This window comes from Gopherus flavomarginatus, chromosome 21 (genome assembly GCF_025201925.1).
Source record: "Gopherus flavomarginatus isolate rGopFla2 chromosome 21, rGopFla2.mat.asm, whole genome shotgun sequence".
Classification (NCBI taxonomy): Eukaryota; Metazoa; Chordata; order Testudines; family Testudinidae; genus Gopherus; species Gopherus flavomarginatus.
Window position 1 is genome coordinate 8,716,681 of NC_066637.1, and position 106,071 is coordinate 8,822,751.

Sequence of the window (106,071 nt, forward strand, 5' to 3'; positions counted from 1 at the left end):
GTTTGGAGTTAAAGGTGGCACTGGGGAATCGGGTTACACAGCATTAGTGGCCACTGTGTTTTCTTTGTCTTAGTTTTACAGTCAAGAAAGAAATTTAAGAGCTTTGCTTGGAAGTAAAACTACTTAATGCTTTTTGCAACAGCCTGAAATAGGCAAGTGATTTTGAATTTGATGTATTACTGTGTCTTCTTTCATGGTTCACCTATTTACTGAAGTGGAAAAGGCAAATGGGCATTGCTTTGTTAAAGCCTATGGGGTGATGCCAGCTTAAACCAGCAGAAGTTCTGCCTCTCTGTTTAAAAATATTTTATTGCACACCTGTGACACTGAAAATAATCAATTAATTCTGTCCAGTGTACAACCCAGAGGTTTGCTGTTGGGTCTCCTCCCTCCTCTCTCATTTTACATCTTGGGTTCAGATTATTGTCTATCATTTGTATAGAAGTAGCTCCTAGAAGCCCCACTACCAATTTGGGTCCTGCTGTGCTAGGTGCTGTACAGATACATAAGCAACAGTCCCTGCCCTGTCACACTTATATGCTAAATAGATGGAACAGACAAAAGAAGGAGAAAGAGAGAGAGAGGGAAAAGTCCAAGGATATATAGCAGGTGAGGACAGAAGAAAAAATAGAAACCAGATGTCCTGACTTCCAGTCCACTGCCCTCCCCTATCCCATTTATCTCTCATGCACGTAATTCGTGATTCAGAGATAATGTTGGTAATGGCTGAGGATAGACTCCTCGGAGCATCCTTTACCCATCCACATGCACAGACACCTTCAGTGACAATTTGGACAACACTTCTTATTTCTAACTTTTTGTTTTAGTTTCCGACAGGGAGTCAGTGGCTCCCTACAAAGAACAAAGATTATTATTTTAAATCAATTGAGATGAACATTAATGGTTAGATTTTTAAAAGCCATTTGAAAAGGTTTAAGCAAATTTTCTGTTAAAACTAAGAGGCATCAAAATCCCCTAGGCTGATTTCAAATTCTCAACCTAAACATTTAACCCATGATTTTACTTTTTTTTTAAAAGCTGTATTCTGGGGCAATCAACTGATACTGGCTTATAAATTAAATATCTTCATACATGTATGGCCTTAAATATAAAATGCTGAGTCCTGACTACGTTTAGTTGGAAGGTTTCATGTTTATGCCAAAGCAATACCATATTCTTACTAATATATGGGATTATTTTTAATATATTTATGCGCTTTGCTGTCAGATTCATAGGAGTAATTCAAGAACAACTCAAAAGTGTCATTCCTATAGCTTTGAATCAATAAAACTAAATTACACTCCTTTATAAGAGTAGTAATTATTTTTCTTAGGATTTGAGGGATTTTATTAACTACCAGGCACATCTGGGTTGTTACTGATTCTGCAATGACTGTTGTGGAGCACTAGTAAAAATTCTTTACCAAACATTTTAGGCTTCAGGGCGTATTAAGTCATGCAGAACTCAGTGATTTCATCGCTGAGGCTGGTGCAAACACCCTTCTTCATCTGTCCATGTGGGTTCTCAATCCTTGTGCCCCAAACGCTGAAAGCGAAATGGCCACGTTTTACTGGATGGAATTTTGAGAACCCACAAAGTTGGTGTGATTTTGATTAAAAGCCAGGAAATCTGCCCCATGTTCTCTCCAAACTGGGCCCAGGTTTGTGAACAGTTTAAGAAGGGTTGTGATGGAACTAGAAACCATGCCAGCTTCAAGTTTTGTTGCTGCTCTCCCCCCCCCCCCCCAAAAAAAAAAATTAAAATGATGCTAGGATTTGCTGATGAGCCTTGGCAGATGTTAACAAGAGCCACCAGGCGACTAGTAGAATTAAGGCTTTACTAGGTAACCCTAAGATTAAAAAGTGGTGGTGTACATGTGTGCGGGGGGGAAGGGAGAGGGAGAAACAGTGCCCCCACTGATGAGCTAAATTATCCTCATTAAGTGACTAGGTTTTGGCTCATAGGTGCATAATCTAGGTACCTAAAATTATCTTCAACTCTAGCAAGACTAGCTGTAATAGATCTGTACTGAATTTCCTTCATGATGGCGAGAGGGAAACATGCACACACTTACTTACGGACATGGAGGAACAAGGCAGAATTTTCAATAGCTTAAAATTAGCCTCTTGCATTGCTTAAGATGAGGAGATTCTTTACCAAGGCTGATGAACTACTCCTGGAGTGACTCAGGGCCTATCAGGGTTGTGCTTTGAACACACCTGGCATGTTATCCATATGCCTTCCATTTCTCAATGCCAACCAGGCTCAGCTGGTTCAGCAACTAGTCGAAAATGAATGCTCCCCAGGAATTTAGGAGGGAATCCTCCAATTAAATGTCTACTTTCCAGGACAACCTTTTAAATGCCCCATAAGTCAGGTTAGCTAGCTGCCATGTTGTCATAGAGACAATAGCTTCAAACAGGGAGACCAGCTTTACACACTCCAGTTGGAGTGATTCCATTTGAGGTTGTAAATTAATTTGCTGCCACCCTGGCAGCATTAGGACTCTGTGCCAGAGCTCCCACTCACTCTCAGATGTCCTTGTGGACACAAAGCACCATGGCATCACGTAGCTACAGACAGGCTGGCGCCTTCAGCCAGGGTGGATGACAAGACAGAAGCAGCTTCCCTATGACGTAGCAATAGGACAAGGAAATAGCTCAGTGGGAAATTCTTCCCACTCCTGCTCCTGAGGGAATTCCCTTAGGTAACTTTTCTTGCCATGTCATGGTTGCAAGGCAGGTAAGATTTTTTTTTCCCCCTGTGGGGGTGGAGGGAGCAGAGGATAGACCTGATCTTGCAAAGCACCCAGGTGCCCTCAACTCCCATGAGGGCATGCTGGAGAGGACACTCAGGCAAGCATGAAGGCACCTGGTTGGGGGCCCTGACCATCAGCTGGCAGGGATGTGCTATTCACCCATTGGGGCACTGTGTCAATCAATACAATTTATCTATTTATCTTAGGCTTTTTCACTGGTGCCCATCACTCATAATACCTGAGCGCCTCCCAGGGTAATAGATTGGCATAGCAAAGTCCCTAGTTGACTTGATGGAGTCTTCTGCTCTTCTCCTCCCTTCTCAGATTATGGGAAGCGGCACTTGGGGTATGTGTTTTGTTTTTCATTGGCAGGGGGAGGTATGCGGGGAAGACAGCAATTGTAAACTCTCTCCCTGGCCGTGGTGGAAAAGTTCTGGCCTGATGCTGGCTTAGCCTGTTGTCTGCTGGTGGCTTGTCTCTGTCCCAACACAACCTTTTTCTGCATGAGGAGTGCAGACTTGGGGGAAGAGGGGTCTTATTTTCATAGCTACCACCAGCTATTTCAGCTCTGCTAGAATTGCAGCTCTCAAGGGAGCTGTGCCTATGCCTGCATAGGACTAGTCTCTCTTTAAGGTCTTGGGAAAATGTAACAAAAGTTAAAAGGGTCTTTTCTCCCCCCTCATCTAGCTTCTGATGCTGCTCTGTTTGCCTCCTCAGAGTCGATCATGTCGTGCTTCCCCCAAATGCGGCGCACCGAGATGCCAGATTCCCCCACCAGCCCCGTTCCTGCTGCTCCGGATGAAATCCCCATTCCTATTAGCCCCATCATAGTCACCTCCCCCACTGACAGCAGGAAGCTCAGCTCCCCGACGTCCAGTCTTGCCTCCCCCAAACCTACCTCCCCCATCGAGTGCTCCATCTGCTTCAACACCTATGACAACAGCTTCAAGACACCCAAGCTGCTCCAATGCTCGCACATCTTCTGTCTGGAATGTGTGGCCCGCTTGACCTCGGCGCTGCCCCAGCCCCGTGTCGAGGACCAGCTGCCCTGCCCCCTCTGCAGACAGCTCACGGAGATCCCCCTTGAGGGCCCTCCAGCTCTCCAGACCAGCCAGGAGCTCCTGTCCACCCTGCCCCCCGAATACCAACGGGAGAAGGTGGTGTGGATGGAGGGCAGCAAGCTGTGCTGCAGGCAGTCATCCCAAGACCCAGAAGATCCCAACACATGCATCTGCCTCGACGTTGCCATGAGCAAGCCCAATCCCCCCATGACACCAACAGAGGGCACAGCTGGGAGGCTGTCGCGCTGTGCCATGTGCGACGACTGGAAACGCATTATCCTCCTCTCAGCCCTGGTCATCATTCTGCTGTGCATCATTTTGTGGCCGGTGCAGTGTGCCCTGAAAACTGGGAACCTCCGCTGCTTCACAAGGACGGTTACATTCACCAGACCGAACCCTGTTTCGTTTATACATACAACCCCACCAGTGCCCGGGACCAGCCCATCCTCCCGCTAGCAAGAGCTGGCACTTAAAAGACTGTCCCTGTCGAGGAGCTCTGTCAGAGCACCTCCACCCCATTGAGCTAGGTCAAGCTGCTGCCTACTAGACTTCGCCAACTTACCTCTCTGCCAAGCTGTAGCAGCCCCTGTTCTCGGCCTACACACCGTTCCGCCTAGGCACTTTGAATGTCACCTGAACATCCACCGTTAATCCAGCCCCTCGCTTTCACACAACTGTGCCAACGCAATGAGGAGGGGGCTTGTGCATAGCCATATATTAAGCCACTGCTTCCCCTAAATCTCTAGGGATCCTGAATGCTACATCGATAACGGAGCCTTGAATACTTGCACAAGAGCATGTTTCTAGGACTGCTGCTTCCCAGGAAAGGTGCATGTGCCTCAAAGTGTGGGGCTGTTGCTATAAAGACACAGCTGTGACTGGGCTTGGCCCTTTTGACTCACCGATGGAAGGGAAGTGCTAATGGAAGGGTTATTTCCTTGGAAACCGACAACACTGTGAAAAGAGTCTAGATGTGATTATTTCTAAGGGAGAGAAATCCATCAGCCCTTGGAAAGAAGCATGTGAAAGCTGTGTGTCTGTATAAAGTGACAATATTTAATTTTATACCATGTGCTTTATTAAACATTTCAACTGTATGTTCATGTTAAACTATCGCTGGAGGTGTCCACCTGCCTCTGCTTGGTATTTGGGTCTAGTACTACGCCTCTACCTCAATATAACACCGTCCTCGGGAGCCGAAAAATCTTACCGTGTTATAGGTGAAGCCGCGTTATATCGAACTTGCTTTGATCCACTGGAGCGCGCAGCCCCCCAAGCACTGCTTTACTGTGTTATATCTGAATTAGTGTTAATCGGGTTGCATTATATCGAGGTAGAGGTGTAGCTTTACACTCTGGTCAACAGAACAAGACTTAGCTCAAAGATGACCATGCTGAAGGTGGGAAAAGAAAATTGTAAAATTTTCATCTCCTCCAGACAGGCACTTGTGCTTTAAAGTTCAGTAATTTTTTTTGTAGAATGGCCCACAAATGAGGTTCTTAGAAAAATATGAATTTCTGCATGTTTTTGTTGCAAAGCCATCTCTGCTTAATATTTAGCTTGGCCACTTTTTTTTTTTTAAATTAAAAACAAACAGGGGCCAGGGGAGTAGTTTATTTCTTTAACATGCAAAAAAACAACACAACCCCTAGCCCTCCCAGGGATTACCATTTCACAGAGAATTTTGCACAGCTCAACTTAAAATGTAATAGCCAACGTACAAGACAAAAACTAGATCATTCTCCCAGACATCACAAAAATGTCACTCTAGCTCCATAACTAATACTGACACCCTTTAAAACCACTGGGGTAAGACACAGGGCAGTTGCTCCAACTATGTATTTAATGAGATGACTTCTGCATTGCTCGAACATGAGGGGCTCAGTGAACAATAAGCCCTTGTTAGAGTAAAGAGACCTGATAAAGCAGTTTAAGAGAATAATTTTACAGAGCCAGCACTAGATGCAAGTGCTGTAATAGTATTTAGATGCTTTGCACATTTTACATAGGTGGCACCGGCTGCAGAAGTTAACTCCGTGACATTGTTCCTTCTTACACGTGCGCTTTAGGGGTGTTAAACTTAAAATCCAGATCAGATGCTAATTACATTTGCCCAAATTCTGCATCAGTCCAGAGTTCAGTGCCCAGCTGGACACAATAAGCCAAACTAGAGACACAGTAGTGCTCTAAAGTAATAAATGTTTACACTAATCATCAGCTTGCAACTACACCCTTGCTGCATTCTCTCTCTGGTCATATTATTGCAGCCACCTGAACGGAGGGGGAAGATTCATTTTGTGGGCTGGTTGTCCTTTTCCTCTCTCCAGCTGGGAAAAACAAAGGCAGATCCCCCGCTCATCTCTCCTCTTGCCATCAAAGCCATAAAGAGGGATTGTAATAGGATAGCATGCTGCAGCCGGTGGTGGCACAAGAGCTTTGCCAGGCAGGATTTCAGCAGAGTCCTGGCTGCTGCAACAGATTCAATAGATTGCTGATTTATAGCAAGCCTTAGAAGGCTGGTACCGTCCAGCCCAGTTCCCTGGCTGCTGGACCCAGAACTTTTAACACAGTGTTTGTCAGAACCATTTGGGTTGCTAGGGACTCTCTTGGGTGATCTTGTCCATCCCCTGCAGCAGACTACCACTGAAGTCTCATCAATAGTGGTCAGATGACAAGTGCCTGCATTGCCTCAAAGCAGAGGAGAAGGAATGTGACAGGGGCGAGTCGTAGCTAGCTCCTTTGTCACTGGCCACACATCTGACTGCCATATGCTCATTTGACTTCCCTCTACAATGGCCCAGGCTGAACCTGTCCACCTGCCACCATCACATCCATTCCCACTGATTTACCGCATCGACCCTCGACACACCTCCATCCCACTTGCAGCATTTTAATACCCCTCCCTTCCCAGCCTGCAGCCACACTGAAAACGGGAGGGCTGGGCTGGCTTTGGGAGAACTGGTAATGGGCTACAGAGGCTCATGGTACAGAGCTAGCCTAAAACTGTTTGGGCCACTTGCGTGGGACTCTGATCGGGGTCTAAGAGGAGCAGGTTTTTTTTGGCTAGGAGAAGCCTGGCACTGGCTGGCATCCTACCCCCCTTCAAATGTCCATCGGTCACTTTCACAAGCATTTCAAACTTAAAAACAAACCTTTAGAATATTGAACATTTATTAAAAGTGCATAAAAATAAACGGTTTTCTTGTCCCTGTGACAAACGACTGACAATGCCAGCCGGTAAACACAGCCCCGTTCCATCGGTGTGCTCTTTGTTCAACCCCTGCAGTGCCTGGGGAGAGCAGCAACTTGAGCACTGAGAGCTAATGCCACAGCCCAGCACGTCCATTATCCCACACAGACAAGGAAGAATCTTTCTGTCCCCCTCCCCCATTAACAGCTGCCCAAGACAAGCTCTCCTGGTTTCGGCCCTAGCATTCAGACCCTGGGCTCTTTTGCATAGCAAGGAGTCCAGCAGAAAGGAGATTCTTTGGCAGAGCGGTTGCAACAGCAGGAAGTGCTGCCAGTGAAATCTGAGGTGCGCAAAGAGAGCCGGAATATTGACATTCTAAAGTGTGCTCTTTTCTTCTTCACAGTGCTGCACAAACATTAATCATTGCCCGCAGCTCCCCTATTTCGTATACATAGCATTAGGCTCAGCATACAAACGTGGGGGAACGAACACAGGGCATCCAGCAAGACAGCGACAGAGTCAGGAACAGAACTCAGAACTCTGTGCCCTAATGTGCTGATGGTACATATGATGTTGCCCACAGCACAGATAAAGTTGCCTCCCTACTGCTTTTACCAGCAGCTATGGGAGATCTCTTAGCTCCTGCAGCAGAGGCCTGTGTTGGCAGAGATGAGGGATCGAACACTGCCTCCTCACCCATGTGCATGTCAGAATCTAGTAACCGTGCAGCATGGGGATTTTGCTACCAGACAGACAAGTCCACTGCATCACACTGCTTTTCTGCATGCTGCAATAGCAGGGGTTGCTCCAGGGTCAGGAGCTAGGTGCTTCGGCAAATTGCATAAGTGCCCAAGCCTAGCACAGCAGAAAGGAGGTGCATTTTCTAAAGGAATGACGGCAGGCGGCATTTACACAGCGGTTATTTGCACTGTACCTAGGTCCAGTCCACACGCCCAGTCCATCACTTCCATGGCAGTAGAGTTAACCCAAGATTCAGTTTGAACACTCTAGCTGAGACACGACCGACCTCATGAAGCCATGAAGTGCAGCAACACCCCGGTGACTGTCCTGAGCAGGCAAAGCTCCTAAACACATCGTCACTTTATTTTAACTTTTTACAAAATCAATTTCTTTAAAAATTAATTTAATTCTTTTAAAAACAAAAAAAATTGAAAACAGAGCTTTCACGCCCTATGACCATCCAGAGGCACTTGCACATAAATATCGGCCTACGTGAAAAAGGGACCAGAAAAGGTCGCTCCCGTGAATAAGTTAGATTGAGGCGTGATCCTGAGGCGCGCACTCTGCCCCGCTCAGATGCTTTCGGCATTTTGGTTCCTCGCTGGATCCAAGGTGCTTGAAGGGGTGGGGAGGGGTCACGAGGGTAGAGGGAGGCAGCGGTGACAGAACTTGGAAAGTGTGGACGTAAACACTGTAAATCCTAAAACCCAAAACAAAAGAGGAGAGAGAAGGTGTCAGCTATTATGTGTAATGAGTGACACACACACACACACACACGTAAGATGACGCTACCAGTACACACGTGTAGGTCTCTCTCGCTCCAGGATCCAACTGGAGGTGTGGCTGAGGCTCAAACAGACAAACCTGCGCTAGCAAGACTAAAAGCAGCAGTGTAGATGCGGTGGCAGGGCTTTCAGCAACACAAGTAGGTACCCAGGATGCCCGTGCTGAAGTCCATGCTACTGTATCTACATGGCTGTTTGTAGCCATGCTAGCCTGGGTACGTCTACTCAAGCTGCAATCCCACCAGACTGCAGTGTAGACATACCCTCAGTCTATGCTAGGAAAACAGCCTCAACTCGCACTCCGAGTCTCATTCTAAGGCAGTTTTCATAATAACTTTTTCTTCAAGTCTTGCCCCATTTCTCCCCACCCCATCACCAGCTGGGCACTGCCCAGGAGCCGCACAAACATTTTTGAGGGTTAAACTGACCCAGGAAATAGCTGGTTTTCCCTGGGAAGATGGGGCCATGCACTTCATGTATGATGCCAAATAGGGACCAGAGCCAACAGACTCCTGGTGGGGTTTAGTGCCAACCTCCGAGAACAAATGTACCTGTGCAGCCTCCAGCCAGCTCCCCTTCCGGCCCCTTTATCTCCCTGCATTATTCATCCCTGAAACCTTTGAGCTTTTGATGTTCAGGTTTTCGTAGACGGTGGCTGAGTCATCATCGACCCTGGAAAGATACACAAAGCCTTGCTGTGAGTAACCCTCTTACTCTTGATTTCTTCCCCAGAGCAGGTTGCCTGGGTGCCCTTGAACAGAATTCCAAGCCTTCTCGGCCAAAGCCTTATAGATGGCAAGATTGGGAATTACCCCGCTGCCTATTCATGCCCACACAATTCATCCCTGCTGCCCCTCAGACATTTAATGTACACACAGACTGAACCCTCAACAGTCACCCAAGACGTGAGCCTTTATATATGCATGCCTCACTGGGACATGATCTGAGTGAGAATATTACCGATACTTCCCATATAGCTAAAGATAGGGCTGAGCCAAAACAACGGACTTTCTGCAGGGGGAGGTGGATAAGAACCTGGATCCAGATCTGATTTTTGCAAACCAACTTTCTTGTTCAGAATGGGTTCAACCAAAATCCCAGATCCAAGTAACCCCAAACTTCACTCGAAATCCAGCGCAGACTTTGTGAAACAATAAGTGATATGCAAAATTCAGCAAGGAGGGAATAGTTTTCTTTGGCTTTGTCCCACCTGTGATCCCTCCCTACCTTCACCTGAAGATTCATTTAGAGTTACAAACGCAGCCAAGAACTCCAAGTGAAACCTCCAAGATTTTGAACATTTAGACAGGTGCCATCAGCCCAGCAGGGTCCCTCTTGGATGAGTGAGTGGAGTTACTCAAACCCTGCCCCTCCCACTCAGAAATTCCAAGGCCAGAAGGGACCACTGTGACCCTCTTGTCTGACCTTCTGCATAGCACAGGTCAGAGAACTGCCCCAAAGTCATTCCTTTCGAACGAGAGAATCTCTTTAAAACGGTGGTTTTCAGCCTGCAGTCCACAGACCCCTGGGGGTCCACAGACTAGGTTTAATATTTCCAAAGGGGTCCATACCTGTGTTTGAAATATTTTTTGTAGGAGTCTACAAATGAAAGAAAGGTTGAAAAACCACTGCTTTAAAAACAACAACAAAATAGTTACCAGTGGTGGCAAATCCATTGCTTATATGGGACAGTCTCCCTGCTCATAACTCTCCTATCTAAAACAAGAGACACATCAATGTAAAACTTCTACTGTCCATGAAGGGCCCTCAGCAGAACTGGATGACGTTTAAAATCGACCTAAATGTTTTTTTCTGGTGAAAAATGCTGATTCAGCAACTGGGAAACGTTTGGTAAATTCCCGTTAGTTTCGCCAATTTGCTTTGGTGGGAAAATACTAAACAAATAATTGAAAATCTAAAATGTTTCATTTGGACATTTTCCAAACCAACGGCCTTGGGTTTTCAATTGGAATGCCTGAGATTTGATTTTTAAAATTCAATGTTAAAAAAATGCTCGAAATCCAGTGTTTTGTGAGCCCCCAAATGAATTTTTATTTTATTGTTCAGAGTTGCCAGTGAACTGAAAAGTACATTATTCGCTCAGCCCTCTGCTTGTCCGGGCTCACGCTCACCTCTCCCCCAACTCATCCTCCCTACATGCCCACTCTCGTTTCCTTGCACTCTGCACTAGCTTATTGCTACTCTTCTGTTCTCCCCTCCTTCCTCTCTTCCACGGCTCACAGGACATTTCCAAGAAAAATGGGCTTAACTGCCGACTGAACACCCCTATGGTAGCTGCAAAAATGGGACAGACCAGCAGCCTGGGGTGGTGCTATGTTTAATTAATATTTACGTGGCCAGTTATAGCCAGTCGCCTCCCGCTAGCGCGCTAGAAGTGGCCACAGGTGGAAGGAAGCGGCTGCGTGAAAGATAGCTGCCCCTGGGGGCTATGGTCATTCTGCTCCATCTGCTCGCCGTCACGTCAGTAATCTCCCTCCCTCCATGTAAACTTACGCAGAGACGTGTGGTGGGACCGGCTGCCCTTTGGCTCTGGCTTTATCCATAGGAGGGTGTCGGATATTCAGGTAGTCTCGTTCTTTCCTCTTACTCCTCTGAAAGAGAGAAAGCAAGGAGATGAAACGTCCACCAGAAGCAAGAATGGAGGCACTGGCTGCAGAGCAGATCATCTGCCCTACAGGCAGGTAGCGAGTAGGACGAGTTAAAGGAACGGAAGAGGTTTTCCCACAGACACTTTCACAGCACTGGGGAAGAGCCCAGCTTCCCAAGTCTGAGATGCTGAAGAGAAGAGTGGAGGTGCACACAGCTGGAAAGACATGATCCCAAGCCCCAGTCCCCTAGCCTCTCTTTGTAAGAGCATCACCTAGCACTTCCTCTTGCTACAGAGGCAGGGAGTATGTTTGGAAGCCACAGGAGCTACTCCTGGTGGACAGCAGAGCCCAGACCTAACAGGGAGGGCATGTGGTTCCATGGATGAGCAAACACTTGAGGCTTATGAAGTTGCCATGTTTTCACAGTAAGATTTCTCCTAGTTTCGCTATTAACTGGAGATGGGCCCAAATCCATCTTCCCTGGGTTCACACCTGGGAGCTGGATTTGGATCCAAGTTCATAGCTGGGAACTATGTCAATCCACACACGAGTTCATCAGCTTGCAGAAGGCTGGGCTTGGATCTAGATTTCTAGTGCTTGCATTCAGTGAGTCCAGGTTCAGGATTTGGATTCATCTGATGACAGGGAGAAGTGGCTCCATTCAGATTTGCTGTTCTGACCAGGGAGGGTTGGTTCAGATCAGATTCTGTCAGTGAGCCAATTCCCACTGATATGCTTATCACCACTGGGCAGGAACGGGACTCACCTGCTCTTCTTCTAGCCTCTTCTGCTCGGTCTCAATGTACTGTTGAACAGCCATGTAAACAAACTTGTACTGCGCCTCTGTCTGCACCATGCCAGAGCGCTGCCTGCGCACCATCTGGATAGTTTTGGGGATATCTATGTCACAGTCCAAACCTGCTCGAGGGGGAGAAGCAAAGGGTCAGGAATTGAGTGAGATTTCAGTGAGGTGGGGGGAGGAGTCCCTCCCTCTTTCCCCACCCGTTCACCAAACACAGACCCCGCCTCCTTTGAGTGGCTTGGAAGCCATGAAATAAATCTTACTGGACTCTGGCAGAAGGGTTAACCAGGGAAGGACAACCTATCTGCAGGCGTCTGGAACTCTCCTGTAGAACACGATGGAGAATTCTGTCCTGGCTACATTGCCCTGGAGGATGACTCACAGAGCTCCTGGAAAGGAGATCCTTCTCCATTACCTCCTGGAGGCTGGTGGGCATGAGCCACAACTTTCCATAAGGAAAGAGGGCTTTAAGGAGGCACTCGGGGTGAACTGGCCCTTCTGAAGCCAATGGCAGAACTTCCCAAGTGAGGCCAGGAGCTCACCCTCAACCAGAGCTTGCTGGGGGCGTCTGGGCACGCTTCCTTGTTTTGGGAGGCAGTGGATTTCTTCCTCATGAGACACAACACTATTCCCCTTTTGCCCGCCAGCCCAGAAGTGGAAACTTTACATTCCAGTGGGGTAAGAGACCTTTTCCCCAGCCCTCTAGCTACTTTCAGTTCAAAGCCCATAACAAGAGATGTACGGCCGAGCCCATTGGCCAGGGATCTTCAAACTCACTGCACTTGTAGGGGGATTGGGTTAGATTATACTGCCATTCTGCAACCGAAGGGAGCATCCTGGGAACAAGGGGGGAAGCTAATGCTCTGGGACAGATCAGTTGCCATACCTTGCCTGTGAATAATATCCACCAGAATATCAATCACTATGATAGTGCCTGTGCGTCCTATTCCAGCGCTGGGGAGAGAAGACAAGGAGGGATCAGTGTGGGAAAAGTCAAAATGCCTCCCCAGACCCTATATAACTAGCCAGTTCAGTGCACGCCCTCCATCGGCACATCAAGCCCATTGGAGCCGGTGTCTGGAATATTTGCTCTAAAGACTTGCAGAAGCAGAGTCCTCAGAGAAGCATAGTCCAGTGGTCTGGGCAGGGAACTGGGAACCCAAACCTCCCCAGTTCTAATCCTGGCTCTGCCACAGACTGCCTCAGTTACCCTATCTGTACCAGCCCTAGGGAAGCGCTACACTAGGGGAAAAGGGAGGTTCATTTCAAGGACTTGCTGTAACAGATTTCACCTCTGTTCATTATTGGCTCACGTGAGCAACCTCCCCCTCTGGCCACCGACACAAACCCGCTGGCTGCCAGGTCGCTGGTGATACCTGCAGTGCACGACGATCGGCCCAGAGTCTGGAATGCTTCGCTGTGCTCGGTTGACTTGGTCCAGAAAGCTGAGGACCCCTCCTGGCTCATTGGGGACCCCATGGTCTGGCCAGCTGAAATACTGATAGTGCTTTACCTGTCTGGGGTGCTCCTCCTGTCAGACAGATAACCCAGTTGCTTGGTTAGAACAGCCCATGTGCGACAGTACAGTGCATGCAAAATGCCCCAAAAGATGATGGTCCCTGCCCCAAGGAGTTTACAACCCAAGAATGAGAGAAAAATGGTCGATACAACCTAGAGATGGGGCAGAGAGACTATTCTGCTAGGATAGAGCCCATCTGTGTAGCCACCCAAGCGAATGGGAGCGTGCTGACAAATGCAAGGGATGGATGCCTTTACTGGGGAGGTCAGGGACATTCTGCCCCATGCTGATTGCACGGATCCTTGTTCGAGAAACTCTCTCTCACAAAGCCAGCGGAACCTCAGTGCAAATCCAACGGCACAGTAGCACAAGAAGCATTCCCTGCAGTGCAAACCTCCAGAAGCAAGCCGACAACCAGAACCCGACGGGGCTAAAGGGTAAATGAACGCAAGAGCTGTAACCCCAGCGTGATACTGGGAGGAATCGCATCGATAAGATACATATTTCTACAACAGCGCAAAGCTACAGGCCGGCCGCCTCTCCCCCGCCATGGCTCAGCCAGTGCCCCGACGCCCCAGCCAAAGGAGCGGGAGAAATGAGTGGCCTCTCACCCGGTCTGTCCGCATGATCTCCAGCTCCCGGAGGTAGTAGCCCTGTGCCTCACGCTCGCTCACGATCCGCACGCAGATGTAGCCGTACTCCTTGGTGCAGTTCTTATCAGGCCAGTAGCGGAAACATTTATTCTGAAGGGACAGGGGAAAATGCCATTAAGGGCTCTGCTCATCATTAAGGACCGGGGAGCTGGACAGGAACCCCTTCAGCGCTCAGTAAACAGCCTGCTGTACTGGGACCGCAAGAGCCTGTTGAATTCAATGCCAGTGGCTGGGTTAGCAGCAGCAGGGACGTCGGATTCTAAAAGCGTGAGCTGCCGCTGTTTGAACTCGAGGACCCAGTTCTCTTAGCCAAGGCCGTAGAGTATTCCTCAACCTTGGCGTGTGACCCAGCCACCGCTAGCTGCGGACAGAGCGCCACTCCGAGCAAGTGTGGAGTTACACCAGCACTTCCATGGTGCATGACTAACATTACAGGGACCCTCACCGCAGAGAAATAGCACCTTCCTCCTCCAGAAATCCCATGACTGCAGTGAGGTTCCTCGTGCAGTAACACACTGAGCACTGCCAAGTGCAATCCCCACTTCGCAAGTGTGAAGGCAGGGAGATCCAAGGCACCGATGGGATAAGTAACTTGCCCAAGGTCACACCATGGGACAGTGGCTGAGCCAGGAAGAGACCCCAGGAGCACTGATCCCCCTCTCCCTGACCCCTCCTGTAAGAAACCAACTGATGGTTCCAGAAAGGAGGCGGCAGCTTGCAGGAGGTTAAACAATCCAGAGTTCGATTGGGGTGGAGATCCCCCACCCCCTACCCACATTGCCCCCACGGACCCTCGATGGGAAGGCTTTTTTGGCCTGCAGGGCAAATGCCTAAAAAAGGTTAATCTCACAGAAGGTCATTTTCCCCCTAGATATCACACCTATTCTATCCTGGCCGCTTGCAGTCCTGTGTGTGCACAGCTCTGCCAATCTGTTTCAGTCCTGACCTGCAGCACCCCCAGCTGTCCTATGTGCAGTTACACGGGTCACTCCATGACTCCGGACCCATCCTAATGCACCGTGCTGCTTGCCAACATCCCATTCTCTTCTAACCCATCTAAAACCCCAACAATCCCCTATTTTGTACTGTATTAAGGCATTGCCTGTATTAGAAAGGGTTTGCTGGTGTAGGTGTTGACTAATATATGCTAGGCTAGCATATGTATCAATAGGTATTATCCACACCATCCATAGATCAGTACACATTAAGCACACTATAGCAGTTATAAAGCCTAAACTGCCCCATACTTTTTATACAACCCTGTTCACTTATGCTAAATATCCCAAAACACTTTGCATTTGCTGAAGCATTTGGCATAAGCAGATAGGAAACTTGTCAAAAATCAAGACGCATTCATTCTAGGTCTTAGTACAATCTAGGGAAGTACGTCCGTGGACCAGTTTCCGAAATGCCAGGATCCAAAACAAAGAAGGAAGGAACAGAACAACTTAGGGAAGTGGGACAAATTGAGGGGTTGGATTTTAGTGATGCGCGACTTATAAAATCATCGTATAAATAATACCAGCTGGAATGTGCAACTCTGGGATCATTCCTTCTGCGTAAGGTGAATGAAACAACGCTGCATGAGACAGCTTCCTGGAGACTGGCACCGCATAAAACCTTTTGCCTGTACTAAATTACCGGCTTACATCAATAAACGTGCTTGTCTCTTCAATATATTTCATTACACACCAAAGGGTGGTCAAGCAATTGACTAAACAATTTATCAACCAGCTACACTGGGAGAGAGTCTTCTAGTTCAAACACAGCTTACACTGGCACAAGAGTGCTTTCGCTGTTATAGTTAATAGCACTTTCCTTAATCCAATTAGCTATTTTGGGAAAAGCACTTTGCCAGTATGACTGGATCTGCACTAGGGCTTTTACTGTACAAAATTTTAAAACAAAACAAGACAACCCCCTACCACCACCATCACCCTCAGTGGTATTGATATACCAGCAAAAGTTTCCGGTGTAGCCTTGGTAACCTCTCCTTATCGGTGGAAGCAGTTCTGGTTAGTCGCTCTATTGGTATCATAACACGATCTCCAGACCCCCGCCCCCAAACTCTGTATGAAAATATATGCAGACAGAGCATATACAAGTTGTATAATTCTAACTCATCGCAGACCATGCTGGCCACCGCTTCCCCCAGCTCCCATTAGCTGGAGACAGAGAATTGCGGCCACTAGGCACTACCAGAAGGGGGTGGGGGCATGCCTGCGGACGGTCAACGTCAGCAAAGCATTCATTGCCAGCAATCAGATTACCCTGATGGGCCACAGTTTGCCCACCACTGCCTTAGCTGCACTAGGCCTGCTTTTGACTATTGCCATTAGCTGGTCATCATGGAGGCATCAGGTTGAGGTGCCACAAGTCAGCAGTTTTCCCATCTAGAATTGCCTGGCCAACAGGAGGGATGAAATGCACCTGGCGGGCAAGAGGTTCCACAGACTATGCACTGCACATTGATCTGGCGACAACCTGCAAACCAAAGTACCCACCCTGCCTCTCTCCACTTCCTTCGTCGTCATGACTATGACATGGGTGTTTTCTTGGTACACCATGGCCCAGAAGTCGTTCACCGTTGTCTGCAGGCAGCCTTGGGTGGCAATGTAGACTTTGCAGTGCTCCGAGCTCCTTCCCTCTTCAGGTATGCTCTGGGTGTGGAAAGGAAATAGGAGTGAGGGACCCAGGACTGCCCCCGTGCAGCCCCGAGCTGGGACGATGGAAGAGTCCTATAGGACATGGCTGCCTGGCACTGCATGAGCTCTCCTGTGGAACGTCTGCCACCTGATGCTAACAGGCTTTCTTCTAGGGATCAAGCTATATCAGACCCCCAGACACAGAAATCGTTCTGCTTGCAGTTTCAATACCCCATCACCAGTGTTAATGAGACACCCTCTGTCTGCAGTGACCTCTGTAGGGCCTTATTACCACTTGCTCAGTGCTAGATGCAGGTCGCAAGACAGCTGCCAAAGTTCTGGTTGAATCAGACTGGAAAATAAGCGACCCCATCACATGGTGAAGGCTAGGGGCTTGAACACCTGAGCTGTTCCCAGCTCCAAATTGGTTTCAGCTTCCAGGTGAAAATGAGTTTGACCTAGCAGATAACCTTGCGCAACAGAGCCATGTTGGCAGCCCGCGCTCAGGGAATAGAAGAGCAGTGTTGGGTACCGAGACTGAGGCGTCTCCGAAGTCGCTGTGCAGAGGCAGCCAGGACATGATGCCCACCAGAAATAGCAAAGCCTCAGGTCTGGAAGCACACACGCAGTTCACAATAAAGCCAGGCTCCTCCCACTCCACCCCCCGGACACACACCAAAGCCCTGCTGCTTTTTCTGGCCACCCAGAATGACAGCAGGTCCGGGCACTAGTTACCTGGCTCTCGGACCTCCCTTGAGGCACAGTGTCAGTTCCATAGCTCCAGAGCGGACTGCAGGGCATTAGGCTTCAGCAAAAAAGACTACTAAGCAGCAGCTCCTCTTGCCAGACACAGACTGGAAGAGTCTCGCTGGCTGCAGGCCTCGTACTCTGCCTACAGAACTGGTGGGGGACTATCAAGAAACTGCTTGAGAGCAGGAGGATTCTCGCAGAGATGGCATCTGGCCTGTGACCAGTGAAATACAGGGGTTCCTGCTGGGCTTGCCTTTGTGATGGTATCATTCTTGGCGCCGCTGCACCCGCTCATGGGCAACGAGGGCAGCCTTGGCCCCCCACCCGCAAGAGCGACCTTTCCCTCCAGACGTACCTTGATGTAGTTGGCGTTGATGTAGTCTGACCCTGGTATGCTCTCATCTACGTCTTGGAGTGCAACTCGTGTGGTATCGACTGCATGGGAAGAGAAGCCACATTCGAGCCACGCGCAGAAGCATCATTGCGCTGCACACCGGGTCCCCACCAGTTGACCAGCTGGTCACGTGTGAATGATGTGGGTAATTTCAGGGCTGGGGCTAATTGGGTCCCACTCCAGAGTGGAGAGAAAGAAGATCCCCTAGTGATGCACCAAGGCAGCCCATTCTGCCTGGCTCTGGGGTAAGCCACAAACCCATAACTAAGGCCAGACTCCTGGGAGGCGCTTGGATGCTACAGCAGTGAGGAGCACAATGATACAACCCTTGAGCGGGTCTCACTCCCCTAGGGGCTAGCTCTGGCTTCATGTGATTTTTGGCCGACGCCAGCGAGGCTCAACTGAGCTCTGGGCTTGTTTGATTTTACAGAGGTGAGGAGGAAAAACCATTTTGCCTGAGTCCCTGGGATGCGGAAGTGCGGCGTTTAGGAAAGCACGAGAAAGGGCACTGAACTAAATAGATCCCATCTCTGATTCGATAGGCAAATCCCACGTTCCTTAGCAGATGGGCAATGTGAATATTAGGCCAGGGCCTCTAAATGCCATGCAATCTCAGCCCCCCCAATACCACAGGTCAACTGTCCCCAGAGAAGCTAGGCGGCTAGAAAAAATGACAGCCAGTGTCTCCTTACAAGGGAGGATGTTCTTGTAGCGATTCTTCGCTTTGTTCTCCACTCGCTGCCCTTCCTTCCTGGGGTAGAGGAGCTTACACTCCTGCTGCTGCAGCATCTGGAGAGAAGGGGACACACAAGTGAACAGTGACACAGAAACAAGGGGCTCTCCGATACCAGAGAGGGATTGGGGGGGGAGGGGTTGGAGAGATGGGGAGCCAAGAGGGGGCTCCTCGAGAAACAAGGAATGGAAGAGAGGAGGATAGGACTAGGAGAGGGATCCTACAAACATGGCATGGGTGGGAGGAGAGGAGGTGCAGGGAACTCCCTCAGATAGGGCAGGGCAGCCAGTTGTGGGGGTGAGGGGAGAGCGCCTCCCCTCATGCTCACACACTGGGAAAGTCTGATATTTCAACGCTGAGATCACATCCTCTCTGGGTGGCGGTAGGGGAGGGGTAACACAGCTGGACTCCTGTACCTCGAACTCTTCCCAGAACCCTTGCTTGGCCTTCTCGCTGTGATCCGCCATTTTGTTCAGCTCCTTCACTCGGTTTTCGATGTTGGCGGCGTTGATGCGCGTGGCGTTAAAGGGCTGAAAGGTAGGCAGGGTTAGAACACAGAGAGACGCCCCGTGACACTGGGACGCCACTCCCACGGGGGGCCCCTGCTCTCTCCCCACCAACTCGCTAGAGGATGGGCTTCAAAGCACACACCCACCCTCTCCCGCATCTTCGGCTCGCTCCTGCAGTTGTAAGGCTGGGCTCATGAGGTGTTCGGGTGGGGCAGTAGCTGCTGGGGTGGAAACCACCCTCTCTGGATCTAAAAGCAGGAATCTACTACCCAAGGCAGAGAACCAGGTGCTGCAGTTCAAAGACTGTAGCAGACAAAACTCTGCTTGTGGACTAGCCACTAGATGGCGACAAAAAACACAGGGGGGTCACTAATAACGTAAGAGGTTCCAGGTTCACACCCCCAAAATCTTCCACTTCCTAAAGCTTTTGTTCAGGCACCACTGTTTGAGTGGGAGAAGCCAGGCTGGGGGGCAGAAATGTCTTATGGGAAGCTGCTACATGGACAGAGGGAACGCAAACAACAATCCCATTGTAAAACGGGATTGGCCAGAGCACCCCATGACGTGCTCTTGGGAGGGTTGGTTAGTTCATGTGTACCGAAGTCCACACTTATTAGTAGTCACCTGTTTCAGATGAACCACAGCTCCGGATTTCTCCACCATGGGGTTTTTCTTGTAGTGCTCTACCAGGTCCGTGAGCGTGTCGAACCTCTCGCCTCCCCCAACGTCATACTTCCCATCAGGCTGTGGGAGGAAGTGGCGAATTATTAGTGTGACCAGAGCACGCGTCGTGTACCTGATCCAACGCTCGCTGGTGTCAGTGGGCTTCTTCCCACTTGACTCCAGGGAGAGCTGGATGGGACCCGAGGAGAGCAAAGAAAACCAAGTCCCCCTCCTAACAGCCAGTTCAGGGTTTCCCACCTGGTAGCGGATCATCACATGAGTCACCCGTGGCTTCCGGTCTCCTGTCTCCATCTTGTCTTCATTCGTCAGCACTGATAAGACAAAGTCCCCTGGTTTGCTTTGGCTCTCCCGCACCAGAAAGCTCCCTGGCTTGCCTTTCTCCGTCAAGAGCTTCTCTGCCTCTTTGCCAGTCAGGTGCCCATGGTACCACCTGGGAGAATGGAGAGGCAATCAGCGTGGAGGCGAGACACACAGATATAGCAGCACTCAAAGAGAAAAAAAGATCCGCCTCCCTATAGACAGGCAGTGATTCAGATATCACTAAGTCTGGGCCAAAAACTTGTATGATGCTACTTAGCTTCAGCTTTTATTGCAAACCCCAGGCTTGAACCAGAGAAGACAGAGCAAAGCTCAACCCAGAAAGAGTGCTCCCATGAGCTCTTGCAAAGCAGGCACGCCAAGCTTATACAGCTATCCTTGCCACTCATGAGACACTGGTTTTACAGCTCTCAGCCCCACTGCCTGCCCAGCTGGGGAAAGCTGGAATATTTTAGGAGTAAAACCCCAGGGACTGCTATTTGCTGCAATGGCACGTCAATACTTCACCCGGCTGAGAGGGTGCAAACATCAGGACTTATTTGCCCCACCGGACAAATACAAAATGGCAGTAGCCTCAGATAACACACTGGTTTAATATACTAATTTATCCCTCTGGGATCAGCTCCTCATTACATTACAAGTGAAATCAGTCTAGCAGATCTCATTAGGGAAAGTCTCTATTTAAAGTGAGACACAGCAGGACACTCATAACTAGCAGTCTTTGGTCAGCAAAAGCCCGCATGTGGAATAGCAGAGGTTGCTGCAGCTCAGGAATGAGATGCACTGGCAGAGCGCACCCTGTGGGTCTGTGCAGGATTTGCACAATAACCCCACGAGCTCCAGTTAGCACCATTCAGCCACTCGCTTTCCTGACCACCAAATTCACGTTGAGATTTAAGAACACTGGAGACAAATCACTGATGGGCCTTCTGCTGTGCTGAGAGTTTGGGAAAACAGCAGGATTTGATCTGCTCCACCAGGAAACTACAACCCCTCTCTCACCTTGCACAGAATTACCTTCCTAGCCCCATGCCGCCCTGCTTTTAAAATGCAAGCCACTTATTGTTCCACATCTTCCCCGCTAGATGGCAGCGCTAACATGCTCTGGACAGAGGGACACAGGCTTTAGTTAAGCAAGAGCTGTACTGAACCGACACTTTTCATCCGCAGAACTCCAGCATTTTACGAAAGTGGCCATTTCCCACACAGCAGTTGTGTTACTTTCTCACGGCTACCTAGTGAATCTGAAGTAGGGCGGGCTGAGCACAGAACACAGTTCCTCCTAGCCCTGTGCCACAACTGGAACATGTCGCTTTTATTCCTGGACTCGTGTGTTCACTTCGGTCCAGCAGCCTTGTTAGTTTAGCCTTGATCGTGGAAGGATGGTCCAGTGGTTGGAGCACTAGCTAGCATTTGGGAGATCCATGCTTTGTTTCCTGCTCTACCCCAAACTTCCAGTGTGACTTTGGGTAAATCTGTCTGTGTGCCGTGCTCCACCCGTACTCCTCTTCCTTTTCTCCCAGTCTTATCTCGTCGGCTTAGATTTACTCTCTTCGGTGGGTGCGGGCACTATCTCACTGTGTGCATACAACACCCAGCACAATCAGGCCTCTCATCACTATTGTAATATAGATGATGCTAAAGCAGAGCTTCTCTGCCTCAGGGCATCCGGTGCCCACGCTCAGTGAACAACTGAACAGTGTCTCTGGGCAGATGCCACTTGGTTCTCAGTTTGATGAGGTTGGCTCCTGGCCTGCAAGCCAGGCTGCTAGGAATTCAGAGTGACCCAAAATATCTTCCAGGGACGATGCAATGGCATCACGTCATGTCTCGGCAACTTTGTCCCAGAGGACGATGTTTATGGAGTGGGAGCCAGCGAGGCCGATCCTCCGGAACGGGCTGTGATGACAGCGATTTCAGCCACGGGCTGTGGGGCACCTGAAGAGCAAAGCACCTCACACCGATTTGAGACTGTGTTAAGAGTACACGTATGGGTGAATTTTATTGCTGCTGAAAGTGATGGAATGACAGCACTTTGCTAGAACCAGCCAGGCACCGTGCACACTTCTCACACGCTGCTCTGCAAATATGCCTCAATCCCGTTCCCAGCACTCTCTGCTAGTCCAGAACCAGATCCCCACACAGCTTTTCCCATCCACATCTGCAGCCCCCACCCCCCTTGTATTCCTGGACCTGGGGCCCATTTTTCTTAACATCGGAGTCACAGTGCTGGCAATGAGCAGAAACCCTTTAAAAAAAAAAACAAAACAACCTTTCGCCATGCCAGAGTCTCTCTGGAAGGAATCAACACAAGGGGGGTTTCCACTTCTCCAGGGCTTCTGCTACTGTTAGCTGCTTCTCGGGCTGCAGGATGGAATGAGCAGCTAACCCGCCTTAGCAACCAGGCAGCACATGAGCCAGAGGGACTTCCCAGCCCCTCGGCCGGCCGGGGCAGCTCACATGATAGTGCACAGGGAGCGGAGCTGCCATTTCAGGAAGTGAGACCGTCCCGCCGACTGACTGTGGCTGCTAAAGTTAGAGTAATTAGGGGCCGTAAGTGGCATCTCCGCCCGCGTGCCCGTTCATTTCCCTTTCTGGTCCAGGCAGGCCAGTTCTTTAGGGGCATGTGACACTGGGGAAATCGGAGCACGATGGTCATGGGGGTGGGGGCGGGGTCGCTAATCTGGGACTCAGGGAAAGTCTGAGGTTACCAGCGGCAAGTTTGCAATTCAACAGAAGTCAAAGGGAACCCCAGCGTTACAGGTTCTCATGACTGTCACAAGGGGTGGGGGAGAGGGAGGGGACAACGCACTGCTAAACAGGACTGGGAAGGGATCACGAGGGTCTGTGAGGGCAGCTCTTGGGCTATGAAACCCAAACGCATCCAGTTTTGGGCTCCATTCCAAACCCAGCCCAGGTGCACGGTCAGCCTCAGCGCAAACCTCCTCAGAGCGCCTCAGTGCGTGATGCTTGGGGATCTGCCCAGCATGGTTGAGAGGTTACCCCCCGCCAGGCAGGCTGAGAGCAGCGGCTCACCTCTCGGAGGTGGGGTCCTGGCAATTCAGAGGGTATTTCAGCTCAATTACGTTGCTGTTTTTCTCCCGCAGCAGCCCCTGCTGCTCGGTGTAGTACTGCACCAACTCGGCCAGGGTAGCAAACTTCTCCCCGCCATAGAGGTCGTAGTAGTCTCCGGTGTTCTGGATCTTAATGTGCGTCACCTCGTCATGTCTCCTGGCGTGGGAGAAGACAGGACATTGTATCAGTGTGAGGGGGACCACAGCACACACAAGCAGTGAGCTTCGGAGTCCAGGGCCCTACAGTAGAATTCAAACACGAGGTCATCGTAACAAACAGCTCTTATCTAGCACTCAAGCAGCAGATCTCAAGAGGCTTTACAAAGGAGACTGGTACCCCCATTATGCCCATTTTACAGACAGGCAAGCAACTCCCTCCCCATGCCTCAGTTTCCCAAGTCAGTCAGCAGGCCAGTGGCAGAGCTGGAAATGGAACCCAGGTCTCTTGAGTCCCAGTCCAGCATTCTGCCCACTAAGCAACACTACCTCTGCAGATACACCCACATTAATAGGCATCCACATCAACTGGAGTCATGTCGCACAAACCTCACATCAGATAATTAGTATTTTTTTCCCCAGCAGTGCCCCATTTAAAAGCACCTCGCGGCCTGATTTTCAGAGGAGTTGGGCATTTGCCTCTCCCATCAACTTGAGCCTTACAGGTGCTTAAGAGCCTCAGAGGTGTCTGTACTTGTCTGTCCTTTTTAACTCCAGTTCTGAGACCTACGGCTCCCTCCCCCAGTTAGAGGATCTTGGTGATCGCTGCGAAGGGACGCTGGTGCATGCGTGTTACCTACTAACCCCAGGTTCAGGGCCTGGAACCTCGAGACAGAGCGAGGATGATTGCTTCCTAGCGCCCGATGGACATTTATTCAGGACACAAGACACAGAACGTATGCACGAATTGTGCATGCCTGCTCAAGGACTGAACTAGCAGGGTGTTCCTAGATGCAAGTGTAACCCCCACACCTCCTGGGTGCGGTATTCTGTCCCATCCAGTGGCACCTAGACCACTTAGTGTTAGATGACTCTGCTCTACAACCTTGGCTTTCAGTTCATGCAGTAGAGGCTCATGCACTAAACTCCAGAGGTCCCAGGTTCAATCCTGCCCGCCGATAACCGGGGGTCTGTCGGTGTTACACAAACAGGACAGAGTTGCAACAGCATTGTTGCACAGGGCCCAGGACTGTATTCAGGCCAGGATTCAGGTCCCCTGGCAGAGCTGCACAGGATACGTCTACACAGCCCACAGCAGCAAGCAGGTGCAGAGCCCAGATGGATAGGCTCATGATCCAATGCTAAAAACAGCCCTCCCCTCTGCCAAGGCTTCAGAGAGCAAATTACACTGTCTACACAGCTGTTTTCAATGCGGTAGCACAACCGAGTCTGTGGACCCAGGCGCGGAGGCTTGCCTCCATGGGCTGTGCAGATGTCCTCCAGCCCAGGGCAGGAGGAGAAAAGCGGATGCTGCAGGGTGTGGCTGGTGCCTGTTGCTAGACGAGCCTACAACAGGAAGAGCAGGATTTAGATGCCGTGCACTGGCCAGGACCTGGGGAGAAAGCTTCCAGCCCATGTGTGACCTGTCTTAGAAAGGAAAGTGACGACCCAACCTTGGCTAGAGTCCAGGTCCCCACCACCCCTCAGCATTAAAAGCAAATAAGCAGCAGAATGTGGACGGAGCTGGATTATTTCATTCTCTCCCCACCCCAACCTCTAAAGCCATCGAGACAGTTGGCTGGGACGGATCTGCACTCTGAACTCATACTGGTTTCCCTCCGACCCTTTCCCACAGGGGTCTGGGTGCAATGCACAAGAGACGCTATCAAGCCACTAGTCCAGTGCACAGAGCATCCGAGCAAACCGCGCCCTCCTGACTTTGCCACGTGCTCTGCCCCAGTGTCTCTTGGAGCCCCAGGTATGTGTGTTTACGAGCTTCTTCCAAGGGCCTCCCTCAGGCCTTGTAAAACCCAGCCAGCTCCTGCCACAGCCCTTGCCAACCTTCCCGAGAGGCAGGCGAATTGCATTTTACATGCACTTAGCAGCAGCCCGGCTGAGCTCATCCATGGCGACTGGGAGCCTGTCGCTGAGAAAGAGACAGAGATAGAGAGGGAGGACAAGCAGCTCCTGGCCTCTGTCTGTTGCCACAGCAACTTCTACAGCAAGACGGAGGAGACCTGGGAGGTGCAAGGGGTGGGTAAGGTCATGCAGAAGAGTCACTAGCTTCGGAGAGCACAAAATTAGAAGGGCCTGACGCATTCTGCGCGGGGTCAAATAGAACAGAGCCACATCCAAAGCCCACTGACTAAACATGAGTCCTTCCCTGGTGTCGAACAGTCCCCAGGCAAGGCTGCTTTCGACAGGTCACTCCGGAAGCGGGCTGCGTGCCGAGGAGCGAAGCGGCAAGAGGCGTGGTTACGCCTGGGCTACACTGCGGGCTGTGCATTAGAGTAGCTGTATCAACGCTGATACGACGCCAGGGCAAGTGCCCAGTCCAGAGGCGCCACACTGTGGCGAGATGGGGATGGTACCACTGCTTAGCCGTGTAACTCAGACAGCGGCACCAGTACATGCCCAGCTTCGCACCATGCCTACAAGGCTCTGCAGCAGTGTCTTACATCAATTTAGCTGCTTCCATGCAAATTCCTCTAATCTAGACAAGCCCGTGCAGGCTGAGTTTTCCTCAAGGGGCTGCTTCCAGTTATTCTGAGTGAGGAAGAACGCGCCCCTCACTGTAGAATGGGTTGGGGGAAATCAGAGGATGCCAGATACAGACAAGTTGACCTACACTACTGCAAACTGGTGCAAGCATGCACGTGATGACCTGCAGTGTGTGGAGATATACCTCTCTCAGACTTGGAAGGGACCCTGAAAGGTCATCGACTCCAGCCTCCTGCCTTCGCTAGCAGGACCAAGTACTGATTTTGCCCCAGATCCCTAAGTGGCCCCCCTCAAGGATTGAACTCAACCCTGGGTTTAGCAGGCCTCTGCTCAAACCACTGAGCCATCCCTCCCCCTCAGCCAGCAATGAAATGGAATGAGTGTGAATGGAGCTAAGTCAGTTTGCATCACCTGATGATCTAGCCTTATTTTGCTGGCTGTTTTTTGGCCCAGATTTGGGTCCTCAGATGGGTTTCCAGCCAAGAGTCACCCCATCAGTTGACAGCACAATCATTTCTGCATCTAGGGACCACGACATCAAAAGGGAGGTTTGTGACATCACTATGGCAGGAATCAAATGAGGAAAGGAGGGCTAACTCGTTACACTAAATACATTTAAATTTAATCCTCAGTAGCAACTGCAGAGGGATGACAGGACTGTCAAAGCCAATGGATTTTGTGAAAGAGCATCTCTTATTCAGGTCCAGCTCAGCGGGCAAGTCCCTTTCGAATGCACAGAGCTGCATTATTTTAGCTCAATAAAGCTATCCAAGAAGTGCAGATGAGTTTTAAGTGCCATCAGTGGTGCTGAACCCTTGGTGACCCAGGGCAAAAGTCTGACTTCCCGAAATGCAGTAGTAGCCACATGTTCTCTAGCCGCTCCGCTTCCTCAAAGATTCAGCCACCGCCCACGGTAGGCCAGATCTTCCACTGGGGTAAACCAGCATAAGCGCCACAGGCTTGTGGAGCTGTGCCCATGTGCTGGGGAGCTCGGGCTGTTTACCTTTGGTTCTGCCACAGAGGGGGAAGGTTCTTAAACTAATAAGAATGCTGCCATAAGCAAACTAGCCCTTCTCCACAGAAACTCCCAGTAGAGTCAGAGCGGCATTAGGCCAATGTCTAGTGCTTCTGAAAAGCCACTCTACGTCCCAGTAGAATTTTTGGCCCAGCAACACCTGAAACCCATCTCTGGAGAGGCCGGCACTGCATGCCGGGTCACACGCAGTAAACAGAGGCACACAATGCCAAGTGGAGAATTTTAGTTTGACCTTTTGCCCAGAAACCCCATATACTGAGCACAAAAGCTCAAGTTAGACCACAGCATTTCAGTCCTCAAGAAACAGTTGCCGTGTGCCAAAGGCAGAGCAGGAGCGACTGTTTTGAAAGGTCTGGTGTTTTGATGGAGTTACCGGGACATGGTTAACACCCGTCTAACTCCGGCTTGAATTAGACCTTTTCAGAGAGTCAGTTCTAGTCGTAGTATAGACACAGCCTTAAAAGTCTGGGAGCATCTGAATCTGTGGTGCAGATGACAAACCCTCCTCTCAGAAGAGCTGGGCTGTTCAGATGCTTAGGTATATTGCTGCTGCTGACCTGCTAGGGAAGGATTTCCAAGGGGATTCTGGGCCTGCTTTTCAAGAGAAACATGGAAAGTCTTTTCAAAGTCTGTCTCCAGCTGTGGTTACTCAGCCCTTCAAAAACACCCTGACCATAGTCAGAGATGGTAATTGTCACCACATGCGCTGGAAACATCTTTAGTGAGAGAGGCAGAGAGTGAGCGTGGGCTAAAAATCAGACCTTATCTACCCCTTATGCAAAGTGAGTGGGCGTATAAAGGCATCAAGAGCGGGGAGATCTCTAAGCTACGCTTCCCCAATGTCACAGCCTGGGCGGGCAAAAGTTTTGTCCTAAATTGGGCAGCATCATTACTGATCCAATCACAGCTGGCAGATGAAGCTCGCCAGCTGTTTCGTGCCTGAGGCTGGATGCAGAGAGCCCTTTGCTCAGCACAGAACACACCGGATGGAAGCCACATCTTCGCCATTTGGCCAGATGCTCTGAAGCTTCCTTCATTCTGCTTCTCCCTCCCGACAACCCAAGCCCATTAAAAACCTACAAAGCCTCAGTTCACTGAAATTCCACCCCCCACCCTCCCCCTCCCCCGGTCAAAAGGCTGCTAGCACTGCATGGATGCAAAGGGAAAATGGACAATCGGGGCCCTTTATCCAGGCAGCCCTCAAGGTCCTGCTTAGCACAAAGGGCATTGAGGGATTTCATTCCCCTCCACTCCCCCCATGCCCTTTTGCAACTTTAAAAGTCTCCCTGAGCAGTTTCGAATTGGGCCACAGACCCCAATCCCTGAACATCATCCTCATCGATGCAACGACCTGGCCCGATGAAAGAGAGCAAAGCGGAGATACTCGGCTCACCCAGTGGCATTGCTACTGCTCGTTAACAATGTGGACATTGTTCTAGCACGTGGACGCAGACTGTTTGCTAGCAAGATCCAACTTCTCTGGAGATTTCAGAGTCCACAAGTTCAAAACCCTCTGAGCCAGATGGTGCATCCATTCCAACCTTCTCATGAGAAACCCTGATAATTTGTATTACAATGGCATATCTGGAGGCCTCGTTAGAGATCAGGGCACCACCATGTTAGGCACTGCATCAACACAGAGACTCTCAGTCCCTGCCCTGAAGGCTTTGCAACCTACTTAGAGGAGAGATAAAAGGAGAGAGATTTTGCATTTTTACTTCTATTCTACAGGTGAAGAACTGCAGCACAAAGAGATAAAGAAACTTGTGTAAGGTCACAAGTAATCGGTGACAGAGCCAGGATTCAAAACAAGATCTCCTGAATCTGGCCACCCTTCCTTTCATAACCTTCACATCAGCAGCAGCTTCTCATGTATAGGAAGAGCAGCAGTGCCTGGAAGAGCCTACATGGTCTGCTAACGAAGTGGGGATGCAGGTACCCACCAGAATTCAGAACAACTAGGTAAAACTCACTATGGGTGGTCAAAATGTTTTGCATGAGCCAAGAGCTCACCCAAACCCTGCCCATGGCCTCAAAGTGAACCACAACCTTTTTTTAATGGTTGAAAATATCTGGCATTTTCTTTATTATAACATTTCCCCCTTGGGAGAAGTTGTTCTCTGTGCTGTTTATAGCTGGGCCAATTGAGAACAGACTCAAGACTTCCAGAACAGCCTCATTAGGTTTCAGGGCAGATTTCTAGACCGAAGACGCTCACATCGGCGGGCATCTGAATAGGATAATTTTTGGCACCAAAAGGCAGAAGGACTGGTCTACGAGTCAAAACATGAGCCACACTTGGCTGCTGTCCCCCACCCCCCCAAAAGTATTTTTGGTCACATGTTTCATTGGGCAGAGGCACAAAGACAGCCTAAAGCTTATCAGGCAATGTGTGACCCCACTTGCAAAACACCAAAATGTTGTCTATGCAAAACAGGAAGAGCCTCCCACGTATTTTAGAAACTTGGTTGAAAACTTGGCCCTGAACAGACAGTAGCCTGGGTTCTTACAAAATGCTCAGTTCTGTACCATTGCACCACGTCAAAGAAAGCTGAATATTATTCTCTTGCCTTTTGGGATGCATATCCAACTGGACAGACAGAAGTCAGAGAACTAAATGGCTCCGGAATGGAGTTGAGTGTCATCATCCAGGTGGTTAACGGTTCAAATCCAGGTTGGGTGCGTGAAGGCTAGAACTTGCCACCACCCGATGCCCCAGGGGCCAATGTGAAATCAGCGCATGTTCTCAGCCCACTTCCCCATTGGACAGGTGTCTGCAGTACAGCAATTTAGCAGAGGCACCAAGATAAAAAGGGTGTGGAGAGCGATTGAGTCTCTCACCCTAGAATTGGTCTCTCCAGCTGAGGTTCAAAGCACACGTGAGCCTATGCCATTGCTGCACTTGTTTTCTCAGAAAGACCTTCTGGCATCTTTCACCAGCACGAGATTCCCTTGTGGGGGGCCAGAACCTTTGGTGACCCATGCTATCGAGAAATCCCAGCATTGAAGCACCTCCCTTCTTTACAGGCCCACCCAGACCACAGGTGCCCCTCAGCCACGCTGCATTAGCTCCCACTCAGCCTTATCTGTCTCACAGTTCACCAGGCCCCAAACCAATATCCACTGTCATTTGGACCTGACGTCATCTCCTCCTTCCCACCAGCCAGCATGAGGCAAGGTGGGACGGCTTCACGCAGCAGCCTAACGTGGATGGGCACTTCTCCTGCAATCATCACATGGGGTAATTATGGAATGGGTGCAGATGGTTCAATCAATGCAGGCTCCAATGGGGGCACCAGGAGGATGGCAGAGAATTCTCCCATCCTGCTACCCACCATTCCCAAGATTTCTCTGCAATGGAGAGAAGAGAGCGTCCCAGGCAGAACAAACATAAGGAACCCACCTCCTATTACAAGGCAACAAGAAATGTTCCCCAATAGGAGACCCATTCTGTTATTTGAATTCACTTGGTAGGGTGCTTTAAAAAAAAACCACAGAGAAAGGAGAGACTTCCCAGATTACATGCGTCCCACCTGAGATGCTGTCAGAGATTGCTTAAGTGAATCAGCAGGCAGTACCAGGCACTGTACATGCACTACTGCGCACAGGGGCACATCACGGCCCCAGGATGGTGCACAGATATCAGGGATATCTAGGCCTTCAATGAGCTCATCAGTGGTTTCTCCGGGAGGTTTGTGCTGCATAGATTCCAAACTTTCCATACAGAACAAGTTCCCTGCCTGCTGGTCCCAGAGAAACCCTTCCCCGACTTTGCTGGTCAAGCCAGATTTGGGAAGAACAAAATTCATGATTCAAAGGAGGCATTCCCAGAATGTACCAAGGTATCAGGCAAACGACAGCCCCGAGTCAAACTTGTAAAGCAAGAAATATAAGCAACTCAAGTATTTAGGCCAAATTCTCTGCTAGTGACACTCCACTGAGTTCCTTGCAGTTCTATCCACAAAGAGTTTGGCTCTTTATAAGGCAAAACAGGATTTTTATCGACTTGTCAGGTGAGAAGCCCAGCCCACGAGAAAGATGGTCTTGCAATTAAGGCACCTGACTGACACTCAGAACAGCCGGTTTCTAATCCCAGCTCTGACACAGACTCATTTGTGACCTTTGGCATGTCTCTCGGTTCCCTATCTGTAAAATGAAAATGACACTTTGTCTGGCCTATTTAGACTGTCAACTCTTTGAAGCTAGGACTGTCTTACCAAGCATACATTTATTGTGTTCTCGGATGGGACCTCTAGGTGCTAACGTACTAAGCTGCAATGACAATTGCTTTTTTTACAGATGTTTTCTCAAGATTTCTCAAATTCCTCTTTCAGCTCCTTTTTTCCTCCTCATTCTATCTATACTCTTGCAAACAAACAAGATCTCCTCAGTAACAGTGTTTGATTCGAACCCTGCAGTGTGTATATGCAATTCATATGATAGAATACGAAATTCTGTCTCTTTGGTTACAGATTGAATCATCCAAATACCAGATGGAGTATACTTTCACAGCCTTTTGCAGGGAGGAAGGGGAAACAATCTATACAATCCAGTGTCTAGCTAATAACAACAGGGTCCTACAGAAGCGTTAACAGGGACATCACTGTGGGAGAGAGAAGCACTCTAGCGAGATTTTATTACCCAGAAGCATTTTCTATTGTATGCAGCAAACCTAGATAAGATCTGTTCCCATAAAATGTGACCTATTTACCAAGTTAATAGGGTCTCTATTAGGTGCTTTTAACAGATTTGTGTTACAGCTGTGGCCCAAGGGCAGCTGCATCTCAGGAAACTTTCAAAATACTGTTTCCCCTTGTTTAAAGTTATTTACAAAGAGCTGGCTGATTCTGTAAATGGATCCTTGCTTTTCTCAGAAGTGATTCTAAATATTTGGATGCTTCAAAAGGCCAGAGACATGGCTCTAAGCACCCACCACAGTTCCCACATGAGAACAGAGGAAGCCTATCACAGTCCAGCAGCGCCAGCTCTAGCCATTTCGCCACCCCAAGCACGGCGGCACACTGCGGGGGGCACTCTGCCATTCGCCGGTCCCACGGATCCGGTGGATCTCCCGCAGACGTGGCTGCAGAGGGTCTGCTGGTCCCGCGGCTCCGGTGGACCTCCCGCAGGCGTGCCTGCGGATGCTCCACCGGAGGCACGGGACCAGCGGACCCTCCGCAGGCACGCCTGCGGGAGGTCCACCAGAGCCGCCTGCCGCCCTCCCGGCAACCGGCAGAGCGCCCCCCGCGGCATGCCGCCCCAACACGCGCTTGGCGCGCTGGGGCCTGGAGCCGGCCCTGCAGTCCAGGGTCTCTCCCTGCTTCTCTCAAGTAACCACCATCACATCTCCCCTGGTGTAAGAGGCTAGTTCTGATAGCCAGTATTGAGCTTTGTAAGACTGGGTATCAAAACCCTAATTAGCATCCGGTCCTTCCTTTGAACGGATAAAAAAAAAGAGTTGTGATTAAGTGCGAAGTGAAAACAGGCCTAGCTTTTACGGTATTTTTAGAACATCTTTTAAATCGAGAATGTAATATGCAAATAGCCTCTATGCAAATCAACTCTAAGATGACTGGCTGAGCAACCTCTGATGTCACCATTCCACATCGCCCGCCCTAACATTTTCTATAACTGTCCTTCAAACCAAATTAAGTTTTACAAACCCATGAAAGTTTAACAAAATCTTTCCAAAAGTGCCCCATTGTTCCCTCAAGATCCTGGTCTAGACTGGCTTTGCGTGCAACTGCAATAAAACAGGAAGGATCGGCTTGTTGCAAAGTCCCTGTGAAAAGGCTCCACTTCTCATAACCCACATGCGCCAGTCCCTGAAAGGGTAATTCAGCACCAAGTAACCCACTGAGGTGTGCACAGTCACCTTGTTATCTGTATTCCAGTAGCACCTAGATACACTAGCAGAAATCAGGATCACACTGGGCTAGACACTCTACAGACACAGACTAAGATAATATACACTGGTTTCTTGTCAGTTATCTCCCCCTTAATCTGTGTAATAGAGTCACTGCTGCATTTCTTCAGCTAAAGTTGCAAGACCCTTTCTGCTCTATGCTGAATCAAATATTTATGCATAGCTATTATTAAATGTGTTAGCACTGCTGAAGTGCACAGAGCTTGAGAGACTCCATTAATAAAAGGCTCAGCACTCACAGACCCATGTCAAAAATAAAAACTGCTCAAGAAAACAAATGTCTCCCGATACTGGAATATGAGGGGTTTGTAATATCCCAAGTGTGGCAATGTGTTATACTGACTAGCTGAAAACTATCCTGAGGGAGGGGAGGAAGCAAGGAAGAGAACTGAGAGGTGGAGCCAGGGAAGGTTGTTTTTGAATTTGTCTCCATTCAGATTTTTCACTGGTTTGGAAAGAACTAACCTGACTCACTCAGAAGTTACCTGATTTTCCAAATAAGTACAAAGAAGATGAAGAGGGTGTCACTCCATTTCCAACCCTACACAGTGTAATTGCTGAAGGGATAGAAGCAAATCTTCCTTTCACTCTATGCAGCCTGGATTAAGTGGGAAGAGGCACTCAAGGGATGCAGACAGAGGCTGCTGCATCTTTTGTCGAAGGCTTCTGAGGTTCTGCAAAACAGCTGCCAGCCTCTCGAAAGAGACGTATCTGGAGATCCATGAACATGTGGATCCCTCTGTTTGGGGTCTGGTCAACCAGAGCTACATCGAACCTCTTTCCTGGGCGCACATCCCCCCTCTCACAAAGGAAGCTGCCTTTTCACACATTCTTGGAGAAGCTGAAGGTAGAAGGCTAGGCTGCTTTCTGAAAAGGTACTTTCTGCTCCTGACTTTTCAGACCCATTGGGTTCTTTGAAGAACATGCTGGGCAACATGATAGATTATCTGAGTTGCAACCAAATGCTACTCATTCTGTACACTGATCTATGCTTTATAGTTCCAATTCATGAAAGCACATATTTACATGGCATCAGTTTCAATGGGACATGAGCACGTGCAGAACTGCTTTCCTGACTCATGAAATGTGTCCAAGAGGAGATGCCTACCCCTGATGTAGGGTAACCTATGGCACGGGTGCCAAAGGTGGCGCATGAGCTGATTTTCAGTGGCACTCACACTGCCCAGGTCCTGGCCACCAGTCTGGGGGCTCTGCATTTTAAACAAAGCTTCTTAAACATTTTAAAAGCCTTATTTACTTTACATACAACAATATAGTTTAGTTATATATTATAGACTTATAGAAAGAGATCTTCTAAAAACTTTAATGTAATACTGGCATGCGAAGCCTTAAATTAGAGTGAATAAATGAAGACTCAGCACACCACTTGTGAAAGGTTGCTGACCCCTGCCCTACATCATGCACACAGCCTCATGTGTGTGACAAAGCCAGCATTTGAAGGCAGTCACCAGAAATGAGAAGGGAGCTAAGGTGGGAAGATTTTAGATGACAGTACGTTGTCAAAGGTAAGAATCAGGGAGAAAGATTTTTTTCCATCGCTTAAGCATCTGACGCTTCAAAATATGACACCTGGGTTGCAAAAATCAAATTCACAAACTTAAATGTTTCCAGGAAAGTGCCTCTAAGTGTCACAGCCTTTGCTGATTTCATACTTTGTGTGCGAGGTTGGTTCAGAATTTCCACTGAATCAAAATGTGTTAGTGGGTTGTGGCCACACAATTGATAAATATTAAGACTTCAAGGTAAACTTTGTGTTCTGTGCTTGACACACACCTCGCTGGCCGTGGGCGAGGGACATTTGACTTGGGTTGAGCTACCCACAGGTTTTTCTTTAGTCAATATTTGTCCTGTAGTAACATCTAGAGACCATCCAGCTCAAGACTCCATTGGGCTACAAATAGTAACCAACCATCCCAGTTCCCAAAGAGTAGTGGGAAAGCATCTGCACCCTTAGCACATACAATAACTGCCCCCCAAATGTAAAATCATCATGGATCAGACTAAATGGCAACACAAATATCACCTTCTTCTAGAAAAATGTTTCAGGAACTCGCCTGAAATCCCAAATCACCCACTTCTCCCTCTGCTGCCCCCTCTTCCCCACACACCTGCAAGAACAAGGAACAGACTTCCTTACACAAGAGATCTGGGAAGCTTTGGTTAGCAGCGGCTATTTTGGAGGAGGTCACTGGCATTTTAACGATTCCACCACAGTGTGCCCCAGGAGCAGAACAGAAGGGGTTGCAGATTTAAGAGCAGTTTGCATTATCATCAGTTGTGTTGCCCAGGGTAGTGCTGAAGGGCCAGCTAAGAACGGTGCCTCAGCGAGGCACTGGAATGGCAGGCATGTGTGGGCAGAGTGCAGGCAGATGCTGCTTCTCACACACTATACCTGACTCTACCGAGATGCTGTCAGTGGCTCACTTTGAAAACAGACAAAAAACACTGACTCACAAAAAACTAAATTAAAAGAAAAAAGGCATTAGCATCACACAGAGCCAAACCCAGTCTTATGCTTCTCTCCCAGTGACCAGCTTGTTCAAGGCAGCTTTGCGTGACTAACTATTTTCCATTCTAATTAGAAACACTTCCTGTCTCTTATTAAACGCAACAGCTTCTGATTGCAAAGATTACCTGCAACATAAGCAATTAAAGTCTAATGCTGAAACTCTCTAGCCTGCTGAAAAGTTAGCCACATTCCTTCCCATGGCCCCCTGCATTACTGCTCTATGGTCAGAGAAGTCAGGAGCTCTGCCCACCTTGTGAACCGATCAATTGTTGCTTGCTTTAGAGAGTAACAAAGGCAAAACCTTCTCTCACTATGGCCAAGAAACTAGTTGCCCTTTGTAGATCAGCATGAATGGGGATATTTTAGGTTCCAGCATCAGAGAGAGGAATCGTGGAGGTGGAGGGGCGGAACACAGGGAGGAGGAGCGACATTTTATTTTTGGGCGACAGCAAAAGTGAAAACTCTCACTTGAAATATTCAAAAAACACACTATTAAAACCTGCAAGTGGCTACCAAAGGCCAGGGCACTGGGGGAGGGGATACAGTCCCTCCAATTAACGAGTTATGCTCACTTCCTGTAACACTGCAATACCCTGCCAGATCAGGAGAAAATAAAAATAAAACTAACCAACATATTGCTGCATGAGGGTACTTTAAACTAAGTATATGGTAATGACTTGTAAAGCTAAGTTAATAACCTTTGGAAAAAAATCACAAATGACTAAAATTACCTCAGAAGAGGCTTGCATGGGGCCAGGGACCCTGTTTTATTATCGGCAAGGCTTCAGGTAGGTATGGCACGGGGGGGTTAAAGCTACCCCTGGAACACACCAACGTCCCCTTTTAGCCTCACGGACCCAGGGGGTCAACTTTATTCTTTGAATTATCGGATAGATAACAAGGCAGAAAATATCACAATGCCACTTTGTAAATCCACAGTATGCCCACACCTTGAATACTGTGTGCAGTTCTGCTCACCTCGCAGAGAAGGGCAACAAAAATGATTAGGGTATGGAACAGCTTCCATATGCGCAGAGATTAAAAACACAGCTATTCAGCTTGGAAAAGAGATGACTAAAGGGGGATATTATAGACATCTATAAGATCATGCATGGCGTGAAGAAGAGGTTTATTCACCTCTTCACATAACACAAGGAACAGGGGGTCACCGCATGATTATTAATGGACAGCAGTTTTCAAACAAAAGGAAGTACTTCACAGAATGCAGTCAACCTGTGCAATGTTGTGAATGTCAACACTATAACTGGATTAAAAAAAGAATTAGATAAGTTCATGCAGGATAGGTCCATCAATGGCTATTAGCCAAGATGGTAAGAGATGGAATCCCATGCTCTCAGGTGTCCCTAGATTTTGACTGCCAGATGCTGGGACTGGACAACAGAGGATGATCACTTGATCAGGATGGCTGAGTGGTTTGAACATTGGATTGCTAAACCCAGCGTTACGAGTTCAATCCTTGAGGGGGCCATGTAGGGATCTGGGGCAAGAATCTGTCTGGAGATTGGTCCTGCTTTGAGCAGGGGGTTGGACTAGATGACCTCTAAGGTCTCTTCCAACTCTGATATTCTATGATTGCCCTCTTCTGGTCATTCCCTTTGAAGCATCTGGCATTGGCCACTGTCAGAAGACAGGAAATTGGGCTAGCTGGACCTCTGGTCTGACCCAGTGGGACCATTCTTATGTTCATCTTCATTTTAAACTTTCATATCAGTGGAGTCTCACCAGGCACAAATGGAACATGACCCACTGTTTCCTGGAAGGCCACATTCCAAAGCCAAATCACCGTAATCACAAGATTCATTTCTATAACGGTTTGGGCATTGACAATGAGACACACTGACCCAGTTTTCAAAGGGAAAGCCCTATTTTTAATGGAAGTTGCCTTGAGATCTTGTCCATGCAGAGCAGACAGGACCTGGGTTTTCACAGGTCTCATTCAAAAGGTCTGCACAACATGAATGGTACTCAAGTTTAATCTGGAACAATGAAGGGATCATTCAGTTGTGCCAGGATTTAATGCTGTGTTGCTCGGGTGCTGAGGGATTCAAAGCTGACATTCAGAGGACTAGCTTGTCTCTTGCACTTAAAGCTCTCAATTATCAGCATTCGCACCTAAACACAGAACCCTGCCAGTGTTTTATTATGCACGCTCAATAGGAATCAACAAGTTGGCCCAGTGTGCACACAACCCCCTACGAGCCAAAGCTTGTGGAAGTCAGTGGAAAGACTCCCATTGACTTGAACAAGATTGGGATCAGGCCCATCTAGGGGTACCTGTATGCAGCAGGCAGCTGCCCCTCCCCCTCCCTCATTTGCATAAGTATTCATCAGGGATTTGCCCACTTAATCAAGTGTCTGCAAGAGTGCATGCCTGAAAATTTAGGCCAACGTCTATAGCTGCCCTAGTGCAACACCCCCTACCCCCATTTTCATACCTGACTGAGAGAGTGAAATCTCCTGGATTGCTTTTACTAGGCCGGGCCAGAAAACTCCCATGGACACCTCTCGTCAGGAGCAACTTCTCTGCTTCTATTCCATTGATGTTGGGGTGAAACCACCTATAACGAAAATGTGGGGTGTGAAAAGAAACATACATTAGGTACCATCCAGTCAGTCATCAACATCTCCTCCACCGTGTTCATACTGGCTTCTGTTCACTGACTAGGCCAGGTGGGAGAACTTGGGACCCACTTGAAAGCGATGGATCTCTTGCTCTTTCCATCCCACCCGGTTACAATTCTCAAAGATACAAGCTTGCCCCACACTGTCCTATGGACCAAGAACCATCCTTTGCAGATGTTTGCATTTCAGCGGTTCTGCCCCAACCCTTCTCCCTCCGATTAGTTTGGGTGGGATCTCAGAATAGCAGTTCCCATCCCTCTCTCCTCCCTATCAGCGGAGACACAGAAGACTGGAAATATACGAGCTAGCTGGGGGAAGGGGAGGAGGGAGGAAGGGTGCAGTGTTGCTATTTGGAAGTTAGAAAGAAAGACCTGAAAAAACCCATCTCTACCATCACTAACCAGCGGGAAGCTGAAGGAAATGAACCCAAGTGCTTAGAAGAGGACAGCAGGGTTCTGAAAATTTGGGGGGTGGAGGGGAGCAATCACATACACATGCTCTATACAGGAGGTGGGCAAACTATGGCCAGTGGAACCATCCTGCCTGGCCCTTGCACTCCCAGCCGGGGACGCTAGCCCCTGGCTGTTCCCCCTCCATTGCAGCCTCAGCTCGCCGTGTCACCTGCGCTCTGGGTGGTAGGGCTGTGAGCTCCTGCCGGGCAGCACGGCTCTGAGAGCCACCAGCCTGCCCCAGTGCTCTAGACTGCGCGGTGGCATGGTTAGCTCCAGCCAGGCGATACAGCAGCCAGTCCTGGTGCTCTGAGCAACATGGTAAAGGGGCGGGTGTGGGCAGAAAAGGGGCAGGGAGTCCCAGGGGGAAGTCAGGGGACTATGGGGGGGTTGGATAGGTGTGGGAGTCCCAAGGGGGCCTGTCAGGGGCAGAGGTGTGGATAGGGGTCAGGGCAGTCAGGGGGGCTGGATAGGGCGTAGGGTCCTGGGGGGCCAGTTAGGTGTGTGGGGGGGGGGTCCCAGGGACAAGGAGGGTTGGGTGGGTTGGTGATTCTGAGGGGGGGCAGTCAGGGGGTAGGAAGTGAGAGGGGGTTGGGGGCCAGGCTGTTTGGGGAGGCACAGCCACAGGCAAAAAAGTTCACCCACCCTGCTCTATTCACTTACAGACCGAATAACAGCAAGTGAAAAATTAAGCCACACCTCCTATGCCACTGCCCCAGCAACAACAGGAGTTTTTCTTTAGCATAAGGTGGTGTAAAAGGTCGGAGAAATAACAGTTCTAGGTTGAGTCCTAACTCATGGGGGCCCTATGAAAGCAGTTAAGAAGCAGGCCAAAGTCGGTTGCCGTAAGTCAGTTTGGCCCAACGTATGACAGGCCCGTTTGTGGTATTCATTTAAGGGTTTGTGTGGGTGTCTTAAGACGGAAAAAAAAAAAGCGAAAAAAGCCAAACCAAAATAGCACAAAAACACCAAAGCTCTAATACTACCTCGTAGCCATGGATGCTAAGCAAGAAGCCAAAGATCAGACCTTCAGAGTTTTCTACTCTGATTCTGCTGCCAAAGTGGTAGCGGTCAGAGAGAGGGTCAGGCCCTCCCCATCTGGGTCTGCTGCCAGATCAGGGAAGGAGGAGAGGGGGCTCACCTGTGATGCACTAAGACTGCACAGAGCCCTCATGAAAGGGAGGATTTTTAAAGGGAAAAAAGCTAGTGGTAACTAGGCCATTGAGTAGGGTTTGCCCCCATTCATCCGTTTTGAGGGAGCTGTCCCAGATGAAATGGCTCGGAGGTCCCAGTTGTTTGCACCCCAGATTCAGCAACCCTATCCATGAGCTTAGTCTAGGCCCTGGCCAGTGAGGCGCTGTGTTTAAACAGCATTAACCACATGGTGGGTGGACACAAGTCATGTTTAGACCTGGATTGGCCACAAGTTTTGTTAGAGCTGCAGCGTGGCCAGAGCCCCGGAGAGAACCCAATTTTCCAGGTGACAATAATACACCTGTACCTAGAGAGTATCAGACTAACTCAAGAGGCACAATTCTCATTACAAGTGCTGCAAGGGACTCAACAGGCCAAGGAGACAGAGCTACCCTTACACCATGAGGTGGTTCCTCCAGGAGAGGGTTGAGACACATTGGCAGGGCATTATGGGGGAAGCTTGTCCTGCCATCGCCTGTGTTAGGGAGACACCGAGGGCCTAATTTTAACACCCCTTCTAAAGTGTGTGAGTGACCCATTGGCCAGCATGGGTCCCGCTATGCACAACCCACAGAGGATACGGGTCTGTTAAAGCAGCAACTCGGGAGTCTTGACTTTTAGCTCAAGCTATAGCGACTCAATTTCAGCTCTGGAGTTCCCTGGTTCAACCCCGGGAGTCTTAGCCAAGATGGCAGTCATCCCACGAGCACTGCTTTTAAAAAATTTTTAAAAAGCACGGAGACTATCAAAAACTAGCCGAGTCCTCAGCATCAAATTATAAAGAAAGCAGAGAACACAGCAGGACAAGGGACGCTGCTTTGAGTGCCATTCAGCAGTGCCAATGGTGTTAGTGTATGTAGATCACAGGGAGTACCAATGAAGAAAGGTTGGTAAAAAGGAGACTTATGCATAGCGGACAAGGTTTCATCATCAGTTAGATTATTTTAATTTCATCTCAGGTTCAGAGTGTCAAGTCATCTACTGACCTCAATTCTCACGGTTTCAATCAGTACCAAAATCCCTTGACAGAACTACAAGACCCTGGTGCTTTCCCCAGCCCAGCACAAGTTAAAGCCTTATCTACACTAGGGCAAAGATTTTTCCAGAAGTGACCATTTTGGGGTGCTCAGTTCGACACTCCTTAAATAGGGCTTGATTTTCTGAACGCACTGAAGATGTGTTCTGAAAAATGAGGCCCCTTTAAAAGCATCTCAAGTTGCACATATAAAAACTGAAGCACCCAAAATCATTAGTCACTTTTTAATATTTTGACCTAGCATATTCATACGTATTAGTTAAAAGGTCTTAGCTAGAAAGCTCTAATACACCTTTAAGCAGGTGAGCTGCTATAATACTCCTTGCATTCATCTTAAATGACAGCTAACTGCACAGTAATGTGAAGTGGTGTCCCTCAAGGGTTTGCGGTCACAGTAGACAACAAGAGCAAATACAGAGTTATGAACTGACCAGTCAATCATACACCTCATTTGGAACCAGAAGTACACAATCAGGCAGCAGAGACAAATGAAAGCAAATACAGCACAGTACTGTGTTAAACGTAAACTAGTAAAAGTAATTAAAAAGAAAAAAAAGGATTTGACAAGTAAGGAAACTGTTTCGTTTACATTAAGATGGTTGAAAGCAGCATTTTTCTTGTGTATAGTAAGGGTTCACACTGTATTAAGTCAATGTTCAGTTGCAAACGTTTGAAAGAACCATAATGTTTTGTTCAGAGTTACGGACAACCTCCATTCCCGAGGTGCTCATAACTCTGATCTTCTACACACTGCACTCAAACTCCCCTTCCAGTGACAATGGACAATCTTGGAAGAGACCTCACTTGGGTGGAGAGATTTGCACTACTACTCTAAACAAAGTGACTCCAAAATGCAAGACCTCATTCTCAAATCAACCCTTTAAAGGGAAATTGGGGTCTTCACAAGAAGAGCAAATCTGGGGACATTTAATAAGTTAGTTTATATGTAGGGTGCTAAGCCAGCTAAACCTCACAACCCTCCTGTCTGGCAGGAAATTATCTCCATTTCACGGATGGGGAAAGTGAAGGACAGAAATGTCTTGCCCGTTTGTGTGTGCGCGCAAGAGACTCATACACATGTGTCCACACAGAGAAAATTAAAATAAATGTAATGTTTGTTCGACAATTAGGGCTGTTTCCCCCATGACTAAAATGCTCTTTTCCAAAAGAGGGGATGGGGGAGAGTTGCATTGTAACTGGTTCAAACACACATGTTGAAAACAGGGAGTGGAGGCCAGAATCTGAACCGTTTTAGAACCTCTCACTTCCAAGACCGCAAGTAGCAACTCTCCTTTCATCATACTGCCATGTGCAGAAGCCAAATACTTAGCATTCTATAAAGCTGCTACAGCCAGAAACACAAATGGCTCTAATGGAGTTTAATGGAGCTCAGAAACAAGGCAAAGTTGCGAAATGTCATGGAGAGTGTTTTAGCTGAGTGCCTAATGACAAAGATGGGCTGTGAGCGTTGGGCATGATTGTTGTTCTCTCTAGCTAAATGCCTCACAGGTAACTCTGGGCTACATGACTTTATATGCATATAAACAATCCCTACCAGGGCAGACACGCACGAACCTCATGTGGTCTGAAAAAAGAACAGAAGAACTTGTGGCACCTTAGAGACTAATACATTTATTAGAGCATAAGCTTTCATGGGCTACAGCCCACTTCTTTGGATGCATAGAATGGAACATATAGAGAGATGATGTATATACACATACAGAGAGCATGAAGAGGTGGGAGTTGTCTTATCAGCTCTGAGAGGCCAACTAAGTAATTTTTTTTTTTTTTTTTATTTCTCCAGTGGCACCTTAAAGACTAAACAGATTTATTTGGGCATAAGCTTTCTGCAGAAGTGAGGTTTTTTTAACCCACGAAAGCTTATGCCCAAAGAAATCTGTTAGTCTTTAAGGTGCCACCGGACTCCTTGTTGTTTTTGTGGCTACAGACTAACATGGCTACCCCCTGATACTTGACACCTACAAAGGTCTCTGTAACCCACGATTAATAATTTAAATGCTTGCAGATTTTTGGCTACAGCCATATTTTTGATGTCACAAACCAGGGCAGCTGTATTAAGGTGGTCACTCCTGGCAGGAGGAACAGAGATGCTGGGGGACCCTGTTGAGTTAAGGGTGGGAAGGGGTCTCACTATTATGGGGGAATGGCAGGATGGTGGCTCAGGGGCAGAGATGCCCAGTATCCTCCAGTTTTCCAGTCTCTTCCTCAACGCTGTATCTCCTTAGCTGCCCTGGGCCCATTGCAATGCTCATTAGCAGCTGTTTCTTTGGCTACTGATTCTCAGTGCACTATGGCAAAAGAATGTGGGTCTTTCACATGCAGCACCACGACCCTTGCTCACCCAAAATTGGAACAAGGACGTCAGTAACAGAGGACAAGGTGGAGCCTCAGGGGGTCGAGTTTTGGGCTTGTCTCTCAAAAGCTAAGCAGAACCTAAAAGCCAAGATGTTTCCCTCGTCACTCCTACTGCTTGGAAAGAAGTCAATACAAACATCCATGCACACACCCTGCTGTGTTTAGTGAGCATGAAGCATGAAAACCTAGGTGGTCCTCATAAACAGAGGCAGGAAAGGCCAACTTCCGAGTTCAGTACTGGAAGAATCTCTTCCAAACATCAGTAGGTTTACAACAGACCCTCACTGGGTGCTAAGAGAAAAAACAAAGCCTCCCCCAAGTCTCTCCTGAAGGCTACGTGCAGAAGGGAACAACTTGCTGAGAACTGCCTTGGGATAGTTCTCTGCCCCAGAAACGTGGCTAACTGCAGACTTGCAGCACGAAAGCGACTGTTTCAAGTACAGACGATCACCACAAGGGTATCCCCACTCAGTAGTTCCCTTCCCTAAATGCAAAATCTTTTTGAAGGACACTCTCTGCGTATGTATGAATAGCTGTGCAAAAACTGCGGGCTCACTGGTTCAGTTCAAATACACATTCCAAACCAAACCTTTGACAAGGCTGAAACAAATGCAGATGACTTAATTCCGAGTTATCCCCCAATCTTTTGGGGTTTTTTTTTTTTTTTGGCTTTTCTTTAATTTTCGGATTCAAGGTTGGCCCAAAAGGGAAGCTGCTCTTGCAATAACCTCTGCCCTGACAGGAAGCAAGAAGTATTTGAAGGAAGTCTTGAAAGAAAGCTGCTTTCAGGGAGATCCCCAGCTTAATCTGACAACACCAGAAGTTACCGTGGTTTCTTTTTCCCAAAAATGACCCATTATTGGTGCAGGACTGGGTAGTGAACCTTGCATGCAGCCCGTGAGGGCTAAAAATGGGAAAGTTACAGCTTCCCAACAGAAGATATTTCCCTCTACAACTTGACAGTGGATTTAAAAACTGAACAAAAGCTAATATAACTAAAAAAATAATTAATTCAAGCCTTCTTTAATTAGGAATATAGATCTCTCTCTCTCTCTCACTCACACACACACGCGATCCTCTGGGAAGGAAAGCGCAAGATGAAAGCATGACTAGTGTAACATTCTTCAAGTAGGTCCATTGTTTTAGTCAACATGAATTGCAGAAGTGACCCACTGTAAAATAAAACATGTGGTGCAACTATTAAATTGTTTTTGCTTTTGTGGAACGGGGTCAGCTTTAAAAGGACTTAGATCTCTGCCTTCATTTAAAGTAACAACCATCATTTTTGTATTTGGAGCTGAAGATCTTCTCCAGACAAGTCTGCTTTTCTACAAAGAAATGGGAGACTTCCTCCATGGTTCACTCGAACCAAAAAAAATAATTTAAAATAAAATTAAATAAAAAAAACCAAAGCACTTTTCAGGAACCCAAAGATCAACAATAGAAGCTGCCCCAGGAAATCTGTAAAACAAGACAAGTTAAACACAGCGCAAGAGCCAGACTCACAGAAGGAAGTTACTCAGGCCTTTCTGGAGGGAAGGTGGCTATGAAAGCCTGATTCAGTCTGGACAGGAATTGACACAGTAATGCAGCGAGAGATGCTCTCTGTTTAAATGTAAAGCCAGGCTGACTAATGCTCCAGCCCTCAGTCAAAAGGAGAAAGAGGTTTGACAACCACAAAAAATGCCAGAAAGCCCTCTGTGAAAACCTGGAATGACTAACCACCTGGTGAACACAAGACAACCCAGACAACCCACATGACATATGCAACACTTTCCCTTGAGGCAACTCAGCTGAGTCTCAACTGCTCTTGTGATGTCAGGATCTTACTAGCTCTTCCTCCTCCACAGACTGTCTACACTAGCCTTTTTCCTGAGGTCTTGTTCGCACTCTGAACTAGCCCCAATTCAGCTAGCAGTGGACTGCCACCTACGTAGCTGCACACGGGCTGACCCTAAGTCTAGACAAGGGCCAACTGGAGCTTGCAAGGACTGAACTAGCTAGGGCTTGCCCCAATTACAGGTAGGAGCAAGCCTTACATTGGTACAAACCCCAGGATTCACCCTACTCATAAATGAGGATAAACCCCAATTAGTTCAATTGCTTCAAACCCTGCCTTAGCCTCGTCTACACTAGAAATGCTACAGAGGCACCAATGCAGCGCTGCATTGAAGCCACTGAGGCCAGGTCTACACTACAAAGTTAGATTGACAGAAGCCGCCTTGTGTTGACCTAGTTGTGCACATGTTTACACTTAAACGTGACTCCCACCAACGTAAGTTCTCCATTATGCCAACATAGTAACGCATCTGCCTGAGTGGTGTCGCGCCTGGCAGATGCATTCACGCAGCATCAACGTAGACACTGCATTATCTCTCTCGACCCTATCAGTCCTCCGGCAGCTGCGTCATAATGCCCAACGCTGACTGCTATGGTCACAATTGTGACCTCCCCTGCCCCAGGATGACAGAACCCCCCCCATGTCACAAAGAATAGTTCTCCCCCTTTCCGAGACACCCAGGGCAGAACATTTCCTTCAGCCCTAGTGATGGGAAAGCAGAAGTGTTAAGACTAAGCCTGCCAAGAACAAAAGAATAATGAAATTTACATCTTGCTCAGAAGGGAAATCTCCCAGCTACATATGCTGACTCAGCCATGCATGCACATAGCCCTTCCTTGCACACTCAACCCTCCCTCAATGCACCAGTCAGAACATCTACCCCCATGACAGCTAGGATCACAAGCAGAAAGCTGGTCGTCATTGATAAGGGGTTGAGGAAAAAGCATCATGTTTTTTGCTTCATGCTCATGAGATTCACCACAATGCATAGGAACCAGCATACGGCGTATGCCCCACTTAAGCCCTTGAGTTGAAGCCTGTAGATAGGCTGCCACTTGGCTGAATTCGAATGACAGTTTCAGGAAGTTATGGAGGGGCCAGACAAAAGGTGGGGTGGGGGCGGGGGGAAGAGGTCAGAAGTCAGACTGTTAATTTCTACTACTAGATGTTGAAATTCAAGACATTAACACTCTATAATCGTTAAAACACAAGTTGTCTATTTGGACATGTGATGTTGACAATATGAATATCCTTAAAATCAAACTAAGTTCTCACACAGCTTTTTGTTATTTTTTAATCTTTGCCCATCTGTAAATTTCAATTATCGATGGAAATATTTTGTCAGCTATTGTGGGGTTAAATCCAGGCTTATTGACATTTACCAGTAAAAATCGACTCCTTCCAAGCCTACCGACAGGGAAATTTGAGGTTGAACTTGAGCAGGTAACAAGTTAAAAGCAGAGTTGCCATGTTTTCCACTGTTATTTTAACCTCAAGCCAGCTAACCTATGTTAAAAACACACTTTTTTTTCCCCAGTGAAGACATACTCTAACTCTGGTGCTAACAAAAGACTAAAAAACTTACTTTTATTGAACTGTGTTGTGGCAATAATATACAAGTCATCTGGAGGGAGGAGGAAAAAAAAAAAACAAAACCAAATGTCAACCCTTGTTACAAAAGTTTAAAAGATTGATACTAGCCATAAAAACACCTCCCTGGCCATTTTCAAATTTCCTGAAACGAAATCAAAAACCACATCATCCACAAACAGATTGAGGCTCAAGAATTAGTTTTCATCTCTATATTATAAACTGAGTGAATCTGGACATTGGCTCATTCCACAAAGTTCCAGGTCCAAAGAAACTTTACCCCAAAATAATTGAGGGGTGGGTGTTTGGTTTGGACCCTGCTTCTAAAAAACAATGCTGACATAGACAAAAGCTTTTTTTTAATAGCCCTGTGGAGGTCTGGAGACCATGCTGGAATAGCTGGATACTCTAAATTTTTTTCAAGAATCGATGTTATTTAAAAATCTATTTTGCAAAGAAAGGGAACTTGGAAAACAATGTATCCAGGTTGAAGTCTTCAGAGCTGCTCAAAGGGGTTTGGATGCCCATTTCCCATTAAAACAGGATTTAAAAATCCCACTCTTCTATTTTAACTTGCCTACAAATGGTGGCGTTTGCAGTTTTGGACCCAGGTGCCAAGAGAAACAAGGTGGGTGAGGGAACATTTTATTGGATCAACTTATTCTGGTGGAAGCAACAAGCTTTCGAGCTTCAATGAGCAGTTCCTCAGGTCCAGAGGAGATAACCAAAGTGTCCAAGCTAAACACAAGATGGGACAGATTGTTAGGCAGAAGGGATTCACACGTGCTGTAGGAGAGACTATTTACAATGAAGTGTGCAATTAAGGGTTAACAGGCAGGAGGGCGTGTGTTACAAATTGCAATGAGCCATAAAAACAGCAGTCGCCCACTTCATTTCACATGGTTTTACTTCACGCTGCCTTGTCTCTCGCAGAAGGCCAACACATGCCTTACGCTCTCAAAACAGAGTATAAGAGGGACATAAACTTTGTGTGCACCCTGCCAGATGTGATTTGCACCCAGATAAAGAGTTACACTAGGAGACCCAGAGGAAAGTGCTGTCTTGTTGGGCCTGCTCCTGTGAGGAACTCCGTGCATCCTGTAAAGGGCTGAGCACCTGCAGTTACCATTGACCTGAACTGGGCAATGAAGGCACTCTTTCATAGGGCTTGTCTACATCTGAAAGTGAATGCAGATTACGGTAGAGTGTGAATTTAAAGCGCTATAGCTGTTCCTAATAACTCCATGTGGGGACACTTATTCCAGAACAAAAATGCCTTGTTCCCACTGGGTTAAGCTTAACGGGAACAAAGAACTCGTTAGGCAATTCTATTTATAGAAAAGCCTTTAGGCCTTGCCTATGCAGAGAAGTTGCACCATAGAGTCTCATTTACATGCAAGTTAGGTCAACATAGCTACGTTAAAAAAAGCACACCCTGACCAAGGTAGCTATGCTGACCTAACCCCCAGTGCAGATGTAGCTATACTGACAGAAGAATGCTTCTATCAACCTAGCTGCCATTGCTCAAGGAGGTGAAGCTCCTACACCAACAGAAAAACCCCTTCCATCGGCGCAGGCTGCATCTACATTATGGGGTTATGCAACGCTGCTAAGATAAGTCTCCGGAGTGCGCACACAGTCTACAACCTTCCTTTGGTTAGCGTCCCTCACACACGTCTTGCTCCCCTTCCATCAGCTTTCCCCCAGGTCAGTATAGTGCCCAAGATATCTGGTGCTTTCCAAATGGAAAAAAGAAAAAAAACCCAAAATTAATACCCTGCAATTGCCCATTCCTGAAGAGCCGCTGTGTTGCAAAGGGAAGAGCAGAGTGTCAAGAAATCATGTAGGAACTGGCTAAAAGCCAATGGCAGGAGTGGAAGCATTGAGAACTCCTGTATTGCCAGCCCCAAACAGTCAAAGATTGTGAGTTGGGCCTAAAAATAAATCAATCATGAGGGTTTTTTTAAACAATAAATGCTGGATTCTTTTATTTCCTCTGTGTTTTGAGTCTTCAGGTCACATTTTCTATCTTTTTTCCACAACCACAAGGGCGTGAAACTCTCCCCCTCGCCACGCAATGAAAGCCGAGATTCTAAAGTAATTACTTGACTCCAGCAGCTGGGGCTTTAATATCAACTATTGCAAGACAAGGGATTAAAAAAAAATCCCATCACGTCAGATGGCAACACTGAACCACTAATCAGTGTGGGAGAACAAATAAGCAAGATGTTCGGGAAACAGAAGTCATCGCGAGTCCACAAGCAGAGCAACACGGAGGTCGTGTGTCATAGTTTGGTGTTTAAGACCTCTTGCACAAAGATTTGTTGATACGGAGATGGAAATAAGCAAGCAGTTTAATTCGGTACCATTTAGGGAGGCGTGGGATGTGTGGGCGTCACATTTGTTTTCGTATATTAAAGCTTAGTGTTTTAACAAAACTGGGCATTGACTGTACAGTAAATGCTGCGTTCGCTTTCAGATGTTTCCATACATGTAGATTAGTTGTTTCTCTCTTAATAGTATGGTAACAGCGGTTCTACATAAAAGCATGCCTGCACGTAAAACATTTCCTAAACCTGATAAGACAAGTCTGCCTCCTTGGCTCTTTCTAGTCTGGCTCAATTCAAATCCCTGTCAAGAGAATAAATTCTACCAACCCTAGGCTAAAGGGAGTGTGTTAAATAAACACATCCAGCAAATAAAATCAGTTTTACACACAGGTAAATATTTTCCATTTTCCCAAAGCAATCAGCATCCAGACAGCTAGCCATTCCATTGCACACCACTTAAAGCATCCTTTAGGGAACAAGTCTTACAGAACTTAATGGAAACAGAACATTTGGATTAAATTTTGAAACCAGCATCTACAGTTCTATAGCAGGGATAATGCTGCTTTATATTCCACAGGATTTGAATGTCATTTCTACAGAACCCTGTTTGTTCTAGACTTATCAGTTCTATAGGGCTTTTCCATAAGGGATACTATATACATGTATGCAGAATAATGTTATTACTTTAGGCTGGCAAGTTATATACTCATTTGATTTCAACAAAGTCATTAGGTATGCTTGGAAGGATTCGATTTTTATTGATAAATGTTGGCAAACATGGATTTCACAAACCAAGGTGACACCAATACTTAAAATTTACAGATCAGTGGAATAAGCAAAATGTTGCTTGAGAACTTCTTAGATTATAATTTAAGGCTATTTACTTCGTACATTTAGACACACGATGCTGCCGATGTGTTTTAACGGTTATAACCATTAACTGTTTGAATCTCAACTTCTGTCATTGAGTAATTAGGGTCTGACTCCCACCTCTCCGCAGTCTGACACATGCGTGCGCACACACGCTTCCTGCAACTGTGGGAGGTTAAACCAGTGAAAAGTCAGAAAAAATGCTTTAAAAAGTCAATATTTTCCATCAAAGTTATTTAAAAGATTGAATTCTGCCAAGACTAGTTCTAGAGACCAAGGCGCAAAGGGCAGACCACCAGAGCAGCCCTTCCAACCATCTGCGTATCACAGGCCACCGACACACCCCAGCACCCCCACACTAAATCCAGCAACCAGCGTATTACAGCCCCCCAGAGACTAGACTATTATGTGCCGCAGGCAGAGAATAGGCAGGAGCGAGGTGCACCAATGCTTGAGGACCCCAGAAGCAGCTGACTATTTAGAAGGGCATAAACGCTCATGCTTCAGGGCAGAAGTCACTCATTAACTGGGTCAGGATGGAAATTTCCCTGGGGACAAGTTATCCCAAAACTGCTTACTACAGGGTTTCTTCCACCTCCCTCTGAAGCTGAAAAGACTAGCCATGGCTGGAGATGGGATACTGGTCTACCTGGACTATATGTCTGATCAGGTATGGCAATTCCTATATTTGTAGAAGCCAGTCGACTCTGGTACTTTAGGGGGCAGCCGCAGATGCCCAGGTGTGCACGTATTTCCAACTGCTAGCTGCACCCTGTAACCAGCGGCAGATTTTCCATCAGCCCGGTGACAAGAACTGTACAGATATTTTCCATGTAGTTTTGAAGTAGCTGGTTAGAGTGTACACTCAAAGGGACTTCCCCAGAGAAACACTGCTTAGTTACATGATGAGTCACTCCTGGGCAAAACGCTCCATACTGAGCCCTCTCCTCCCTCCCCATCTATATATGGTCAAGAAAAGGTTGCGTTAAACCCTTCCCCACTGCCAGGTCCACAATGCGCTGCTTAGCAATAGTGGTGCCCAGCAGAACGGCCATTCGCATGAATGAGATAAAGGAGGTTAAAACAGAAGTAACATGGATTTAGTCATAACAAGCATCAAAGAGAACTCACGCTTTTTCAATGCTATTTGCCTTTTGGTCGTTTAACAGCAGCTATCGGGTTCACTACAGCACTATACATTTACCCGGCTTTTCTATAGCGCTTTTCATCAGTACATCTCAACATGCCTCTCAAAAGGTGGTCAGTATCTTTATCCTCATTATAGCCCTGCAAACTAACCCCAGCCCGACTAAAAGTGCCACGTGCAGGCTGGGTTGGCTTTCCTCCTCCTGCCAGCGGGTGTGGCTGCGGCTCCCACTCCTGTGAGTTGCCACCATCTCGCTGCGTGTGGTCCTGAATGAACGTGCCTGCCAAGGGATGGCAGCATCTCTCATCTTGCAGCGCACAGAACATCGCATGGGGCGCAGATGGCAGGAGGGGAGCACGCAGCCACCAGCCATGCCAACCCCGGGCAAGTAGAGAGACAACAGCGACTCATGGTCAGCAAGGAGGGGTCAGGCTAAAAAACTATTCAACCCTCCCAGGCTTGGATCTGGGCTTAAAAGATACACCAACAAAACACAGGCCTGAGCAGACCAACTTGTAAAATGAGGATTGATGGGGAAACTGAGGCACTGAGGGGTGAAGAAACTTGCCCCAGGTCACCCAACAGGCCAGTGGCAGAGCTGGGAATAGTACCCAGGTCTCCATCCATCAGGCCATACTCCCTTCCCCTTGTTTCTAGAAGTGAATCGCATCCTTATCTTGGTGAAAAGAGGAGCTTACCCACCAATCAGTTCTCTGCTTCTAATAACTCATTGCCGTGATAGTTAACAATCGTGTTCCACAAACTTAGCTGCCAGCCTTAGATTAGTCCCTTGGAGGGTTCTCTTTTTTTTTTTTTTTAAATCAGGTGTTCTGTTTCTTATTGATTTCATGTATTTTACATGCTCCTGATCAAAGTCAAGTTAGGTGCCTAACTCCCCTAGGCTCCTTATTTTTTAAGGGGTGAACTGGGGAATGGAGAAGGGTAGGGCGTGTTCCTCAAACCCCTAGTTTGGCTCAGCATGGGGTGGGAAGCAGGAGGGTTTGGCTTTGAAAACTGTGCCAGAGCCTCTTTCAGATAAGCTGCACATCAGCTGAAAAAAAGTCACCATCTTCCTTCTTCCCAGACAAGCCCCAGAGATACAGCCAAAAAGCACATGAAAAAGGAAAAAGGTAAAGTGAGGGTAACATGCTATATAAAGACTCCAACCCACTCATTGAGGGAAGTCGAGACAACAAATAACTGAAAGGGGAGGTTGATCCTGAAGCCAGTGGCGTTCCTCTAGATTGACCGAGCATAACTGGAGCCTTGTCTGTTTGGTGGGGAGGTTTTTCCACCATGGAGCTGCACTGCTGAAACTTATCCCAGTTTGAATCCAGGATAAGCCACTCCAGGTGCCCCCTTTAAAACAAAACAAAACAAACAGTAGTGCAACACATCTACACTAGGGCTTTGCATGAGCGCAGTTATAACAATGCAAACACCACCAGCATGGAGAAGCCCTGAGAATCAAATTTGGTTCTCAGTAAACAGCTTGCATAGATTTGGGCAGATTTTTCACATACCCCCCCATGTAATCTGAGCATAGAAATGTCATGGAATGCTAACACAACTTGCGCTCTTAAGTCACTTGGGCACATTTGAAAACCACCACCCTTCGCATTACATGGAGTTACAGGAACTCAGCTTCTAACTCTAGTAATACCTCTCATTTCTCTAGCACCTTCCACAGAGCGCCTTGAAACGCTTTAGTGTGCATTAAAGTAAGTAAGAGCTTACTCAGTCCCACAGCAAGTCAGAAGCAGAGCTAGAAAAACAGAACTCAGGAGTCCTGGCTCCTAATCTCATGCTATCCACTATATAATCATTCTTGCCTTTCTGTTTCTCTGGGAAGGTCACCACCAGTTTTTACAAGAAACATTCATTACCGTGTGAAGTCACGACGGTGGCGTGCGGAGAGCAAGTTTATTTCACTATCAGAGTTGGGCTTGGGGGGCAGGGAGGAGAAAAAGCAGGCAGGAGGGGAGACCCGGCAGTTCCGTTCTGAGCAATTGCTAACCTTGGAATGGGTGAAGTCACACGGTGGTTGTTCTCTGGCCTCATAACACCCTCAGGGTCATGATACAGAAATCAATCACCCCTTGCAGTCTCTGGGTTACTATGCCACAAGCCATTGGTAAGTCTACACCAAACGCAAAGGAATTCACGAGCTTCTGCCTTCTTGAGCCAGACAATTCTAGACCATTATTAACTATGTGGTTCCGGCTAGAGACAGGGTGCCAACAATCGGTAAAGTCCTAAAGCCTCTTTTCATCTGTATGTATGGACAGGCATTTTCACCGCCCTTAAAGGGAGGCTACAAAAAACATCCAAGTCTGAATGGTCTTCCACCAACGTGCTTTGCTAAATTAAGGCTTGGAAACTTGCCCGCCGAACTCATCCCTTCTCCTCTTCTAGCCCCAGCCTCTGGCTGAGCCACCTGCTGCTGGACCCTTGTCCACCACAGACCTTGCCATCTGAAACTGGCTGCACAGAGCTTTGGCCCAAGCCCTTAGGGCAAAGCCCAGTGAAGGTCTTGCCACCGCCTTCCCACGGGCTTTAGGCCACAGCTCTCCAGGTCATTTGACACCACCGTGGTCCCACTCTGCGTCTTGTGCAGCATGGGAGTGAAATGCTACCTTCTGCGCCCTCTTTGCAGCGATCCACGTGACCACACAAGGTGCGGGACAATGAGGAATCAGGTCCCTCTTCCACTCTTACTATCCATCTCTGCTTATTATTAAATTGCTGGGGATCTAGTTTGAACGGAAGACACAGCATGGAAGACAAAATAAAGCTGCATTGCACTGCACAGCAGTGGACAGGCTACAATACAGTTAATACAACAGAGGAGCTTCTTCTCCATAAGTATATTCATAAAGGACGTATTTCAAAAATCATTGTTCACCATCCACATGTTCCCGGTTGGTGAAGCCAGAACACTGTGGCAGGTAATGGTTTCATAGACAGATTTTCAGAAACCGACTTGTCCAAAAAGGCAGTGGGCATAAATATGTAGCTTACACTTACTGGGCTAGATGCACAGCTGGTGTAAATTGCTGATTTACAATACCTCAGGTTCTGGCCCAGTGTTATGTCCACTGAGATTCCCACTCACACCTTCAAGGTTTTGCACCTATCTCCTCCTCCTCTCTCTCTCTCATTCCCTTTGCTTTGACCACATCCATCCTTTGTCCCTTGCTCCTGATCTCACCCGCATGCCTTCTTCTACACAGAACCGCAGCCCTCTGGTGATGCACCAAACCTTTTCCTTCAAATCTCTCCCCCGAAAAGCATGCTGCTGCATTTTCCATGTAATGCCCACCTTTTTTCAAGTTAACTGGAGTCTCATGCATTATTTGTGTCTGCCCTACTTTGCATCATAATGAGATATGAGAAGCACATCAGGACAGGACCATGTCACCATAGGGCTGTATAACACTAAATGCCTATATGGAACTCATACTTAGCAACTTACTAGGGTTGCACATTAGTACATGGGTTGTGTGTGTGTACACACGCAAAATTTCAGTGCGATTCTGAACCCCAGAATTTCCACACCAAATAACGCAATCTTCTGCCATGTTTTTGTATGAAACGGATCTGTGTCAGAACTGAATTCTGAGGGTTGAAATCTCTGCTTCAAAAAGAGGACCTTTCATGTACTAAAGTGGAACCCATTTAAACTCCAAAAATGTTTCTGTCTGCAAATCGCAAAAAGCAGCAGAATTTCATTGTTATTTTACCTGGAAATTGGAGCAATATTGCTAATCTGAACCAAAATAATTTAAAAACAACAACAAAAGTAAATTGTGAATATTTCACCCAGCCCTGCAGTGGAAATAGGAAATTATATTGGAAATAAAGCTGCTGAGATGTAACTACCACCCAATCTATACACACAGCATTACACAATTATCAGTCGTATCAACAACGCTCCTTTCTAGGGAACAAGTAACACTAATATATAACTACCGCTTTATCCCACCCAAATTAAACCCTTATTTGATGGTGTCCTGCAATGACACCGGCAGGGGCAGACCCACAGCTTCAATAAAGTCCATCTGTGGAGATGCCATTGCAAAAGTAGGCCTAGAGTCCATAATATTTGCATTGCAGTAATTCCCAGAAGCCCCAGCAGAGATCAGGGCCCCACTAGGCGAGGCACTGTGGGGACATGGCCCAAGAGCCCTTGATGCAAAGAATATTCACTTGAAGGAGACAGAGTCACAAAGCGGTGCAGCAACATGTTCAAGGACGCACAGCAGAGCCAGGATTAGAACCACATCTCCCAACTCCCAGTTCAGCACCATATCCAACAGGTCATGCTGCCTCTCTAAACCAGGCCTGGTTTCTGCTAAAACCTGCCCCCCAGATTGTCCAGGCTGCACCGAAAAGCACATAAGGTTTAAGTGTAGGGTTCCGACTGAGTCTTGGAGGCCCAGCATGCTTGTTGCAAATGAATCCTGCTGATCACCGTCGGCCAACTTTGGGTCCACACGCACCCACGCTCAGCAGGAAAGCCACTGAGGGAGACAGCTGTCAGAATTCACAGACCAGAGCCGCCTTTAGACACAAGAAGTGAAGAGTCAGAATCCCATCACAAGGCCACCCCTTACCTCCCTGGGGAAACCTGAGATTAACAACCAGGTCATCAGCTCAAAACTAGCGAACGGCAGAGAATAAGTTAAGGAATGGGGAGAAACCGCAAGAACAGGCTTTCCCTTTGCAGAGTATTTGGATTTAAAGTTTACTAATCAGAATGGCCCATTCACACTCCTGGTAAGTGTGGAGGGAATTGTCAAATGAACAAAAGCCACGTGCTTATGCTTTATATAGAGGACTGCTAGTTGTACACATGGTTTTGTGACACAGGCAAATAGGAACCAGGATACAAGTTAGCACTCTTCTCATTTGTGACCTGAGCAAGGACTTACGTCAATTCACATCCCAAGAGATGGAAGATGAGTAAACTGAACCACCTGGAGCATCTTTGCATTGACCAGACAGCCACACACTAGAGGGGTGGAAAGTGGGAGGAAGGATGGTGATCACGAGGTTCAGGCACCAGAATGGGATACGGGGAATGAACTTATGTTCCTAGGTCTGCCACAGACTCCTTTTGCCTGGTGACCATCTGTCACTACAGCACCTTGCGCACACCTAGTCTAGACGCGATCAATCGACCCCTGAGCGCTCTCCCGTCGACTCCTGTACTCCAGCGCCATGAGAGGTGTGGGCGGAATCGACAGGGGAGTGGCAACTGTCGCCGCAGTGAGCAGGTCTAAGTACGTCAACTTCAGCTACGTTATTCATTTAGCTGAAGTTGCATAACTTAGATTGATCCCCCCCACGCCGCCACCACCACCAGTATAGACCAGGCCTAAGACATCAAGCAGCACCCTTTGACAATTCTCATTCACACTAAACAGCAGGTTGCTGCTGACTGCTCAGCCCTTTTAAAAAAAACAACAAGTCACTTATTTAAGAACCTCAACGCAGGCACCTGTTTTGGGAAACTGTGACTCTTCCTGCTCCCCTTCCCCCTCGCTCCACTTTATTAATCCTTGTTATTGTAACTCTGGAGCCAACCACTCAAAATACATAAGGCAGCATCCCATAGCTGGGATGAATCAACCCTAAAAGCAACAGTCTTTAAATATCACACATCTACATGCACTGTAACGCAGCTGCCCTGAGTACAGCTATGCGCAGACACCTGCAATCTAAAAGTCACCATTTACTTTGCTAAAAATGCAGCAATTTACACACTTTCCCCTCTCCCTCCATGTTTAATTCCTGCAGCTGGTGGGAAAGCAAAGGAAGCTTTGCCCAGCCCCTCCTAGGCCCCAGTTCAGCAAAGCACTTCAGCATCTCTGTAGTCCCACTGATGTCATTAAAGTTAGGCATGAACTTAAGCATCTTTCTGAATCTGGAGCTCTCTTCACAGGTGCTGAGAGCCTACAGCTCCCATTTACTTCCACTGGAAAAGGCAAGACTGAGCCAGGGCCACCCCGGGGCGTGGGGGTGCAAGTGGGGCAATTTGTCCTAGGCCCCGCAGGGGTCCCACAAGCCCTGACCCGGTGGCGGTCTGGGTCTTCGGCAGCAGGGGGCCCTTCAGTGCTGCTGAAGACGCAGAGCAACTGAAGGGCTCCCCAGCTGCCAAAGACCCGGACCGCTGCCGTGTGAGTACAAGTACCGCAGCTTCCCCACTTTGCCCCAGACCCCCTCAATCCTCTGGGCAGTACTGGGCTGAGCCCCCCTAGAAAAGAGAAATCAGACCCAAGTTTTTTTCCATCCCAAGTGTTAGAGTCCTTGTGGCTATACTGATTTCCCGAGTCCCCGTAATGGAAATCGTTTCAGCAGTAGACTAGGTCCTATGCAAAGCTAAGCCCAAAGCTCTCTGGAAAGCAGCTTTTCTCCTAGACTGTGCCCTGAGCTCATACCCTGAACCAGAGTGCGCTGCATATCACAGGGACTTCCTCACAGCTCATCCCACGCCAAGCCACAGCGCTGATGCGGACAGCCTCTTTCAACAGTTTTCTTTCCTCTCCCCCAGATAAAAAGCCATGAAGTGACAAGGAAGGGAAACAGCTAAAAAAAAGACGTCCTCTGCGGAGGAGGAGGAGAAGGATGACAACCGGCTCCAGGAACGCAGCGAACTGCATGGCACGGAGAGATATGCTGACGCATTGGAGCTTGCAAGAGCTGCTTTGCCTCCACACACACACACACTCTGAGATGTGCACACAAATATAGGTGCACGGAGGATATGAAAATGAGAATTCCCATGCATAGGAATCACCACATACCTGTGCATTGATCTCTCCCTGCCATGGGCCAGGGAGCAGCTGTGATGCACCCCATGACCATGGCCACAATGCCCTCTATCTGTATGGCCTCACACATGTACACAGAGCTGAACTGAACATGCCTCTCCCAAACGGACTGGCGCCAGTGTATAATGCTACCGGCAATGTGATGGAAGGGTGTCCATCACCCTAGTATCAAGACAGTGTTCTGGGAGCGTTTTAGCTCAAGGAATGACGAGTCACCATCTGTCTTTAAACTTGAATGTCGAGCAGACGCCCATGCTCTGGGCAGTAGCTCCCAGGATAAGATTCTAATGGAGCATTACTAGTGAGCATCTGCACACGGGCAGTTCAGACAGGCAGCCCAATGTCTGGTTCATTGTGCCTGCAACACTGAGCCGGGAGCCTCACAAGCAGCAGCAGCAGTTTCCAGCAATGTAGTGAGAACAGCCTGTCCAACAGGATGGCAGAGCTTCTATTTCCAGACCCCTACGAAAGCTGGAAATGGAAAGGCTGCCCCAAAAATGGCAGCTGATGTGGCAGGGGAAGGAGATGCTAACGGCGCATGCTAGGACTCCCGTGGAGAGCCAGTCTAGAAACGGGCAGAGGTTTAGTGGCACAGGTGTGAAACGGTATATGTGCACCAACACGCTTGTGGTTACATGTACGTATGCGCATGCCTGCTCAACTGGGCCATGACCACCGATGCAACAGTGCTGCTTAGCATCACAACTACAACCTGCAACAGGTATTCAGGGACAGCGCTAAGCTGCACCATAAGGGATCCCAGCTGGTCTCTGGCCGGAAAGGGAGGATGGCTCAAGATGGGGCAGAGGAGGAGGAGTTGTCAGATTCCCAGTATCCCAAAAGAGAAGTTTTCTCCTACCACATGCAGAAAAACACACCCCATCTTTGTAATGACATGTTATGGCCGCTTCTGCATTCAGGATTCAAAGGCCCCACACTATAGTGTCTATAGAAATATAGGAAAACCCATTCTCCACAGCACATTAGCATGTGTTTCTAACAGTCACTGCTTCACCAGCCATTGATTCACGTTGAGGTGTACATGCTAGAAGTCTGGTTGTTACTAACTCATGATATGGTGAAGGAAACTATCCATACAGTGCTGTCAAAAGCACACAGCGAACAGCCTTCTTGCTAACTTCCCCCAGTTCTAATGATCTCGGGTAGTATCTGTAACTAGGGGAGGTGCAGCATTTGCAGACAGACCTCTTCTCTTCAAGCTGTCTCTTTAATTTCTTGGGGACATGGTGAAGCGTCCTCGGGGTGGGCTTTGAAGGCACTGCTTTGAGTCACACAATGCACTATCTGTTAGCAGGAAACTGGCTCTGAACATACCTTGATGTGCCTGTTTTGCCCATTCCCTTTCAGGTGTCACCTGCTTCCACAAGGGATGTTTTGGAGAGGGAGGCTGGGGTACAGTATCTGACAGCGACTGGCAAGGACTTTTGCCTCTGCATTTGATGAACACAATCTCTCCGACTGTACTTGCTGTTACGGATCAGATCACACCATGACAAGTCTCACTTGGGAGTTCGGTTTACACGGCAAGCAGGGAACCGATGGGTCAAGTGGCGAAGAAACTGTAAATGGTTTCCCAAGCCCCTAGATTCATATAGGGAAGAGGGGAAAAGCTCTGCAATGGCAGGTTTTGTTTTCCCCCTTCCAAGCCAATAGAGCAGCACCTCACAGCATTCAGTTGCAAGGAGGAGCTACAGCATTGGGGTTCCCGCTGTTGTTCTCCCCAGTGCAGACAAGTGCACTTATTCGTGACACCCGCCTGGAGAAAAGTATCAGTGTCCCAGGCCACACAAAACCTGGCGTGTTAACGGCCACTGCATGTAAATCCATCAGCAATGCTTCCCATCTCAAGCTCTAAAATTAGAATCTGTGTTTCCACTCATTCGCCACATTTGATTAACCCGAAACCTGGGTCAGCCACTTAGCAAGTCACTTGTGTGAACATCACAGCATCTCTTTCACATCACAGGCTTGCACTCAGACGAGCTTCATTTGGCGCCTTGCGAGATCACAGCAGCTGGATATTTGCACTCAGCACTGATGTAAAGACATGGATACATCCACCTAAAGTTTGGTGAAGTCTTAGGACTCTGACATTAGAAGGATTAAAGGTCAGGGAGTGCCGCTCGGCCAGATAGGTTGTTTGGCTGAAGTGTCCCACCTGTGCCTTCACTTACAATGCAAACTCCTGACTCATTAGATGAAATCTGGGAGTCTGGTTCTTTGCTGGTGCTAGTCAGCATAGCTCCACTGAAGTCCTCTACACCAGCCAATGATCTAACCTGCAGCAGATATGCCTAGTGAGTGCAGTCATACTAGGAAGTGTTTGAGAAAAGGTGTGGAGGGGAAGTGGGGAGGCCCACCAAGCATTCAGACTAAGCAAACAATTTATTGGGGGTGGGAGGTAAGGAGAGAGAAAGAACAACTCCCTATGGGCAAGCATTCACATCACTGGAACTACTAAGAGTTGACACTAATTGGCAAGCCTATTGTCAGTCTCTGCAGAGAAGACCCAATGGCTATGGAGACAGAGATCATTCTTGGCCCCTAGAGGTGGGGAGTCTAGGTCAGGGTTGAGATGCATCAATGGGGCAGACTATGCTGTCCCTGTGCTCAAGGTGAGATGAGGGCTTTAGTCCCTATGACCAGCCATCTGGTACAGCAGCACAGAGTAAGTGATGAGCACAGCTGGACCTTTCATTGATACTGGAGCAAGTTTTCTCCACTTCTGGTGAGAGGCTATTCAGACCCCCAGCCTGCATATACATAAAGCAACGTCCATGTGCGCAAGCCATCAGCTAGCCAGGGCGGGGTTTTCAGGAGAAGGAGTCGTTTCCATCTCCGACAGCCAACTGTCGCCGTGACTCTTCCCATGGGATTAGGGCAGAACGCTCCAGAAACCTGAGTGTGTACTATACTGCTGCAGAGAGGGTGTGTGTGTGTGTGTGTGTGTGTGTCTTTAAAGACACTGCTTTAAGAACATGCATCTTATTACTCCCCTGCCAGACACAATGTAGCCCCCTCCGTCCATTTAGCTAGTTAGCATACAAAGCAGATATTTTTACCATGAACCCAGGTTCTTATCCATGCCTGTGTTCCCAAGCACCGCATGGATGGAAAGTGACCTAGGAGAGGAAGGATAGGCCCGTTGTTATGGTGATAGCTTGGAGGCATGGGAGACCTGGGTTTGTTTCCCTTGCTCTGACACAGGCTCCCTGCTGTGACTTCAGACAGACTAGAAGTGACTTGCCCCAGTTAATAATAGCAATTCCCTGCCTCATAGGGCTGTTGTGAGAGAAAAAACAATGATTGTGACGTGCTTAGTTCAAGTGTAACGTAAATACCCAGGATAAATAGATTGAGAGGCCTGAGCCAGGTGTCCATTTGTAGACAACTTTTGCAAGTGGAAAAAAGTTGTCAAAGATTCATATTGGGATTTTGATACTCTGCTTCCTTCCTCTCCTCACTTAACACAGAAAGCCTGGACCTCTATAGGCAATATGTAAACTAGGGAGACTACAGGTTTCCTGCAGCCCTATCGGAGATCACATTAGACGTGTTTTAAGAATGGATTTCGAAGATTAGATGACACACTGCATACCACCAAGAGAGACTGCCTGCTACAGTCCAGACTTTGTATGTCGGTTGATTGTGCAATGGATAGAACGTGAGCGACAGGAGCAAAAAAAAAAAAAAAAAAAAAGAAAAAGAAAAAAAAAGGCTGAACCCAAGGAATTTTTGGAGAGATCACAGGAAGAGGCCATGGCTTTGTTTGACTCTAGACTAGGTCCCCTATGAAGGAGAGAAACTGGTCTAATGTAGCCCGGCCCAAATGTATAAAACAACACTATGTCAGTAGAACAGCGTATCCTCAAATACCACTGTGTTAAGTAGGGAAAGAATTACAGCGGAGATTTTCAAAGCAGCCTAGAGGATTTAGACCCATCATCCTTTAAAATTAATGGAGGGGCAACTAAATCCTCTAAGCCACTTTAAACAGATCAACCCCCCATAAAAAAGCTGGAGGGAATGATTTAGCCGGTAACTTTTACCTCTTCCTGTTTGCAAGTTAGCCACAAGTATTTTGTAATTTAAAATTTGATATTACAAATTACTGGCCAAATAAAACCTGTCCACTCTCCGATCTGCAAGTTTCTGTATTATATTATACACTAAGCTAGTTTCATTTTAACCTCAAGCTAAGGTGGAACTACAGAGCTGAGAGACTAAAACAAGCATCTCAATTACTGGGATATTTACCATCCTGTATGTTACAGATGCTGTTGTTCCCATTGTAATTAAGTTGTGTACACACCTGGCAGAAAGTTGGGGCATGTAAAAAATAAGCGCGTCACCAGCCACCTACGAAACTGCTTGGTTGCCACCTGAGTGACATGTCCCACCGTGGAGCAGAAAGTTATTTGTTCAGCTGCTTTGCTATGACCCGATGAAGCAGAATGCAGCAAGGTAGGAGCTGAGACTCTGGGAGGCAGGTGGTGAGAGGGAATGAAGTGGCTTTTGCAAGGCACTAAACAGATTTTAGGATAATCTAATGAGAGTGAAGCTGGCGAGAGCCTTGAGTCGCTCTTGTGGCAAAATGGACAGCAGGTTAACTTCCTGAAAAGTAAGCACAGTCCAGACCTCTAAAGAAGGGGTTCTAATCCATCCACACCCAGATCATAACAGTAATTTTGGAGTAAAATCTAAGCATGTTCAGTGTTATGTTTTGAGGCCAGGGTCTATGCCGAAGAGCTCAATTTCACAATGACCTGGCTGCACTTAGCAGCTCCAAAATGTGGCTTCAGGAACACAAACGTCTTATCCCAGCCCACCTCTCCCCCAAGTGAATATAGTGTGGTAGCATAGACTTGATACACACACACCCCTCATCCACCTGCTCTGATGGAGAGTTTTCCCCCTTTTCATTCGATTTCACTCATATGCAGCTGCTTTCACAGTTTAAGTTGCTTTGGGTCTCAACTAACTTTTCTAAACTGCCCTTGCGAGGACTCCCGAGTTTCTTCTGATGCATTTTATGAGTATTTGAAAAAGTCAGTCATACACATTCAGCCCTTTGAAGCGGCAAAGACCATACGCAGGCACTGTGGTTCATCATTAAGAAAAATGAAACTTAACTACAGTGCATGGCTAAGTGTTCTAAACAAAGGAACAGTAAATGCAATATTGCTACAAAGTAATAACACATATGCCAGTACATACATATGCCATCATACAGATCGCACCTCAGAGCAGGGACCACCTCTCCCATGCGGTGTACGGCAGTGGTTCTCAACCAGGGGTACGCATACCTGTGGGGGGTATGCAGAGGGCTTTCAAGGGGGACATCAACTCATCTAGATATTTGCCTAGTTTTACAACAGGCTGCTTAAAAAGCACTACCGAAGTTAGTACAAACTACAATTTCATACAATGACTTGTTTTTATGACTCTATATACTATACACAGAAAAGTAAGTACAATATTAATATTCCATTGATTAATTTTATAATTATATTATAAAAATGAGAAAGGGGCCATTTTTTCAGCACTAGTGTGTCTGTGAAACTTTTGGATTTTCATGCCTGATTTTGTAAGCAAGTAGTTTTTAAGTGAGATGAAACCTGGGGGTACGCAAGACAAATCAGACTCCTGAAAAAGGGTACAGTTATCTGGAAAGGTTGAGAGCCACTGGAGTACAGCACCACACACTCTGTCTGTACTAATTATACAAACTAAGTTGCTTGCACACTTTCCTAACACTAGTAAAAAACACAGGGAAAGCCAAGCATCTGAGACACTGTTTCCACTGCAGAAATCTCGTACCTCCAAGGAAATGAGAACCTGCTCGTGGACAGTATTAACAATTATTTGCATTGCAATAGTGCACGCACCGTGCTAACTGCTGATCCATTTGCACAAGTGGAGGAGGTTATAGGACCTGAGCGACATAATTTATACCATCTTCTCCCCTTTTCCTTTGCTCTGACTCAAGAGCATCTTTGTTGAAACACAGACGCTACAGACCCGTAAAGCCATTCTCCTACCTCACCATAGCGGTCAAGGCTCGCCAGCCCCAGGGGCGTACAAAGTCCTTAGTCCACAAACCACAGGGCAGCTCAGAAAGGAGGCAGGGTTGTGAGGCGCAAGAGGTGCGACTGTTCTGTAGAGTTCACTGCTCAACAGAGCTCCAGCCTCTAGCATCCTCAGAGGTTTGGCCAAGGTGACAGAACTGGAGGAGTTTCAAATGAAGAGGGGACAGCTGAAGTTATTTACCGAAAACCAACCACCACCCAGCTTATTCTGGACGGGAGAGGGGGTGGAGAGAAGAAAAGGAAGTCATCTCATTCTCTTATCAGCGCAGAGCTGGCAGCTGTGAATGTAATGTTAGAGGGGATGGGAGGGTGTGAACACCACAAACAACACTTATCTGTCCAGTTCAAGGGTAATCAATGAGTGGCCTCCTAGCCAAATGTGGAGTGTGGTGCTCCTGCATCAGGATGGGACTTCTTAGTGTATCCTTCTCTCTTTTCCTTTATAGAGCCAGGGCTACAGAATTCAAACAGTGATTCCGCTCCTGCTAGGGGATCCCACGGGGCGGGTCCAAAAGCACCAGCAAAACCCACACAGGACGGGCAATGGAGGGGAAAGATGGGCTTGTGGTTCAATCACTTGTGCCAGGACTTAGGAAACCTGGATTTACTTCCTGCCTGTGCCAGAGACTCCCTGCGGGACATCGGAAGAGCCGCTCCCTCTGCGACCCGGTTCCCCCATCTGTAAAACAAAGATAATAGTCCTTCCTTTGTCTGCCTTGTCCTCTTACACTGCAGCTGTTTGGAGCAGCGAGTGTCTCTTACTGCGCGTTTAGAAATGAAAGGGGGCTTCACTGGGCTCCTACAATCCGCAGAGCCACAACCCGGCTGCTTCCATCTCTCCTGAACTGGATACGACTCTTGCTCATGGGTTGACACCGCAAAGCTCCCTTTTTAAGTGCTATAACCATACGAGGCAGGTGGAGAGCTGGTGCGAAGGGAGGCTGGATGCTGAGAGATTAGCCAAGCAAGAATTTTGGTCTCTTTAAAATTCTTGCTGCAGGACTGAACTGCAGTCAAGACAGGCACAACACAACGCTGGCTGGGTCCAACCGGGCCTGGGCAGCTGCTTCTAATAAGAGTCACTGATGAGCTGCGTAGGCACCAGGGTAAATTCCTATTTTGACCAAGTAGCTCCTGCCAAAGAAGCCAAACACCCAGACCTACGCCCCCCCACCCAGGGCACATGGCCACCAATTGGCAGTCCTAGCAACGCATCAGTGGATTCAGAGCCAGAGAGAGCAATGCAATGGGAAAACTAAATCGCCTATAGGCGAGACAGCTGGCAAAGGACAGAACCCTGCCCCCATTGTTCATCTCCTCCACCCCAAGGGTTCACACAGTGAAGGAAAACGAGCCTCCCTGGAACACAGGGCTGGAGGACGGCTAAATATACATCAATCAGGGTATTAAATATCCAGGCATGTGGCAGCCTCTGCATGTGCGAGTGTTCAGCCCATTACCCAACAGACATTTAGTGCAATTATGGTCGGTCTGTGGCAAGCCTTTAATGTGCCAACAGAGCAGTTGAGGCATAGAAGGGATTAGAGGGCAGCAATATCCCAACCACGGAACAGCTCTCAGGCGTGGAGCGAGGGCTTCCAAGAAGGGTGGGGATGAGCTGGGAAATGCTCTGCAGCAGGGGGTGGAGGGGGGGTTACATGCGATCAGCTCGGATGGGGAGAGATCTGACGTGGACTGGAGTCAGGTTCCTGCACGGTGCATCTGGCCAACGGTGCTTGGCATGGAAAGCTCCCTTTGCAGCCTGAGGAGCAACCTTAACTCAAAACAACCTGGGTCATCAGACAGGAGAGGAGAAGCGATGGACAGAATGAAACTTTGCCCGCATGTGGCGTTAGACTCAGGGATGACTTTCGGGCAAGATGATTGGAATCAGACCCCAAATCCCACAGACTTAAGCCCAGGCCCCACTTCTGTCCACGCACAAATCTGTGACTTGGGTCACCAAGTGCTCCGGACCCAGGTCCTAGGACCCTGTTGGTGGGGGAGAGTCCCACTAGAGCCTGGGTCCAAGTCATGTCATTCTGTAGGGTGGACATAGCTCATGCTGCAGATCTGCATCAGAAAGTCTGAGCAGTGTGGTATGGACGTGAGAGACCCAGAGCCAGCCACCATAAATCCAGGTTGTACAATGCAGTGTGGACGCTAAAGCGTGGGCTTGGAACACCAGCTCCATAAACCCAGGTCCCATAGGTCTGGGCTTGGTATGCCATGCAGACATGACACACCCGTCGAGGCCCTTTTCAGCAGAGGATCTCCAAGCACGTCACAAAAGAAGGTTGCTTTCTCATTTTACATTCTGGGAAATTGAGGCAAAAAAGCAGGAACGTGCCTCACAGGGAGTCAGTGGCAGGGCTGGGAATAGATTCCCGGACTCCCTACTCCCTGTCCTAACCACTACAGCTGGTCAGAAATTTTGAGGAAGGTGTGTGGGGTGGGTGGTTCTCTGGGAAATGCCGATTCGTTGAATCTGGGACTTAACAGTGGAAATGTAACGTTATTGCTAAAGCTGAAGTACAGGATGGAACTTCAGATCAAAACGAGAGCGAGGGAGACCCACCCCCGAAGAGCCAATAGCCCAGTGGTTAGACCACTCAACTGGGATGTGGGAAATCCAGGTTCAAGTACCTGGTCTGACCTGGGAACAGCAGGGACTTAGAGTGTTCACCTGGGATATTAACGACCACTCCAAGCGCTGGACTGTTAGCTACTGCAGCGTGGCTGAGCATCTGTCTCAAGTTTTCACAATCCCCACACACAACAGTTTTGGTTTCATTCTGCACTGGAATGGAAACGTGCTGAAACCTCAGAACTCTTCGTGAAATGGAATTCTTGTCTGCCACCAGCCTGGCTATTCACGCTGTCCGCTCATTTCATCTCCCCCCCTCAGCTGGAATCAAAGCAGAGGAGCCACCACCCAGGGATTTGCCAGAGACCACCAGCCCACAGACCACAGTTTGGGAACTCTGCTATAGCGGATTGCATGGGCTACTCCTGACAGCAGATCAGCCTTCATGTTTCCTCCCTCACCCCTGCCCCACACGCTGTAACCCCTGCCTTCCCTACACGCCAGAATGTGGCTGTGCCAAATGCCAACTGAACTATCCAGCAGCCACCCACCTGCACCATAGTGGGCCAGAAAAAAAGGGCAGGTTTGTGCCATCATCAGACCCAACAGGGACTTTTGCTGATGTTTCATCATTCAGAAACAAGGCGCTTTTACCTAAAGCTTTTTAAAAAAAAAAAATTCTCCTGTAAGAGAATCTTCCAAAGCTTGGATTAAGCACATTCGGCATCTGATTCAGGCAAGATATTCAGAGTCTACAAAGTGTCCAAACCTGGTAAATTCAGGGTTACCCCTGAATGTCCACCAACCACACAAATAACCTGTCATTACACCACAAAAGGCCAGACAAGTACTTTTCAGCAAAGAGAATTTGTGCTGCCAGACGCATAGAAAGAATGGCAGAAACATGAGCTAACACCACTGGAGCAGGTAAGGCTAACGGGCAGCAGAGTGTTGACTGTCCCCTGTAGTTCTCTGCCCAGCTATCCCTTCATAAATGATGGGCCAAGGCTGCCTCTTACTTATGCCAGTTTTGTACCAGCGTATCTCCAGTAGCGTCCAAAGCGTTACCCCCGATTCACACCCACATAAGGGAGACCAGAACGAGGCCCAATATTCATTATGATTTTAGCCCTTTTTCCTGGGCGCAAGCTGTCTGTGCATCTATCCTGATTTTCATTCCATGTCTTTGTTCCTTTCGCAAAGGAGCATCTTCAGACCCTGGACTGTGCAGAATGGGCAAAACATGCCTCCGCAGACAGCCTGCACAATGTCTATGCACCACTTAAATCTCTTAATCCCCACTAAAGCCACTGGGGATTAAGTGGCATATACATTTTGGGTGGGACCTCTACACCAGGGTGAATTTCACTCAAACTGTTGGCGTTGACTAGTCACTGTTTGCATCCACATGATTGGTCACCTCCGTCCCATAAAATGGGTTTTGCTCCCTGACTGGATGACTGAAATATTGCAAAAAGACAAACCTTTCTGTATCTCACGACAAACTCTGCAGGAGCCACCCCTCTCGCTGACTTCAGGATTCCCAGGCCTTTCCACAGCTACCTTTGCAGAGGGCCCAGGAGCAGCATTGCCAAGCCCAAGCATTTGAAACAAGTCAAGAGGAAGGTCCCCTAAAAATAATGATTTTAAACCAGAGTTCTTTTTGTTTGCCTTCTGTTTGAGCCAGCACGCGCATATGTGCATCACATTTTCCAGATTTTCTCCACAATCATAAAGGCTAGAAATGTTAATATTCTCACATAATGGCAGGATTCTAGGAGTTGTTTGGGGATTTAAGGTCAACCCCAAACATCAGGGAACTCAACAAAACCCCAATGCTGCAATACCAACCTAGGAACTGCCCTATGGGATCAGACCCATGGTCCGTCTTGACCAGCTCACCTGACGGCCAACGGCCAGCACCTCATGCTTCACAGGCCAGGGCATTGCTCACAAATAGAGGAGAACAGGACCACAAACATCTGCATGTTACTTAAGGACCCATGAGGTTTCAATCCCCATTCTTCCCCAGGCACTTCTGTGCCCCCCCCCCCCATGCAATTTTGTTATACGGTCAATGCCGCATAGGGGAAGAAGGGGAGCTCTCCCTAGTCAAGCTCCAGAGACCTCCCTTCTCCCTCGCTGGAGGCTGGTATGTTATCTTCTCCTATACCTTAAGATACACATACAAGACGGAGGCACTCCACTGAGATCAGTCCTGCCGCCTGCAACCCAACAGCACACAGATCATTAAATACAATGTATGAAGAGTGTGGGGGGGGAAGGGGAGAAAGAGAACCCACCCTCCCTCCCCACAATTGTTCCAATACAGCAACCAACGAGCTCTGCTGTGCCACAGGAGACTAAACCCTGCCTCTCCAGCAATTAACTGCATCAGCAACTTTACAGCCAGAACATGACTTTCCTTTGTTTACTACCAACACTTCCGTGCAAACCTGTGCTTTAAAATAGAGACCAATTTCCTATTTGACACTCAAGCACTTTTCCTCTCAGCTCAATGCCGTGTATGGGTAGATAGCGCTGCCAGTTAATGGTCAGAGATAGTAGATGCAAGAGATAGTAGCTGTGATGATACTGGAAAGAAAAAAGTAGGTTACATCCTGGGCTGAAATAGGACTTCGCTGGACCTGCATTTTCCTTCTTGCTATGACTGAGACATACTAATGTGTGTTTACACACCCACACCACATCATGTTTTCGGTATACATTTTATACACCCACAAGTTATAGCACAGGGAAAAAGCCCATTGTAAAGCCATGAAGTTCAGAGTTAGAGGTAAACTTACAAGGAACCTAAGCATTTTCAATTATGAAACTCAGTCAAGGAACCTCAAACAACCTTAACTCTGCCCCTTTTGTCCGAAATCTAACCTACCCATTTTCAGGCAGATAATCCTTTGTTTGTGGATTTTAGAGGGTGGATCAACAGTAATAAAAAAAATCCTTACAATAGAAACTTGCTTCCAAACTTAGCTATGGAGTGGTTACCAGTATGCCATAAGAGACCAACACACAGACACACACACACACACACACACACACACACTCTCTCTCTCTCTCTCTCACAGAGCCTAATGAATTAGGTGCCCAAATTCCACTGAAGGTCAAGGAGAGCTGGATGTTTAACTCCCTTACGTTACACTTCAAGCCCCCCAGTCTGTATTTTATAGAAAGGAAATACCAGCCCCCCTCCCAAAAAAAAAATAAAAAAACCACCACCAGAGTTGGGCGGGAGGGGGGCGCGGAGGAAGAGCTTAAGGATAAATTATGTTCCAATTGGTATAGAAAATTTTTTCCCTTAGGCACTTGCCATAAATTTTCCCACGAGCCTCAGAATTTTGCAACAACTGTGGGGAGAACTTTCTCCTGTAGTAAATATTTGTTTAAGCTCAACAGGCAGAGGAGGAGAGGAAACTGCTGTGTGCTTCCATGCTAGATAAGCACACTACCCAAACCAAACTTCAACGCTGGTAGCCCAATGACAAAGAGAAAGGACAGCAAGGCCAATCCCGCAGAGACAGATGCACGAACGTAATTCTGATGGAACTGCACACTCGTGTAAGGGCTTGTCCGCATGCAAACTTGCTTCGAGATAACAAAAAGGGAATCAAAACTGATCTCATTATTTCGGTGCAAATGTCCACAATCAGATCTGCAATGAAGCAGCTAAAGTGCTCAAACGATTCAGCTATTTTGGTGCAAGTTTGCACGGAGCCCAGATGGAACTCTGCAGGATTGGGGACTGAGTGATCACAAGGAACAGGCTGCAACAGGATTAGGAAATTTCCTGTTCTTCTTTTCCCAGACACCCTCCCTTTTTATACCACAGCTTATGCAACCAGAGCTGCACAGCGTTTTTAAAGTAGCACAAGTCCCTTCTCTTTTAGAAGACCAACAAAACCACCACAAAATGTCAGCAATTGCCCCACCCAGCCACATTCCCTACCCCCAAATCATGAGTTCTGTGAGCATCTCCTGGTCTATTTCACACTGGGGTGAGGCAGGATGGATAAAGAAGGTGCCAACAGCTGCCAGTCTGCACATTGCATGCAGCACATGGGCAGGGGGAAGCAAGCACATTTGCCCCCACTTCGCCCTTTCCCCTCTCAAAATGAGATCCTGCCAGAAGTCCAGACGCTGGAATTATAAACGCACAAAGCAGAGATCGCAGCCAAGAGACAGGGCTCCATTCTCAAGAATTAATCTTGCAAGGGGAAATTAACTTTATGCAGATGCAAAAAACCCCAGACCTTTTGATTAAAGCCTGGTCTACACTACGATTTTAGGTCGAATTTAGCAGCGTTACCTCGATTTAACCCTGCACCCATCCACACGACGAAGCCCTCTTTCCGACTTAAAGGGCTCTTAAAATCGATTTCTTTACTCCACCTCTGACGAGGGGATTAGCGCTGAAATTGGCCTTGCCGGGTTGAATTTGGGGTAGTGTGGACGCAATTCAATTGTATTGGCCTCTGGGAGCTATCCCAGAGTGCTCCATTGTGACTGCTCTGGACAGCGCTCTCAGCTCAGATGCACTGGCCAGGAAGACAGGAAAAGTCCCGTGAACTTTTGAATTTCACTTCCTGTTTGGCCAGCGTGGCGAGCTGATCAGTACAGGTGACCATGCAGAGCTCATCAGCAGAAGTGACCATGGAGTCCCAGAATCGTAAAAGAGCTCCAGCATGGACCGAACGGGAGGTACGGGATCTGATTGCTGTATGAGGAGATGAATCTGTGCTAGCTGAACTTCGTTCCAGTAAACGAAATGCCAAAACATTTGGAAAAAAAAATCTCCAAGGGCATGAAGGACAGAGGCTACAACAGGGACTCACGGCAATGCCATGTGAAAATTAAGGAGCTCAGGCAAGCCTACCAAATAACCAGAGAGGCAAACAGCTGCTCCTGGTCACAGCACCGGACATGCCGCTTCTATGAGCTGCATGCCATTCTAGGGGATGCAGGCACCAGTACCCAAACCTTGTGCTTTGACTCCGTCAATGGAGTAGGACGCAACACGGAAGCGGCTTTTGGGGATGACGAAGATGAGGGGGAGGAGGTTGAAGATAGCTCACAGCAAGGAAATGGAGAAACCAGTTTCCCCAACAGCCAGGATCTGTTTCTCATCCTGGACCTGGAGCCAGTACCCCCTCGAACGCACCCAAGGTGGGCAGTGGTTTGAGCATTGGCCTGCTAAACCCAGGGTTGTGAGTTCAATCCTGGAGGAGGCCATTTAGGGATCTAGGGCAAAAATCTGTCATGGGGTTGGCCCTGCTTTGAGCAGGGGGTTGGACTAGATGACCTCCTGAGGTCCCTTCCAACCCTGATATTCTATGATTCTCTAAGGCAGAGAGGGATCTCTGGTGAGTGTACCTTTGTAAATATTATGCATGATTTAAAAGCAAGCATGTTTAATGATTAATTTGCCCTGGCATTCGCGGCCAGTACAGCTACTGGAAAAGTCTGTTAATGTGTCTGGGGACGGAGCGGAAATCCTCCAGGGACATCTCCATGAAGCTCTCCTGGATGTACTCCCAAAGCCTTTGCAAAAGGTTTCTGGAGGGGTCAGCCTTATTCTGTCTTCCATGGTAGGACACTTTACCATGCCAGGCCAGTAGAACATATGCGGGAATCATTGCAGCGTATGGTCCCACTGTTTGCTGGCATTCAAACAACATCCTTTCTTTATCTCTGTGTTATCCTCAGGAGAGTGATATCATTCACGGTCACCTGGTTGAAATAGTATGGTTTTATTAAGCAGACAGAGGTGCCCGTTCCTGCTGGGCTGTTTGCCTGTGGTTGAACAGAAATGTTCCCTGCTGTTAGCCGCACTGTAGGGGGAGGGATGAAGCCATCAAAATGTAATCTTGTAACAAAAGCACATGTGCTATGTAATGTTAACAGCAAAGTTTGCCGTGAAAGAGTGTACCCATTGTTCTATAAAAATGTATCTCCCTTTTTTTTTTCCCTCTCCACCAGCTGCATATGTTTCTCCTTCCCAGAGGATAGCGAAGATTAGAAGGTGAAAAAAAACGCACTCAGGATGAAATGTTCTCTGAGCTCATGCTGTCCTCCCACACTGACGGAGCATAGCAGAATGCGTGGAGGTAGAAAATGTCAGAGTGCACAATATGAACACAAGGAGTGGTGGCAAGCTGAAGAGTGTAAGTGGCGGGCTGAAGATGATAGGTGGCATCAGCTCACTGACAGAAGGCAGGAGTCACTGCTCAGGCTGCTGAAGCATCAAACTCTCAGGCTCCAGCATGTGGCTGAGCTGCAGGAAAGGCAGCAGGAGCACAGACTGCTGCTACAGCCCCTGTGTAACCAACCGCCATCCTCCCCAAGTTCCATAGCCTCCTCACCAAGATGCCCAAGAACATGGAGGGCCGCCCCCACCCCGGCCACCCAGCCACTCCACCCCAGAGGACTGCCCAAGCAACAGGAGGCTGGCATTCAATAAGTTTTAAAGTGCAATGTGGCCTTGTCCATCCTTCCCTCCTCCCCTATCCCACCCGGTGCTTCCCTCCTCCCCCACCCCACCTAGGCTACCTGGGCAGTTATCCCTGTTTGTGTGATGAATTAATAAAGAATGTTGCTTCACATTCATGCAATGACTTTATTGCCTCTGCAAGCAGTGATCGAAGCGGGGAGGGGAGGGTGGTTAACTTACGGGAAGTAGAGTGAACCAAGGGCGAGGGGGGGGGTCATCAAGGAGAAACAAACAGAACTTTCACACCGTAGCCTGGCCAATCATGAAATTGGTTTTCAAAGCTTCTCTGATGCGCACCGCACCCTCCCGTTCTCTAACCGCCCTGGTGTCTGGCTATGCGTAATCAGCGGCCAGACGATTTGCCTCAGCCTCCCACCCTGCCATAAAGATCTCTCCCTTACTCTCAGAGATTGTTATTATTGTTTGGTGTGCGCTCCACAATGGGAATATTGGTTTCGCTGAGGTCTATCTGAGTCAGTAAACTGCGCCAGCGTGCTTTTAAACATCCAAATGCACATTCTACCACCATTCTGCACTTGCTCAGCCTATAGTTGAACAGCTCCTGACTACTGTCCAGGCTGCCTGTGTATGGCTTCATGAGCCATGGCATTAAGGAGTAGGCTGGGTCCCCAAAGATAATTATAGGTATTTCAACATCCCCAATGGTTATTTTCTAGTCTGGGAAGAAAGTCCCTTCCTGCAGTTTTTGAAACAGACCAGAGTTCCTGAAGATGTGAGCATCATGTACCTTTCCCAGCCATCCCACATTGATGTTGGTGAAACATCCTGTGTGATCCACCAGTGCTTGCAGCAGCATTGAAAAGTACCCCTTTTAGTTATGTACTTGCTGGCTTGGTGCTACGGTGCCAAATTAGGGATATAGGTTCCGTCTATCGCCCCACCACAGTTAGGGAATCCCATTGCAGCAAAGCCATCCACTATGATCTGCACATTTCCCAGAGTCACTACCCTTGATATCAGCAGCTCTGTGACTGCGCTGGCTACTTGGATCACAGCAGCCCCCACAGTAGATTTGCCCACTCCAAATTGATGCCTGACTGACCAGTAGCTATCTGGCATTGCAAGCTTCCACAGGGCTATCGCCACTCGCTTCTCAACTGTGAGGGCTGCTCTCATCTTGGTATTCTGGCGCTTCAGGGCAGGAGAAAGCAAGTCAAAGTTCCATGAAAGTGCCCTTATGCATGAGAAAGTTTCGCAGCCACTGGGAATGGTCCCTGGCTTGCAACACTATGCGGTCCCATCAGTCTGTGCTTGTTTCCTGGGCCCAGAATCAGCATTCCACACCATGAACCTGCCCAATTAACACCATGATGTGCACATTGCCAGGGCCTGTACTTTGTGAGACATCTATGTCCATGTCTATGTCCTCATCACTCGTCATGGCGCTGCCGTCACCTCCTCGCCTGGTTTTGCTTTTGCAGACTCTGGTTCTGCATATACTGCAGGATAATGCGTGGGGTGTTTACAGTGATCATAATTGACACGGTCTCCATGTTTCCAGTGCTAGGACGTCTGCGCTGAAACAAGGTGCGAAACGATTGTCTACCATTGCTCTGACAGAGGGAGGGGCGACTGATGACATGGGTTACAGGGAATTAAAATCAGAAGGGGGGGCTTTGCATCAAGGAGAAAAACTGTCACACAGAATGGATTGAACTCAAAACCCTGGGTTTAGCAGGCCATTGATTTCACGGAAGGAGGGAGTGGGGAGCAAATGAATAAAACCACAACTCTGGTCTATTTCTTGTTTTGAACCACTCCATCTATCTTAAACATCTTAGGCTGGCAGCAGACGGTGCAGTATGACTGCTAGCCATCATCATCTCCAGGGTGCTCAGCAGAAAGTGCTGCAGTACGACTGGGGAATGACCTGACTGAGTCACTTCAATGTCTGCCCAGGCACCCCAACTGACCTCACCGAGGTCGACTAAAAGATCACCCAGGAGTATGACAATGATGGCTACCAGTCATAATGCACCATCTGCTGCCAAAAAGCTGCTGCAGTGTAGCAATGCAGTCCCACGGCTGCCAGCATCAAGACAACATATGGTGACGGTGAGCTGAGCAGGCTTCATGCTTGCCGTGGTATGGCGTCTGCACAGGTAACCCAAGAAAAAAGGCACAAAACGATTGTCTGCTTTTGCTTTCAAGGAGGGAGAGAGGGACCTGACAACATGTATCCAGAACGACCCACAATGTTTTTGCCCCATCAGGCATTGGGATCTCAACCCAGAATTCCAATGGGCGGCAGAGACTGTGGGAAAGGTGGGATAGCGACCCACCGTGCAACGCTCCGGAAGTCGACATCAGCCTCGGTACTGTGGATGCAGTCTGCTGAGTTAATGCACTTGAGCATTTTGTGTGGGGACACAAACAGTATGAAAATGATTTCTAAAAAACCAACTTCTATAAATTTGACCTAATTTGGTAGTGCAGACATACCCTTAGTTAAAATAACTGGAGAGGCCTAGACCTATACATGTCCCCGGCATTCTCCCTACCCAGAGGTGTTTCGAATCTTGCTGGAGGATTCTCTGCACCTTGGAGGTCTTTAAACCACGATTTGGAGGACTTCAATAGCTTAGACATAGGTCAGGGGGTTGTAACAGGAGTGGGTGGGTGAGATTCTGTGGCCTGCATTGTGCAGGACGTCAGACTAGATGACCATAGTGGTCCTTTCTGACCTTAAGTCTATGAATCAAAATCCAGATCCAGGTACTGCAAACAACTCCAACAGACAAAAAGCCAGCTCTACACAGCAGTATTGGGGGGGTAGGGGGAGAGAACAAAATCCAGCTCCTTATGTGTTTTATGTCCAACCTTATCAAGAGCCAATCTGAAACTTCCAAGTTTGAGAAATTCATTCAACTCCTACTTTCATTATTTTAGTCTCTGTATTTCCTGGCTCTGGCCAGGGCCACAATTACTAGAAGACCATGAGAAAGGGCCCCATTCTTGCCAGCTTCCCAACCAAGTTCTGCCGACGCAAGAGATTAAGGGATGCACATGAACACTGAATATTCTTAAGTTCTTGTAGGTTGTGTTCCCACTTCCCAAATCTGAATAGTTACTGAATTCAGGATGTCAGGGCTAGGAGTGAAGCTGCTTTTAACTATAGTAGCAACAAGCATGACCCTTTGGGTTAGTGAGAGCCCGGCTTGGGGGCAGGCATGAAATTAGCTTGGTTGGCTGAGTTTAGTTAACACATGGCTCTCTGAGCACTGCAAGATCACCCCACACTATTCAGAACAAATGTCTAGAGAGATTCCACGAGGCTGGGGCTGGAACAGCGAATGTCGTATCAAAGGTTGGGATTTGAGAGCAGTTCCCAAAGCACATACCGACAGCTCACCAAACTGCAGCCAGTCTTCAGCTCCTACAGGACTCTGTCTGCGAACTGGTTGCTCAAAATTTAAGAGCACTAGATCGCAAGGAGTGAGGAATGGAAAAAGTCTTGCAGGATCACTGGTTTAGCTGCCCGGCTGAAACACCTACTCAGTGGCTCAGAGCCGGCATCCTTTGGAGGTCCTTTGCCAAAATGCTGGTGATGGGTTTGGGGTTTTTTTGTTTGTTTTTTTTTTTAAAGTTCCTTTGCTCCATCTGGTGGTTAGAAAGTTTTAAACTCCGCTGAACTGCCCAAAGCAGCTTCTTCCGAAAAGTGAAACATCAACTAAGCATCTTTAAAACCACCAACATTCTGACAAGTCACATGCGAGCAAAACTAGAGAGAGGCTATTCAAATAGCTCACCCCAAAGACTCACTTATGTCCACAGCTCCTGTGAGGTAGACAGAGAGGTGAACTCACGCTTTGAAAGGTGAGAATATGAGTGTGGGGGGAGCAAAGGATGTCAGGACACCATTGAGCATTCTTGTTAAATGTGGGACTAGGGAGTGACAAATGCCTAGAAGGCCACAAGATGGAATTTGTATTCATGTGTTTGCCGAGCCCCTAGCATAATGGGGTCCGTGACAGGCTCCTAGGTGCTATTGCAATACTAAAACACTAGAATCCCATGTGAAAGAGCGATGGGCTGCTCTGAGCAGGTTGGTGAGACCAGGAGGCTCTGTAAAAAGACAGTGGCTGCAAAACAAATGGGTCACGGTCATGAATCCAGCAGTTCCCACCACTCAGTTAGCCCCTCTGTCCTCCCCACTGTGTCTGACAATGCACCCCAACCAACCCTTCGGTTTCCTCTGGGTTCCCTGCCCACTCGTGCATGGCCGAGCAGGGGTGGCCAGCACACATGGCTGTCTGAACACCAGCTGACAAACCCTTAAAAGAAAAGGACACCTGTCCAAAGGGGCATCAGACATCTCAACAGATCCCATAGTCTTCTTTGTGCTGCTCCAGCGGTACAGAGCATCACTAAATGGGCAACGGAGGCTTCCACCTCAACAGAAGGCCAAAGGCTGGATAGACCCTGAAGAACCCAACATACCTTCTCACTCCACAGCAGCAGCCCCCTCAAGCCAGGAGTCAGGCAGGTTGGTGGGTCAGTGACACTGTCTGTGCTCTGCCAGTTCAGGGGTGCAGACAGAAGCTCTTTCTTCAGGATTAACAATCCAGCACCGCTCCCTCAGTAATAAATTCACACTAACTTGAGGAAGAACAGCTATTGCTATCGGCAAGAGGAGCCCAAACCCAACAGCTTGACAGTGAGCGGGGCTGAATGACCTGGCCTGCTCCTTGCTCAGTTCAGGGAACAAGAGGCTCTCTCTGCACCACCACCACTGTGAGCTCCCCTGGCCTACACTACGACCACCTAATTATGTCAGTGTGCACACACCAACCTAATAACTCCACCTCCATGAGAGGTGCAGAGCTGATGTCAGGGTAGCTAAGGAGACGCAATGTCTGTGCAGACACTGCAGTACTTACATGGGTTGTCTTGTCAATGTCATGGCTCTGGAGGAGGACACACCCCACTGACAGACGGAAGGTAGCAGGATCGTGCACCACTGAAGTAGGTACTGCGGTGGCTGTAAGTTGACCTAACATAGGTAGACTTACAGCTGTATAGTCATGCCCCTCAGCCTGTACTCAGACACGAAGCTGCACTGTTTGACTCATAGCCCCTCTTCCCCACCCACTCACCAAGGAACAGGAATCTCGTGGCCAGGAGTTAGTCATCTGTTTGGCAACAGAAAAAGGAACTCAACCCATTCCCCTGTAGCGCTACCCAGCTAAACAGGGTTACCTCAAGGAGCAGCTATATTAGGCAAGGAGGTGCCATTCTTAAAGAGGACCTTCTCTCCGTTACAGCCACACATCTGAAGCCCACCTAACAAGATTTTAAAAACCAGGGCAAGGGCAGACACTGGAAGGTGAAGGCAGCCTGACACAGCCACTATCAGGTAAGGCGGTATTAAGCAATGGCACGTTAGCCTCAGCCCAAGCTCCCTCCACCTCGGCACTAGAGTGAACAGAAGGAGAGGGGATTCCTGCCACATCCCGCCCCCAGGACACCTTCCCCCGCTGCTGTTTGCCAGAGACCACACAATCACGTGCATTCCTGCCAGGCCCAAGCTCGCCTTTCAGGATTATACAACACGATGAGCTAATTAAATGATGGGTTTTATTTTGGACCTGGGCAGGATGACAAGGCAAAATATAGCCCGCAACAGGCCCATGTCACCTTTGAAGAGCTGCCAGGGTTATTTTTTACCTAGATGCATCATGAAGAATCGGAGAGGATAAAAATAAATAAGTAACACGGTTATATTTAGAATTTAATCAGTGGCAGGACGGGTAACGCTTCTTAGGGAGGAGACTAATATTCAGGGAAGGAGGCCAGGACAACAGCAGCTGTGGCAACTGCCAAACATGGGATGGACACTGCTTGGACCAGCTGTGAGTCTTGTTATTACTCTTCCTCCCCCGCCCCCATAACAGCCTGTTCTCACTCCCCAACCTCTTCTTTGGTTGGGTCCTCTTCCCCCTGCTCCATTGACCTTGCCCAGTAGGAGGTGCTGTACTGATTTTGCACAGCTGCATGTGACAATCATGGAGCATTCTGGAAATCAAGACCCCAACCGGCAGACGTGCCTATTAAACGATTGCTGAAGGAGGGGATACGTCCTCCATTATAGCTCCCTAAAGAAGATGCAACACAGGCTCCCCCATCAGAACTACCTCAAAACTAGAGAGCTTTCAGCTTATATAGTACCGACAGCTCCATGCCCGATTCATTGTTCCACATCCTCCCATGTGCCCAATCCACCGAGGACAGGCAGAAGTTCTAGCCTAAGTTAGCCAGATCTGGCTCCTGAACCCAAGCTGAAGCAGCTCGTTCTTTTTGCTCCGGAGGCCTCCAGTGCGATTCCCTCTATGGGTGGCCAGCTCACATGTACTCAGCAATCATGAAACTGCCCCCCTCCAGAATCATGAATGAATTCATTCGGGGGTTGTTTGTCTGTCTGTCTCCTGGTTTCTGAGCCCCATAGCACAGGGATTCTACTGGACTTAGTTCACTGGATCCAAGCACCTCAGGGGGGAAGGAGATGTAGTAGCACTGTGTGTGCTACAGGAGAACAAGCCAACAGTCAGACTGCTCCTATAGTAACTCGGAAGTCTGACCACTGACTTCCATGGGAGAAGGCCCAGGGCCATGAATTTGGAAATGGTGTCCAGGCTGCAGCTCCTACCCCTGAGGAGGGAGGGTGACTCCCCCTCCCAAATCAGGGAATACACAGGCCTTTCCGGGAAATGGAGCCTTTCCGGGAAATGTTTACTGTGAAGGGAACAGTTGGGGGGTGGGGGAATTTCCCCCTTGTCTGAACCCCTCATTGCTCAGTTTTCAGCACCCTCTCCCCACACTCTTGCCTCTGGCTTCTAAGCAGCCAGTCCCCATGCTCACCTCTCCCGCCTTTCACTCTAGCAGGAGGCAGATTTCTTGTTTAGCGTCTGTTTGTCAAAGCTGCCAGGAGGGAGTGGAACATCTTTTTAGATCTAGCTGCTCTGGAGCTGGCTATAGCAAGCCTGAATTTAAGTGCAGACTCTTATGTAAAGCACAGAGGAGATTAGTAGGCAGCTAGTTATAGACACATGACACAATCTGCATTTAATAGCCAAAGAATTTCGACAGGTCAGAGATGGGGATGATTTCCACACCTTGTTGTTATTATGCAGCCGTAGCCGGCTCCGATTCAGCAGGGAGGAGGGAGAGGATGGATTGAAGAGGGACTTCATGCAACTCCCCTGTCTCCTCCCCTAGCTCTTGTAAAGCCACAAAAAGGGAGGGGACCGTGTTTGGGCTGTTCTTTGCTAGAAGATGGAGAGAATGCCTTCTGCCCGGATACCGAGACACGAGAGCCAGACTCTCTGCTGCTCACAGCAAGGATCCTGGACCTGACTAGCCCACAAGGTTGAAAGGGGTTTAAGGCCAGCCACAAGAGAGTGTGCAACAATCCCAAAGCGCAGCCCTTTGCACAGTGGGGTCCTAGTCTGACTAGGACCCTGAGGTGCTATGTCAAGGGTGGCCAACCTGAGCCTGAGAAGGAGCCAGCGTGGCACTGCTCTCCATGGGGGTGGGGGAACTAGAACTGCAAGGCATGCGTGAGCAGGGCACCCAGTACTTCTGGAGCAGGAGGAAGAGAATTCCATGGGACGTTCCGAATGGGCGTGGGCTGCATCGCCATGACCACAGGGAAACGCTAAGCTGCCTTCCCAAAGGTGCTGTGCACCCACAGCCACCCGCTCCCACCCACACAGGGTGCCAGCTGAGGGTTACACTCACATCCTTCCCTAAAGCCTTGAGCAGATGTGCTCACCCTTCCTCCCAAAGTCAGCAAGCAGTCACAGGTGCACGCATTCGTTTTTCCCAGGGCAGGGGGGGGGGGCGCATGGTGGCGCACATGAAGACAGGCTGGGAACCGCACCCTGACCATCTCTTCCTGCGCAGGAAGCTTCGGAGCAGATGCTTGCTAAGAGATGGGCCCGTACCTGATGTATCAGGTCAGTTATAGCCACTAGCAGCTGGTGTTTCCCAGCCCCCACCCCCACTGCTGCTTCCAACCCAAAGAAGCTGCAACAGGACAGATTATGTTCATTGCTCCTTGCTGCAGCAAGCTCGCCAGCACCAGCCACCCACCCCACGGGGAGCAGTGCCGTGATTCAGCCGGGCACACACACTTGCCAGGAGTTACCAGGAACAGTGGCTACACCAGGTGACCTCGCAATCCATTTACGAGGGTGTCTGCTGTTCCCAGCGCGAAGCTATAACAAAGACAGGGGCCAAGGAAGTTAATCTGTATCCCAAACATGTGAGGAAATTAATACAAAACATCTCCAAAGAAACAGACGCTTCTGCTGAACTTTGCTTTGCATTACACACCTGGGGCCAAATGGAACAGATGGAGTTACCCAAGGGATGAGTTTAGATCCTCACCTCTAAAGGGATCAGTGCTCCAGACGCAGAATAACTGTTAAAGGAAAACCAGATTCCTGACTCCCCCCTCGCCCCACGATGTCAATGTTTAAGAGACCAGACAGCAAACAATGGAAAACATTTGGAAATCGCTCTAATTCTGCATGTCAAGAATCAGGCGAGAGAGGTAAAACACAGAGGGGGCGGGAGCTGCATATTTCTATTGTCCACACATGTAAGGACAGTAATCGAACACAGTGCCCTTCCCAGCAAACAGCAGAGCAAAACGCCAAGCTCCAGCTGTTCTTGGTCATCCCCTAAATTCTGAAAGGGAAGTTTGGAGTGCACATTATCCATAGATGCAACCACTGGAAGGGTTGGGAGATATCCCACCACTGGGCAACACAGGATTAGTGCATCATCATTCTTCCTGACTCCCTTTTTAAATGGGGCCACATCTTTTCATTGCCCTGGATAGGAAAGAAGAGACCAGCAGATAGGAAAGAAGAGACCAGCTCCTGCAGAGGAGGGGGAGCAAAAGGGGTACGGACTTTGGGAGATTTTCACCCCAGAATATCTATGGCAGGACTTGTGCACAATTTCCAGCTTACTTTCTGATTTTTAAACGGCAGAAGAAACTGACAATTTTCTGCCATTCCTACCCCCAAACAAGAAGGGAATTTTCCAAGAACGACCAAGAAGTCAGCAGCTGCCGCTAGTAAGGGTTCTCCTACACAACAGGCCTGTTCCTTGTTTCCAGCAAAGCCAGTGAGTTTTGCCAGCAGTTTTGCTAGAAGCAGGATTATAGCCACAAGTCTTCCCCCAAAGCCCTCTTCATTTTAACGTTAGGCTTGCCAAAGCTTTCTTCGGTTTCTCTCTTCCGTTGCAGGGGTCCTTGGACGGAGCAGGGACTAAGCTAATTTGCAGCAAGCTCCCAAGAGCCAGCAACAATGAAATAGTTTTGCTATTCCACCAGATTTCTCTGCTTTTCCACCCCATGGGAAGTGGGGCGAGGGAAAGCAGGAGGAGACATTAAATCTCTCTCCCCTCCATATATGTCCCTCAGTCAGTGTGGCCAGATAAAGCGCAGGTCTTTGGAGAGCACCCGTAGATAGCAGCAGTTTGAGCTGTCCGCAAACAACAAAAATGCATCTATACAGGAAGAGCCTAGTTCCTGATTTCCAGTTTGGTTTAATAAGAATTTCCTTCTTCCCTTCAGACTCATGCAGGAAGCCTGCAAACAGACCAGCTCCATAATCTGATTAGGTTCCACCCTACACACGTTTCCTGAAACACAAACGATTTGCGGGAGTTACTTTCCATTCCAACCCCTGCCCCCAAAAGGCAGCAAGTCGATTCCAACCAGGGGATCAGTCTTGGGTTCTAGAGAGCAACTGAAAGGAGAATGCAGTTACCGGAGTCATTCCTAGGAAGATTGCACCCTACTGGCACTTCCCCCCACACCCCTGGTAGGACAGGGACTGATTTTTGGACAGTAAGTACCTACTCAGACTGCCAGTCCCTCAGGGCAGGGATGGCGTCTGAGTTGGGACCAAGCGCAGTGCTTAATAATGTGCAGTGAGCCATTTAGAGAGGCTAAGACAGACACAGGCAGAGCATGCACTTAGACACAAGCTGTATTTCAAGGGTAGCGATGCAGCCTGGGTGGTAAAGGTAAGAAAAGAAGAGCCACAGAGAATTTCATAGGTACTTCTATGACGACGTTCATCACTCCAGCACCCACAAGACTCAACGCCCACGTGAGCAAGGGAAGTGCTATCTCCATTTCGCAGATGAAGCAATTGAGACAGAGGGGAAGTGACTTGCCCAGGTCAGAGTGACTCAGTGGCAGAGCCGGAACCAGGAATAAGGTCTCTCAGCTCTCAGGCGGTGCCCTCCCTACCAGGCCACCCTGAACAAAAAAAAGGAGGTTCCTGGTTCAGAAAGGACCTGGCCAGCACTAGCAAGGCCATGGCTCAGTGGGTGGAAAGAGGAGATCTTGAAGGCCTTGACTCTCACCGACCTCTCATCAGGGATGGACAAGCACCAGACGGATACAGAAGGCCAGCAGGATCCGGGCTCACCACATGCAGTGCATTAAAGGCATGAAGCTGAGGCCAATACACAGCGGTCACCAATGCTTAAAACAAGAGGAGAACTCAGCTCCCACCCCACCCCACCCTCTGCTTGGGAGATACCCACTGTGTGGGAACAGCAGCTAGATACCAGCTTTTTAACAGCAATCACTGTGCAGGAGAGGGCTTATCTCCCCCCACACCCCTCCCCCACAGTCTGCAGAGAGGTTACTACTGCAGACAGCTAGCAGATCTACTGCTTCAGCTCAAGCCACAGAGGCTCATGCTTTTAGCATGGAACATCTGGGTTCAAACCCTGCCAGTGATAAGCTGGGGCAGGTCATTAGACCTGCCATAAGACTGTTACAGTTCAAAGGATGGTTATCTTCCGGGGAAGCAGCAATGCAGCCCTTGGAGAAGGGCAGCTAATACAGGCTCAGCAGCAGCTCTGTAATCAACCCCAACTGGGAGGGCAGCTGCTCAGCCTTTGCACACCAAGCCCCCTACCCATTTGAGTCTAGCTGCCAGCATGTTCTGTATTTGGGGCAAGGGGAGATTGAAAGTTTGTCCTCTGTTAGCAACGCTGTGGCTTTATTAGAACATAAAGGGACAAGTCACTTGGTTTTGCTAGGTTGGAAAAGACCCTCCTGGAGACTAGATTCGAATAATCGTACTGGAAGAGGGTGGGTCAGTTACTCACAGCCTGCAGAAAGAACTGGGGGGGAGGGTGAGTAAGGGAGGGGGGCTAAGTTCCTTTTCAGTGCACTGGCAGTTCTTCCAGCTAAACCGCTACTGCAGACGGCGAGGAATTCTCGTTGGCAATATGGGGGACAGATACAGCTACATCGGGGGAAGCCACGATCTGGGGCAAGCACATGGTTTCTCTTGCTCTCAGCCCGTGACTGAAAATGCCGTCACTGAAACCAGCCTGACAGATGCAGGCACCCGCTGGGTTGGCAACCAGCTGCAGAGAAGACGCCGGGTCAGCAGCCAAGAAGAGAGGTGAAGCTGCTGCTGAAATCGCTCTGATGTTCTCTAGCTGCTACAATACCAGAGACCAGACAAGCCGCAGCATCAGGGAGATCTAGTGACCCGCATAGCAAGGGACTCCTTGGGATTGGGACTGGGACTGACCCTAGATCTAAACCTAAGCAAGCACTGGTCAGGGAAGTGCTTGTGTGCAGAAAACAGGAAGAGGGTTATTTGGAGGACATCCTAATCAGGCTCTTTCCATATAGCACCAAACTAAGCCATGGTCCTTGACTAGGAGCCGACACACAGCCGACACACATCGCTGCCCTGGGACACACACAGCTGCCAAGCTAAAGGGATACGCTGTGACATTTTGATTTCAAGGAATGCTTCCCGAGTTCTATCTGTAATAGTGTTAACGAGTCTCTGGAGGAGGCAAAAACACCACAGGTTTTAATCTTCCCAGTCCAGTCCCCCTCTCTTCCCCAGCTGCCAAAGCAAGCAGCTACTGCAAATACTTATGGCTAATATTTACATTCAGTTCAGGAAATACGTGTGTTCTCTTCAGTGAAGGAGTGGGGCACTTGGACTACAGGATCCAGGCCCCTTGAGGGAGGGCAGGTTTTTGGCATGATGTTTCTTATTGCAACAACAGGTCAGGGTTAAAAACCAAACAGGGAGATTGCAAATGCCTTGAATTGTCAGAGCCATTTTATAGCTTCAACAGTTCAGGTCCCTGGTAATGCCAGATCTTCAGCACGTCGTGTAGCGTGACCGTCCGCCTCGTGGAAGGCATATCTGCATGGAAAACACTCAGAAATGGGTCCAACGCTGATTTATTTTCTGAGCTACAGCAGTGCCTACTTCACACTCAAGCACTTGAAGACTTACCTACCAGTTACAGGTGAGCAAGGACCTTAAAACGGACCCTTAGCTGCAGAGTGAAAATGGACAAAGCTTTGGATAAACGAGGAAGTAGCACTGACTTTCACCTACAGCTCAGCCTGAACCTTTTCTCTAAACAGAGGCACAAGTTGCAGAGTCCAGGACAGATCTAGATTCTGAACACCTCAAAGCTCAGGATTGTTTGGATTGAGTGTTTTTGGTTCAGCCCATTATAAAATTGGAAGCACTTTGCAAACTTCAGGCCCATATTTTGCACTCTGTTCAAACTCTTACCTCCTATTTGAGTCCCTCTTTGCCCCCAGGCAAGTTCTGATCATTTTCTCCCTTCGTTTTTCATCGCTGGATGTGCCGTGTTGGAAGATTTTCTGCCAAGATTTCCAGCCCGTTTCTTTTTAAGACCAAGAGATGTTACAAAGCTTAAAGTATTACAAACATTTAAACTTTGCCTTTGGCCCTTCACTAGTTGGGAAAGATGAAGCAAGGCAATCTGGAGAGTAGGGCCACCCAGTCACACACGGTTAAGTGGGGTAGCTATATGTGTATTCCAGGGTTAAGCCTTCTACACAGCACAAGACCTGTTCTCAACATGCTAATGCAGCAAATCAGCCAGGGCAGGTAGTCTGGAAGACTATATATTTTATATTACAGCAAAAATAGATTTGCTCGAATGCTGGATGGCAACAATGTATAAAGAGAGAGAAATTGGGGGAGGGATTTTCAGAGACCCTTTGGGGACTTAACTTTGAAAATCCCAGCACAAGTCATTTTATTTAAAATACAGGAACCTTCAAGGTGGGTGGGTAACTGTTCTGACTACAGAGGTGCACTGCACATGAGCATCGATTTCTTCCAGGGGTTGTAATGGGAAAGTTGGGTCATTAATTCCCGAACTGCTGGCAGTTCTGCAGATACAATGGCTATTAAAGACTTTGCAGCTTAATGTTTATTCTACATTTTCATGTACTAAGGCCAGTTTCGGGGTCAAACCCCAGCCCTAGTGAAGCAAATGGCAAAGTTCCCATTGACTTCAATTGGGCCAGAATTTCAGCCTTAAATTCGCTGTAAACTCACTTCTAGATGCTCGCCAAGCTGCAAATCTAACTCACTCCTTCGAGAGTTAAATCTGCCGGCTCTGGAATAAAACGAACACAAAGACTGCTTTTTGTCACTGGGGCCTGCCTGGAAGAAGGGAGCCCAAAACCTAAAACCAAAAGTGAAGTAGCATCTATACAGGCTTCTTCAGCAGGGTTTCAAAAATGCTGTCACCTTGGCCACACACAGCCACCAGGGGCTTTTCTTGTGGCCACAGCGTCCTAGGCTGTAATGCGGGAGAGGGAGAAGTAGCAGCCCCTCCTTGTTCCTGGATGCACCACCTTGGTGTTGGCTGCTGGAGCTGCCAGCAGGGGTTGAACCCTGCCCCCCTCTGGAAACACCTGATGCACAATGCTGGAGATGGCGAGGGCCCCACCTTCCCAGGGGCAGTGGGGCTCAGGCTTCGGCCTTCAGCTCTGGGGTGGTGGGGCAGCAGGCTCTGGCCGCGGGGTTTCGGGCTCTAGCCGCACAGCTTTAGGCTTCATCCCCAGGCCATGGGGCTTCAGGATCTGGACACAGGGCTTCAGGCTCCAGCCCCCAAGTATTTTAGTATCACCAGCAACAGCTGGTGGCCACACTGAGGCCATGAAAAAAATTGTCCTAAGAGCCCCTGGCTCAGGGTAGGTCTACACTACACACTAAGCCCAGGCTCTGACTCAGCTCCCCTTCCGTCCACACACACCAATCAGTCTGACTTGGGTCAGCAAGCACTCAGGACCTGGGTAGGCCAGAGCCCAAGTCCCGCTGTGACTTGGGTCCACGCTCTGTCATTCTGGCAGCAGCTCAAGCCAGACTTGAGTCTGGAGGAGGTCTGTGTAGGGCACTACAGACATGCTAGCACAGCAGTGGGACCCAGGTCCAGCAACTGCAAAGCCAGGTGTCCAATGCTGCACACACTCAGGTGCGTCAACACCAAGTCCACAAGCCTGGATCTCACAGACCCAGGCTGACAATGCACTACAGACTTACCCTTCGAGGGTGGTAATGTTAGTGAGCAGAAGGTGTTGTGTGGATTGTGAACAGTCACGGCCACTGTATATGCATACAGAACCCTCTAAAGGCTTGGTGTTAGCAGCACACTTTCAGATGCAACATGCCCTTAAGAAGACAGGTTTACATTTACACACAAACAGAAAGAAAAGGAGGAAGCCCCCCTCCGCCCTTTATTGGGGACTGCGAAGAGAGCGACACAGAATAGTCAGGGACTGTGCGCCATTTGAGTTTGCAAGCACAAGTGCTAATGGCAGTACACTGTAGCCACCATATCAACCTGGTTCTGGTCACTCATCTCAAAAAAGGGTAGAGCGGTACTAGAAAAGGTTCGGAGAAGGGCAACAAAGATCAAAGGTATGGAACAGCTTCCATACGAGGAGAAACTAAAAAAAGATTAGGACTATTCAGCTTAGAAGAGAGATGACCATGGGGGGCTAGGACAGAGGTCTATAAAATCATAAATTGTGTGGAGAAAGTGAATAGGAAAGTGTTATTTACCCCCTTCGCATAACACAAGCGCTAGGGGGTACCTAATTAAATCAATAGGTAATAGGTTTAACCTAACATAAGGAAGTACTTCACACACCACAGACATAGTCAACCTGTGGAACTCATTGCCACAGGATGTTGTGAAAGCCAAAAGTATAACTGGGGTCAAAAACGAATTAAATAAGCCCATGGAGGATAGGTCCATCAATGGCTATTACCCAAGGTGGTCAGGGACGCAACTACATGCTTTAGGGATCCCTAAACCTCTGACTGCAAGAGGCTGGGACTGTATAATGGGATGAAACATCAAAATTGGCCTGTTCTGTTCATTCCTTCTGAAGGATCTGGCATGGACCATTGTTAGAAGACAGGGTACTAAGCTAGATGGACCACTGGTCTGACTCAGTAAGGCCATTCTTATGTTCTCTTTCCACACTGTTCATAAGACCCTTCGCAATTTTTCGGTAAAATCAGTTTAAATTGAAAACAAGGTTTTACAAAAAGTATTCTTTGGTATTTTCTGACTTTCACCCTACTTTTGTATTAAATATATAAAAAACAACTTGTTTTCCTAATAAAAACAAAACATTGCATGAGATCTTTATTATGATAATACATTAGTCCGTGTGTATATGCAAGGCTGCTGTTGAAGTAAGGCTACGTATTAGTCTAGAAAACACACACAACAAACAAACGGGGCACACACGCAAGCTCTGAACTGCGTGCGCATCTGAACATACTGCTGAATCTCACGCCCGCCATGTACACACTTCAAGCTGTAGCAGATAACGATTTAAAGATCTGACACACTAAAATGGGAAGAAAATGAAAATCTATATCAGAATACATTTCAGAACACAAGGAAGTATTCAAAAGTTTAAAAACAACAAAAACAGGAGAAAAGGACAAAGCTGAGTGTGTGCGCTGTAAATATTTATATGCTAAAAGTTTTAAATCTACAACAGTAAACTGTTTATTCAAATCCAAAGTTTTATTTGGGGATTAGAGATGTATTGTTTTCTTAAACTCACAGGTGGTGGTGGTGGTTTTGAGTTGTTTTCATTCTACAGCAAACCACACGGATAAACGGAATTCAAAGCATTAATCTACCAAATACTTTCCCTCATCTTTCCATCCATCAAAATAAACCCTGATATTTATGCAGAAAAATAGCTACTAGTTTTCTGCACTGATTTTCACCTGTTTTTGCTGTGGTGGTAACAAACACTGATAAATTCCTTGGAGATTTTAATAAAATAAAAACTGAAAACAAAGGGTCATAACTATTCATGAGATGTCATGATGGCCAAAATGTACAACTTGGTTCACAACAGAACTAGTTAAGTTCATGGAGAACAGATCCATTAGTGGCTTTTACTCAAGATAGTCAGGGATGAAATCACATGCTCAGGGCAACCCTAAGCCTGATTGTCAGAAGTTAGGAAGAGAAGACAGGGTGGATCACTCCTACTGTCCTGTTCTACACCCCACTGAAGCTCTGGCACCACCCGAGAAAGGATACTGGGCTAGATGGACCATTGGTCTGACCCAACACAGCTGTTCTTATATACAAGGGCCTGGATTCTGAGCTGAAGTTAGTGTCACTCAACTGAAGACAATGGGGATTATGCCAGCATAAGTAAATTTAGGGTCTGGCCCAATGGCTACCAAATTGGTTTCTAGAGCTAGTGAGGAATTTTTTAAACTAAACTATTTTAACTGAAAAATGCTGCTTCATCAGAACTGTTTGAGAAACTGGGTTGGTTTTGACAAATCTCCCAACACAAAACGTTTTAAAAAACAGTTAGAAATTCCTGAAATTTCAACATTTTTGACCAGAAATGTTTTTTAAAATATGCAAAAAACTTTGTTTTGCAATTTTAGCAAATTTAGGTTAAAAAACAAAAAGAGGCACAATTGAAATTAAATTGTTTGTTTGACACAATCTGGAGGAAAAAAGATTCCTTGTTCTGGAAAATTTGAGATTGTTTTGTCCCAAATCTGAACAAAGTCATTTTTTCGTTCATGCAAAAATTCTCCTGGGAGGGGAAGACCATTTCCCACCCAGCTCCGCTTGTTTCCTCCACCCCTTCTTTCTTCCTAAACCCTGCAGTCCCAGGGAACTGACAGAAGTTAAAGCCTTGCTCTGCACATACGTGGGTCCTGCAGGAGCAACAGTACAAGTGCCGTGTGTCTCCTTTCTAGGAACAGGGCGCAGGGCACACAGGAGCTAGTAGCAGCCGGTCACGGCTGGGAGACAAGATTTATCCATTCAGATCTCTATATCCCAGCAAAAGACCTCTAATCTCACCAGAGTGGACTTAAGCACGAGGCTGGGGGGAGCTATTCTTAGATGCCTGACCTCTCAGCAAGCCAGCTGGGGTGTTTCAGCAGAACCCTGCTGCTTGCCCTCTCTAACCTTGCAGATTTGGGTGGTTTTCAGACAGTCAAAGCCTTGAGACCTGAACTGGAGCAGATGCTATTAATGGGTGAATGAAGGGGTGGGAAGGCTGCCTTTGAGAACCAATACAACAAAGCTTTGGTAGAAGACTAAAGTTAGGAGCCAGGGACAGCTTTGTGTTACAGTTTTAAGACAATTAACCCATTTCCCTGTACTGCAGAGCTGTGAACACTTGTCAGTTTACACACACTCACTTATACAGCCCCCACTGCTCCTAGTATCCAAGTAACTTCAAGAAACATAATGAGGCAGTGAGATTAGCATCAGGCACCTGTAGTTCTCTCGGGTGGGACGGGGTATCTAATCGTAATGTGATTTGATTAAATAGAAGTATGTGTGCGCAAAATGAGAAGGAACTTATCTTGACCCTACGCCTTCCTTTAAAGGAAGAGCAGTTTTAGCAAGTAGCATTATCTTCCCAAAACAGATACACACAAGCAGGAGGTGTGTCAAATGCTGACTACCAACAAGGCCAGTTCCAAAGCTGAGTTCAACTCTGCTCCTCTATACCACCGCTCCTTCCCCCGCCACACACTTCATGGCAGATCATTTTGTTCCAGTTTTGTGTATGGGGGCAGGGAATCACACATATAAAGGGCTTAACTGTCCGGCTCACACTATTATTATCACAGTCCCATTCTGTGCATTGGGAAAGCAGGATTCAACCCTTTTTGAAAAAGGGTGTCAATTCTTTGTAAGAAGTCTGTCTAAAGAGATGCTTTCCTTTCCCCTCCTTTTTAAAAATAATTTGGACAGACAGACAATACCAAATTTAATTTTTACACTTGTGCAGAATTCAGGGTTCTCTTTTAATTTTCAATTTAAATGTTCACAGTTGTGCAAAATTATGGGGCGGAGGGGGCATGGATCAGACTATTATGTAATACCAGTAGCGGCACTGCGATTCAAAAGGAGTTACAGCTTTAACCATTAAAACACAAAATGTCTCCGTCACACATCAATATATCCCATGCAAATATTCTTAGAACAAAAATTCTACCAAGTTCTCAAGCAGCATTTTTCGTACTTTGCCCAGCTGTTAATTTCCATCATTCTTTCCTCGGTTTGCGAGTGCTTACGCTGAAATCCATGTGGACTGAAAAAACCCTCACCCTTCCAAGCCTAGTTACATATCTAAAGCTGTAAGCTCATCGAGGCAGAGAACTTGCTCTCTAGTTTGTACACCATGTGCCCTTTGATATCCCTGTATAAAGCCAATCAGATACGATTTCCATCAGCTCATTTTAGGACTAGCCACACGTTGAAGCCCTCTTGTAAGCAGCAGCAATCTGATCTTTGAAGGAAAGTCCAGCATCAGTTCACAGCTTGCACCCTCTTTCCATCACCTAAAACCTGTTGCCCCATCCCCAACGCACGAGACAACTGATCCAGAGTTTGAAGTGGAAAGGGTCAAAACAGCCACCATATAACTGAGCACAGAACCATCTTATTTCAGCAAGATTACAAGCTGAAGGGCTGTTTGTGCTGATGCTCTGCACTGGCAGCTGAGCCCAACAGCAAATGCTTCCGAAGCGGCCTCAATTCATGTAATGAGGTAACCACCTTACATTGCCCCTAGGCTGAAAGCCGTAACGACGCACGCAACCGGTTTGTGACATCAGGCAGGGCCTACTTTGAAGCATTAAATACGCAGACAGTAAAACTAATATCAGGGAATCTGGTCTTGCCTTCCACTAAGACAGGAGATCTCTTCCCCCCACCCCCCAGGGTTTAAAGCCAAGTCTGTCTTACACACACACACGGGAGTGATGACCTACAGTTACACTCCTGTTCACAACTGCCTCCAGCTTTCAAAGCTGGCAAGCACCCCATTGTAATCTTCCGAGGCAGAGGGTAGATATAGCCACAGAGGTGGTACATGAAGCAGCAGATCAGTACCCCTCAGCCCGGGCAGGAACCACCGGAGTATCACTTGATGGATGAGAACCCCCCCTCTCAGTAGCCTTTTACAGTGGGATAGGAAGACACTTCAGAGCCCTGTACTCACTTTCAAGCACTCCGCACTGCGATCCATTAATAATGCAGCCGGTAACCCCATTCATTCCAGAGCACCTCTCAGCACCCGGGCTGCCGTGCAAGTCTGAAATATGCACAAACAAGAGAGCAGGTGCATGGTGTGCGAGAACACTTTGCACAGCTATTGCCCTTTGCACCTACGCATCTCAATGTGTTTTTAGAGACATTCACGATACTACTTGCACTCTTGCTAAGCAGGTGTGACAGCCACGGTCTTGGAAGACACACTGGGGATTGAACTGAGGATGTCCAAAGCCAAACATGCAAGTCTTCACAGCCTGAACCAAAGAGCCAGACTCTGCAGCTGTGGCCTGAAACAGAACCACATCTCCAGATCAGGCACAGAGGAGGATGCAGGAATGGGGCCCCTAGTCTCTGTTTGCCAGAGGCTGGGAGTGGGCAACAGGGGATGGATCACTTGATGATCACCTGCTCTGTTCATTCCCTCTGGGGCACCTGGCACTGGCCACTGTCAGAAGACAGGATACAGGTTAGATGTAGTCTTGGTTTGACCCAGTAGGGCCATTCTTATGTTCATAATACATACCAAGCCGGTGGGTTACACTGGCTCTAGGACGAATTCTCATCTGGTATAAACCTTCATAGCTTCACTGAAGTTCCTCATCTGCTACGAGTCACGTCACTACACCCAAGTCAATAGGGCTGGGAGAGTTTACACTGGAGGAGGATCTGGCCCATTATCTCTATCTTACAGACAGAGAAGCTGAGGCACAGAGCTCAAGCTCAGAGCACTGGGGCCGGAGCTGAGAATAGAACCCAAGCATCTAGACTCCCACTCCACTGCTGGTCAGCAGATGTGTGCTTCATAACTGAACAAGGCACCTATCAGTTTAGTGCGGTGCCTCTATTTTTTACTGCCCCATTATACTTTGGGTCAAACATTCATGTTGATTCTCCTTGCAAGGAAAGAGTCTAAGGCAAACTTCAAACCTTTTGCTTTAAGAAAAAAAAATGTTAAGATCCCAAATCAGGAACAAATACTTAATACCCAGTAATATTTGGAGTGCTCTTTAGAGTGCTCCAAAGTGAAGTGAAAACAGATTCCTTCAATTACCACCCAAGTCCAGAGACATTAGTTATATCAGAGCAGTGTCTAAGAGCAACCTTTATTGCCAACAATTCCACTGTGCTAAGGGCTGTACAAACAGCTCATCCTTGTCCTATAGCTAGCCACAGCACAGAGTTAAAGTGTCAGTCATTTGTGGTGTTGCTTTCCACCACCATCTCAACCCTCCTGGCAGAAGAGACACCCTCCACTCCATTTTTAATATGAACAAAAGCTTTGAAAGTTACTTCTCCTGACAGACTCCAAGGGCAAAGCCACTGCAGGTGTTTTGGTTTCATAGGATCACAAGAGAAAGCAGCTTGCACAAAGAGAAATCCTTTGCAGTGTCTGTTTACCCATTTTAGATCCACTGCTCAAGAAGCCAATTACTAGAAAGTTTTAAAGGTAGGTAAAGGTCACCTCCCCTCTTTAAAGCCCCTGCGTAAATAAGGAGCAACCCTTGGTTCACGCTAAGTCCCTGATGATGATGATGCTATCAGAACCTTGTGCCTGCGAAGAGCCCCAGTAAAGGAAATGGAGCTACTCCACAGAACTACTGCAAGACAGAGGCTTAAGTCAGAAACAATTTTGCAACTGACTGATCATGAAAGTGGCAGATTTAGGCCTGAAGAATTTAGGGAAGACATTCAGAGTCAGCCACCATCTCTCCCCCTCCCCTTTTGGGGAATAGGAAAGCTTTGCAGAGTTTGAGTTAAGACTCTTTGTTACGAAAAACTGAAGCCAAACTGCTCATTTGTTAGAGGGAGCCCAGTTAATCCCACCTTCACTGGAAAGCCTTGTGCAACTTTAACTATAGACGAAGTGGGTATTCACCCACAAAAGCTCATGCTCCAATACGTCTGTTAGTCTATAAGGTGCCAGAGGACTCTTGGCTGCTTTAACTATAGAGCAGTTCTGCAAGTTAAAAGCGTTGATCTGAAACGACCACACGCGTTCACATTTACACACATTATATATGGAAATCAGAACTCAGTTTTAACCACATTAGGCTTCTACCCATGGCCAGTATAACAGGTTTAAAACAAGTCCTATTGGTAGAGGACAGTAGACTTTGAAGAACAGTCACTTTCTGAAGGAAGGACGGACCAAGGGGCAGGAGGACTGGAGAGGTACGTGACAGAGGGACGGACGATGCCCCATTTGCTTTGTTTTCAAAGGCCACCTCTTCAACTGCATTTACCGTGCCAACGAGCAAACGATCTGCAGGAGAAATCAGAGCTCCGCTACCAAGCTCCTCCTTTTCCCTGGCTGAAACAGCAACATCTTAAACACAGTTCTGGATCAGCTTTTTCCCCAGGCTTCAAATGCCTGGTTTTAGCAACACAGGCAGGAAAGTCCTTTCCTAAGTTCCGCTATGTCCCATGTCACCTTAAATGCTACCTTGCACCTTCCGCTTCCTTTAACACAATATGGCCCAAGAGGCTGCTTAGATTATTAAGCGTCACTACAATGCAATATGCACCAGAGTCGGCTTTGAAAACAAACAAAAAACCCCACAAGGCCAGAACTTGCCAAGCCTTCAGGAGCCGCTCTCATGATTTCCTCTCTTACTTATTTGATACCTCGCAGCGGAAAAGTTTCAGTCTCTTTCTACCAACTCAGCAACTTCTTCTAAAAAAAAAAAAAAAAAAAAAGGAAACAAGGGCCCAGGCGATGGTACCAACAAAACAAAAGGCAGGTCCTTAAAAGCAAGCCAGCAGGGCGCTGTTTTCCCCACGTGCGGAGGGGACCCGCGAACAAAGCCCGAGCCGTGCCCTCACGCCCAGGGCCGGGGAGGGGCGCTCTGCCAGCCCCTGCCCCGCCAGGGATGGGGCTCAGCTGGGGGCTTTGTCCAGGGCAGCTTTAAAGCAGCGGCTGCTGGAGCCGAGGGCGCGCACACACCTGCCCCGCCAGCGGCCCCGCGCTTGGGACCAGACAGCCGGGCGCGAAGGGCTCGCAGAGCCGGGAGAGCTCGGGGGGGAGCCGGCTCCAGGGCCGGGGCAGAGCAGCCCACAGCCGCAGGGAGGGAGGCGAGGGCCCGGCAGGAAGGATCCGAGGCGGCGGCTCCCGGGTTCCCTTACCTGCGGGAAGTCATGGCAGCGCCGGACCGGGAGAGCCACGGCCACCGGCGTTCACACTGCTCAGCAAAGCGCAGTGTGCCTGCCGGCGCGGTGCAGCTGCTCAGGTCAGAGAAGGGGGAGGTGCTCAGTCCCCCAGCCACGCCCACTCCGGAGCCATATATGGGCTTGGCACGCCCCCTCCCTCATCCCCCAGGCCGCTCATTCGTCAAGACTGCCAGAGTAGCCCCGCCTCCTCCAGCTGGAAGTTAAACCACGTGTCAGCAGGGGGAAAGCCCTCCCTGTGACGAGGGGGACCCCCGCCCTCTGCTCCTCTGCCCCCTCCCTCCCTGCTTGGCAACTGGCACCGCCTAGCAACAGAGGCAGGGCAGCCGCTGCGGTTCTTAAAGAGGCAGCGCACGTCCTGGGGAGGGGATGGCTTAGGCCAGTGGTTTTCAAACTTTTGTTCTAGGGACCCAGTTGAAGAAAATTGTTGATGCTCGCGACCCAAGGGAGCTGGGGATGAGGGGTTTGGGGTGTAGGAGGGACTCTGGGTTTGTGGGGGCTCAGGACTGGGGGCTGGGTTGCAGGAGGGGGTCAGGTCTATGGGCTAGGGATGAGGGGAGTGGGGTGCAGGAGGAGGTTAGGGGTATAGGCTGGAGAGGAGGGGTTTGGGGTGCAGGAGGGGCTTTGGGTTTGTGAGGGCTCAGGGCTGGGGCAGGGGATTGGGGTGCAGGAGGGGGTCAGGTCTATGGGCTGGGGATGAGGGGGGTGGGGTGCAGGAGGGGCTTTGGGTTTGTGGGGGCTCAGGGCTGGGGCAGGGGATTGGGGCGTGGACACGGACTTGCCTCTGGCAGCTCAGTGGTGCAGCTGGGTTGCACCGTGGACTGCGTTGCACCCCAGAAGTGGCCAGCAGCAGGTCTGGCTCCTAGGCAGATGCTCACAAGTGGCTCCGCGCGACTCTCACCCACAGGCACCGCCTCCTCCAGTTCCCATTGACTAGGAACCAATGCTTGGGGAGTGCGGAGCCAGTGTTCGGGGTGGGGGCAGTGCACAGAGCCCCCTCCGCCCTGCCTAGAAGCCAGATCACTGCTGGCTGCTTCCAGGGCACCACATGGTGTGGGAACAGGTAGGCACTAGCCTGCCTTAGCCAGGCAGCACCACCAATGGGACTTTTAACCTCCCTGTCAGCGGTGCTGACCAGAGCAAGGCGACCCAGCGCCTTACATGCCACGACCCAGTAGTGGGTTGTGACCCATGGATTGAAAAACACTGGCTTAGGCAGCTGGGTGTCAGGTTGGAAAGGCCGAGCCTGGTTGAAGAGGCAGGGTAGGAGCCTGGCTGCTGCAGGGTGCCCGCCCCAGGAAGGGGATCAGCCTGTGGTCCCCCTAGGGCTGGGGCTGGGTGAGGTGGGCCTAGGGAAGTGGGGATGGAGGGTAGCTCTGTGGCTGTTCCCTAGAGCCCATGGACAGGCCTGCCGGAGTCTGTACACTCAGCAGGGAGCAGCTCAGCCTGTTGTCCTTAATCCCCCTGCCAGCGGATGATGTGAGCTTTAGCCAAACCCCAGGGCAGGTAGCCACTCTAGTCTGCCGCTCTATAAATAAAATTCCTGTGGCAGGGCACATGGCGTTTGTTCAAGCACCATCCTGACTTTGGTGCCGGGCCCTCTGGCTCAGTCATCCGAGGCTGTGCTTTGTCCTGTGGCCCTGGCCGCACAAGGCAGAAGATCAGAGATCACATGTTGAGATGCCAGTGTGTGGTCTTGTGATAGGCCTTCCTTTAAAATAAGCTTTGCCCTGTAATTTTCATAAATTGTCCTTTGTTTTCTTGACACATTTAGGCGGGCGCTAGGAGCACAAGTTGACCTGCTGTTCAGGAGGAGAAAGAGAGATGGATCCTCTCTGTTCTACTCCCCACTACAGGTACCCCGGCACTTCTTGTTACCCAGTTGCCCAGAGGTGTCTGCATGGTTTTCTTTACATGCTGCCCTACTGGAGTGGGACTACTCCCACCACTAAGGGAAGTAGGATGTGGTCCATATTTAGAAAAGGCTTCGAGATCCTTTTGGATGAACTAATACGTTTAAGCAGCTAACAGTCCTGTGGCACCTTACAGACTAACAGACGTATTGGAGCATGAGCTTTCGTGGGTGAATACCCACTTCGTCGGATGCATGCTCATGCTCCAATACGTCTGTTAGTCTATAAGGTGCCAGAGGACTCTTTGCTGCTTTTACAGATTCACATAGATTTTACAGACTAACACGGCTACCCCTCTGATAATACGTTTAAGACATTAATAAAAAATAAAACACTGCCTCTATTGAAAAACCAAGGAAATCATCCTCCTCGTCCAACCCAGTCTCCATGATCATGCCCCTGGTTTCTAAACTTTTATAATACATGTATAATTGGTATTTACAACCTCTTATCACAGGTTCTTGAAGTGCTTCCTACACATTAATTATGGCTCGATAATTTCCCAGCCAGGGAAAGCAATGCCCCTGCTCTCTATAGCTTTCTGTGGCTTGCATTATATATTGCTTAATGTATTCTGATGTGCTCGTTACCTTTCTCCACAGTTCAATACCTTTGTATATTTTCTTCCTTCCACCATTGGATGAAGCTAACCTCATCTGCTCCCTAAAGCAATACCACTTAATTAAGAGGTCAGGACCGCCACCTAACCTTTCCTTTCTATGTTATCATCTTATCTGCTTTAATTGCCCAGCACAAAAGTTAACAGAAGGTTGCTGCCTTTCAAAATAAATAAATAAATAAATAAAAATAAAATGCAGCACATAATTATTACATGGAACAGCAAATGTTTTGATTTATATTTTGATTGATTATAGAATGACAGTAGCTACAAATGGAGGATGGTATCTTTGGCTTTCGTGGTCAAATGCCACAGTAATTCAATCCACTACATTGAGCACTTAAACCAGGCTGCCAGTAAAGAAAATTCTCTTTCCGTTAATGAGCATAAGGGAAAGCAGCCCACCATGCCAGTACAGTACTAGGTAGGAAGAAAAAACCTGCCAGCTACTCTAGTACAAAACCAAATAGGTGGCATAAAGCTGCCAGCCATGCTAACATCATATCAGACATTGCCAGGGGATGCTGGGAAGGCCAAAACTATAACGGGGTTCAAAGAAGAACTAGATAAGTTCCTGGAGGATAGGTCCCTCAATGGCTATTAATCAAGACGGTCAGGGAGGCAGCCCCCTGATCTAGGTGTCCCTAGCTGAGAGTGGAAGACAGGGGATGGATCGCTCACTGATTGTCCGTTCTGTTCATTGCTTCTGAAGCACCTGGCATCGGCCACTGTCAGAAGACAGGATCCTGGGCTAGATGGATCATTGGTCTGACCCAGTATGGCCGTTCGTATTTTCGTAAGAGGGAAGCCTATGAGCACTGGCCCAATTGGTCTTTAAAGTTAATTCTATTCCTTGTTTTGCCTTCTCTTTTGGAGAGGGAGAGAGAGTCCTCAAATATGAAGGGACACATTGTGATCATCCTTGTGCCTACGTAATGGTATTAGAGAGAGAATCAGGCTTAGGTTTCAGAGAAGCAACAACAATGACCACGCCACATTGGTACATCTCTTAAATCTGCAGCCCCTCACCCTAGGTTCCCCCTTTGGGTTTCTGATGAAAGCAGCAAGCTGATAATCAGGCTGGTTAGCAAAAGCAAAGGTCACTGAAGGCCCAATCTGCCAGCCAATTGCTTTGCAAACCAGTCACTAGAGGGCAAGGCAGTTACAAACCAATAACCCTTGAGTAGGTCTGGGAGAAGCTAATCCACAGCGGAGCTGCTGCCACTTTGGTTAAATGAGGAATGCCTGGTACTATAGACCTGAAGGATGCAGGCTGGAGCATGCTTACATTGCATCTGTCATCAGAAGGCTCACACGGCATTCTGTGAAAGGTGGTAGGACAGTCAACCATTGCTTCAGAGCTGGGGCGGGGATCGACATGGGCAACCAGGGAAATAACCTGCGAGAACAGAGAAGGGGAAAAGAAAAGGCCGAAGTGATGAAATATAGAGGCCGACCTCCTTGCAGTCTAGTCAGAGAGAAGAATAGAAGGAATAGCCCCAAGAACTTAGGTGCCATGTGTGTGAGGAAGAGGACAGAGCTTCAAAAAATGTGAAGGACAATCGAAAGGGATCGATGTTGTGTTATTCTTTGAATTCTGCACTAAGACACTGGATATGATCTACAGCCAAGTCTCATCCGCCTGACAGCCTTCAGGTCTGGCCCCAGTGTCACGCTGAAGTCAATACCATTGAATGGATGTAAATGAGAGAAGAATCAGACTCGCTCTCTCTTTCATGCAGATCTGGCCATGCCAGCTTTAAGTAAAACCAACTGTGCCCCGAAAGAGCAAAGTCCAGTCCTTGTAGCCTACAATTACCGTGTGAAGGCTGATTGGAGAGCTGTATGCAATGAGTTGGGTGGAGCTCTGTGGTTTCTAGTTGTCACGTCAGAAGTGCCACCAGCCCAACTGGTGCCCCTGCTCGCCTCAGCCAAATGGGCAAGGATTGAGTGGACCATGGAGGCTGAATGTCCCCTTAACTCTGAGATGTGTTTCACCTCCTCTTTCCCAGGGCAAAGGTGAAGTCCAATGAGTGGGACATTGGGCCAGATCCTCAGCTGGTGTCAATCAGCATCAGTGGAGCTAGGCTCCAGCTGGCCGATGTGAGGAAGCTTGTACAAATATTTGGCCATCTGTGGTGTAAATCCAGAGGACTTTGATGATTTACACCGATTTATATGAGGGCAGGTTTAGCCCAAAGGTACTGGCCTCCGGCCCCTTTCCCGAGCACTGCATGAAAACAAAGCCAGCTGTCTAAGGCAGAAAAAGCCAGAACATGACTGACCAACTCCCCTTCCCCCAGCCGTGTACCCGCTTGCAGTAGCACAAATAGCAGTTTTCTAACTATAATAAGACACAGCGAATTCCACTTCTATTCGGGGAATACCCAGGGCCCTGGCAGCAGCAGCAGCAGCTAGCTCATTTTTCAGTGGGGAGGCTGGCAGGGATGCATAGTTTCGAACCCAGCTGTGAAGCAGTGGATTTTTTAACGCGTGATGAGACACAACAGACAAAAGAGCCACAAAAAAGAACCCTGCTGCTGTGTCCACTAGCTTCTGGGAACACCGTGTAGTGCTCCATTGTGAGAGACAGAGCAAGGGCTTCTCCTTGAGGCAGACATGGCTGGTAAAAATCCTGTCCGGGCTGAACGGAGACCAGGAACCTTTCTGAACCCGCTTCAGCAGTGTAAGAGAGGAGTCTAGCCTGACTAGAGGAAATGTCATGGGAGGGTTAAGAACAACAACAAAAACAACCTGCTAGAAACGATCTGACTCTCTATTCCCCCCTAGAGCTGGTTATAGTAACTGCTATCAAATGCCAGGACCAAATCGCTGCTGTAAATGGACATACACACCTCCTAAAACTAGTGGGGGTGCCCCCACTTCCATCAGCTGGTATTCTGGCCTCCCAGATTCTATCCAACCTCAGTAACTGCATTCCCCAGTGTTCTACACCAGTGTGCTACAAAGCAATGAAGAATCAGACTCTTGGATGGCCAGGTGGTTAATGCAGGGACTGCCCCTGGGTAGATGTCCGCACAGTACCGTAGCCCAGCGGGGCCCTCAGCCTTCCTGAGCCCTGCAGTGTGAATGTTACATGATAATAACGACCATGCTACACTTCTGGCCAAACCCCACTGATTTTATCCCTAGTAAATTCTAGCTGGTGAACTAGAAAGGTCTATGCTGTGGACAGTGCTGCTGTCTCTGCTCCAGAGGTCCCCAGTTCGGCTCCTACCAAGGATGGCTTCTTTGCTCCCTCTTTTTTCATTTGCCCCTGCTAATTCCTGGCTGGTCTTTTGAGGCAACTGCTCCGACGCATGCCAGGGAGGGATATCGAGCCTCCACAGAGGGAGGAGTGGCTGTGCTGATGCATGCCCAACATAACTGTATGGGAAGGGGGATTCAGCTCCTTAATCAGAAGCTGTGGAATCCATCATTCGTGCCCAAGCCCCAAGGCATTTCCTGCTGCAGGCTCAGGACATGGTATATTTAGCTATAACAGACACGTTTTCCTAGGCGTTTGTATTGGGGCAGGGGAGCAGACTGGTCAATGCTGACATGCTAAAAGGCTGGGGCGCACATGCAGCAGGCGTTGAGTTTATTAACCATTTAACACCCGCCAGAAAGCATAACCAGGGCAGGTGATTTGCCTTACGTTTGGCGAGTGCATTTCCGCACTGGAGCCTGCTAAGGCAAGTAAAGCAGGGGCCCCGCACTGCTCCCATTGGCTTGAACAAGAGCAAGATCAGGCCCTTTATGCTGCGCAAAGAGCACCACTGAGATGCGGCACCATCTGCGGTGGAAGGGCAGCAATCAGCCCATAGCCCATTGTTCAGCAGAAGAGATGGAGAGTTTGGCTAAGGGCAGCTGTATAAAACCCAATTCTTGTAAAAAGTACCAGGGGAGCCTCATTGTTGGCATTGAGGGCCTGCGTTCTAGGCTGTTACAAATCTCAGCAGCCACCACACCTGAAGTTCTCTTTCCAAGAGCATGAAGACCTCATTTGACCCTAGGATTCTAGAGGTTTAGCTAGAAGCCTGATCCTTAAACCACATTTAGATAAGGTCAGTCATCCAGAAGGATCCCAAAGCATTTCACAAACTGATCAAAGTGATTTATAATCACTCCCCAATCCATCTATTCTCTCTCTTTCATTCCCCTACCGGAGAAATGCAGCCACTTCTGGGCTGGCACAGAACCACTGTTTAACACACACTGCAATACTACGCAAATAAAGAACACCTAGGTAACAGACTGCAGGGGCCTGGGATTTTAGTTGGACAGAATATAACCACCAAACTGGATTTTTGCTGGACACTATACTTAATACCACTTCCCCAGTTTCAAAAAGGGCACAAGATGTGTAATGATGGTAAGGGGCCAGGATCTGACGTTTACATCTCATCTGAAAGACAGCACCCAGAGCTGCACAGTGCCCTCTGAGACCACGTGAGGGCATCAGTTTTGAACTAAGTCGGGGAAGACAACGCTGCTGGGTTTCCATCATATCCAGAAGCACCTTGGGCTTTCCTTGGACATGTCCCTTCCAAGTATTAAACAGCTCCAAAATACTGCTTGCACTCAGGAGGTGAGAGACAATCCTTGGGGAGGGCCAGCCCTGACAGCTCGGCAGCTGAGATGCTATGAAAATTCTAGGGCAGGCTCATCTCAGCCCTTAGGAGTGGCGATAACGCAGTGACTGGGCCAGATCCAAAGCCTGCTGAAGACAAGGGGAGTCATTCAATTGGCTTTGATGGGCTCCAGACCAGGCCCATGCCACATGCATACAAATTCCATTCTGCCTTCTCTTATAATAACCAGCCAAAACCTTTTTCCTGGAGTTTTGCTGTAGCGGAAAGAAATCAGCCCTGTGGCAGGGGCTAAGCTTTCTCCAGCAGCAAACTTTTACAAGTGTGTTATAAATCCCAAAAGGAGGGGTTTCTAATTACCCTTAATTACAGCAGCCCTGCGGCTGCCTTGCTACTTAGAGAATGAGGGATTGTTATAAGAGTCAGTGTTATTTGTCAGGGCCAGGGCCCTGTTTCACTCACTCTGAAGCATTTCATGCCGTCTTACCCTAGCATTAATACTTAGTTCTCAGAGCCCTGTTTCCAGCCATAGACCTCAAGGCAATTTACCAAGATGGAGATATCTCATTATCTCTGGTTTTGCAGCTGGGGAAAGCAAAGTGCAGCAAGGTGAATTAACTAGCCGGGGGCCACAGAGCGAGGCAGTGACAGAGCAGAGAATATAACCCAGGTCTCTCGCTTCCCCGCCCAGGCTCTCTTCACATACAGCATACAAATGTGGCAGGCAGCACAGGGCTTGCCAGGCTGCTTCAGACTATTAAGTCTAGTGCTCTGCCTCCGGGAATGGCCAATAGCTGAGATTTATGGGGGAGGAGAAAGATATTCCATAAATTACACATCTCCCCTCCCATCTAGCCAGCCCCTTGCTGGAACCCTCCCCATTTCAGTATGGGAACAGAAGGGTGATCACAGCCACCCTAGGCTGAGTACCCATGACAGAAAGCTGTGCAAGGAAGTGTTACAAGTGTACACGCACCTTCCATGCCTGACACCCTCCGCCATGGAGCTTCCATCCACGTATTTCTCCCTTCCCTTCGAAGCCTAGGATGTTGGAGGTTACATGGGGCTGCGGTTGGGTGGAAGTAGAGTGACATATCCCCACGCCCCCCCACACACTGAAATGCACTAGAGCAGAGGAGCCTTTTGGAAGGACAGAGCCGAAAGCCAGTAATATTGTTTGCTATAGAACAGGGACACCTGGAACCACGGCAGGCTCATGGAAGAGGCTATTAAAAAGGCACTCCTCTCTCACCCCATAGGATACTCACAGCTGAGCTATGCTGACAGGTGTAGGGTTAGCTTATGGGATGGTAAGTCAGGGGCCCAGTTCTCCACCCACTTGCTGTCACTCCTGATTTACACCAGCACAGGCGAGAGAAGGATCAGACCCTATTTGGTTTGATTTGCAAAGGTGCTGAGTATCTGCACCTCCCCCTGAAGTTAAAGGCCTAATTTTCAGAGATGACGAGCCCCTGCTGCTGCTATAGGTCCCTGGCCTGGCTAACCAGCCTCTTTCCAGACCGCGTGTGACCTTCCAAAGCAGGGGAAGGCCATTCCTCTGAATGGCGACTGCCACCTGCTGCATGCACCACTGTGTGCCTAGGATGGCACTTCTTCTTCGTCATCCAGCTGCTTTTCCAGTGCCTAGAGTGGAACACAGGCAGGCAGGGCCCTGCTTTTCATTCTGTGCCAGAAGACAGTGGCTTTTCCCCTGCCGCTTTGCGTCAGCGGCTTGAAGAGGTTCCGATTTAGCAAGCCGCTGCCTGCTGCTGCATAATAGGGTCATTGTCAGGAAAACCCTGCACCAGAAGGTTGATCTTCAGCAAAACTTAGGCCCAGTGGTGAGTTGTGCCACCCCTTTTGCTCTTAAAACACTAGCCCCATTGTTCCCTCCCCACAGAATTCTCCAGCATCTGGTTACCCATTGAAAAGTTTACTTCCCACTGAGCTGAGGCAGGCGAGCTCGACCCCAATCAAATGCTCATCATTGCGGGATGTCAAGAACATCTTTAGAACTTAAAATCAGTCACCTGCTGGTTAACAGAACATGCACTCCCCCCATGCAGCTCCACTGAGCACTGCCTCCTGTATATGGAAGCATGAATAACAGTCTCCACTTGCTATCTTTTTATGCGACAGCTGAGAATAACAGCCTTAAATTGGTTCCTAGGAGGTGAAAAGACACCACTGCGAACACATCTGCAAACTAAGGCCCAGATCTGCAAAGGTTTTGGGAGTTAGGCACCTGAAAACCTTTGCAGCCAGCCACCTAGATAACCGCCCGTACAGATATGAGTTGCAGTACAGAACAACCAACCAATTAATCAGGTGCCTTTTGTGATTATCTCCTCACAGGATGGAACCTCAGCTCACTGAGCGTGAACATCCAGGTGCTAAAGCTGCCACTTTTGAGGATTTGTCCTGAGACAAGTGATAAAGTAGCATCATTTGGAGCTTTTTCCTTTTGAGGCTGGTGCAGCAGCAAAGCTTGAAACGCATTTGGACTTCTTTAGTTGCCAAGCAAACCAGGACTTAGGACATGGTCTTGAAATCGACAGCTATCCCATCCATTTTAGCACAGGAAGGAGAAAGTGTTTGTCAGGACAGTCGTACACTCACTGGAAAACCCACTCCATATGGTGCATGGGTCACCATGCTTTTCTTCTGAACCCCATAAACAAAGGGCAGCTGGTTTCCCCAGACGTTGTTGGGGAATAAGATAGAGCTGTGTTCCAGAGTCACCCCCTCCAGAGTGCTCCCTCATGGCACGGGGCAACTCTGCAGCATCACTCCCTCATTTTCCTCCACGCTGGTGAATTCCCTCAGCCTTCTGCACATGAGTTCGTGTTGGTGATGTGGCTTGACCCTCTGATCAAGTCACTCAATAAATTTAACCCTTTCCAGGCTAACAAAAATCCACACAACCCAAAGGTTTTTCTGCCCCTCTTGGGTGACTCTTCTGTCCACCTTCTGGGCTCAGGTCTCAGCCCCTTCTGCACTACCATGAAGCCTTCTCTCCTCTGTTACAGAGTGCTGACTCCCTGCCTGGTTTCCCCAGAGGCCCTGTTGCTAACTGCCACTCATTTGAACTCCCTGCTCTTCACCCCTTACTCCTGGCCCCTGAGGAGTTCCTCCTTGTGCTCTTTTAGCTGAGGACTTTCACCCAGGGCTTTCTCCCGGGAGGCTCTTTTTCAGAAGGGTTCCCTTCCCATGGGCCTCCATAGAGCCCATCTCTCAGGGCCTTCCACAGGAACCTAACCTGGTTCCTGTAGTTACTTCTAAGTTCCTTCAGCCCTTTCTATAAGGCCCAGGTGTTCACCAGCTGTCATCTGACTCTGTTCATCCCATGATCTCCTTCATCTGCCCCACCCAGGGATGCAAGCTAGCGGATCATAGCTGGGGCTGGGCTAAGACTGGCACCTGTCCAGGTTTTCCCAGCCATGTCTCTTTTTCA

General features: G+C 48.4%; 2 protein-coding genes across 3 annotated transcripts; one reads left to right on the forward strand and one right to left on the reverse strand.

The window, feature by feature from the left end:
• The first annotated feature begins 3,049 nt into the window (after nucleotides 1-3,049).
• RNF223 (ring finger protein 223) lies at nucleotides 3,050-4,807 on the forward strand. The gene is made up of 2 exons (XM_050931903.1): nucleotides 3,050-3,104; nucleotides 3,476-4,807. Exons 1-2 carry the CDS (start codon nucleotides 3,050-3,052, stop codon nucleotides 4,273-4,275), a joined length of 855 nt encoding a protein of 284 aa, XP_050787860.1. The 3' UTR covers nucleotides 4,276-4,807.
• Nucleotides 4,808-6,972: 2,165 nt separating this feature from the next.
• Nucleotides 6,973-63,978, reverse strand: LOC127038856 (tyrosine-protein phosphatase non-receptor type 11-like). 2 transcript variants are annotated; one of them, XM_050931902.1, is made up of 16 exons: nucleotides 63,749-63,978; nucleotides 37,832-37,954; nucleotides 23,188-23,382; nucleotides 20,071-20,263; nucleotides 19,774-19,893; nucleotides 19,057-19,170; nucleotides 18,600-18,696; nucleotides 17,869-17,948; nucleotides 16,623-16,778; nucleotides 14,077-14,208; nucleotides 13,323-13,477; nucleotides 12,833-12,900; nucleotides 11,911-12,062; nucleotides 11,050-11,147; nucleotides 9,087-9,207; nucleotides 6,973-8,450 (listed from the first exon to the last, which is right to left on the reverse strand). In XM_050931902.1, the coding sequence occupies exons 1-15, from the start codon at nucleotides 63,754-63,756 to the stop codon at nucleotides 9,123-9,125; spliced, it is 1,776 nt and encodes a 591-aa protein (XP_050787859.1). In that variant the 5' UTR covers nucleotides 63,757-63,978; the 3' UTR covers nucleotides 6,973-8,450; nucleotides 9,087-9,122. The 2 variants fall into 2 exon arrangements, with proteins under 2 accessions (XP_050787859.1, XP_050787858.1); XM_050931901.1 differs by lacking the exon at nucleotides 63,749-63,978 and adding an exon at nucleotides 52,868-52,962.
• Between the last annotated feature and the right edge of the window lie 42,093 nt (nucleotides 63,979-106,071).

What these genes read in the sequence shown, in the direction of transcription:
- RNF223 (XM_050931903.1), top strand. Translation starts at nt 3,050, where the DNA reads ATGGAGTCTTCTGCTCTTCTCCTCCCTTCTCAGATTATGGGAAGCGGC. An exon ending in TATGGGAAGCGGCACTTGGG is followed by an intron (nt 3,105 to 3,475) that starts GTATGTGTTTTG and finishes TTGCCTCCTCAG; the next exon opens with AGTCGATCATGTCGTGCTTC.
- LOC127038856 (XM_050931901.1), bottom strand. Translation starts at nt 52,911, where the DNA reads ATGAGGCCAGAGAACAACCACCGTGTGACTTCACCCATTCCAAG. An exon ending in GGTTCTGGGAAGAGTTCGAG is followed by an intron (nt 18,697 to 19,056) that starts GTACAGGAGTCC and finishes CCTTCTCTCCAG; the next exon opens with ATGCTGCAGCAGCAGGAGTG. An exon ending in AGAGGCTAGAAGAAGAGCAG is followed by an intron (nt 11,148 to 11,910) that starts GTGAGTCCCGTT and finishes TCTCTCTTTCAG; the next exon opens with AGGAGTAAGAGGAAAGAACG.